This window comes from Oncorhynchus tshawytscha, unplaced genomic scaffold, assembly GCF_018296145.1.
Source record: "Oncorhynchus tshawytscha isolate Ot180627B unplaced genomic scaffold, Otsh_v2.0 Un_contig_79_pilon_pilon, whole genome shotgun sequence".
In the NCBI taxonomy this organism is placed as follows: Eukaryota; Metazoa; Chordata; class Actinopteri; order Salmoniformes; family Salmonidae; genus Oncorhynchus; species Oncorhynchus tshawytscha.
The window spans coordinates 55,001-195,000 of NW_024609662.1; the positions used below are offsets into that span (position 1 = coordinate 55,001).

Consider the following 140,000-nt stretch of genomic DNA (forward strand, 5'->3'; position numbering starts at 1 on the left):
GAGAGACTAGAGAGAGAGAGAGAGACTAGAGAAAGACTAGAGAGAGAGACTAGAGAGAGAGAGAGAGGAGAGAGAGACAAGAGAGAGAGAGACTAGAGAGAGAGACTAGAGAGACTAGAGAGAGACTAGAGAGAGAGAGAGAGACTAGAGAGAGACTAGAGAGAGACTAGAGAGAGAGTGACTAGAGAGAGAGACTAGAGAGAGTGACTAGAGAGGGAGAGACTAGAGAGGAGAGACTAGAGAGAGAGACTAGAGAGAGAGAGACTAGAGAGAGAGAGGAGAGACTAGAGAAAGAGACGAGAGAGAGAGAGAGAGACTAGAGAGAGAGAGACTAGAGAGAGAGACTAGAGAGGGACTAGAGAGAGAGAGAGAGAGAGAGAGAGAGAGAGAGACTAGAGAGAGAGAGAGAGAGACTAGAGAGAGAGAGAGAGAGAGAGAGAGAGAGACTAGAGAGAGAGACTAGAGAGAGAGAGAGAGAGAGAGACTAGAGAGAGACTAGAGAGAGAGACTAGAGAGAGAGAGAGAGAGAGACTAGAGAGAGAGAGGGAGAGACTAGAGAAAGAGACGAGAGAGAGACTAGAGAGAGAGAGACTAGAGAGAGAGAGAGACTAGAGAGAGAGAGACTAGAGAGAGAGACTAGAGAGAGAGACTAGAGAGAGAGAGAGAGAGAGAGAGAGACTAGAGAGAGAGAGACTAGAGAGAGAGAGAGAGACTAGAGAGAGAGAGAGAGACTAGAGAGAGAGACTAGAGAGAGAGAGACTAGAGAGAGAGAGACTAGAGAGAGAGAGAGAGAGAGAGAGAGAGAGAGAGAGGGAGCGAGAGAGGGAGAGAGACTAGATAGAGAGACTAAAGAGAGAGAGACTACAGAGAGAGAGACTAGAGAGACTAGAGAGAGAGAGAGAGAGAGGGAGAGAGACTAGAGAGAAAGACTAGAGAGAGAGACTAGAGAGAGAGAGACTAGAGAGACTAGAGAGAGAGAGAGACTAGAGAGAAAGACTAGAGAGAGAGAGAGAGGTGAGAGAGAGACAAGAGAGAGAGAGACTAGAGAGAAAGACTAGAGAGAGAGAGAGAGAGACTAGAGAGAGAGAGACTAGAGAGAGAGAGACAAGAGAGAGATAGACTAGAGAGAGAGACAGGAGACTAGAGAGAGAGACTAGAGAGAGAGACTAGAGAGAAAGACTAGAGAGAGAGAGACTAGAGAGAGAGACTAGAGAGAGAGACTAGAGAGAGAGAGAGAGAGAGAGACTAGAGAGACTAGAGAGAGAGAGAGACTAGAGAGAGAGACTAGAGAGAGAGACTAGAGAGAAAGACTAGAGAGAGAAAGACGAGAGACTGGAGAGAGAGAGACTAGAGAGAGAGACTAGAGAGAGAGAGAGAGAGACTAGAGAGAGAGAGAGAGAGAGACTAGAGAGAGAGAGAGAGACTAGAGAGAGAGAGAGAGAGACTAGAGAGAGAGACTAGAGAGAGAGAGACTAGAGAGAGACTAGAGAGAGAGAGACTAGAGGGAGAGAGACTAGAGAGAGAGACTAGAGAGAGACTAGAGAGAGAGAGAGACTAGAGAGAGAGAGACTAGAGAGAGAGACTAGAGAGAGAGAGACTAGAGAGAGAGACTAGAGAGAGAGAGAGAGAGAGAGGGAGAGAGAGGGAGAGAGACTAGAAAGAGAGACTAGAGAGGGAGAGACTAGAGAGAAAGACGAGAGAGGGAGAGACTAGAGAGAGACTAGAGAGGGAGAGACTAGAGAGAAAGACTAGAGAGGGAGAGACTAGAGAGACTAGAGAGAGAGACTAGAGAGAGAGACTAGAGAGAGAGAGGAGAGAGAGAGACTAGAGAGACTAAAGATAGAGAGAGAGACTAGAGAGAGACTAGAGAGAGAGAGACTAGAGAGAGAGAGACTAGAGAGAGAGAGACTAGAGAGAGAGAGAGACTAGAGAGAGACTAGAGAGAGACTAGAGAGAGAGAGAGAGACTAGAGAGAAAGACTAGAGAGAGAGACTAGAGAGAGAGAGAGAGGGAGAGAGAGACAAGAGAGAGAGAGACTAGAGAGAGAGACTAGAGAGAGAGACTAGAGAGAGACTAGAGAGAGAGAGAGACTAGAGAGAGAGAGACTAGAGAGACTAGAGAGAGACTAGAGAGAGAGAGAGAGACTAGAGAGAGACTAGAGAGACTAGAGAGAGAGTGACTAGAGAGAGAGACTAGAGAGAGTGACTAGAGAGAGAGACTAGAGAGAGAGACTAGAGAGAGAGAGACTAGAGAGAGAGACGAGAGAGAGAGAGAGAGACTAGAGAGAGAGACAGAGACTAGAGAGAGAGAGACTAGAGGAAGGGACTAGAGAGAGACTAGAGAGAGACTAGAGAGAGAAGAGAGACTAGAGAGAGACTAGAGAGAGACTAGAGAGAGACTAGAGAGAGAGTGACTAGAGAGAGAGACTAGAGAGAGTGACTAGAGAGAGAGACTAGAGAGAGAGACTAGAGAGAGACTAGAGAGAGAGACGAGAGAGACTAGAGAGAGAGAGAGACTAGAGAGAGAGAGACTATAGAGAGAGAGACTAGAGAGAGAGACTAGAGAGAGAGAGAGAGAGAGAGAGAGAGAGAGAGAGAGAGAGAGAGAGAGAGAGAGAGAGAGAGAGAGAGAGAGAGACTAGAGAGAGAGACTAGAGAGAGAGACTAGAGAGAGAGAGAGACTAGAGAGAGAGACTAGAGAGAGAGAGACTAGAGAGAGAGAGACTAGAGAGAGAGAGAGAGAGAGGGGAGAGAGAGAGGGAGCGAGAGAGGGAGAGAGACTAGAGAGAGAGACTAGAGAGAGAGAGACTAGAGAGAGAGAGACTAGAGAGACTCGAGAGAGAGAGACTAGAGAGAGAGAGAGAGAGAGGGAGAGAGACTAGAGAGAAAGACTAGAGAGAGAGACTAGAGAGAGAGACTAGAGAGACTAGAGAGAGAGAGAGACTAGAGAGAAAGACTAGAGAGAGAGAGAGAGAGAGGTGAGAGAGAGACAAGAGAGAGAGACTAGAGAGAAAGACTAGAGAGAGAGAGAGAGAGAGAGAGACTAGAGAGAGAGAGACTAGAGAGAGAGAGACTAGAGAGAGATAGACTAGAGAGAGAGAGACAGGGAGACTAGAGAGGGAGACTAGAGAGAGAGACTAGAGAGAGAGACTAGAGAGAAAGACTAGAGAGAGAGAGACTAGAGAGAGACTAGAGAGAGAGAGAGAGACTAGAGAGAGAGAGAGGGAGAGAGAGAGACTAGAGAGAGAGACTAGAGAGAGAGACTAGAGAGAAAGACTAGAGAGAGAGAAAGACTAGAGAGAGAGAAAGACGAGAGACTGGAGAGAGAGAGACTAGAGAGAGAGACTAGAGAGAGAGAGAGAGACTAGAGAGAGAGAGACTAGAGAGAGAGAGACTAGAGAGAGAGAGACTAGAGAGAGACTAGAGAGAGAGACTAGAGGGAGAGAGACTAGAGAGAGAGACTAGAGAGAGACTAGAGAGAGAGAGAGACTAGAGAGAGAGACTAGAGAGAGAGAGACTAGAGAGAGAGAGAGAGAGAGAGAGAGGGAGAGAGAGGGAGAGAGACTAGAAAGAGAGACTAGAGAGGGAGAGACTAGAGAGAAAGACGAGAGAGGGAGAGACTAGAGAGAGACTAGAGAGGGAGAGACTAGAGAGAAAGACTAGAGAGGGAGAGACTAGAGAGACTAGAGAGAGAGACTAGAGAGAGAGAGAGAGGGAGAGAGAGAGACTAGAGAGACTAAAGATAGAGAGAGAGAGACTAGAGAGAGAGACTAGAGAGAGAGAGACTAGAGAGAGAGAGACTAGAGAGAGAGAGACTAGAGAGAGAGACTAGAGAGAGACTAGAGAGAGAGACTAGAGAGAGAGAGAGAGAGAGACTAGAGAGAAAGACTAGAGAGAGAGACTAGAGAGAGAGAGAGGAGAGAGAGAGAGAGACAAGAGAGAGAGAGACTAGAGAGAGAGACTAGATAGAGAGCCTAGAGACAGAGAGACTAGAGAGAGAGACTAGAGAGAGAGAGAGACTAGAGAGAGAGAGACTAGAGAGACTAGAGAGAGACTAGAGAGAGAGAGAGAGACTAGAGAGAGACTAGAGAGAGACTAGAGAGAGAGTGACTAGAGAGAGAGACTAGAGAGAGAGACTAGAGAGAGAGAGACTAGAGAGAGAGACGAGAGAGAGAGAGAGAGAGACTAGAGAGAGAGACAGAGACTAGAGAGAGAGAGACTAGAGGAAGGGACTAGAGAGAGACTAGAGAGAGAATAGAGACAGAGAGAGTTACCATACCATTACAACAGGGAGATGAAAGGGACCTTTTACTTAACGAACAGTAAGATATTTCTGTCCTGCTAATGCTGTGTTTTATGGTCTCCACTCTGGCACCCTGCAGCTAGTCTCTGTGTTGAGGACATGGGTTCTACTAGAGAGAGCTTGAAGCTGACAATTGATTTGTGTTGGTGATAAAAACCTAAAAGCTAGCATTCTATAGACAAGATGTGGTGTGTGTGACTCGAGATAGAGAGAGTCTGGAAGAGTTCAGAACAATGCCTCATTGTCTCATCTTCCTGGCATCTGGGAAACTAGGTAAAATACCATCCTGTGTAGATAACCAAGGTGGCTTATGGGAAGGTTAGAAGTGACTGACTAAGCAATCTTAAGTATTAGCTATATAAAAACTGTGCATCGTCTGTAAAGGCTAGACTCTCAGACTAACATTCAGTCAAGACTGGTGGTCTGACGGTCTCATTATTGCAATAATGAATCGATATTAAATAAAGATTATTGTTTTAAAGAAATGACCAAGACCAAGTTTCTCTCTCAGTGCTGAATTTCCACGACAGGGGAGACCATCGTCATCCTCTACACTATGGGGATCCCTGTGAAGATCTAAACTGAAGGGTCATTTTGGGGTCATTTTCACTACTGTCACGCCTCCTGCTGCTCTCCCTCTCCAGGTCTCCACGTCACTGGTCTACTAACCACAGGTCCTGGAACCATCATCACACACACCTGGATCTCATCACCTCGATTCCCTTCCCTCTATCTGGCCCTCTGTAGTCATCAGTCATCACACACACCTGGATCTCATCACCTCGATTCCCTTCCCTCTATCTGGCCCTCTGTAGTCATCAGTCATCAGACACACCTGGATCTCATCACCTCGATTCCCTTCCCTCTATCTAGCCCTCTGTAGTCATCAGTCAGTATTGGGTTTTGGGTTACGTTCATTACTCTGCTGCTGTTTAACTATTATCTAGTCCTCTGTAACCTCAGTCATCAGACAGTATTGGGTTACGTTTATTAAAGCAAGGAAAACTGATTCTGTAATAGGACTGGCAATCTGAGCTCATTCAGATGAGGAATCAGGCCTGGGCCAAAGCAAGGAAAACTGACTCTGTAATAGGACTGGCAATCTGAGCTCATTCAGATGAGGAATCAGGCCTGGGCCAAAGCAAGGAAAACTGACTCTGTAATAGGACTGGCAATCTTTCTGACAATTGAGAAACAGATGTACTATCTTGATTAGGAAAATCCAAATCAAGATATTTTTAATTTTTTAAGCTCCATCTCTGATCCTTCTAAATGTTGGAAAAACAGTAAATGCACTGAAACGTATAAATTCCTCTTCTTCCCTTCTTGAGCAAGTTCTGTCTGACTCTGGCACCATAACTGAGAAGAATGCAATAAGTGATGTTTTTAATGATAATTGTATCGTGGCAGGCGTTTTGTTTGAGAGAAGCGGTGGTGTAATTGATCCTGGTCCGTCCATCTACAGGTCTTCCCACTGTCAGCCTCTCAGCTGACTCAACGGTTAACCCATCAACTTCTGGTGATTCTTTCTTTTCATTGTCTGTGATGTGCTACATGCCTTGATTAAGATTTATGTTTAAAACAAATCCACTGGGGAGGATATGCTTGATCCGTTTTGCCTCAGCCCCGATTTCTGAATCATTAACCCATATTTTTTTACCTGATGATATCTGGTACTATCTGGTACTATCCAGATACCTGGTACTATCTGGTACTATCCAGATATCTGGTACTATCTGGTACTATCCAGATATCTGGTACTATCTGGTACTATCCAGATATCTGGTACTATCTGGTACTATCCAGATATCTGGTACTATCTGGTACTATCCAGATATCTGGTACTATCTGGTACTATCCAGATATCTGGTACTATCTGGTACTATCCAGATACCTGGTACTATCTGGTACTATCCAGATATCTGGTACTAAGGTTTGGAAGGCGGCCCAAGGTGGTGAACCTTGTGACCTAAATATTTCATCTCCCTATTTCTTTCTTGCCTCGCTAAAATATAAAAAAATCTTCATAGATTCTCAGCTAAGACCTTTCTTATCTTTGAAATGTATTGTAATGTAAATCAGTCAGGTTTTAGACCAGGTCATAGCACTATCTCTGCTGCATCCCTAGTTATAAATGATGTGGTTAACTGTATGGATAAAAGGCAACATTGTGCTGCCCATCTTCATTGACCTGTCAAAGGCGTTCAACACTGTTGATCCCTCACTGCTAATTCAGAGACTTTTCTTCATTTGGCCTAGACCAGGCTGCATGTAACTGGTTTAGAAATGACTTGACAGATAGAACTCAATGTGTATCTACTGATAGTGTTAAATCAGGTTTCCTGGACATTACTAAAGGTGTCCCACAGGGGTCAGTTCTGGGTCCTGTACATTTGAGTGTTTACATTAACAATATCGACTTGTCTTTTTAAAAACAATGTAACCTGCACTTGTATGCCGATGATACTATTGTGCCCACGGTTGACCTCTATCTGAACTGTCTGCCTTCGTTGTATTACAGAAACGCTTTATTGACCTAAAATTAGTTTTTGAATGCAGGTAAAACTAAGTATATGTTGTTCTCTAGAGTGCATAAAAATAACTCTGATTTCAGCATATGTACTTCGGCTGGTGTCCATAATGATCGTGTCCCTGTTAACAAATGTCTGGGGATCTGGAACGATGAGAGGCTTAGTGAAGACGCTGAGAATAAAAATGGGCTTCTTTTAACAGAAATTAGGTCCAGCCTCTCGCTAAATAGTAGAACGCAGGTTATTCGGTCGACGTTCCTATCGGTCCTAGACTATGGCCAATCAAAATGAGTTTGATCCGGACAAAAAGGGCTTTATTTCAGACATAAATACTCGTCAGTTTCATCAGTTATCCGGGTGGCTGGTGTCAGACGATCCCGCAGGTGAAGAAGCTGGATGTGGAGGTCCTGAGCTCATAGTGCACTGTGCTTTATTACGGGTGACAGATTTAGTACTGCGTTCCCTGCGTTCTCTACCAGAACGTTGGTTAGACCTCTTTGATATCACGTAGGTTGATACATTGCTATGTTTTAATGTATAAAGCTCTTTTTACAAAAAGTCCCACTGTGTACCTAACATCATTACTACACTTTAGACATACGAGTCATCACACTCTGGAAAGGCCTCTAGTTCGGTAAATCAGATTTGAATTTTTTTGCACCTTATTTGTAGAAGTATCTTTAAAAGGTTCTGAAATGTTATGTTCTGGTGCCTCTTGGTGAATTCAGAAAGATGATCGAGGTCCTTATTACTGATGAATGTGATGTTCTGGCGCCTCTTGGTGAATTCAGAAAGATGATCGAGGTCCTTATTACTGATGAATGTGATGTTCTGGTGCCTCTTGGTGAATTCAGAAAGATGATCGAGGTCCTTATTACTGATGAATGTGATGTTCTGGCGCCTCTTGGTGAATTCAGAAAGATGATCAAGGTCCTTATTACTGATGAATGTGATGTTCTGGTGCCTCTTGGTGAATTCAGAAAGATGATCGAGGTCCTTACTACTGATGAATGTGATGTTCTGGCGCCTCTTGGTGAATTCAGAAAGATGATCGAGGTCCTTATTACTGATGAATGTGATGTTCTGATGCCTCTTGGTGAATTCAGAAAGATGATTGAGGTCCTTATTACTGATGAATGTGATGTTCTGGTGCCTCTTGGTGAATTCAGAAAGATGATTGAGGTCCTTATTACTGATGAATGTGATGTTCTGGTGCCTCTTGGTGAATTCAGAAAGATGATTGAGGTCCTTATTACTGATGAATGTGATGTTCTGGCGCCTCTTGGTGAATTCAGAAAGATGATCGAGGTCCTTACTACTGATGAATGTGATGTTCTGGTGCCTCTTGGTGAATTCAGAAAGATGATCGAGGTCCTTATTACTGATGAATGTGATGTTCTGGTGCCTCTTGGTGAATTCAGAAAGATGATCGAGGTCCTTACTACTGATGAATGTGATGTTCTGGCGCCTCTTGGTGAATTCAGAAAGATGATCGAGGTCCTTACTACTGATGAATGTGATGTTCTGGCGCCTCTTGGTGAATTCAGGAAGATGATCGAGGTCCTTATTACTGATGAATGTGATGTTCTGGCGCTTCTTGGTGAATTCAGAAAGATGATCGAGGTCCTTATTACTGATGAATGTGATGTTCTGGTGCTTCTTGGTGAATTCAGAAAGATGATCGAGGTCCTTATTACTGATGAATGTGATGTTAAGGTGCCTCTTGGTGAATTCAGAAAGATGATCGAGGTCCTTACTACTGATGAATGTGATGTTCTGGCGCCTCTTGGTGAATTCAGAAAGATGATCGAGGTCCTTACTACTGATGAATGTGATGTTCTGGCGCCTCTTGGTGAATTCAGAAAGATGATCGAGGTCCTTATTACTGATGAATGTGATGTTCTGGCGCCTCTTGTTGAATTCAGAAAGATGATCGAGGTCCTTATTACTGATGAATGTGATGTTAAGGTGCCTCTTGGTGAATTCAGAAAGATGATCGAGGTCCTTACTACTCATGAATGTGATGTTCTGGCGCCTCTTGGTGAATTCAGGAAGATGATCGAGGTCCTTATTACTGATGAATGTGATGTTCTGGCGCCTCTTGGTGAATTCAGGAAGATGATCGAGGTCCTTATTACTGATGAATGTGATGTTCTGGCGCCTCTTGGTGAATTCAGAAAGATGATCGAGGTCCTTATTACTGATGAATGTGATGTTAAGGTGCCTCTTGGTGAATTCAGAAAGATGATCGAGGTCCTTATTACTGATGAATGTGATGTTCTGGCGCCTCTTGGTGAATTCAGAAAGATGATCGAGGTCCTTATTACTGATGAATGTGATGTTCTGGCGCCTCTTGGTGAATTCAGAAAGATGATCGAGGTCCTTACTACTGATGAATGTGATGTTCTGGCGCCTCTTGGTGAATTCAGAAAGATGATCGAGGTCCTTATTACTGATGAATGTGATGTTCTGGCGCCTCTTGGTGAATTCAGAAAGATGATCGAGTTCCTTACTACTGATGAATGTGATGTTCTGGCGCCTCTTGGTGAATTCAGAAAGATGATCGAGGTCCTTATGTTCTTTATACTTGCATGTTGTATTTATATTGATGTGTGTATTCTCTGTCCCTCAGGGCTCATTTGTAAAAGAGACCTTGGTCTCGGTATGAAACCCTGATAAAATAAAGGCCCAATTACATATTTTTTGGGAATAAATTATATTTCTATGGCTGGGCCTATGTCATGATATTTCTATGGCTAGGCCTATGTCATGATATTTCTATGGCTAGGCCTATGTCATGAAATGTATCATGCTCATATTGCTAAATAGGCCGATAAAACATCTGTCAATGTAATCATTCGCAATGCATCTTAATAAACCAATATCCCACAAGTCAAAGAAGGGGTGGAACAGTTGTTTTTTCTCCAGAGCTCATCCTCACGATTTGGGATGATATAAAAACTCTGGAGGGAGTCTGAATATATTGACACCACGACATCATCATCGCCAGCTCTGAGGAAACAGACAGATGCATATTTATAGCACCGGCTGCAGACAGACAGGGTGATAGAGCTTCTCTGGAGGGGAGAGTGTTCTATTCTAAAGACCAATCATGTCTTGACTCTCTGAACATATTCTGCATGGAAAAATGGCTCAATGTAATGAGCATAAACCTGAATAGCTGAATCACAACTGGTAATGAGAGCACTTATCCAACAGTAGCCTAAAGGATGGACATGTATTTCTGGAAGCTGCACACACACAGTACTGACACAAAACGTCTATTATCTCCCAAATGTTACTTCCTGTCTAGGAAGGAAGGAAGCCTCTCTCTCTCTCTCTTTCTAAGAAACCTCTCTGATCTCCCAAATGTTACTTCCTATCTAGAAAGCTATTTGAGCGCATGACATCTTTATGAATTGATATATTTTAATCATGGGTCTGCACTGCAATTTAGGATTTAACAACAGTAGAAATTCCACCATTCCGTACAAGATTCTGTCCTAAAACCAATCTAAACAAACAATGAAAAATGCATACAAAGACGTGGTATATAGTGGAACAGATCTGCATTATAATATACACTGCTCAAAAAAATAAAGGGAACACTTAAACAACACAATGTAAAAGCAAACTGTCCACTTAGGAAGCAACACTGATTGACACTACATTTCACATGCTGTTGTGCAAATGGAATAGACAACAGGTGGAAATTATAGGTAATTAGCAAGACACCCCCAATAAAGGAGTGGTTCTGCAGGTGGTAACCACAGACCACTTCTCAGTTCCTATGCTTCCTGGCTGATGTTTTGGTCACTTTTGAATGCTGGCGGTGCTTTCACTCTAGTGGTAGCATGAGACGGAGTCTACAACCCACACAAGTGGCTCAGGTAGTGCAGCTCATCCAGGATGGCACATCAATGCTGTGGCAAGAAGGTTTTCTGTGTCTGTCAGCGTAGTGTCCAGAGCATGGAGGCACTACCAGGAGACAGGCCAGTACATCAGGAGACCTGGAGGCGGCCGTAGGAGGGCAACAACCCAGCAGCAGGACCGCTACCTCCGACTTTGTGCAAGGAGGAGCAGGAGGAACACTGCCAGAGCCCTGCAAAATGACCTCCAGCAGGCCACAAATGTGCATGTGTCTGCTCAAACGGTCAGAAACAGACTCCATGAGGGTGGTATGAGGGCCCGACGTCCACAGGTGGGGGTTGTGCTTACAGCCCAACTGTTGGAGGAAATTATAGTTGAAATGATTAATAATGTATACATTTCAATTAGAACCATTTATTCTAATACTATTATGTTATGGTATGAAATGTATGGGTTCTTGGTTAAGCTGTTACTGAAAATGTAAGTAAAACGAATTAATTGTCTGTACCTTGCGGGAAGTTTAAGGGAGAGGGATGATATATCTTTTCTGACAGATAAGAATGGTCCTTGATATTCCATTAGTGGAGGAGAAGATATCTTTTAGACAGATTGGAATGTTTGGTTTATGAGGGGAGTAGAAGACATCTCCAGACCTGAAAACACTGCGCTATTGTGTGGATCGGAGAGAGTGTGTGAAACTGATGATGTCATTTCATGTCCTCTCTTTAAAATGTAAGTTTCTTTGTATTTTGCTTCAGTACTCTCTTGTAATAAACGCTGTTACCTGACTTTTAAGACTGGTCTCGATCTATTTCATGCATAATTAATGAATTTACGACTCATTAATGAAATAGAGAGAGTGCGAATTTGATTTTGGAAACATATAGGAATTTAGAATTCCTCTAACACCAACACCGTGCAGGACGTTTGGCATTTGCCAGAGAAGTCCAAGATTGGCAAATTAGCCACTGGCCCCTGTGCTCTTCACAGATGAAAGCAGGTTCACACTGAGCACATGTGACAGTCTGGAGACGCTGTGGAGAACTTTCTGCTGCCTGCAACATCCTCCAGCATGACCGGTTTGGCAGTGGGTCAGTCATGGTGTGGGGTGGCATTTCTTTGGGGGGGGCGCACAGCCCTCCATGTGCTCGCCAGAGGTAGCCTGACTGCCATTAGGTACCGAGATGAGATCCTCAGACCCCTTGTGAGAGCATATGCTGGTGCGTTTGGCCCTGGGTTCCTCCTAATGCAAGACAATGCTAGACCTCATGTGTCGAGGAAGGCATTGATGCTATGGACTGGCCCGCCCGTTCCCTAGACCTGAATCCAATTGAGCACATCTGGGGCATCATGTCTCGCTCCATCCACCAACGCCACGTTGCACCACAGACTGTCCAGGAGTTGGTGGATGCTTTAGTCCAGGTCTGGGAGGAGATCTCTCAGGAGAACATCCGCCACCTCATCAGGAGCATGCCTAGGCGTTGTACGGAGGTCATACAGGCACGTGGAGGCCACACACACTACGGAGCCTCATTTTGACTTGTTTTAAGGACATTACATCAAAGTTGGATCAGCCTGTAGTGTGGTTTTCCACTTTAATTTTGAATGTGACTCCAAATCCAGACCTCCATGGGTTGGATAAATTTGATTTCCATTGATAATTCTTGTGTGATTTTGTTGTCAGCACATTCAACTATGTAAAGAAAAAAGTATTTAATAAGAATATTTCATTCATTCAGATCTAGGATGTGTTATTTTCGTGTTCTCTTTATTTTTTTGAGCAGTGTATATACAGGCCCAGCCACAACATGTTGTTGGGTTATTGGACAGAATAAATGAGTGCTCCACCTGGTGGTTGATCTAGGGAATTACACATTGGTGTCTAAACACATTATAAACACCTATTAACATCTAACAGCATCTCTCTCTGTCAGCAGTCACTAACAGACAGCATCTCTCTCTGTCAGCAGTCACTAACAGGCAGCATCCCTCTCTGTCAGCAGTCACTAACAGGCAGCATCTCTCTCTGTCAGTAGTCACTAACAGGCAGCATCTCTCTCTGTCAGCAGTCACTAACAGGCAGCATCTCTCTCTGTCAGCAGTCACTAACAGACAGCATCTCTCTGTCAGCAGTCACTAACAGACAGCATCTCTCTGTCAGCAGTCACTAACAGACAGCATCTCTCTGTCAGCAGTCACTAATAGACAGCATCTCTCTCTGTCAGCATCTCTCTGTCAGCAGTCACTAACAGACAGCATCTCTCTGTCAGCAGTCACTAACAGACAGCATCTCTCTGTCAGCAGTCACTAACAGACAGCATCTCTCTGTCAGCAGTCACTAACTGACAGCATCTCTCTGTCAGCAGTCACTAACAGGCAGCATCTCTCTCTGTCAGCAGTCACTAACAGACAGGAGACAATTCCTCACTATCTGGAATAACAACAAGGCTACAATCAGAGTGATTTGGTGGAGAGAAGACAGTCCTCCTGACCACATTAGTGTGGATAGAGGATGGATGTGTGTGTGTGTGTGTGTGTGTGTGTGTGTGTGTGCGGTGTGTGTGTGCTAGTGTTTAAGAGAGAGAGGGAGCGAGAGAGAGTAAATGCCATGGTATGTGAGGAGGCTGGGATGAGTAGAGGTGGAAGAGGAAATCGAGGAGGGGAGGGAGAGAAGGAGGAGGGGAGGGAGAGAAGGAGGGGGGGAGGGAGAGAAGGAGGAGGGGTGGGAGAGAAGGAGGGGGAGGGAGAGAAGGAGGAAGGGTGGGAGAGAGGGGGAGGGGGGAGGGAGAGAAGGAGGAGGGGAGGGAGAGAAGGAGGAGGGGGGGAGAGGAGGAGGAGGGGAGGGAGAGAAGGAGGAGGGGAGGGAGAGAAGGAGGAGGGGTGGGAGAGAAGGAGGAGGGGTGGGAGAGAAGGAGGAGGGGAGGGAGAGAAGGAGGAGGGGTGGGAGAGAAGGAGGAGGGGAGGGAGAGAAGGAGGAGGGGAGGGAGAGAAGGAGGAGGGGTGGGAGAGAAGGAGGAGGGGTGGGAGAGAAGGAGGAGGGGAGGGAGAGAAGGAGGAGGGGTGGGAGAGAGGAGGAGGGGGAGGGAGAGAAGGAGGAGGGGTGGGAGAGAAGGAGGGTAACACAGGGCCTCAGTCAGTCACACAGTGGATTTAGTGGAGAACCAGAATTACCTCAGGAGACACAGATGTTCTCCAAGTCAGGAGAGGAAAATGAGGAGGAGTAGGGAGGATGAGGGGAAGATGAGGGTGGCTGTTCAGCCCTAATGGCACCACCACTGCGCCCCTGGCTTAGAGCCAGGTGTGTGTGTGTGTGTATCAGGTGAGGTGAGCACACGGACACCCGGCTCACCACCGGCAATTAATATGAATGCTTTGTTTACTCTTATTGACTCCGGTGTGCAGAACACCGACCCACCGACCGACACACACTTCATTACCCAGAGACTGTGGCTGTGGGTCTCACTCTGTGACCTGTGGACCACGCCCATCTCTATGGAAGGAGGGGAGGGGTCCAATGACCTGTGGACCACGTTCATCTCTATGGAGGGAGGGGAGGGGTCCAATGACCTGTGGACCACGTCCATCTATATGGAGGGAGGGGAGGGGTCCAATGACCTGTGCACCACGCCCATCTCTATGGAAGGAGGGGAGGGGTCCAATGACCTGTGCACCACGCCCATCTCTATGGAAGGAGGGGAGGGGTCCAATGACCTGTGCACCACGCCCATCTCTATGGAGGGAGGGGAGGGGTCCAATGACCTGTGGACCACGTTCATCTCTATGGAGGGTGGGGAGGGGTCCAATGACCTGTGGACCATGTCCATCTCTATGGAGGGAGGGGTCCAATGACCTGTGCACCACACCCATCTATATGGAGGGAGGGGAGGGGTCCAATGACCTGTGCACCACGCCCATCTATATGGAGGGAGGGGTCCAATGACCTGTGGACCACGTCCATCTCTATGGAGGGAGGGGAGGGGTCCAATGACCTGTGGACCACGTTCATCTCTATGGAGGGAGGGAGGGGTCCAATGACCTGTGGACCATGTCCATCTATATGGAGGGAGGGGAGGGGTCCAATGACCTGTGCACCACGCCCATCTCTATGGAGGGAGGGGTCCAATGACCTGTGGACCACGTTCATCTCTATGGAGGGAGGGGAGGGGTCCAATGACCTGTGGACCATGTCCATCTCTATGGAGGGAGGAGGGGTCCAATGACCTGTGGACCACGCCCATCTCTATGGAGGGAGGGGAGGGGTCCAATGACCTGTGGACCACGTCCATCTCTATGGAGGGAGGGGAGGGGTCCAATGACCTGTGCACCACGCCCATCTCTATGGAAGGAGGGGAGGGGTCCAATGACCTGTGCACCACGCCCATCTCTATGGAGGGAGGGGAGGGGTCCAATGACCTGTGCACCACGCCCATCTCTATGGAAGGAGGGGAGGGGTCCAATGACCTGTGCACCACGCCCATCTCTATGGAGGGAGGGGAGGGGTCCAATGACCTGTGGACCACGTTCATCTCTATGGAGGGTGGGGAGGGGTCCAATGACCTGTGCACCACGCCCATCTCTATGAGGAGGGAGGGGTCCAATGACCTGTCCATCTCTATGGAGGGAGGGGTCCAATGACCTGTGCACCACACCCATCTCTATGGAGGGAGGGGAGGGGTCCAATGACCTGTGCACCACGTCCATCTCTATGGAGGGGAGGGAGGGGTCCAATGACCTGTGCACCACGTCCATCTCTATGGAGGGAGGGGAGGGGTCCAATGACCTGTGCACCACGTCCATCTCTATGGAGGGAGGGGAGGGGTCCAATGACCTGTGGACCACGTCCATCTATATGGAGGGAGGGGAGGGGTCCAATGACCTGTGCACCACGTCCATCTCTATGGAGGGAGGGGAGGGGTCCAATGACCTGTGGACCACGTCCATCTCTATGGAGGGAGGGGAGGGGTCCAATGACCTGTGCACCACGTCCATCTCTATGGAGGGAGGGGAGGGGTCCAATGACCTGTGGACCACGTCCATCTCTATGGAGGGAGGGGAGGGGTCCAATGACCTGTGCACCACGTCCATCTCTATGGAGGGAGGGGAGGGGTCCAATGACCTGTGCACCACGCCCATCTCTATGGAGGGAGGGGAGGGGTCCAATGACCTGTGCACCACGCCCATCTCTATGGAGGGAGGGGAGGGGTCCAATGACCTGTGGACCACGTCCATCTCTATGGAGGAGGGGAGGGGTCCAATGACCTGTGCACCACGCCCATCTCTATGGAGGGAGGGGAGGGGTCCAATGACCTGTGGACCACGTCCATCTCTATGGAGGGAGGGGAGGGGTCCAATGACCTGTGCACCACGCCCATCTCTATGGAGGGAGGGGAGGGGTCCAATGACCTGTGCACCACGTCCATCTCTATGGAGGGAGGGGAGGGGTCCAATGACCTGTGCACCACGTCCATCTCTATGGAAGGAGGGGAGGGGTCCAATGACCTGTGCACCACGCCCATCTCTATGGAGGGAGGGGAGGGGTCCAATGACCTGTGGACCACGTCCATCTATATGGAGGGAGGGGAGGGGTCCAATGACCTGTGCACCACGTCCATCTCTATGGAGGGAGGGAGGGGTCCAATGACCTGTGCACCACGTCCATCTATATGGAGGGAGGGAGGGGTCCAATGACCTGTGCACCACGTCCATCTCTATGGAGGGAGGGGAGGGGTCCAATGACCTGTGGACCACGTCCATCTCTATGGAGGGAGGGGAGGGGTCCAATGACCTGTGGACCACGTCCATCTCTATGGAGGGAGGGAGGGGTCCAATGACCTGTGCACCACGCCCATCTATATGGAGGGGGGAGGGGTCCAATGACCTGTGCACCACGTCCATCTATATGGAGGGAGGGAGGGGTCCAATGACCTGTGCACCACGTCCATCTCTATGAAGGAGGGGTCCAATGACCTGTGGACCACGTCCATCTCTATGGAGGAGGGGAGGGGTCCAATGACCTGTGCACCACGTCCATCTCTATGGAGGGAGGAGGGGTCCAATGACCTGTGGACCACGTCCATCTCTATGGAGGGAGGGAGGGGTCCAATGACCTGTGCACCACGTCCATCTCTATGGAGGGAGGGGAGGGGTCCAATGACCTGTGCACCACGTCCATCTCTATGGAGGGAGGGGAGGGGTCCAATGACCTGTGGACCACGTCCATCTCTATGGAGGGAGGGGAGGGGTCCAATGACCTGTGCACCACGTCCATCTCTATGGAGGGAGGGGAGGGGTCCAATGACCTGTGCACCACGTCCATCTCTATGGAGGGAGGGGAGGGGTCCAATGACCTGTGCACCACGTCCATCTCTATGGAGGGAGGGGAGGGGTCCAATGACCTGTGGACCACGTCCATCTCTATGGAGGGAGGGGAGGGGTCCAATGACCTGTGGCACCACGTCCATCTCTATGGAGGAGGGGAGGGGTCCAATGACCTGTGCACCACGTCCATCTCTATGGAGGGAGGGGAGGGGTCCAATGACCTGTGGACCACGTCCATCTATATGGAGGGAGGGGAGGGGTCCAATGACCTGTGCACCACGTCCATCTCTATGGAGGGAGGGGAGGGGTCCAATGACCTGTGGACCACGTCCATCTCTATGGGGGAGGGGTCCAATGACCTGTGCACCACGTCCATCTCTATGGAGGGAGGGGAGGGGTCCAATGACCTGTGGACCACGTCCATCTCTATGGAGGGAGGGGAGGGGTCCAATGACCTGTGCACCACGCCCATCTCTATGGAGGGAGGGGAGGGGTCCAATGACCTGTGCACCACGCCCATCTCTATGGAGGGAGGGGAGGGGTCCAATGACCTGTGCACCACGCCCATCTATATGGAGGGAGGGGAGGGGTCCAATGACCTGTGCACCACGCCCATCTCTATGGAGGGAGGGGAGGGGTCCAATGACCTGTGCACCACGTCCATCTCTATGGAGGGAGGGGAGGGGTCCAATGACCTGTGCACCACGCCCATCTCTATGGAGGGAGGGGAGGGGTCCAATGACCTGTGCACCACGTCCATCTCTATGGAGGGAGGGGAGGGGTCCAATGACCTGTGCACCACGTCCATCTATATGGAGGGAGGGAGGGGTCCAATGACCTGTGCACCACGCCCATCTATATGGAGGGAGGGAGGGGTCCAATGACCTGTGCACCACGTCCATCTCTATGGAGGGAGGGAGGGGTCCAATGACCTGTGCACCACGCCCATCTCTATGGAGGGAGGGGAGGGGTCCAATGACCTGTGGACCACGTCCATCTCTATGGAGGGAGGGGAGGGGTCCAATGACCTGTGCACCACGTCCATCTATATGGAGGGAGGGGAGGGGTCCAATGACCTGTGCACCACGTCCATCTCTATGGAGGGAGGGAGGGGTCCAATGACCTGTGCACCACGTCCATCTCTATGGAGGGAGGGAGGGGTCCAATGACCTGTGCACCACGTCCATCTCTATGGAGGGAGGGGAGGGGTCCAATGACCTGTGCACCACGTCCATCTCTATGGAGGGAGGGGAGGGGTCCAATGACCTGTGCACCACGTCCATCTCTATGGAGGGAGGGAGGGGTCCAATGACCTGTGCACCACGTCCATCTCTATGGAGGGAGGGGAGGGGTCCAATGACCTGTGCACCACGTCCATCTCTATGGAGGGAGGGGAGGGGTCCAATGACCTGTGGACCACGTCCATCTCTATGGAGGGAGGGGAGGGGTCCAATGACCTGTGGACCACGTCCATCTCTATGGAGGGAGGGGAGGGGTCCAATGACCTGTGCACCACGTCCATCTCTATGGAGGGAGGGGAGGGGTCCAATGACCTGTGGACCACGTCCATCTCTATGGAGGGAGGGGAGGGGTCCAATGACCTGTGGACCACGTCCATCTCTATGGAGGGAGGGGAGGGGTCCAATGACCTGTGGACCACGTCCATCTCTATGGAGGGGGGGAGGGGTCCAATGACCTGTGCACCACGTCCATCTCTATGGAGGGAGGGGAGGGGTCCAATGACCTGTGGACCACGTCCATCTCTATGGAGGGAGGGGAGGGGTCCAATGACCTGTGCACCACGTCCATCTATATGGAGGGAGGGGAGGGGTCCAATGACCTGTGCACCACGTCCATCTCTATGGAGGGAGGGGAGGGGTCCAATGACCTGTGCACCACGTCCATCTCTATGGAGGGAGGGAGGGGTCCAATGACCTGTGGACCACGTCCATCTCTATGGAGGGAGGGAGGGGTCCAATGACCTGTGCACCACGTCCATCTCTATGGAGGGAGGGGAGGGGTCCAATGACCTGTGGACCACGTCCATCTCTATGGAGGGAGGGGAGGGGTCCAATGACCTGTGGACCACGTCCATCTCTATGGAGGGAGGGGAGGGGCTGCCAGTCTACTCATCTCTATGGAGGGAGGGGAGGTCAATGACCTGTGGAAGCCACTTCTATGTATTTGCTCTGACTGCTGTGTTCTAAGGTTCTAGTTCTTTGCTCTGACTGCTGTGTTCTAAGGTTCTAGTTATTTGCTCTAGCTGCTGTGTTCTAAGGTTCTAGTTCTTTGCTCTAACTGCTGTGTTCTAAGGTTCTAGTTCTTTGCTCTAGCTGCTGTGTTCTAAGGTTCTAGTTTTTTGCTCTGACTGCTGTGTTCTCTAAGGTTCTAGTTTTTTGCTCTAGCTGCTGTGTTCTAAGGTTCTAGTTCTTTGCTCTGACTGCTGTTCTTTGCTCTAGCTGCTGTGTTCTAAGGTTCTAGTTCTTTGCTCTAGCTGCTGTGTTCTAAGGTTCTAGTTCTTTGCTCTGACTGCTGTTCTTTGCTCTAGCTGCTGTGTTCTAAGGTTCTAGTTATTTGCTCTAGCTGCTGTGTTCTAAGGTTCTAGTTCTTTGCTCTGACTGCTGTGTTCTAAGGTTCTAGTTCTTTGCTCTGACTGCTGTGTTCTCTAAGGTTCTAGTTCTTTGCTCTGAGTGCTGTGTTCTAAGGTTCTAGTTCTTTGCTGACTGCTGTTCTTTGCTCTAGCTGCTGTGTTCTAAGGTTCTAGTTCTTTGCTCTGACTGCAGTGTTCTCTAAGGTTCTAGTTCTTTGCTCTGACTGCTGTGTTCTAAGGTTCTAGTTCTTTGGTCTGACTGCTGTGTTCTAAGGTTCTAGTTATTTGCTCTGACTGCTGTGTTCTAAGGTTCTAGTTCTTTGCTCTGACTGCTGTGTTCTTTAAGGTTCAAAAGACAAATAAGGAAACCAGTCAGGTAGCATCATGGATGACTTTATTATATTTGCAGCTGGTGGCAGAATGCAGTTTGATCAATCAGGTTAATTTGGACACCTGTGCTATGTTCAGAAACATCAATGGATGGATAATATAATGTATTTCAGAGAGGGGAGAGAAGAGGGAAGAGAAGAGGATAGAGAGGGGAAGAGGAGGGTAGAGAGGGGAAGAGGAGGGTAGAGAGGGAAGAGGGGAAGAAGAGGGTAGAGAGGGGAAGAAGAGGGTAGAGAGGGGAAGAAGAGGGTAGAGAGGGGAAGAGGAGGGTAGAGAGGGGAAGAAGAGGGTAGAGAGGGGAAGAAGAGGGTAGAGAGGGGAAGAGGAGGGTAGAGAGGGGAAGAAGAGGGTAGAGAGGGGAAGAGGAGGGTAGAGAGGGGAAGAAGAGGGTAGAGAGAGGGAAGAGGGGGAGGGTAGAGAGGGGAAGAAGAGGGTAGAGAGGGGAAGAGAGGGTAGAGAGGGGAAGAAGAGGGTAGAGAGGGGAAGAAGAGGGTAGAGAGGGGAAGAAGAGGGTAGAGGGGAAGAAGAGGGTAGAGAGGGGAAGAAGAGGGTAGAGAGGGGAAGAAGAGGGTAGAGAGGGGAAGAAGAGGGTAGAGAGGGGAAGAAGAGGGTAGAGGGGGAAGAAGAGGGTAGAGGGGAAGAAGAGGGTAGAGAGAGGAAGAGGGTAGAGAGGGAAGAAGAGGGTAGAGGAAGAAGAGGGTAGAGGGAGAGAGGGAAGAGGGAGAGAGGGAAGAAGAGGGTAGAGAGGGGAAGAGGGTAGAGAGGAAGAGGGTAGAGAGAGGAAGAAGAGGGTAGAGAGGGAAGAGGGTAGAGAGAGGGAAGAGGGTAGAGAGAGGAAGAAGAGGGTAGAGAGAGGAAGAGGGTAGAGAGAGGAAGAAGAGGGTAGAGAGAGGAAGAAGAGGGTAGAGAGGGGAAGAAGAGGGTAGAGAGAGGAAGAAGAGGGTAGAGAGGGGAAGAAGAGGGTAGAGAGAGGAAGAAGAGGGTAGAGAGGGGAAGAAGAGGGAGAGAGGGGAAGAAGAGGGTAGAGGGGGAAGAAGAGGGTAGAGGGGGAAGAAGAGGGTAGAGAGAGGGAAGAGGGTAGAGAGAGGAAGAAGAGGGTAGAGAGAGAAGAGGGAGAGAGGGGAGAGAGGAAGAAGAGGGTAGAGAGAGGAAGAAGAGGGTAGAGAGAGGAAGAGGGTAGAGAGAGGAAGAAGAGGGTAGAGAGAGGAAGAAGAGGGTAGAGAGAGGAAGAAGAGTAGAGAGGAAGAAGAGGGTAGAGAGGAAGAAGAGGGTAGAGAGAGGAAGAAGAGGGTAGAGAGAGGAAGAAGAGGGTAGAGAGAGGAAGAAGAGGGTAGAGAGAGAGGGGAAGAAGAGGGAGAGGGGAAGGAAGAGTGCAGTAGTCCATAGCTCATTCCTATCACAGTAACAGTACTACAGGAATCTAGCATTCACCCCTCAGGACAGAAGAAAGGTCTCCACTGTCTTTAAGCTCCTGTAAAAACACAGAACACATGTCAATACAGGTCTGATCTTCATACCAGCTGATACATGAGAAAATAACAGCCTCCTGGACCTGTCATGTAACCTTCCAACAGCATCAGAAACACATACTCTATTGATGCACAATAACTATGTATAGATACACAGAGAACTCCAGTCTCATGAAACTAACTATGAATAGAGACAGAGAACTCCAGTCTCATGAAACTAACTATGAATAGAGACAGAGAACTCCAGTCTCATGAAACTATGTATAGATAGAGACACAGAGAACTCCAGTCTCATGAAACTAACTATGAATAGAGACAGAGAACTCCAGTCTCATGAAACTATGTATAGATCATGAAACAGAGGAACTCCTGTCTCATTAAACTATGAATAGATAGACAGAGAACTCCTGTCTCATTAAACTATGATAGATACACAGAGAAGAGTCTCATGAAACTAGAGACACAGAGAACTCCTGTCTCATGAACTAGAGATACACAGAGAAGATGAATAGATACACAGAGAAGTCTCATGAAACTATGTATAGATACACAGAGAACTCCTGATGAAACTAACTATGAATAGAGACAGAGAAACTCATGTATAGATACACAGAGAACTCCTGTCTCATGAAACTATGTATAGATACACAGAGAACTCCTGTCTCATGAAACTATGTATAGATACACAGAGAACTCCTGTCTCATGAAACTATGTATAGATACACAGAGAACTCCTGTCTCATTAAACTAACTATGAATAGAGACAGAGAACTCCAGTCTCATGAAACTATGTATAGATACACAGAGAACTCCTGTCTCATGAAACTATGTATAGAGATAGGAGAGAACTCCTGTCTCATTAAACTATGTATAGATAGAGACACAGAGAACTCCTGTCTCATTAAACTATGTATAGATACACAGAGAACTCCTGTCTCATTAAACTATGTATAGATAGAGACAGAGAACTCCAGTCTCATGAAACTATGTATAGATACACAGGAGAACTCAGTCTCATGAAACTATGTATAGATAGATACACAGAGAACTCCTGTCTCATTAAACTATGTATAGATAGAGACACAGAAACTCCTGTCTCATGAAACTATGTATAGATACACAGAGAACTCCTGTCTCATGAAACTAGTATAGATACACAGAGAACTCCTGTCTCATGAAACTATGTATAGATACACAGAGAACTCCTGTCTCATGAAACTAACTATGAATAGAGACAGAGAACTCCAGTCTCATGAAACTAACTATGTATAGAGACAGAGAACTCCAGTCTCATGAAACTAACTATGAATAGAGACAGAGAACTCCAGTCTCATGAAACTAACTATGAATAGAGACAGAGAACTCCAGTCTCATGAAACTAACTATGTATAGATACACAGAGAACTCCTGTCTCATTAAACTATGTATAGATACACAGAGAACTCCTGTCTCATTAAACTATGTATAGATACACAGAGAACTCCTGTCTAATGAAACCCAGTGACATGTTATCACAATGTAGTCCTTATAAAGAACAGTGATTGACAGGTGATCTATTAAAACTGAACTCCAGCTGACATCAATCACTAGGCACTGCTGGGCAATACGCTGCTTTAAACCCACCCGGACCTCAGGCCTAGTTTATGCAAAGCAAGGCCCTTGGTGAAATAAGTAGGCATATCTAACAGAGGATTACTGTTAGACGCACACTGGGGACTTTACTATCTCAATGTTGTGTAACCTACCCTTAGCATGGTTTAATGTAGTTCACTGAGAAACCTTGGTATTTACATTACACCAATCTTTTCCTCTGTGCTTTTTTACTACCGAGGATGACCACCCTCCCCCCTTCCATGCTGCCTGTCTGACTGTACATGGCGACATTAAGCAGGCTAAGAAAACAGAACGCGGTGCTTTGGTGACACCTGGTGGAGAGTCTGTGGTACTGCTGTTGCCTCTGTCTATGACACTGTGACATACCTGGCTGATTCTATAAGGGTTGGTTTCCCCCAGACACCAGATTCAGCCTAGTTTAGGACTAAAAAGCTATTTTAAATGGACGATCTCCATTGTAAATGGTTTATAGACATATTCAGACTAGTCCAGAACTAAGTGGCGTTAATAATAAGTGCAATTATGGTCTGAGGTGTAAAACAAAAGTCAATTCTCACCTTCACAATGTCCAGCCCGCCAATGAGCTCCCCATTGACGTATAGCTGAGGGTACGTTGGCCAGTTTGAGTATGTCTTTAGACCCTGTCTAACCTGGACATTGGAAGATAAATGAAGAAAACCATGTTAACGTGTAGAAAAACATCTTTAGGTTTCACCAGCATGGTTTTGCAAATGTCATAGACAGATACAGCCTCTTTTACCTCCTCATCTTCTAGGATATCAAAGGTGTTGTACTCCACCCTGTAAACAGGAAACACAGACAAGATATTAACCATCATACTATAAACACAGACAAGATATTAACCATTATTATAAACACAGACAAGATATTAACCATCATATTATAAACACAGACAAGATATTAACCATCATATTATAAACACAGACAAGATATTAACCATCATACTATAAACACAGACAAGATATTAACCATTATTATAAACACAGACAAGATATTAACCATTATTATAAACACAGACAAGATATTAACCATTATTATAAACACAGACAAGATATTAACCATCATACTATAAACACAGACAAGATATTAACCATTATTATAAACACAGACAAGATATTAACCATCATACTATAAACACAGACAAGATATTAACCATTATTATAAACACAGACAAGATATTAACCATCATACTATAAACACAGACAAGATATTAACCATTATTATAAACACAGACAAGATATAATGAACTGAGCTGTTCATGATCATGATATAGTGGCGTTACCTTACCCTGCGCTGTTCATGATCATGATATAGTGGTGTCACCTCACCCTGCGCTGTTCATGATCATGATATAGTGGTGTCACCTCACCCTGCGCTGTTCATGATCATGATATAGTGGTGTTACCTCACCCTGAGCTGTTCATTATCATGATATAGTGGTGTTACCTCACCTGCGCTGTTCATGATCATGATATAGTGGTGTTACCTCACCCTGCGCTGTTCATTATCATGATAGTGGTGTTACCTCAACGCTGTTCATTATCATGATATAGTGGTGTTACCTCACCTGTTCATTATCATGATATAGTGGTGTTACCTCACCCTGTTCATTATCATGATATAGTGGTGTTACCTCACCTGTTCATTATCATGATATAGCTGTTCATTATCAGCTGTTCATTATGGTGATATGGTGTGTTCTCACCCTGAACTGTTCATTATCTCCAGGATCGTGATATAGTGGTGTTACCTCACCCTGTTCATTATCTCCAGTATCGTGATATAGTGGTGTTCTCATCCTGAGCTGTTCATTATCTCCAGTATCATGATATAGTGGTGTTACCTCACTCTGCGCTGTTCATTATCTCCAGTATCGTGATATAGTGGTGTTACCTCACCCTGAGCTGTTCATTATCTCCAGGATCGTGATATAGTGGTGTTCTCACCCTGTTCATTATCTCCAGTATCGTGATATTCTCACCCTGAGCTGTTCATTATCTCCAGTATCGTGATATAATGGTGTTCTCTCACCCGGAGCTGTTCATTATCTCCAGTATCGTGATATAGTTGTGTTCTCTCACCCTGAGCTGTTCATTATCTCCAGTATCGTAACATAGTGGTGTTCTCACCCCGAGTTGTTCATTATCTCCAGTATTGTGTAATAGTGGTGTTACCTCACCCTGTTCATTATCTCCAGTATTGTGATATAGTGGTGTTACCTCACCCTGTTCATTATCTCCAGTATCGTGATATAGTGGTGTTACCTCACCCTGTTCATTATCTCCAGTATCGTGATATAGTGGTGTTACCTCACCCTGTTCATTATCTCCAGTATCGTGATATAGTGGTGTTACCTCACCCTGTTCATTATCTCCAGTATCGTGATATAGTGGTGTTACCTCACCCTGTTCATCATCTCCAGTATCGTGATATAGTGGTGTTACGTCACCCTATTCATTATCTCCAGTATCGTGATATAGTGGTGTTACCTCACCCTGTTCATTATCTCCAGTATCGTGATATAGTGGTGTTACCTCACCCTGTTCATTATCTCCAGTATCGTGATATAGTGGTGTTACCTCACCCTGTTCATTATCTCCAGTATCGTGATATAGTGGTGTTATCTTACCCCGAGCTGTTCATTATCTCCAGTATCGTGATATAGTGGTGTTACCTCACCCTGAGCTGTTCATTATCTCCAGTATCGTGATATAGTGGTGTTACGTCACCCTGAGCTGTTCATTATCTCCAGTATCGTGATATAGTGGTGTTACGTCACCCTGAGCTGTTCATTATCTCCAGTATCGTGATATAGTGGTGTTACGTCACCCTATTCATTATCTCCAGTATCGTGATATAGTGGTGTTACCTCACCCTGTTCATTATCTCCAGTATCGTGATATAGTGGTGTTCTCACCCTGTTCATTATCTCCAGTATCGTGATATAGTGGTGTTCTCACCCTGTTCATTATCTCCAGTATCGTGATATAGTGGTGTTCTCACCCTGTTCATCATCTCCAGTATCGTGATATAGTGGTGTTCTCACCCTGTTCATTATCTCCAGTATCGTGATATAGTGGTGTTCTCACCCTGTTCATTATCTCCAGTATCGTGATATAGTGGTGTTCTCACCCTGTTCATTATCTCCAGTATCGTGATATAGTGGTGTTCTCACCCTGTTCATTATCTCCAGTATCGTGATATAGTGGTGTTCTCACCCTGTTCATTATCTCCAATATCGTGATATAGTGGTGTTACCTCACCCTGTTCATTATCTCCAGTATCGTGATATAGTAGTGTTATCTCACCCCGAGCTGTTCATTATCTCCAGTATCGTGATATAGTAGTGTTACCTCACCCTGAGCTGTTCATTATCTCCAGTATCGTGATATAGTAGTGTTACCTCACCCTGAGCTGTTCATTATCTCCAGTATCGTGATATAGTGGTGTTCTCACCCTGTTCATTATCTCCAGTATCGTGATATAGTGGTGTTCTCACCCTGTTCATTATCTCCAATATCGTGATATAGTGGTGTTACCTCACCCTGTTCATTATCTCCAGTATCGTGATATAGTAGTGTTATCTCACCCCGAGCTGGTCATTATCTCCAGTATCGTGATATAGTAGTGTTACCTCACCCTGAGCTGTTCATTATCTCCAGTATCGTGATATAGTGGTGTTCTCACCCTGTTCATTATCTCCAGTATCGTGATATAGTGGTGTTCTCACCCTGTTCATTATCTCCAATATCGTGATATAGTGGTGTTACCTCACCCTGTTCATTATCTCCAGTATCGTGATATAGTAGTGTTATCTCACCCCGAGCTGGTCATTATCTCCAGTATCGTGATATAGTAGTGTTACCTCACCCTGAGCTGTTCATTATCTCCAGTATCGTGATATAGTGGTGTTCTCACCTGAGCTGTTCATTATCTCCAGTATCGTGATATAGTGGTGTTCTCACCCTGTTCATTATCTCCATATCGTGATATAGTGGTGTTACCTCACCCTGTTCATTATCTCCAGTATCGTGATATAGTAGTGTTATCTCACCCCGAGCTGGTCATTATCTCCAGTATCGTGATATAGTAGTGTTACCTCACCCTGAGCTGTTCATTATCTCCAGTATCGTGATATAGTAGTGTTACCTCACCCTGAGCTGTTCATTATCTCCAGTATCGTGATATAGTAGTGTTATCTCACCCTGAGTTATCTCACCCCGAGCTGTTCATTATCTCCAGTATGTGATATAGTAGTGTTACCTCACCCTGAGCTGTTCATTATCTCCAGTATCGTGATATAGTAGTGTTACCTCACCCTGAGCTGTTCATTATCTCCAGTATCGTGATATAGTAGTGTTATCTCACCCGAGCTGTTCATTATCTCCAGTATTGTGATATAGTAGTGTTACCTCACCCTGAGCTGTTCATTATCTCCAGTATCGTGATATAGTAGTGTTACCTCACCCTGAGCTGTTCATTATCTCCAGTATCGTGATATAGTAGTGTTATCTCACCCGAGCTGTTCATTATCTCCAGTATCGTGATATAGTAGTGTTACCTCACCCTGAGCTGTTCATTATCTCCAGTATCGTGATATAGTAGTGTTATCTCACCCGAGCTGTTCATTATCTCCAGTATCGTGATATAGTGGTGTTACCTCACCCTGAGCTGTTCATTATCTCCAGTATCGTGATATAGTGGTGTTCTCACCCTGAGCTGTTCATTATCTCCAGTATCGTGATATAGTGGTGTTACCTCACCCTGAGCTGTTCATTATCTCCAGTATCGTGATATAGTAGTGTTACCTCACCCTGAGCTGTTCATTATCTCCAGTATCGTGATATAGTGGTGTTCTCACCCCGAGCTGTTCATTATCTCCAGTATCGTGACATAGTGGTGTTCTCACCCGAGCTGTTCATTATCTCCAGTATCGTGATATAGTGGTGTTACCTCACCCTGAGCTGTTCATTATCTCCAGTATCGTGATATAGTGGTGTTATCTCACCCCGAGCTGTTCATTATCTCCAGTATCTGAAGACTGAATCCACACTTGGCTTGCTACAGATACAGGAAGAAAAACAGACTTTAGAAACCAAACAGAGAACTCAATCATACCCATATCTTAACAAAGAACATACCCTTTATAATCAACATATTAACTCAACTCAGATCCTTCAACGGGTGAGTCCACACAAAACCATTTTATTGCAGAACAAAATCACAGGAAGCAATGTTTCTGGTCTTCAAATTGTTTTTCTTTTTTAAGACAAAGATCTTTTCAAATAGCTAATATAAAAATGGTGCTTTCTGAGTGAGTAGGAGAAATGCTTTCAAGATAACACATGGTTTTAAGTGGCGGCCTAGTGGTTAGAGCGTTGGGCCAGTAACCCGAAAGGTTGCCGGATCGAATCCCCGAGCTAAAGATATGTCATTCTGAACAAGGCACTGTTCCTAGGCCGTCAGTGTAAATAAGAATTTGTTCTTAACCGACTTGCCTAGTTAAATAAATAATTCAAATTAATAAAAAGTACTACTCTGAAGCAGGAGGAGTTAGGACCTCTTCCCTCCAGAATGAAACCAAACTCAAGCTTTCATTGAGCAAGTTTCAACTGCTATTGGTTTCACAGGACCCCACTTAGAAACGGTCTTTTAAGAAACGGAGGGAAAACGAAATAAAGATCCGCATCTACAAATAGAACCCCAGCGAGTGAAAAGGGAGAGATGGGATTCACAGGGGACCTGGTTTAAACTACTCTGAAGATATCTCTTCATCTGTGAGCAGCAGCAATCAATATGAAGAGGTAGGAGGGGGGGGTACTCCTGAACCATTAGTGTGTGTGTGTGTGTGTGTGTGTGTGTGAGAGGGGGGGTACTCCTGAACCATTAGTGGGGGAGGGGGGGTACTCCTGAACCATTCGTGTCTGTGTGTGTGTGTGTGTGTGTGAGAGAGAGGGGGGGGTACTCCTGAACCATTAGTGTCTGTGTGTGTGTGTGAGAGGGGGGTACTCCTGAACCATTAGTGTCTGTGTGTGTGTGTGTGTGTGTGTGTGTGTGAGAGAGGGGGGGGGATCCCACTGCTCTGTGAGGTGCAGAATATTATTGATTTCAGATTAGCCTCAATTCTGTTGAAATGTATGCAATACCAATTGTCCTTATCTACTAGATTGGCAGAGTATATACAGTGGGGCAAAAAGTATTTAGTCACTATATATATATATATATATATTAGTACTATATAGGCCAACTGGTACCTCTTGAAGTAATGTACTGGAGTTATATTAGAATAGTATTATATAGTATTAAATAGGCCAACTGGTACCTCTTGAAGTAATGTACTGGAGTTATATTAGAATAGTATTATATAGGCCAACTGGTACCTCTTGAAGTAATGTACTGGAGTTATATTAGAATAGTATTATATAGTATTAAATAGGCCAACTGGTACCTCTTGAAGTAATGTACTGGAGTTATATTAGAATAGTATTAAATAGGCCAACTGGTACCTCTTGAAGTAATGTACTGGAGTTATATTAGAATAGTATTATATAGGCCAAACACAAGCCTCAGTTTATTGTCCATGTATGTTTCTGCATAGCATTTATTTATGATTAACTGCAATTATATTCAAGTCCTATTCTCCTTTTCTATTCCATTATATATATATATATATATATTTTTTTTTTTTTTTAATTTTTTTTTTAAATCTTTAGTCAGTTAAGAACAAATTCTTACTTACAATGACGGCCTAGGAACAGCTGCCTTGTTCAGGGGCAGAATGACAGATTTTTACCTTGTCAGCTCGGGGGTTCGATCTAGCAACCTTTTCGGTTACAAGTCCAACGCTCTACCCACTAGGCTACCTGCCACCCCCATTCTATTCCATTAAGTAAGTACACAGACCAAACAAACACACAGGTTTATTGCCCTGTTATGATATAGTGACACCTACGTACCTCTTTATTGTCCTGTTATATAGTGACACCTACGTACCTCTTTATTGTCCTGTGATATAGTGACACCTACGTACCTCTTTATTGTCCTGTTATATAGTGACACCTACGTACCTCTTTATTGTCCTGTTATAGTGACACCTACGTACCTCTTTATTGTCCTGTTATATAGTGACACCTACGTACCTCTTTATTGCCCTGTTATGATATAGTGACACCTACGTACCTCTTTATTGTCCTGTTATATAGTGACACCTACGTACCTCTTTATTGTCCTGTTATATAGTGACACCTACGTACCTCTTTATTGTCCTGTTATATAGTGACACCTACGTACCTCTTTATTGTCCTGTTATATAGTGACACCTACGTACCTCTTTATTGTCCTGTTATATAGTGACACCTACGTACCTCTTTATTGTCCTGTTATGATATAGTATATAGTGACACCTACGTACCTCTTTATTGTTTATTGTCCTGTTATATAGTGACACCTACGTACCTCTTTATTGTCCTGTTATATAGTGACACCTACGTACCTCTTTATTGTCCTGTTATATAGTGACACCTACGTACCTCTTTATTGTCCTGTTATATAGTGACACCTACGTACCTCTTTATTGTCCTGTTATATAGTGACACCTACATACCTCTTTATTGTCCTGTTATATAGTGACACCTACGTACCCCTTTATTGACACCTGTTATATGACAGTCTTTACACTGTTTATATAGTGACAACGTACCTCTTTATTGTCCTGTTATAGTATGACACCTGTACCTCTTTATTGTCCTGTTTATATAGTGACACCTATTGTCCGTGACACCTTTATTGTCCTTTAGTTGTCCTGTTATGATATAGTGACACCTACGTACCTCTTTATTGTCCTGTTTATATAGTGACACCTACTGTTATATAGTGACACCTCTTTATTGTCCTGTTATACCTCTTTATTGTCCTGTTATAGTGACACCTGTTATATAGTGACACCTACATACCTCTTTATTGTCCTGTTATGATAGTGACACCTACGTACTCTTTATTGTCCTTTATAGTGACACCTACATACCCCTTTATTGTCCTGTTATATAGTGACACTACCTTTATTGTCCTGTTATATAGTGACACCTACATTTATTGTCCTGTTATATAGTGACACCTTTATTGTCCTGTTATATAGTGACACCTACGTACCCCTTTATTGTCCTGTTATATAGTGACACCTACGTACCTCTTTATTGCCCTGTTATGATATAGTGACACCTACGTACCCCTTTATTGTCCTGTTATATAGTGACACCTACGTACCTCTTTATTGTCCTGTTATATAGTGACACCTACGTACCTCTTTTATTGTCCTGTTATATAGTGACACCTACGTACCTCTTTATTGCCCTTCATAAACAGCATGACTGGACTCCTGTTGATGGTCGACTTCAACCTGGAGGTTATAAGGACAGTCCATAAGTCACACAATACAACAATACTATCTGTGTGTGTGTGTATAAAGGTGTGTTTTACCTGTGCTCTAGTGTGACAGCCTTGGGACAGGTGTTCTCCAGCTCTCCAGATTCCGCTAGTTCCTACAACAGGTATCAACACTGAGATGGGTCACTGGGTCACTTTGTTCTACTGTACCTACACACTAACACACACACCTACAGTCTGAATCACACTAACACACACACACACACCTACAGTCTGAATCACACTAAAACACATGCACACACACACACCTACAGTCTGAATCACACTAAAACACACACCTACAGTCTGAATCACACTAAAACACACACCTACAGTCTGAATCACACTAACACACACACCTACAGTCTGAATCACACTAACACACACACCTACAGTCTGAATCACACTAACACACACACCTACAGTCTGAATCACACTAAAACACACACCTACAGTCTGAATCACACTAAAACACACACCTACAGTCTGAATCACACTAAAACACACGCACACCCACACCTACAGTCTGAATCACACTAAAACACACACCTACAGTCTGAATCACACTAAAACACACACCTACAGTCTGAATCACACACCTACAGTCTGAATCACACTAACACACACACCTACAGTCTGAATCACACTAACACACACACCTACAGTCTGAATCACACTAAAACACACACCTACAGTCTGAATCACACTAAAACACACACCTACAGTCTGAATCACACTAACACACACACCTACAGTCTGAATCACACTAACACACACACCTACAGTCTGAATCACACTAACACACACACCTACAGTCTGAATCACACTAAAACACACACCTACAGTCTGAATCACACTAAAACACACAAACACATACACTACCATTCAAAAGTTTGTGGTCACTTAGAAATGTCCTTGTTTTTTAAAGAAAAGCACATTTTTGTCCATTAAAATAACATCGAATTGATCGGAAATACAGTGTAGACATTGTTAATGTTGTAAATGACTATTGTAGCTGGAAATGGCAGATTTTTTATGGAACATCTACATAGAAATATCGGTCGGAACCAGTCCAGAACTGCTCAGTCCCCCCAATTTTTTAAATAGATTTTTTTATTTTTACAAATGGAATGATTCGCTTTGCCATTGTAGTAGTTGGGATTCGGTTTGATCGCGGTGAATCAAATCCTGGGAATTTAAATTATATTTTGTGAGTCGAACAGTAACAGGAAAACAATTTAGTAGCCTCCCTTTTCGGATTATGTTGCTGTAAAACTTGTTTGGTAGATACCTCAGGTCGATCTGGGCATGTATTTAAATGAGACTCTGCAACTTAATCGCTGCTAGTCAAAGCCTGCAGTGAACACATCTAAAAATGAAAGAAAAATATATGACTCGAGAAGTACATTTCCTGAAGACAATTATGATGTGATTTGTGCTCGCGTCAGCTGTCTAAATAGATTGTGTTAAAATGTAGAATTCAAACTGAATAGAAGCTGAAGCAGATCAACACAGTAAAGACGACTCTGATGACTTTAATAGAATGCGACACATAGAACATCCATTATGATGAACGATGCCCTCAAACTTGGCTGGGACATTTTTAACTGGTAGGAACAGTGGGTTAACTGGTCTAGGAACAGTGGGTTAACTGGTCTAGGAACAGTGGGTTAACTGGTCTAGGAACAGTGGGTTAACTGGTCTAGGAACAGTGGGTTAACTGGTCTAGGAACAGAGGGTTAACTGGTCTAGGAACAGTGGGTTAACTGGTCTAGGAACAGTGGGTTAACTGGTCTAGGAACAGTAGGTTAACTGGTCTAGGAACAGTGGTTAACTATCTGTTCAGGGGCAGGGGCAGAATGACAGATTTGTACCTTGTCAGCTCGGGGGTTTGAACTTGCAACCTTCCGGTTACTAGTCCAACGCTCTAACCACTAGGCTACCCTACCGCCCCATGCTGTCAATAGTGCTATCCAACTGCTGAAACCAATGTAGTTCATTAGAAGGGTATCCTGACCAGGACTCAAACCCTGGTCTCGGTCATTCTAAAACCACTACACCAAAAGGCTCACATCTCTTGGTGTTATACCAAGGTTATTTCTTTTTTTTTCTTTTTCAAGGGTTATCATTTTTGTTGTTGTTGTCCATGTTTGTTTTGTTTTCCCTCGCCTCGCCTCAGTTCTCTGGAAAATAAAAACGTGTGTTTAACATGACTCACCTTGACAATGTCCAGTCCCCCTACGAGTTCTCCGTTAACATAAACCTGAGGGTAGGTGGGCCAGTTGGAGAAGGTCTTCAGCCCCCCTCTCACTTCCTCGTCTGACAGGATGTCAAAACTGCTGAACTGGATGGCATGGTCCTTGAAAAGCGCCACTATCTGACGGCTGAAACCTGGGTGATGGGGAGAACACAGTGTGTTTGTAAACCTAGTATAAGACACGGCTGTTATACTGGATAGCATGGTCCTTGAAAAGCGCCACTATCTGACGGCTGAGGAGAAATCAACGGGTTGTTAGTTTAATGTTATTGTATGTTCATATGAACAGAGTCAGAATATTAAATCAGGTTGTTAGTTTAATGTTATTGTATGTTCATATGAACAGAGTCAGAATATTAAATCAGGTTGTTAGTTTAATGTTATTGTATGTTCATATGAACAGAGTCAGAATATTAAATCAGGTTGTTAGTTTAATGTTATTGTATGTTCATATGAACAGAGTCAGAATATTAAATCAGGTTGTTAGTTTAATGTTATTGTATGTTCATATGAACAGAGTCAGAATATTAAATCAGGTTGTTAGTTTAATGTTATTGTATGTTCATATGAACAGAGTCAGAATATTAAATCAGGTTGTTAGTTATAATGTTATTGTATGTTCATATGAACAGAGTCAGAATATTAAATCAGGTTGTTAGTTTAATGTTATTGTATGTTTATAGGAACAGAGTCAGAATATTAAATCAGGTTGTTAGTTTAATGTTATTGTATGTTCATATGAACAGAGTCAGAATATTAAATCAGGTTGTTAGTTTAATGTTATTGTATGTTCATATGAACAGAGTCAGAATATTAAATCAGGTTGTTAGTTTAATGTTATTGTATGTTCATATGAACAGAGTCAGAATATTAAATCAGGTTGTTAGTTTAATGTTATTGTATGTTCATATGAACAGAGTCAGAATATTAAATCAGGTTGTTAGTTTAATGTTATTGTATGTTCATATGAACAGAGTCAGAATATTAAATCAGGTTGTTAGTTTAATGTTATTGTATGTTCATATGAACAGAGTCAGAATATTAAATCAGGTTGTTAGTTTAATGTTATTGTATGTTCATATGAACAGAGTCAGAATATTAAATCAGGTTGTTAGTTTAATGTTATTGTATGTTCATATGAACAGAGTCAGAATATTAAATCAGGTTGTTAGTTTAATGTTATTGTATGTTCATATGAACAGAGTCAGAATATTAAATCAGGTTGTTAGTTTAATGTTATTGTATGTTCATATGAACAGAGTCAGAATATTAAATCAGGTTGTTAGTTTAATGTTATTGTATGTTTATAGGAACAACAGAGTCAGGATATTAAATCAGGTTGTTAGTTTAATGTTATTGTATGTTTATAGGAACAGAGTCAGAATATTAAATCAGGTTGTTAGTTTAATGTTATTGTATGTTCATATGAACAGAGTCAGAATATTAAATCAGGTTGTTAGTTTAATGTTATTGTATGTTTATAGGAACAGAGTCAGAATATTAAATCAGGTTGTTAGTTTAATGTTATTGTATGTTCATATGAACAGAGTCAGAATATTAAATCAGGTTGTTAGTTTAATGTTATTGTATGTTCATATGAACAGAGTCAGAATATTAAATCAGGTTGTTAGTTTAATGTTATTGTATGTTCATATGAACAGAGTCAGAATATTAAATCAGGTTGTTAGTTTAATGTTATTGTATGTTTATAGGAACAGAGTCAGGATATTAAATCAGGTTGTTAGTTTAATGTTATTGTATGTTCATATGAACAGAGTCAGGATATTAAATCAGGTTGTTAGTTTAATGTTATTGTATGTTTATAGGAACAACAGAGTCAGAATATTAAATCAGGTTGTTAGTTTAATGTTATTGTATGTTTATAGGAACAACAGAGTCAGAATATTAAATCAGAACATAATTGCAGATGAGTTTGGTCAGCAGCATGTTTGTTACCCTCATATAAAAAGGGCCATTTGGAAACACATGAACAAGACATGAAGTTAAAAGCTAAAATAAAGATGGTCCCAAACTCTCGCCTGGTATCATCACATTCATTTTAAGTAATACAAAGTGTGTATATACATAGTGTGGAGAACAAGTCTTTGATACACTGCTGATTGTGCAGGTTTTCCTACTTACAAAGCATGTAGAGGTCTGTAATTTTTATCATAGGTACACTTCAACTGTGAGAGACGGAATCTAAAACAAAAATCCAGAAAATCACATTGCATGATTTGTAAGTAATTTTCCCAAGAACACAGTGGCCTCCATCATTCTTAAATGGAAGTTAGGAACCACAAAGACTCTTCCTAGAGCTGGCCGCTCAGCCAAACTGAGCAATCAGGGGAGAAGGGCCTTGGTCAGGGAGGTGACCAAGAACCCAATGGTCACTCTGACAAGAGCTCCTCTGTGGAGATGGGAGAACCTTCCAGAAGGACAGCCATCTCTGCAGTATTCCACCAATCAGGCCTTTATGGTAGAGTGGCCAGAATGAAGCCAATCCTAAGTAAAATACACATGGCAGCCCGCTTAGTTTGCCAAAAGGCACCTAAAGACTCTCAGACTATGAGAAACAAGAATCTCTGGTCTGATGAAACCATGGCCTCAATGCCAAGCATCACGTCTGGAGGAAACCTGACACCATCCCTACGGTGAAGCATGGTGGTGGCAGCATCATGCTGTGGGGATGTTTTTCAGCGGCAGGAACTGGGAGACTAGTCAGGATCGAGGGAAAGATGAACGGAGCAAAGTACAGAGAGATCCTTCATAAAAACCTGCTCCAGAGTACAGACTGGGGTGAAGGTTCACCTTCCAACAGAACAATGACCCTAGGCACACGGACAAGACGACACAGAAATAGCTTCGGGACAAGTCTCTGAATGTCCTTGAGTGGCCCAGCCAGAGCCTGGACTTGAATCCGATTGAACATCTCTGGAGAGACCTGAAAATAGAGAATAGCTGTGCAGCTACGCTGCTCATCCAACCTGACAGAGCTTGAGAGGATCTGCAGAGAAGAAATGGGAGAAACTCCCCAAATACATCTGTGCCAAGTTTGTAGCGTCATACCCAAGAAGACTTGAGGTTGTAATTGCTGCCAAAAGTGCTTCAACAAAGTACTGAGTAAAGGGTCTGAATACTTATGTAAATATGATCCGTTTTTTTATGTTTAATAAATTAGCAAAAATTTCTAAACCTGTTTTTGCTTTGTCATTATGGGGTATTGTGTGTAGATTGATAGGAAATGAGACATTCTTTTTGTTGTCAATTTTAGAATAAGGCTGTAACGTACAAAATGTGATAAAGTCAAGGGGTCTGAATACTTTCCAAATGCAGTGTATCTTACTACTGACATGGGTCCACATTGGCATGGACAGGATCACTGTTTAAATATGAGGCAGATATGTGTTATGTCCTTGATACATGAGTGTGAGTCAGTGTTTGAGAAGAGACTGTGACAGAGGGAAATAGACATATGGAAACAAGGGTGGAGGGAGAGAACGAGAGAGAGAAAGAATGAGAGGAGAGCGAGTGAAAGACAGCAAGAGAGAGGAGAAAGAGGGAGAGAGGGGAAAGAGGGAGAGAGGGGAAAGATGGAGAGAGGAGAAAGAGAGAGAGAGGGGAAAGATGGAGAGAGGAGAGAGAGAGAGGAGAAAGAGGGAGAGGAGAAAGAGAGAGAAAGGAGAAAGATAGAGAGGAGAAAGAGAGGAGAAAGAGAGAGAAAGGAGAAAGATAGAGAGAGAGAGGAGAAAGATAGAGGAGAAAGAGAGAGAAAGGAGAAAGATAGAGAGAGGAGAAAGATAGAGGAGAAAGAGAGAGAGAGGAGAAAGAGAGAGAAAGGAGAAAGATAGAGAGGAGAAAGAGAGGAGAAAGAGAGAGAAAGGAGAAAGATAGAGAGAGAGAGGAGAAAGATAGAGGAGAAAGAGAGAGAAAGGAGAAAGATGGAGAGAGGAGAAAGATAGAGAGAGGAGAAAGATAGAGGGAGAGAGGAGCAAGAGAGAGAGGAGAAAGATAGAGAGGAGAAAGATAGAGGAGAAAGAGGGAGAGGAGCAAGATAGAGAGGAGAAAGAGAGAGAGAGGAGAAAGAGAGAGAGAGGAGAAAGAGGGAGAGGAGAAAGAAAGGAGAAAGATGGAGAAAGGAGAAAGATAGAGAGAGGAGAAAGATAGAGGAGGAAAAGAGAGAGAGGAGAAAGAGAGAGAGGAGAAAGAGAGAGAGGAGAAAGAGAGAGAGGAGAAAGAGAGAGAGGAGAAAGAGAGAGAGGAGAAAGAGAGAGAGGAGAAAGAGAGAGAGGAGAAAGAGAGAGGAGAAAGAGGGAGAGGAGAAAGAGAGAGAGGAGAAAGAGAGAGAGAGGAGAAAGAGAGAGGAGAAAGAGGAGAAAGAGGGAGAGAGGAGAAAGAGGGAGAGGAGAAAGAGAGAGAAAGGAGAAAGATAGAGAGGAGAAAGAGAGAGGAGAAAGATAGAGGAGAAAGAGGGAGAGGAGCAAGATAGAGAGGAGAAAGAGAGAGAGAGGAGAAAGAGAGAGAGGAGAAAGATAGAGGAGAAAGAGGGAGAGGAGCAAGATAGAGAGGAGAAAGAAGAGAGGAGAAAGAGGGAGAGGAGAAAGAAAGGAGAAAGATAGAGAAAGGAGAAAGAGGGAGAGAGAGAGAGAGAGAAAGATAGAGAGAGAGAAAGAGGGAGAAAGAGGGAGAGAGAGAGAGAGAGAGGAGAAAGAGGAGAAAGAGGAGAGAAGAGAGAGAGGAGAAAGATAGAGAGAGGAGAAAGAGGGAGAAAAGAGAAAGAGGGAGAGAGGAGAAAGAGAGAGAGAAAAAGAGAGAGAGGAAGAGAGAGGAGAAAAAGAGAGAGGAGAAAAAGAGAGAGAGGAAGAGAGGAGCAAAGAGAGAGAGAGAAGAGAGAGAGAGGAGAAAGAGAGAGAGGAGAAAGAGAGAGAGGAGAAAGAGGGAGAAAAGAGAAAGAGGGAGAGAGGAGAAAGAGAGAGAGGAGAAAGAGAGAGGAGAAAAAGAGAGAGGAGAAAAAGAGAGAGAGGAAGAGAGGAGCAAGAGAGAGAGAGGAGAAAGAGAGAGAGGAGAAAGAGAGAGAGAGGAGAAAGAGAGGGAGAGGAGAAAGAGAGGGAGAGGAGAAAGAGAGGGAGAGGAGAGCGAGCGAGCGGCGATCAAGAAAGAAAGCGAGAGGCAGAGAAAAAGAGAAGGGAACAGAAAGAGGGAACAGGAGTAGAGGAGGGGTGATATGTTGCCTGCATGTAGAGCCTGCAGTGAAACTCTCATTCTGCTACTTCATTCATTCATGGGGGAATTCATTATAAAACAGCTAGAGGCCCCTAACTAATGGTTATTCAGCTACATGCCACTATATTAACTTGTTTCTACTACACCAGACCCAGCTGCTTTCTCTGGCTAGAGGCTCTCTATCCTAGACCCAGACACGCACGATTGATTGGCGAGGGGTTCTGGCCCCTCTCTCCTTCTCCTAAAGGGTCAGGGGGGGGTCGCGCACCGCAGACAGACCATACAGCTCCAGGAAAAAGGAACATAAAAAAGCTGATTTCTTATTTCAAGGAAAGTTAGGTTATTATGCACACACACACACACACTCAGACACACACACACACACACACAGAGACACACACACACACACACTCACAGAGACACAGACGCGCACGCACGCACACACAGACACACACACTCACAGACACACACACAGACACACACAGACACACACACACACACACACACGCACACACAGAGACACACACACACACACACAGACGCACACACACACACACACACACACGCACACACAGACACAGACACACACACACACGCACACACACACACACACACACACACACAGACGCACACACAGACACACACACACAGACGCACACACAGACACACACACACACGCACACGCACACACAGAGACACAGACGCGCACACACACAAAGAGCGTGTAATGTGTTAGGAGAATGTGTTCTACATGGTGTATGAGTGTGTAACCTTTACATTCAGGTTTAGAGGGCTTCTTTAAAGAACTAGCGAGGTCGTAGTCACAGCCTCACGTGGCTTGGTGGGGATTAGATTAAACTAGAGGTCACAAACACTACAACCTGGCTTCTTTATAAAGATGAAAAATATTTAGAGATACATTTCAGGATGAGATGAAAAATAACACTTATGGGTTTAGATGTTAAACTCAAACTGCCTTGAACCTAATACTGATACTAATACTGATACTAATACTGATACTGATACTAATACTAATACTGATACTGATACTGATACTAATACTGATACTAATACTGATACTAATACTAATACTGATACTGATACTAATACTGATACTAATACTAATACTGATACTGATACTAATACTGATACTAATACTGATACTAATACTGATACTAATACTGATACTAATACTGATACTGATACTAATACTGATACTGATACTGATACTAATACTGATACTAATACTGATACTGATACTAATACTGATACTGATACTGATACTAATACTGATACTAATACTGATACTGATACTGATACTAATACTGATACTGATACTGATACTAATACTGATACTGATACTAATACTGATACTAATACTGATACTGATACTAATACTGATACTGATACTAATACTAATACTAATACTGATACTGATACTGATACTAATACTGATACTGATAATCAGCGGCGTGGTTGGGAACCTCAACCCCTTACAGTGTAATGTCCTCCTCCACCACCAGGCCTGCCTCTCCTCCTCCACCACCAGGCCTGCCTCTCCTCCTCCACCACCAGGCCTGCCTCTCCTCCACCACCAGGCCTGCCTCTCCACCACCACCAGGCCTGCCTGTCCTCCTCCACCACCACCAGGTCTGCCTCTCCTCCTCCACCACCACCAGGTCTGCCTCTCCTCCTCCACCACCACCAGGTCTGCCTCTCCTCCTCCACCACCACCAGGTCTGCCTCCCCTCCTCCTCCTCCACCACCAGGCCTGCCTCTCCTCCTCCTCCTCTACCACCAGGCCTGCCTCCCCTCCTCTCTCTACCACCAGGTCTGCCTCGCCTCCTCCTTCTCTACCACCAGGCCTGCCTCCCCTCCTCCTCCTCCACCACCACCACCAGGCCTGCCTCTCTCCTCCTCCTCCTCTACCACCAGGCCTGCCTCCCCTCCTCCTCCACCACCAGGCCTGCCTCTCCTCCTCCTTCTCTACCACCAGGCCTGCCTCCCCTCCTCCTCCACCACCAGGCCTGCCTCTCCTCCTCCTTCTCTACCACCAGGCCTGCCTCCCCTCCTCCTCCACCACCAGGCCTGCCTCTCCTCCTCCTTCTCTACCACCAGGCCTGCCTCTCCTCCTCCTCCTCCACCACCAGGCCTGCCTCTCCTCCACCTCCACCACCACCAATCCCCCTGTTTCTCTCTAATTACCAGGCCTGGCCCCTGTGTGTTTTCCACAGCGGGAGCCTGTTCATGAAAACACCCCCACATTCTCTCTCTCTTTACCACAGCGGGGTTCCTGGGGGGAGCCCTTCATGAAGACCACACCCCCACATTCTCTCTCTCTTTACCACAGCGGGGTTCCTGGGGGGAGCCCTTCATGAAGAGCATGCAGGGTGCTGCGTTGATCAGTCTCTTCAGACGCTCATTAAGGTCCTCTTTAGGGGGCTCCGCCCCTGGCCCGCCCAGCCCCCCCGAGCTGACTGACAGCCTCTGGACCTTATTGGTCAGCTCTGGGGCATGAGCTCCGTCCAGCCTGTCAATCTTCTGGCCACCCTGAGACCCACCAGAGGAGAAAGAAAGATAACATTAATATTTTAACGTAATGGTTTTTCTTTTTGTTTGCATGTTTGTATTATTCTAGAGGAGGAGGGTTGAGAGAGAGAGATCCAAGAGAGAGAGAGAGAGAAAGAGATTCAAGGACAGGAGTCCTCTCCCAGTTTAATGTTTGGCATGTTAAATCATCAGTGAAGGCCTGACAGAAGGCCTGATGGTACTAACTGTGGAGAACCTGTAAACTAGGTTATGGTACTAACTGTGGAGAACCTGTAAACTAGGTTATGGTACTAACTGTGGAGAACCTGTAAACTAGGTTATGGTACTAACTGTGGAGAACCTGTAAACTAGGTTATTATGGTACTAACTGTGGAGAACCTGTAAACTAGGTTATGGTACTAACTGTGGAGAACCTGTAAACTAGGTTATTATGGTACTAACTGTGGAGAACCTGTAAACTAGGTTATTATGGTACTAACTGTGGAGAACCTGTAAACTAGGTTATGGTACTAACTGTGGAGAACCTGTAAACTAGGTTATTATGGTACTAACTGTGGAGAACCTGTAAACTAGGTTATTATGGTACTAACTGTGGAGAACCTGTAAACTAGGTTATTATGGTACTAACTGTGGAGAACCTGTAAACTAGGTTTTTATGGTACTAACTGTGGAGAACCTGTAAACTAGGTTATTATGGTACTAACTGTGGAGAACCTGTAAACTAGGTTATGGTACTAACTGTGGAGAACCTGTAAACTAGGTTATGGTACTAACTGTGGAGAACCTGTAAACTAGGTTATGGTACTAACTGTGGAGAAGCTGTAAACTAGGTTATTATGGTACTAACTGTGGAGAACTAGGTTATTGTAAACTGGAGGTAAACTATTATGGTACTAACTGTGGAGAACCTGTAAACTAGGTTATGGTACTAACTGTGGAGAACCTGTAAACTAGGTTATGGTACTAACTGTGGAGAACCTGTAAACTAGGTTATGGTACTAACTGTGGAGAACCTGTAAACTAGGTTATGGTACTAACTGTGGAGAACCTGTAAACTAGGTAAACTAGGTTATGGTACTAACTGTGGAGAACCTGTAAACTAGGTTATTATGGTACTAACTGTGGAGAAGCTGTAAACTAGGTTATTATGGTACTAACTGTGGAGAACTGTAAACTAGGTTATTATGGTAAACTGGAGAAGTAAACTAGGTTATTATGGTACTAACTGTGGAGAAGCTGTAAACTATTATGGTACTAACTGTGGAGAACCTGTAAACTAGGTTATTATGGTACTAACTGTGGAGAACCTGTAAACTAGGTTATTATGGTACTAACTGTGGAGAAGCTATAAACTAGGTTATTATGGTACTAACTGTGGAGAAGCTATAAACTAGGTTATTATGGTACTAACTGTGGAGAAGCTATAAACTAGGTTATTATGGTACTTACTGTGGAGAACCTATAAACTAGGTTATTATGGTACTAACTGTGGAGAAGCTGTAAACTAGGTTATTATGGTACTAACTGTGGAGAAGCTATAAACTAGGTTATTATGGTACTAACTGTGGAGAAGCTGTAAACTAGGTTATTATGGTACTAACTGTGGAGAACCTATAAACTAGGTTATTATTATTATGGTACTAGGTTATTAACTGTGGAGAAGCTGTAAACTAGGTTATTATGGTACTAACTGTGGAGAAGCTGTAAACTAGGTTATTATGGTACTAACTGTGGAGAACCTGTAAACTAGGTTATTATGGTACTAACTGTGGAGAACCTGTAAACTAGGTTATTATGGTACTAACTGTGGAGAAGCTGTAAACTAGGTTATTATGGTACTAAACTAGGTTATTATGGTACTAACTGTGGAGAAGCTATAAACTAGGTTATTATGGTACTAACTGTGGAGAACCTGTAAACTAGGTTATTATGGTACTAACTGTGGAGAAGCTGTAAACTAGGTTATTATGGTACTAACTGTGGAGAAGCTGTAAACTAGGTTATTATGGTACTTACTGTGGAGAACCTATAAACTAGGTTATTATGGTACTAACTGTGGAGAACCTGTAAACTAGGTTATTATGGTACTAACTGTGGAGAACCTGTAAACTAGGTTATTATGGTACTAACTGTGGAGAAGCTGTAAACTAGGTTATTATGGTACTAACTGTGGAGAACCTAGGTTAAACTAGGTTATTATGGTACTAACTGTGGAGAACCTGTAAACTAGGTTATTATGGTACTAACTGTGGAGAAGCTGTAAACTAGGTTATTATGGTACTAACTGTGGAGAAGCTATAAACTAGGTTATTATGGTACTAACTGTGGAGAAGCTATAAACTAGGTTATTATGGTACTAACTGTGGAGAACCTGTAAACTAGGTTATTATGGTACTAACTGTGGAGAAGCTATAAACTAGGTTATTATGGTACTAACTGTGGAGAAGCTATAAACTAGGTTATTATGGTACTAACTGTGGAGAACCTGTAAACTAGGTTATTATGGTACTAACTGTGGAGAAGCTATAAACTAGGTTATTATGGTACTAACTGTGGAGAAGCTATAAACTAGGTTATTATGGTACTAACTGTGGAGAAGCTATAAACTAGGTTATTATGGTAAACTAGGTTATTATGGTACTAACTGTGGAGAACCTGTAAACTAGGTTATTATGGTACTAACTGTGGAGAAGCTGTAAACTAGGTTATTATGGTACTAACTGTGGAGAACCTATAAACTAGGTTATTATGGTACTAACTGTGGAGAAGCTGTAAACTAGGTTATTATGGTACTAACTGTGGAGAACCTGTAAACTAGGTTATTATGGTACTAACTGTGGAAACTAGGTTATTATGGTACTAACTGTGGAGAAGCTGTAAACTAGGTTATTATGGTACTAACTGTGGAGAAGCTGTAAACTAGGTTATTATGGTACTAACTGTGGAGAACCTGTAAACTAGGTTATTATGGTACTAACTGTGGAGAACCTGTAAACTAGGTTATTATGGTACTAACTAACTGTTATTATGGAGAACTGTAAACTAGGTTATTATGGTACTAACTGTGGAGAACCTATAAACTAGGTTATTATGGTACTAACTGTGGAGAACCTGTAAACTAGGTTATTATGGTACTAACTGTGGAGAACCTGTAAACTAGGTTATTATGGTACTAACTGTGGAGAACTAACTGTAAACTAGGTTATGGTACTAACTGTGGAGAACCTGTAAACTAGGTTATGGTTATGGAACCTGTAAACTAGGTTATTATGGTACTAACTGTGGAGAACCTATAAACTAGGTTATTATGGTACTAACTGTGGAGAACCTGTAAACTAGGTTATTATGGTACTAACTGTGGAGAACCTGTAAACTAGGTTATTATGGTACTAACTGTGGAGAACCTGTAAACTAGGTTATTATGGTACTAACTGTGGAGAACCTATAAACTAGGTTATTATGGTACTAACTGTGGAGAAGCTATAAACTAGGTTATTATGGTACTAACTGTGGAGAAGCTATAAACTAGGTTATTATGGTACTTACTGTGGAGAACCTATAAACTAGGTTATTATGGTACTAACTGTGGAGAACCTGTAAACTAGGTTATGGTACTAACTGTGGAGAACCTGTAAACTAGGTTATTATGGTACTAACTGTGGAGAACCTGTAAACTAGGTTATTATGGTACTTACTGTGGAGAACCTATAAACTAGGTTATTATGGTACTAACTGTGGAGAACCTGTAAACTAGGTTATTATGGTACTAACTGTGGAGAACCTGTAAACTAGGTTATTATGGTACTAACTGTGGAGAAGCTATAAACTAGGTTATTATGGTACTAACTGTGGAGAACCTATAAACTAGGTTATTATGGTACTTACTGTGGAGAACCTATAAACTAGGTTATTATGGTACTAACTGTGGAGAAGCTGTAAACTAGGTTATTATGGTACTAACTGTGGAGAAGCTATAAACTAGGTTATTATGGTACTAACTGTGGAGAAGCTGTAAACTAGGTTATTATGGTACTAACTGTGGAGAACCTATAAACTAGGTTATTATGGTACTAACTGTGGAGAAGCTGTAAACTAGGTTATTATGGTACTAACTGTGGAGAAGCTGTAAACTAGGTTATTATGGTACTAACTGTGGAGAACCTGTAAACTAGGTTATTATGGTACTAACTGTGGAGAACCTGTAAACTAGGTTATTATGGTACTAACTGTGGAGAAGCTGTAAACTAGGTTATTATGGTACTAACTGTGGAGAAGCTATAAACTAGGTTATTATGGTACTAACTGTGGAGAACCTGTAAACTAGGTTATGGTACTAACTGTGGAGAACCTGTAAACTAGGTTATTATGGTACTAACTGTGGAGAAGCTGTAAACTAGGTTATTATGGTACTTACTGTGGAGAACCTATAAACTAGGTTATTATGGTACTATCTGTGGAGAACCTGTAAACTGTGGAGAAGCTGTAAACTAGGTTATTATGGTACTAACTGTGGAGAACCTGTAAACTAGGTTTTTATGGTACTAACTGTGGAGAAGCTGTAAACTAGGTTATTATGGTACTAACTGTGGAGAAGCTGTAAACTAGGTTATTATGGTACTAACTGTGGAGAAGCTATAAACTAGGTTATTATGGTACTAACTGTGGAGAACCTGTAAACTAGGTTATTATGGTACTAACTGTGGAGAACCTGTAAACTAGGTTATTATGGTACTAACTGTGGAGAACCTGTAAACTAGGTTATTATGGTACTAACTGTGGAGAACCTGTAAACTAGGTTATTATGGTACTAACTGTGGAGAACCTGTAAACTAGGTTATTATGGTAAACTGGAGGTAAACTAGGTTATTATGGTACTAACTGTGGAGAACCTGTAAACTAGGTTATTATGGTACTAACTGTGGAGAACCTAGGTAAACTAACTGTGGAGAACCTGTAAACTAGGTTATTATGGTACTAACTGTGGAGAACCTGTAAACTAGGTTATTATGGTACTAACTGTGGAGAACCTGTAAACTAGGTTATTATGGTACTAACTGTGGAGAACCTGTAAACTAGGTTATTATGGTACTAACTGTGGAGAACCTGTAAACTAGGTTATGGTACTAACTGTGGAGAACCTGTAAACTAGAGTACTAACCTGTAAACTAGGTTATGGTACTAACTGTGGAGAACCTGTAAACTAGGTTATTATGGTACTAACTGTGGAGAACCTGTAAACTAGGTTATGGTACTAACTGTGGAGAACCTGTAAACTAGGTTATTATGGTACTAACTGTGGAGAAGCTGTAAACTAGGTTATTATGGTACTATCTGTGGAGAAGCTGTAAACTAGGTTATTATGGTACTAACTGTGGAGAACCTGTAAACTAGGTTATTATGGTACTAACTGTGGAGAAGCTAACTGTGGAGAATAAACTAGGTTATTATGGTACTAACTGTGGAGAACCTATAAACTAGGTTATTATGGTACTAACTGTGGAGAACCTGTAAACTAGGTTATGGTACTAACTGTGGAGAACCTGTAAACTAGGTTATTATGGTACTAACTGTGGAGAACCTATAAACTAGGTTATTATGGTACTAACTGTGGAGAACCTGTAAACTAGGTTATTATGGTACTAACTGTGGAGAAGCTATAAACTAGGTTATTATGGTACTAACTGTGGAGAAGCTATAAACTAGGTTATTATGGTACTAACTGTGGAGAAGCTATAAACTAGGTTATTATGGTACTAACTGTGGAGAACCTGTAAACTAGGTTATTATGGTACTAACTGTGGAGAACCTGTAAACTAGGTTTTTATGGTACTAACTGTGGAGAAGCTATAAACTAGGTTTTATTCTCCTACTGATCCTGATACCCAGTGTGTGTTACCTCTCCTAACAGACAAGCACTTCCCAGCAGCCTCGAAGGCTGATAGAGGCATCCCAAGGGCAGCATGTTACTCACCAGCAGCCTCGGAGGCTGATAGAGGCATCCCAAGGGCAGCATGTTACTCACCAGCAGCCTCGAAGGCTGATAGAGGCATCCCAAGGGCAGCATGTTACTCACCAGCAGCCTCGGAGGCTGACAGAGGCATCCCAAGGGCAGCCTGTTACTCACCAGCAGCCTCGGAGGCTGACAGAGGCATCCCAAGGGCAGCATGTTACTCACCAGCAGCCTCGGAGGCTGACAGAGGCATCCCAAGGGCAGCATGTTACTCACCAGCAGCCTCGGAGGCTGACAGAGGCATCCCAAGGGCAGCATGTTACTCACCAGCAGCCTCGGAGGCTGACAGAGGCATCCCAAGGGCAGCATGTTACTCACCAGCAGCCTCGGAGGCTGACAGAGGCATCCCAAGGGCAGCATGTTACTCACCAGCAGCCTCGGAGGCTGACAGAGGCATCCCAAGGGCAGCATGTTACTCACCAGCAGCCTCGGAGGCTGACAGAGGCATCCCAAGGGCAGCATGTTACTCACCAGCAGCCTCGGAGGCTGATAGAGGCATCCCAAGGGCAGCATGTTACTCACCATACTGTACAAATGATAAAAGAACTAATGAACTTGACACGGTAAATGTTTATTTCAAACACTTGTTTTGTTTCTTCCAGTTTTCCGTTATAAAACGACAAGAAAAATTCATAAAATACACCACAACAAATGCAGCTGTGCTGCTGGCAGGCTGGTTTGGGTCTCAAGTGACCCGGGCAGCATCAGACCCGGGTCTCACATAGTCCCTTTCAGTGAGTCCCTTTCAGACCCGGGTCTCAATGAGTAAATGTTTATTTCAAACGGTGAGTCCCTTTCAGACCCGGGTCTTGAGTTTTGACCCGGGTCTCACCAGTCCCTTTCAGACCCGGGTCTCACGGTGACAAGAAGTCCCGAGTCCCTTTTCACGGTCCCTTTGAGTCCCTTTCAGACCCGGGTCTCACGGTGATGTCCCTTTCAGACCCGGGTCTCACTGGCAGAACTCCCTTTCAGACGGTTTGGGTCTCACGGTGAGTCCCTTTCAGACCCGGGTCTCACGGTGAGTCCCTTTCAGACCCGGGTCTCACGGTGAGTCCCTTTCAGACCCGGGTCTCACGGTGAGTCCCTTTCAGACCCGGGTCTCACGGTGAGTCCCTTTCAGACCCGGGTCTCACGGTGAGTCCCTTTCAGACCCGGGTCTCACGGTGAGTCCCTTTCAGACCCGGGTCTCACGGCGAGTCCCTTTCAGACCCGGGTCTCACGGTGAGTCCCTTTCAGACCCGGGTCTCACGGTGAGTCCCTTTCAGACCCGGGTCTCACGGTGAGTCCCTTTCAGACCCGGGTCTCACGGTGAGTCCCTTTCAGACCTGGGCCTCACGGTGCGTCCCGTTCAGACGGTGAAGCATTCTACCTGCTCTACTATTACTGAACCTCAATTCCACCTCAAAGTCTGCATTTCCTTCTCATTTCCTAGTGGTTAGAGCGTTGGACTAGTAACCGGAAGGTTGCAAGTTCAAATCCCCGAGCTGACAAAGGTACAAATCTGTCGTTCTGCCCCTGAACGGGCAGTTCACCCACTGTTCCTAGACCAGTTAACCCACTGTTCCTAGACCAGTTAACCCACTGTTCCTAGGCCGTCATTGAAAATAAGAATTTGTTCTTAACTGACTTGCCTGGTTAAATAAAGGTAAAAATAAAAAATAAAAATTAACTTCTCAAAGTATTGTCATACAGAACTGCTGGTCTTTCTCTGCCATTTGTCCAACTGTTAACGACGATGAAGGGTCGACCCCAAAATAAGTTGATTCCTTGACTCCTTGCATGACGACTCCTATTTCGGCGGGTGTCAAGATTCAATTCCGCCAGGAATCGACTCCTATTTCAGGGGGTGTCAAGATTCAATTCCGCCAGGAATCGAATCCTATTTCAGGGGTGTCAAGATTCAATTCCGCCAGGAATCGACTCCTAAGATCCAGCATGTTTGGAATGGAGGAGATGTGATTAGTTGTCGTACTTCCGAGAACACAAAACACTGGCATCTTTCATAGCGAGCTAGTGAGGGACGGAGCGAGAGGGCAGACAGGCCTAGTGCACGGTTCTGACTCTATCAGCAATCAAAAGTTGTAGCTCGCAACGGAATAATGTTGCTCACAATTTCTTGGCTTGCAATGTCTCGCAACTTCAGTAAAGCAAGTGATCAGGATATGTGGGAACTCCTTCAAGACTGTTGGAAAAGCATTCCACGTGAAGCTGGTTGAGAGAATGCCAAGAGTGCGCAAAGCTGTCATCAAGGCAAAGGGTGGCTACTTTGAATCATCTCAAATATTTTTAGATTTGTTTACCATTTTTTGGGGTTACTACATGATTCCATGTGTTATTTCATCGTTTTGATGTTTTCACTATTATTCTACAATGTAGAAAGTAGTGAAAATAAAGAAAAACCCTGGAATGAAAAGGTGTGTCCAAACTTTTGACTGGTACTGTATGTAGGTAGGAAGATAGATATAAACTCAGCAACAAAAACAAATTTAAGTCCTCTGTCAACTGTGTTTATTTTCAGCAAACTTAACGTGTAAATATTTGTATGAACATAACAAGATTCAGCAACAGACAAACTGAACAAGTTCCACAGACATGTGACTAACAGAAATTGAATAATGTGTCCCTGAACATAGGGGGTCAAAATCAAAAGTAACAGTCAGTATCTGGTGGCCACCAGCTGCATTAAGTACTGCAGTGCATCTCCTCCTCATGGACTGAACCAGATTTGCCAGTTCTTGCTGTGAGATGTTACCCCACTCTTCCACCAAGGCACCTGCAAGTTCCCGGACATTTCTGGGGGGAATGGCCCTAGCCCTCACCCTCCAATCCAACAGGTCCCAGACGTGCTCAATGGGATTGAGATCTGGGCTCTTCACTGGCGATGGCAGAACACTGACATTCCTGTCTTGCAGGAAATCACACACAGAACAAGCAGTATGGCTGGTGGTATTGTCGTGCTGGAGGGTCATGTCAGGATGAGCCTGCAGGAAGGGTAGCACGTGAGGGAGGAGGATGTCTTCCCTGTAACACACAGTGTTGAGATTGCCTGCAATGACAACAAGCTCAGTCTGATGATGCTGTGACACACCGCCCCAGACCATGACGGACCCTCCACCTCCAAATCGATCTCGCTCCAGAGTACAGGCCTCGGTGTAACGCTCATTCCTTCGACGATAAACGCGAATCCGACCATCACCCCTGGTGAGAAAACCGCAACTCGTCAGTGAAGAGCACTTTTTGCCAGTCATGTCTGGTCCAACGAGGGTGGGTTTGTGCCCATAGGCGACGTTGTTGCCGGTGACATCTGGTGAGGACCTGCCTTACAACAGGCCTACAAGCCCTCAGTCCAGCCTCTCTCAGCCTATTGTGGACAGTCTGAGCACTGATGGAGGGATTGTGCGTTCCTGGTGTAACTCGGGCAGTTGTTGTTGCCATTCTGTACCAGTCCCGCAGGTGTGATGTTCGGATGTACCGATTCTGTGCAGGTGTTGTTACACGTGGTCTGCCACTGCGAGGACGATCAGCTGTCCGTCCTGTCTCTCTGTAGCGCTGTCTTAAGCTTCTCACAGTACGGACATTGCAATTTATTGCCCTGGCCACATCCACAGTCCTCATGCCTCCTTGCAGCATGCCTAAAGCACATTCACGCAGATGAGCAGGGACCTTGGGTATCTTTCAGAGTCAGTAGAAAGGCCTCTTTAGTGTCCTAAGTTTTCATAACTGTGACCTTAATTGCCTACCGTCTGTAAGCTGTTAGTGTCTTAACGACCGTTCCATGGGTGCATGTTCATGAATTGTTTATGGTTCATTGAACAAGCATGGGAAACAGTGTTCAAACCCTTTACAATGAAGATCTTATCTTTGAAAGACAGGGTCCTGAAAAAGGGACGTTTCTTTTTTTGCTATGTTTACACACACACACACACAAAATACATGACCAAAGGTATGTTCATGGCCATAATATGGAGTTGGTCCCCCCCTTTGCTGCTATAACAGCCCCCACTCTTCTGGGAAGGCTTTCCACTAGATGTTGGAACATTACTGCGGGGACTTGCTTCCATACAGCCACAAGAGTATTAGTGAGGTCGGGTACTGATGTTGGGTGATTAGGCCTGGCTCGCAGTCGGTGTTCCAATTCATCCCAAAGGTGTTTGATGGGGTTGAGGTCAGGGCTCTGTGCAGGCCAGTCAAATTCTTCCACACCGATCTCGACAAACCATTTCTGTATGGACCTCGCTTTGTGCACGGGGGCATTGTTATCATGCTGAACCAGGAAAGGGGCCTTCCCCAAACTGTTGCCATAAAGTTGAAGCACAGAATCATCTAGAATGTTATTGTATGCTGTATGGTTAAGATTTCCCTTCACTTGGACTGGCCCAAACTATGAAAAACAGACCATTATTCCTCCTCCACCAGACTTTACAGGTGGCACTATGCATTGGGGCAGGTAGCGTTCTCCGGGCATCCGCCAAACCCAGATTTGTCTGTCGGACTGCCAGATGGTGAAGTGTGATTCATCCCTCCAGAGAACACGTTTCCACTGCTCCAGAGTCCAATGGTGGCGAGCTTTACACCACTCCAGCCGACGCTTGGCGTTGCGCATGGTGATCTTAGGCTTGTGTGCGGCTGCTCAACCACGGAAACCCATTTCATGAAGCTCCCGATGAACAGATATTGTGCTGACATTGCCTCCAGAGGCAGTTTTAAACTCTGTAGTGAGTGTTTCAACTGAGGACAGACCATTTTTACGCGTTACAGCACTCGACGGTCCCGTTCTGTGAGCTTGTGTGGCCTACCACTTCACGGCTGAGCCGTTGTTGCTCCTAGACGTTTCCATATCTCAATAACAGCACTTACAGTTGACCGGCGCGGCTCTAGCAGGGCAGAAATGTGACCAACTGACTTGTTGGAAAGGTGACATCCTATGACGGTGCCACATTGAAAGTCACTGAGCTCTTCAGTATGGCCATTCTACTGCCCATGTTTGTCTATGGAGATTGCATGGCTGTGTGCTTGATTTTATACACCTGTCAGCAACGGGTGTGGCTGAAATAGCCGAATCATAGAATACTTTTGGCCTAGTAGTGGAACTTAGTTTTTTACACTACTTGACTCACCTTAAAGAACAGGAAGGTCGGGACTGAGGTAATAAGACTCACCTTAAAGAAGAGTGAAGGTCGGGCTGAGGTAATAAGACTCACCTTAAAGAAGAGGAAGGTCGGGACTGAGGTAATAAGACTCACCTTAAAAACAGGAAGGTCGGGACTGAGGTAATAAGACTCACCTTAAAAACAGGAAGGTCGGGACTGAGGTAATAAGACTCACCTTAAAAACAGGAAGGTCGGGACTGAGGTAATAAGACTCACCTTAAAGAAGAGGAAGGTCGGGACTGAGGTAATAAGACTCACCTTAAAGAAGAGGAAGGTCGGGACTGAGGTAATAAGACTCACCTTAAAAACAGGAAGGTCGGGACTGAGGTAATAAGACTCACCTTAAAAAACAGGAAGGTCGGGACTGAGGTAATCTCATATTTCTCTGATACCTCTGGCACTGCTTCTGCCTCCAGCTGTAAGACAGAGAGGAGGGTAGGAGGGAGGAAGGGGTGGAGGGAGAGAGAGAGGAGGAAGGGGTGGAGGGAAGGAGAGAGGAGGGAAGGGGTGGAGGGAAGGGAGGAGAGGAAGGGATGGAGGGAAGGAGGGAGGAAGGGGTGGAGGGAAGGAGGAGGGAGGGAAGGAAGGGATGGAGGGAGAGGAAGGGATGGAGGGGAGAGAGGAGGGAAGGAGAGAGGAAGGGATGAGGGAGGAGAGGAGGGAAGGGAGAGGAAGGGATGGAGGGAGAGAGAGGAGGGAAGGAGGGAGGAAGGGAGGAGGGAGGGAGGAGGGAGGAGGGGAGGGGAGGGAGGAGAGGAAGGGAGAGAGAGGAGGGAGAGAGAGGAGGGAAGGAGAGAGGAAGGGATGGAGGGAGAGAGAGGAGGGAAGGAGAGAGGAAGGGATGGAGGGAGAGAGAGGAGGGAAGGAGAGAGGAAGGGATGGAGGGAGAGAGAGGAGGGAAGGAGAGAGGAAGGGATGAGGGAGAGAGAGGAGGGAAGGAGAGAGGAAGGGATGGAGGGAGAGAGAGGAGGGAAGGAGAGAGGAAGGGATGGAGGGAGAGAGAGGAGGGAAGGAGGGAGGAAGGGAGAGAGAGGAGGGAAGGAGAGAGGAAGGGATGGAGGGAGAGAGAGGAGGGAAGGAGAGAGGAAGGGATGGAGGGGGAGAGAGGAGGGGAGGGAAGGAGAGGGAGGGAAGGGAGGGGAGGGAGAGAGAGGAGGGAAGGAGAGAGGAAGGGATGAGGGAGAGAGAGGAGGGAATGAGGGAGGAAGGGATGGAGGGAGAGAGAGGAGGGAAGGAGAGAGGAAGGCATGGAGGGAGAGAGGACAAAGCAAGGGAAGAGGAAGGGAGAAAGAGATGGAGTGAATGAGGGATCATCCACATAAATGTTGATACCCCTCTTTGTTCCCTTTCCAAGCCATCAAACAATGTCTGCATCCACACATGAAGAACCCCACTGCACCCTACTGAGTTTCCCCTCAACACTAGGTTCATGTAGCCAGCAGGCATCACCCTTCAGGGAGAAAATAAAACACACATTCACCACTTTGATATGTCTAACAAGCAAGACAAATGAGAGAGCAGAACAGCACCATCTCCTGCTCTGCTCGAGGTGCTGTGATCTATGATTGGTGATGGATAGTTGCTTTGTTCTTGACAGTGGTAATCCACCAGGATCAAATTAAAAGGAACTAGTGTGGACCACACACACCTCAAACTAACAGAGGAATAAAAACTAACAGAGGAATAAAAATAGTTCCAAGTTTTCATTTACTTTAAAATCATTAAATATATATAAATATTTCTCACATGTTCAAGTCAATTCAATGTGTAAAAAAAACCCAAATAGGCTACATGTGAGGAAACACACTAATGCAGTAATAACCAACAAATGATGATGCTGGTTGGTTGTGATTGGATAAGAGCAGCTTCTTCAGAGGCCAATAGAAAAGATGTGACTGTATGGTTCTGTCTCTGTATAACATTGTCTCTACAGCTTACTGATCATATAGAATGTGAATGATGATAATCACTCTCTCAACCAGAGATTCCAACCAACCTGTTTTGACTTCAAATCAAATCAAATCAAATTTTATTTGTCACATACACATGGTTAGCAGATGTTAATGCGAGTGTAGCGAAATGCTTGTGCTTCTAGTTCCGACAATGCAGTAATAACGAGCAAGTAATCTAACTAACAATTCCCAAAAAAACTACTGTCATACACAGTGTAAGGGGATAAAGAATATGTACATAAGGATATATGAATGAGTGATGGTACAGAGCAGCATAGGCAAGATACAGTAGATGATATCGAGTACAGTATATACATATGAGATGAGTATGTAAACCAAGTGGCATAGTTAAAGTGGCTAGTGATACATGTATTACATAAGGATGCAGTCGATGATATAGAGTACAGTATCAACGTATGCATATGAGATGAACAATGTAGGGTAAGTAACATTATATAAGTTAGCATTGTTTAAAGTGGCTAGTGATATATTTACATCATTTCCCATCAATTCCCATGATTAAAGTGGCTGGAGTAGAGTCAGTGTCATTGACAGTGTGTTGGCACCGTCCTACACTGGAGCATCACCCAAACAGGGCTTTTGAAGCTACACCGGAGCATCACACAAACAGGGCTTTTGAAGCTACACCGGAGCACCACACAAACAGGGCTTTTGAAGCTACACCGGAGCACCACACAAACAGGGCTTTTGAAGCTACACCGGAGCACCACACAAACAGGGCTTTTGAAGCTACACCGGAGCACCACACAAACAGGGCTTTTGAAGCTACACCGGAGCATCACACAAACAGGGCTTTTGAAGCTACACTGGAGCACCACACAAACAGGGCTTTTGAAGCTACACCGGAGCATCACACAAACAGGGCTTTTGAAGCTACACCGGAGCATCACCCAAACAGGGCTTTTGAAGCTACACTGGAGCATCACACAAACAGGGCTTTTGAAGCTACACCGGAGCATCACACAAACAGGGCTTTTGAAGCTACACTGGAGCACCACACAAACAGGGCTTTTGTAGCTACACTGGAGCACCACACAAACAGGGCTTTTGAAGCTACACTGGAGCACCACACAAACAGGGCTTTTGAAGCTACACTGGAGCACCACACAAACAGGGCTTTTGGAGCTACACTGGAGCACCACACAAACAGGGCTTTTGAAGCTACACCGGAGCATCACACAAACAGGGCTTTTGAAGTTTGTGAATTTCCCCCCCCCGTCCCCCAGGCAGAGGAAAGAAAACAAACATTGATGCACAAATTGACCCAGAGAGATTGTTCAATCATAATTAGCGAGCACATATTGTAATCCATAAATCACTGACCCAGGTTGTCGCAGCCAGCCATTACAGACAGGCGATTACAGACGTCCCTTATTTCCTGCCTGGAGCAGCAGAACTCTGCTGTTGGTGTTCCTGATCCCATGAGGCATTATGGCTGACAGACACTTATAGGCCATATGAACACAACCTACATCAACGCAGTGAAATACTGCTATGAGAATGGAAACACATAGGCACTAAATATTTATAGTAAAATGCTTTGTTTCCATGTGACACGGGTAAGAACAGTGCTATTGATTGGTTAGAGACAAGCTAGACTGGTACAGGAACTGCAGACTCCTATTGGAATATGTAGGAATATTGTTCATAATTTGGAAGAGAAAAAATAACTTGAAACACAAATTAAGAAAATAGCTGTTTTACAATGTACAATATGTAGGATCAAATATCAATCTACTGCTCGTCCTAATATTTATATATTCTTAATTCCATTCCTTTACTTCTGTGTATTGTTGTGAAATTGTTGAGATATTACTTGTTAGATATTACTGCACTGTTGGGAGCTAGAAACACAAGCATTTCGCTACACCCGCAATAACATCTGCTAAACATGTGTATGTGACAAATAAACATTTGACAAATAAGCATGTGATTTAAAATGACACCATATTCCCTTATATAGTTAGTGTACAACATTGCACTTGTGGGCTCTGGTCAAAAGCAGTGGACTATGAACGTAATTCTACATCTCTTCAGAATACTCTAAAATCTCAGGATATAAAATAACTCTGCACATGCTTTGGTTGTACCCAACTTGCCAACTACCATCAGGTCCTAATGGCCTGGTACTCAGGGCTCTACTGTCCCTCCATCAGGTCCTAATGACCTGGAACTCAGGGCTCTACTGTCCCTCCATCAGGTCCTAATGGCCTGGTACTCAGGGCTCTACTGTCCCTCCATCAGGTCCTAATGGCCTGGTACTCAGGGCTCTACTGTCCCTCCATCAGGTCCTAATGGCCTGGTACTCAGGGCTCTACTGTCCCTCCATCAGGTCCTAATGGCCTGGTACTCAGGGCTCTACTGTCCCTCCATCAGGTCCTAATGACCTGGTACTCAGGGCTCTACTGTCCCTCCATCAGGTCCTAATGGCCTGGTACTCAGGGCTCTATTGTCCCTCCATCAGGTCCTAATGGCCTGGTACTCAGGGCTCTACTGTCCCTCCATCAGGTCCTAATGGCCTGGTACTCAGGGCTCTATTGTCCCTCCATCAGGTCCTAATGGCCTGGTACTCAGGGCTCTATTGTCCCTCCATCAGGTCCTAATGGCCTGGAACTCAGGGCTCTACTGTCCCTCTAATCACTCAGATATCAATGCAAATGCAATCTAAAATCACATCCAACACTTATCATTAAAACAGAAGGCCTATCTTACTTTTAAAACTCACCTCACTTTGATGATCAATTTGAGCAGTTTGAAACAGTGTAAAACAAACAAGCCTAACAACAAAGAAATGGACAGTGCTTTCTAAGGTGATAAATCATTCAAAAACACTCACATGTATATTAAATGTTATGCCTATAGGCTTATGAGCCCAAGTCCCCCCCCCCCCAAAAAAAAAAAAATTAAAATGATTGTGCAATTATACAATACCTCGCCTACTGCATATTACCATGACAGAAAAACAGTATTATTTTTTACCTGATTTAAGATGTCTTAGGTACATAATTGGTCTAGTCTGAAACTCCAACAGAATTGAAGTAATGTCCTTTGAGTGTAGGTTGTATTATGATGCATACTGGTGGTCCGGTTACCTGATGCTACACTCCAAAATGTTCTATCCATGAGTCTGGGAGAGAACGTAGACCCTAACCCTCACCCTCACCCATATAATAACCCTAACCCTCACCCTAACCCTCACCCTAACCCTCACCCTTACCCTAACCCATACACTAACCCTCACCCTAACCCTCACCCTAACCCTAACCCTAACCCTCACCCTCACCCATACCTAACCCTAACCCTCACCCTCACCCCTCACCCTAACCCTACACCCTAACCCTAACCCCACCCTAACCCATATAATAACCCTAACCCTTACCCCTAACCCATACACTAACCCTCACCCTCACCCCACTAACCCTAACCCTAACCCCTAACCCTCACCCAAACCCATATAATAACCCTAACCCTCACCCTAACCCCTAACCCTAACCCTCATAACCCTAACCCTCACCCTCACCCATAACTAACCCTAACCCTAACCCTCACCCTAACCCATACACTAACCCTAACCCTTACCCTAACCCTCACCCTTACCCTAACCCATACCTAACCCTCACCCTTACCCTAACCCATACACACCCTAACCCTCACCCTAACCCTCACCCTTACCCTTACCCTAACCCATACACTAACCCTCACCCTTACCCTAACCCATACACTAACCCTCACCCTTACCCTCACCCATATAATAACCCTAACCCTCACCCTAACCCTTACCCTTACCCTAACCCTCACCCTAACCCTCACCCTTACCCTAACCCATACACTAACCCTCACCCTAACCCTTACCCTAACCCTCACCCTCACCCTCACCCTAACCCTCACCCTAACCCTAACCCTAACCCTTACCCTAACCCTCACCCATACACTAACCCTCACCCTAACCCTTACCCTAACCCATACACTAACCCTCACCCTAACCCTTACCCTCACCCTAACCCTCACCCATACACTAACCCTCACCCTTACCCTTACCCATACACTAACCCTCACCCATATACTAACCCTAACCCTTTCCCTAACCCTCACCCTCGCCCTCACCCTAACCCTCACCTTAACCCTCACCCTAGCCCTTGCCCTAACCCATACACTAACCCTAACCCTCACCCTAACCCTTTCCCTAACCCTCACCCTCACCCAAGCCCTCACCCTCACCTTAACCCTCACCCTAACCCATACACTAACCCTAACCCTTGCCCTAACCCTCAGCGATGCTGTTGGTTCATTGATTGTGCAGGGCGGCTTACAGTTAGCCTACAATCAGTGAATTTGTATTTGAATAGTGTAGTAATAGGGAACGTTTTATTTATTTTTCCATAATTAATCGGGTGACATATTACCTTTAGCTAAACAGAATATCAATATCTCACCGCCGTGCGTTTCCATGTCCTCCTCTCGAACAGATTTTTACTTTGTTTCCCGAATTTAATCACTGGGTAGCTGCAGGAACAAGGTTGGAGAGCCCGTGGCTTATAGAGTTTGTGTAGAATATCACTGGGTAGCTGCAGGAACAAGGTTGGAGAGCCCGTGGCTTATAGAGTTTGGTAGAATATCACTGGGTAGCTGCAGGAACAAGGTTGGAGAGCCCGTGGCTTATAGAGTTTGGTAGAATATCACTGGGTAGCTGCAGGAACAAGGTTGGAGAGCCCGTGGCTTATAGAGTTTGGTAGAATATCACTGGGTAGCTGCAGGAACAAGGTTGGAGAGCCCTTGGCTTATAGAGTTTGGTAGAATATCACTGGGTAGCTGCAGGAACAAGGTTGGAGAGCCCGTGGCTTATAGAGTTTGGGTGGAATATCACTGGGTAGCTGCAGGAACAAGGTTGGAGAGCCCGTGGCTTATAGAGTTTGTGTAGAATATCACTGGGTAGCTGCAGGAACAAGGTTGGAGAGCCCGTGGCTTATAGAGTTTGTGTAGAATATCACTGGGTAGCTGCAGGAACAAGGTTGGAGAGCCCATGGCTTATAGAGTTTGGTAGAATATCACTGGGTAGCTGCAGGAACAAGGTTGGAGAGCCCGTGGCTTATAGAGTTTGGTAGAATATCACTGGGTAGCTGCAGGAACAAGGTTGGAGAGCCCGTGGCTTATAGAGTTTGGTAGAATATCACTGGGTAGCTGCAGGAACAAGGTTGGAGAGCCCGTGGCTTATAGAGTTTGGTAGAATATCACTGGGTAGCTGCAGGAACAAGGTTGGAGAGCCCGTGGCTTATAGAGTTTGGTAGAATATCACTGGGTAGCTGCAGGAACAAGGTTGGAGAGCCCGTGGCTTATAGAGTTTGGTAGAATATCACTGGGTAGCTGCAGGAACAAGGTTGGAGAGCCCGTGGCTTATAGAGTTTGGTAGAATATCACTGGGTAGCTGCAGGAACAAGGTTGGAGAGCCCGTGGCTTATAGAGTTTGGTAGAATATCACTGGGTAGCTGCAGGAACAAGGTTGGAGAGCCCGTGGCTTATAGAGTTTGGGTGGAATATCACTGGGTAGCTGCAGGAACGAGGTTGGAGAGCCCGTGGCTTATAGAGTTTGTGTAGAATATCACTGGGTAGCTGCAGGAACAAGGTTGGAGAGCCCATGGCTTACAGAGTTTGGGTAGAATATCACTTGTCAGGCAGCGACAGCATGCAAACAGTGGAGTGAAATAAGTGCTGTTATATGTATTTCTCAGCTGCTCATATTATGCTCTGCTTTAAAACCCAAGTATCCGACAAAACGGACTGGTGGGAAAGCTGGCGGTTTCCGTTCACTATTAGAGTACATACAGATAACATGCATTTCCCCTGTTCCTGTTCCCTGTTCCCTGTTCCTGCCCCCTGTTCCTGCCCCCTGTTCCTGTTCCTGTTCCTGTTCCCTGTTCCCTGTTCCCTGTTCCTGTTCCCTGTTCCCTGTTCCTTGTTCCTGTTCCCTGTTCCCTGTTCCCTGTTCCCTGTTCCTGTTCCCTGTTCCTGTTCCTGTTCCTGTTCCTGTTCCTGCCCCCTGTTCCTCCCCCGTTCCCTGTTCCTGTTCCCTGTTCCTGCCCCGTTCCTGTTCCCTGTTCCTGCCCCCTGTTCCCTGTTCCTGCCCCCTGTTCCCTGTTCCTGCCCCCTGTTCCCTGTTCCTGTTCCTGCCCCCTGTTCCTGCCCCCTGTTCCTGCCCCCTGTTCCCATCCCCTGTTCCTGTTCCCTGTTACTGTTCCCTATTCCTGCCCCCTGTTCCTGCCCCCTGTTCCCGCCCCCTGTTCCTGCCCCCTGTTCCTGCCCCCTGTTCCTGCCCCCTGTTCTTCCCCCTGTTCCTGCCCCCTGTTCCTGCCCCCTGTTCCTGCCCCCTGTTCCTGCCCCCTGTTCCTGCCCCCCCTGCCCCTGCCCCCTGTCCCCTGCCCCCTGTCCCTTGCCCCCTGTTCCTGCCCCTTGATAATGGGCCATTCTAAATCGAAACTCGTTTTACATATTAGTAAAGACCAGATTAAATGGAGAACAGTCTGGTGGGTGGAAATATGACCACTTGATGAGAGAACAGCTGTGCAGCCTGAGGCGAGGAACAAGAGCACAAGCTTTTCCCCTCAACTTTCTCAACTCATCAATAGTCTTTAGGAACATCATGCAGCCTATGTATGTTTTGATTTCTATGACAATCTAAAGTTTGTATCATCCACAACTACAGCTGCTGTATAACTCTAAATCTAGTGTTTAGGACCTGTTTCAAATGGTCACTTTTACACTCAACAAAGCCACTTCCTATTTATTTTAATTTTTTTAAATAGCCACTTCCAAAGTTTAAAAAAACAATGTTGTTTCTATTGAACATGCCATACTAATAAAGGCATTTTAATGAATCATATGAAGAGTGCCTTGGTACTCCTTTCTTTTTGATGAGCAATTTACCCCTTTTACCAAAGAGCACCTTCTGTCTACCATAATGTACTATTGTGTACCTTAGTAGTGCTTCCCTTCCTCCTCTTTCTACTAGTTATAGCCACTTCCTCCTCTTTCTACTAGTTATAGCCACTTCCTCCTCTTTCTACTAGTTATAGCCACTTCCTCCTCTTTCTACTAGTTATAGCCACTTCCTCCTCTTTCTACTAGTTATAGCCACTTCCTCCTCTTTCTACTAGTTATAGCCACTTCCTCCTCTTTCTACTAGTTATAGCCACTTCCTCCTCTTTCTACTAGTTATAGCCACTTCCTCCTCTTTCTACTAGTTATTGCCACTTCCTCCTCTATCTACTAGTTATAGCCACTTCCTCCTCTATCTACTAGTTATAGCCACTTCCTCCTCTATCTACTAGTTATAGCCACTTCCTCCTCTATCTACTAGTTATAGCCACTTCCTCCTCTATCTACTAGTTATAGCCACTTCCTCCTCTTTCTACTAGTTATAGCCACTTCCTATGTTCACTCGCTCCATAACGGGAAACACATCCATCTTAATGTATTTAGATAACTTCAATGATATTCTTCTTACTATTAAATCATATAATATAAAATAATAGCACAGGACTTATAAATATATATTGCCTGCTAAATGAACTAGCTGACTTTGGCACGGAGCAGAATCAGATCACAGCCACATTAGACCAACTCATATTCTGTTCTTCTGAAATACATTTTCCTTCATATCATCATGTTCTTTTAGACCTGAATCAAAATAAATCCTGGATTTATTGTGACGGTGCGTGGGAGAAATTAGGTACATATATGGATAAATATACTGTCTTATATAAAAGAGGGATGCATTTGCCATGGTAGGGTACATTGTCTATTGTATAGGACAGGAAGCCAGAGTGGAACCATGGGAGTATGGAACAGCTGGGAACACTAAAGTAATGCAGACACATAGACGCCTAGAAATGGCTGGACATACACAGGTCAGAGGGATATACGAAGGAGGGGGTCAGCCAAATGACCAACTGATGGATTATAGGAATGACTCACATATCCTTAGGACATGAAGACGCTGAAGGAATGACAGGGGAGACCCACAGTCTGCTGATCCAAGATAAAGACACACATTGAGCTAAGTGCAGGGACAAAGCAAGCCTATAGCATAGAGGAATGTATAGTATTTTTAGTATAGCTGAGCACGCTAAAAACAGAAGAGACACATAGTCTGCTGACCCTAGATAACACACAAACAGGAGAACGCAGTAAGCTGAGTGAAGGGTCAAAGCAAGGGTCTTGCCACCATTAGGATCTAATGGAAAGCAGATGGGGGCGTTATTGGGCTGAACAAGCAGGAAGCACGGATTGGGATGTAACTTAATTTGCATATGGGAGGGACTTATATGGTAGGTGTATAACTCAGAGCGGGGGCTCTGAAAAAGTGTGTGTGTTTCGCGGACCGCTCCGGCTTATGATACTGTTGTATTAAAAGTCTACATTGATTTTCACAAAGTTATTGGATGTGTCATTTTTGAACCGATTTGCCACTACAGGTGTAATATCACATTTATTTATTAGACTTTTTTTTAAATGTGATGTTTCAATGGCGCATCAGTGGCTTGTATGATGGAGGCCTGGAGATGCTCAACGTGTTGAATAACCAGCTGACAGAATGTCATGACTGCCACAGCCAGAACCAAGACTTAAAAAATAACAGATGTTGGAGGGAATTTTGGAACATAACTCACAAAATAACTTGTATGCTTAAATTCAGTACAAACTAAAAAATGTACAGAATTCATTATACAAGTGACAAAAATGCATAAATTCTACAGCACAACGGCAGAGTCATGTCTTTAAGTGTAACACTAATTAATGACTCAATAATCCTTCTGGGAATGTTATGATGTCATAAAGTGATGGGCGGAGACAGGAAGTTGGCTGTCAGAGGTATTACAATGTAAATGTACTTTTAATTCGTCTGTCTGTATATTTCAAGACATGTCAGATTAGGGGGCAGTGAGATGCCCGATGGGTTGTACGATACTCTTCTCATTAACTATTTTGGAAAAATGTATATTTCAAACCTGGAAATCAAGCAATACTCCATTGTTAAGACAATGGAAAAATCATGTGCTTCATTATTTACACATTGAAAGAGCGTGGGTGATGGAGAGGAACAAAATGGCAGAGAGTAGAGAACAGGTGGTTCTGGGCAGGAGTGATGTTGTTCATGTTTGTCTATGGCATTATTTAGGATGCTTAAGACAGAAGCTTATACTATACTGAATAAAACTATTTAACAGTGCAGCAAGTGTGGTTTCACATTTTAAAAATTTTTTTTTTAAAGTGTGCTTTCTAACGGGATTCGACCTCACGACATTCAATTACCTGACTGTCCCCATAGTTCCCTACTCTACCTGCTACACTACCGGTCAGCTGAAACTATATTTGTAAGTACGGTGTCCAATAGAGGCAGCTATTGAATAGAAGAAAACACCGGAACCACGGTGAAATCAGTGGGATCTCACACTCTGCAACACACGGTGTGAAAAAGCAGTGGGCACAGGGTGTGGTTAGAGCGTTGGAAAGCGGAAGGTTGCAAGTTCAAAAGCTGACAAGGTACAAATCTGTCATTCTGCCCCTGAACAGGCAGTTAACCCTCTGTTCCTAGGCCGTATTGATGATTTGCACTTGCCTGGTTAAATAAAGGTAAAATAAAATTTAAAAAGTGATCAAACGATGCTTCGGATATTGATGATGCACTTCTGAAAAAAAGTGATACACATCTCGACACACTGTGCTTCAAAGTTAGCTGCTTAGCGATTTCGACTCATGCCTCGAAGCTCCGGTATCCTGTAACCTCCATCACAAGGTATAGTATGTATAGCAGGCATCATGTAACCTCCATCACAAGGTATAGTATGTAATAGCAGGCATCATGTAACCTCCATCACAAGGTATAGTATGTATATCAGGCATCATGTAACCTCCATCACAAGGTATAGTATGTGTAGCAGGCATCATGTAACCTCCATCACAAGGTATAGTATGTATAGCAGGCATCATGTAACCTCCATCACAAGGTATAGTATGTAATATCAGGCATCATGTAACCTCCATCACAAGGTATAGTATGTGTAGCAGGCATCATGTAACCTCCATCACAAGGTATAGTATGTGTAGCAGGCATCATGTAACCTCCATCACAAGGTATAGTATGTACCTTGATAAACATGGTGTGTTTGTTCTCCTTTGCCAGCTCTCCCATCACATCGTTCATCTGACTGCACTGAGGGGCCCATGCTGCCTGGAAGTGGACCACCGTCAAGAACCTGGTGGAACAGAGAAGTCCCATTAGATTGGAACGGTGATGTTGAGTTGGTCAGTGATCTCGTGCATGATCATCGTTGTATGGCAAGTAAGAATGAACGGATGTCAGTTAGCTCGGCCTATTGATGGTAGACAGTAGATGGCAAGTGTGCATGCATGTCCTACATCTTTAGTGCACCGGTGAGGCTCAAGGAAGAGACAGGTGTCAGATCTCAGCATAGCAATAGGTCTAAAATAGCACAACTTTATAGTGACCCACAGATTCATATGCTAAAGATGTAGGGCATTCATGCACACTTGCCAGCTACTGTCTACCATCAATAGGCTGAGCTAAATGACATCCATTAATTCTTACTTGCCATACACTGATGATCATGCACGAGATCACTGACCAACTGAACATCACATGACTAGGACACTGGATCACAACAGGTCGTCTGGAATTAAACATTATTTTTATAGCCTACTTGGAAATTATGGATTTCAAAAGGACAATAACTGAATGGACCTAGTTAGCAATCTAATTCTGAAATGGGCAGGCACCTGATGTTATGTAGGATAACAGTAGTCATGTCTGATAAAGGGGGGTTAATCTCTCCCTTTCATATAAGGGCTAGGCCTAACGTTACATGATCAGGCATAGAATATAATGTCTGCCTAATAGAAAAGGTCGCCTAGCACTGCCATATCGTGACAGAGAAATCCACATGAGTTCAAGACACAAGAGCCTGACTGTTTATATCAGGTGACACACATCAGCATGTATTACAATGATCAATTGCATTCACACCATGTACAATACACATGTATGTTATTAGCTAGCATGCAAAAGCAAATATCCGCTAAAACAGCCAGCTAGTTAGTTGCACTTTCATTTGGAGCAGCTAGACAACATTAGCTAGTTATCATTCCCTCTAACACGGGGATGCTACATCACGCTAGCTAACGCTAGATTTCGATATAACAGAAAAGTAGCTATCACAGTAAGCTATATATGAAAATATCTATTTGAATGAAAATCATTCAATGGCTAACGGCTTCAATGTCATGTTATGAAATGATACACATACTTGCCAGCCTTTGATAGCAAGTCCTCAAACTGCTGCGAGGATGTTGCCTCCACTAAAGTCGCCATGTTTTCAGACGTGTGTAATCGCTCACCGAGTGATTGTGTTCTATGTGGATTTCCAGCTGATACAAACCTTACTGTTCTTTCAGACGTGTGTAATCGCTCACCGAGTGATTGTGTTCTATGTGGATTTCCAAGAAGACACAAACCTTACTGTTCTTTCAGACGTGTGTAATCGCTCACCGAGTGATTGTGTTCTATGGGGATTTCCAGCTGATACAAACCTTACTGTTCTCTCAGACGTGTGTAATCGCTCACCGAGTGATTGTGTTCTATGGGGATTTCCAGCTGATACAAACCTTACTGTTCTTTCAGACGTGTGTAATCGCTCACCGAGTGATTGTGTTCTATGTGGATTTCCAAGGAGACACAAACCTTACTGTTCTCTCAGACGTGTGTAATCGCTCACCGAGTGATTGTGTTCTATGGGGATTTCCAGCTGATACAAACCTTACTGTTCTCTCAGACGTGTGTAATCGCTCACCGAGTGATTGTGTTCTATGTGGATTTCCAGCTGATACAAACCTTACTGTTCTTTCAGACGTGTGTAATCGCTCACCGAGTGATTGTGTTCTATGTGGATTTCCAAGGAGACACAAACCTTACTGTTCTCTCAGACGTGTGTAATCGCTCACCGAGTGATTGTGTTCTATGTGGATTTCCAAGAAGACACAAACCTTACTGTTCTCTCAGACGTGTGTAATCGCTCACCGAGTGATTGTGTTCTATGTGGATTTCCAAGAAGACACAAACCTTACTGTTCTTTCAGACGTGTGTAATCGCTCACCGAGTGATTGTGTTCTATGGGGATTTCCAGCTGATACAAACCTTACTGTTCTTTCAGACGTGTGTAATCGCTCGCCGAGTGATTGTGTTCTATGGGGATTTCCAGCTGATACAAACCTTACTGTTTATGCTTGTTAACGCTGAGCTGAACCGGGGGATCGGAACGCAATATCACGGTTAATATGAAAAACACAGTGAAACCCTGCGCTAGATATGAGTCTGAAAACGTACCTCCATGCAGGGGATGGGATATGTCCCTGTACTCCAACATGAGGACTACAGTGGCATATCACATCCCATGCATGGAGGTACATTTTCCCGAACCATATCTCACCTGGCTCCAAAGTGAATGTAACGATGACTTTATTCCGACCCCAGTGCAGCTCAGTGTAAACAAGCTCATGGTAGTCAGTATATTCTAGCAACTATATGGATGGAACAAGACAAAACTACCTACACAGAGTCGGTCTATGACTGATCTATGAACTAAAATGAATAACCAACATGTAAAATACAAAAATGTTATTGTTTAATTGCACAATATTTGTTATAATTATAAAGGAGAAAATGTGTTACATGCATTTGGTAACGGGGGGGGTAATTTGTAATCATATTCCACAAATAAATCAAATCAATCGTATTTAATAAAGCGCTTTTTTTTTACATCAGCCACTGTCACAAAGTGCTGTCCAGAAAGGCCCCCCGCTACTTGGAAACGGGGACGACTCTTTGAAGAGTCAGAAGCAGAGGAATCAAGAGGACGGTTGTCGTGTCCTTGGCGGTAGAAAGGCGAACTGAAAGTGAAATAGTGAACCAGCCTAACAAGGAAGCCAGACATTGAACCGTTTTGTAGCCACTTCTCTAGTTGCAATTTCATTGATTTGTGATATCGCAGCCGGACGTTTCTGCAAACACCTCGTTAGTATGTAACTAGTTAGCGGACACTGGACGTGTTGTATATGTTTGCTTGCCAGATATCTAACGTTACTGTTACCTTTTGACATTGTGTTATTAAAGTCAGTCGATAGATACTAAAACTAGGTGTAATAATCTTCCACAACCATGGAATATATGACAGCCGTCCAGAAGAAGAGACGCCACGAAGGAGACCTTCAAACCCGGAAAGATTGCCAAGCGGTAGGACGGTAACCGTGCTTATTAAAAACGAGTTTATAGCCTTGAAACCCGACGTTGAATTGCATTGAACGATGAAATACAATTGTATTCAACAACATTGTGGATTGAAGAGAGGCCGTGAGAGGAAACTTCCCTGATTCAAGAGCTCATTTCTGTCCGGAGAAGAATTCAATGCAATTCAATGTCGGGTTTCCAAATGTTAAACAGTAACATTTTGCTTTAGTGGAAACATTATTGCAATTGGTGTATTTCTATAGTTTAGCTAACACCAGTCTGGCTATTGAAATAGCTGTCCAGTTGGCTTGTTGCTATTTTTAGGCTAAATCAGTTAATAGTGATTTATTGGTTATCGCGTGTGCATGTATGTGTGACTGCTACTCCTTTAGCTAACCTTGCATGGATATTTGGTTGTATGGGAGCTAACTAAGCTAAGCTAATTCATAGGGAACTTAACGTGTTTACAAAAATGTAGAAGCACGTGTCACTATGAATACGTGCTACACAGTCTCTCGTGAAGAAACGCTCTCTTAGTACATGAGCTAAGTGCACGCATGCCTACAACCACTTAGCTAACTGGATCGATCACTAGCTGTCATGTTACACAACTATGCTGCATTGTCTGAATCCTCAGAAACGACTGTGCAACGGAGTGGGAGTCTGCGTCCGGGTTGAACATGGCGGGATGGTGACTGACGGTGCCATGGATGCCAGCATGCAACAGCAGGGTGTCCCAAACAGCGGTGTCGGCATCAACCACCCAGCTTCTAACATGGTAGATATGCGTATTCAATTATTTTGGAATATATATATTTTGGGGGGCATATTCAACTATTTTGGATACTTTTGTTGCTCCAGTCTAGGCCTATATTTGAAAGGAGTTGGCCTCCCACATGCATTTGCAGGAGTGTTTTTACGGTCCATGTTTTCCTCCTTGAATCATGATGACGCTGGAGTCGTAATAAAGGTTCATAGGTCAAGCAGTAAGGGACACTAGGCGTATCCATGACAACATGCTTCCTCAATATCTGTATCTCTATAAGGTGTACCCTTGGCTATCTTTACGACAGTTTTTTTTCCTCAATGCTGGTGATGTCAAGGAAGCAATAACTGTTTGGGAAATTGCATCTCATCCTTACCCAAGGAATGTGGCTAGTGCCACACTGTTGACATTTTATATTTGAATATCTTTTCACTCCACTGTGGATTTGTCCTTCTGTCATAATTCGTTTTACTTTGAATAGTCTTGTCTTCTATGCAGTGTTTATCCTCAAAAATGTTTTATTGCAGAACTACAATATGACAATCCATTAAGTAATCGAGTGTACTTATTGCCGTAGTAACCCTCCAGGCTCGTGTTGTCTCTTGTACAGGTCTATGCAGTCCAAGGCAGCCAATGTTGTAATCGGTGCCTGGCAGGGGAGCCCGTAAGTAGTGTCCTGATGTTTTGCCTGAACATGTCCCAGTAGTGACTGATGTCAGTGTCTAGGCCTAAACCCAGCATTTTGTACACCAAAACTAATGTCTCATCAGTGGCAATCGGGATTTAACAGCTATAGCACATATAGTCAAACATTCCTAATAACTAATATGGGATATTATGTCTCTTACTTTGGGGACAATTGTTGCACCTATAAAATCAACATAATAAAAGATGCCTATTTTAGAAGGGCTGTCCCTCGGGCTAAAGAACCTACCATATTGACCATGGAGCCCTTTGCTGTTCATGCTCACCTTGGGCCGAGTCGACGTTCTGGACTTTTTCATGTTAAACGGGTTAATCAGTCCCTCCAGGTTTCTGCAATTATTTGTATTTATTTATTGCTAAATCAATAATTCCCTGCGTATTATGCGGGGACTTGTACATTTGACCAATCACTGCACTCTTTCCACGTGCGACAGTCAAATCATCGCAATGTTGTCACATAAACCAGGCCCATCGCCCGCAGTACAAAAATAGGGCTTGCAATTTCAACCAATCAGAGTACATTTACTACATAATGTGTTTAAATGAAGCCACGCATCAACAAATCTTCCCCCCCGTCAGCTCAGTTTCACGACAAATTGGACTAAATCATAGCCATGCAAAATGTCAGGATTGCCGCAGCAAAGTCAAGCCGTTTGCTCTGCAAAAATCCCATCAGAATGCTGGAGGGACTGATTAATGAACATGACATGGGTTCAGTCCCAAATGGCACCCTATTCCCTATATAGTGCACTACCCTGTTCCCCACGTAGTGCACTACCCTGTTCCCCACGTGGTGCACTACCCTGTTCCCCACGTAGTGCACTACCCTGTTCCCCACGTAGTGCACTACCCTGTTCCCCACGTGGTGCACTACCCCGTTCCCCACGTAGTGCACTACCCCGTTCCCCACGTGGTGCACTACCCTGTTACCCACGTAGTGCACTACCCTGTTACCCACGTGGTGCACTACCCTGTTCCCCACGTGGTGCACTACCCTGTTCCCCCACGTGGTGCACTACCCTGTTCCCCTATATAGTGCACTACCCTGTTCCCTATATAGTGCACTACCCTGTTCCCCATATAGTGCACTACCCTGTTCCCCTATATAGTGCACTACCCTGTTCCCCATCATAGTGCACTACCCTGTTCCCCTATATTGCACTACCCTGTTCCCCTATATAGTGCACTACCCTGTTCCCCTATATAGTGCACTACCCTGTTCCCTATATAGTGCACTACCCTGTTCCCACGTAGTGCACTACCCTGTTCCCCACGTAGTGCACTACCCTGTTCCCCTATATAGGGCACTACCCTGCATATAGTGCACTACCCTGTTCCCCATATAGTGCACTACCCTGTTCCCCTATAGTGCACTACCCTGTTCCCCACATAGTGCACTACCCTGTTCCCCACGTAGGGCACTACCCTGTTCCCCTATATAGTGCACTACCCTGTTCCCCATATAGTGCACTACCCTGTTCCCCACATAGTGCACTACCCTGTTCCCCTATATAGTGCACTACATAGTGGAGAGGGTGCCATTTGGAATGCTACCATCATGTAAACGGTTAATTCCATAAAGATTACCTGTGTCACATAATGAGTCTCTTCTCAGGGCCACATTAACCACATCATGGGGTATTGATCGGTTATCGTCATGATCAGAGATCGTTTGAAGAACTGAAGGATCCTTGAGGATGAAGAGAATGATCGATTGATTGAGTGCTTGATCAAGTCATTGTGTATGTGGCTGTGAACCGTTTTATCAGTGTGCCTTGCCTTTTCTAGCTGTTATTAACCACAAGCACTGTACTGCTTCATGTATAGCCTCGCATGTTTACACTACCTAACACTGGGTATGGGGGAAATGGCTACTAACCAGACAGTAGACATGGTGATTTCATACCGTCTTACTAACATTCTGTTTGAATGGAAAGATAACCACTACAGTGTAGTCTACACACAACCATAAGGAAGGAGCCATCAAGCCACAAGTAATACTGAAACTTTACACTGTAATGTGGATACTCCTTTAATGTCAATGGATGTATTAAATGAAATAAAATACGTATTGTCCCAGTATCAAGACTGCTTTCTAAAGCTGCCAGAAAATATAAATGTAAATAGTAATATTGATAAGTTAAAAACTTTTTAAAGTTATATAATTGTTAACCTTTTTTTGAAATGGATAATCCTGTCTGCAAATATATTTTTCTGAAATAAATATTTGATATATTTTTCTAAAATGTAATTGGCTGAATATAAAATAAGAAGTTTGTAACCAATATTTGTGCTAATCGTTTCATTTTGGATAGTGTCCTGAATTGTGTTTAATCTCATGAACGTTTTCAGCCAGTTTTCAATAGTTTGATCTACACTTGAAATGTAGAGCCGTTTTGACAAGGATTTGTCTGTTTCCCACTAGATGTGGTTTTGTGTCGTCTTAGAATGATTTGAAGCCAGTTTCCACCTTGCCAAGCAGTGAGTTTTATAGTTGATGCTGTTCAATTTCAGGTTATGACTCAATGTAATAGTTTTATTTTTAGTACAAGGAAAAACAACTTTCAATAAAGTATGATTTGATGAACAATGTGTGGACATTTAGATGTGTTTTGTTATTCAAAAAAGTGTTTTTATATGAAGCTTATTTCCAGATGTCATCTGTTCACGGGCTCCTGCTGCCAGCTGTACATTGTGCATCTTTACCCTGAGGCAGTCTGGTATGTTTACTAGTGAATTATATGTCAACAGCATTTATTCTGTTTTAATTTTAGTCTCTCTTGTTTGAGTATGTTTTATTCCATATTACTGCTAGCTGTGTTTGGTTCACATGTCTCATGTCAGGAGGTAGCTAACATCCACCATTCTTATCCATGGAGTTTAACTAGATCACACATTTTCAGGCCACTTCTCTATTCCAGTATTTGTCAACTTCCCTGCCTCCTAGAATGTTAGCATAGTCCGTACCCTATCCTTTGGATTGTTAGCATGCTCTCTCTGTATCCTATCCTTCTAGAACGTTAGCATGCTCTCTCTGTATCCTATCCTGCTAGAACGTTAGCATGCTCTCTGTATCCGATCCTGCTAGAACGTTAGCATGCTCTCTCTGTATCCTATCCTGCTAGAATGTTAGCATGCTCTCTCTGTATCCTATCCTTCTAGAATGTTAGCATGCTCCGTATCCTATCCTGCTAGAACGTTAGCATGCTCTCTATCCTATCCTTCTAGAACGTTAGCATGCTCTCTGTATCCTATCCTTCTAGAACGTTAGCATGCTCCGTATTCTATCCTTCTAGAACGTTAGCATGCTCTTCTGTATCCTATCCTTCTAGAATGTTAGCATGCTCTCTCTGTATCCTATCCTTCTAGAACGTTAGCATGCTCTCTGTATCCTATCCTTCTAGAATGTTAGCATGCTCTCTCTGTATCCTATCCTGCTAGAACGTTAGCATGCTCTCTGTATCCTATCCTTCTAGAACGTTAGCATGCTCTCTGTATCCTATCCTTCTAGAACGTTAGCATGCTCTCTGTATCCTATCCTTCTAGAACGTTAGCATGCTCTCTGTATCCTATCCTTCTAGAACGTTAGCATGCTCTCTGTATCCTATCCTGCTAGAACGTTAGCATGCTCTGCTCTCTGTATCCTATCCTGCTAGAACGTTAGCATGCTCTCTCTGTATCCTATCCTGCTAGAATGTTAGCATGCTCTCTGTATCCTATCCTTTGGAACGTTAGCATGCTCTCTGTATCCTATCCTTCTAGAATGTTAGCATGCTCTCTCTGTATCCTATCTCCACGCATCGCGCCGACAGAAACAAACATCTTTCTGGTAAGAAGAGGGGCGGGGGCGTATGCCTTATGGCCAACGTGACATGGTGTGATGAAAGAAACATACAGGAACTCAAATCCTTCTGTTCACCTGATTTAGAATTCCTCACAATCAAATGTAGACCGCATTATCTACCAAGAAAATTCTCTTCGATTATAATCACAGCCGTATATATCCCCACCCAAGCAGACACATCGATGGCTCTGAACAAACTTTATTTAACTCTCTGCAAACTGGAAACGATTTATCCGGAGGCTGCATTCATTGTAGCTGGGGATTTTAACAAGGCTAATCTGAAAACAAGACTCCCTAAATTTTATCAGCATATCGATTGCGCAACCAGGGGTGGAAAGACCCTGGATCATTGTTACTCTAACTTCCGCGACGCATATAAGGCCCTGCCCGCCCCCTTTTGGAAAAGCTGACCACGACTCCATTTTGTTGATCCCTGCCTACAGACAGAAACTAAAACAAGAAGCTCCCACGCTGAGGTCTGTCCAACGCTGGTCCGACCAAGCTGACTCCACACTCCAAGACTGCTTCCATCACGTGGACTGGGAGATGTTTCGTATTGCGTCAGACAACAACATTGACGAATACGCTGATACGGTGTGCGAGTTCATTAGAACGTGCGTTGAAGATGTCGTTCCCATAGCAACGATTAAAACATTCCCTAACCAGAAACCGTGGATTGATGGCAGCATTCGTGTGAAACTAAAGGCGCGAACCACTGCTTTTAATCAGGGCAAGGTGTCTGGTGACATGAATGAATACAAACAGTGCAGCTATTCCCTCTGCAAGGCAATCAAACAAGCTAAGCGTCAGTATAGAGACAAAGTAGAATCTCAATTCAACGGCTCAGACACAAGAGGTATGTGGCAGGGTCTACAGTCAATCACGGACTACAGGAAGAAACCCAGCCCAGTCACGGACCAGGATGTCTTGCTCCCAGGCAGACTAAATAACTTTTTGCCCGCTTTGAGGACAATACAGTGCCACTGACACGGCCTGCAACAGAAACATGTGGTCTCTCCTTCACTGCAGCCGAAGTGAGTAAGACATTTAAACGTGTTAACCCTCGCAAGGCTGCAGGCCCAGACGGCATCCCCAGCCGCGCCCTCAGAGCATGCGCAGACCAGCTGGCCGGTGTGTTTACGGACATATTCAATCAATCCCTATACCAGTCTGCTGTTCCCACATGCTTCAAGAGGGCCACCATTGTTCCTGTTCCCAAGAAAGCTAAGGTAACTGAGCTAAACGACTACCGCCCCGTAGCACTCACATCCGTCATCATGAAGTGCTTTGAGAGACTAGTCAAGGACCATATCACCTCCACCCTACCTGACACCCTTGACCCACTCCAATTTGCTTACCGCCCAAATAGGTCCACAGATGATGCAATCTCAACCACACTGCACACTGCCCTAACCCATCTGGACAAGAGGAATACCTATGTGAGAATGCTGTTCATCGACTACAGCTCGGCATTCAACACCATAGTACCCTCCAAGCTCGTCATCAAGCTCGAGACCCTGGGTCTCGACCCCCGCCCTGTGCAACTGGGTACTGGACTTCCTGACGGGCCGCCCCCAGGTGGTGAGGGTAGGCAACAACATCTCCTCCCCGCTGATCCTAAACACTGGGGCCCCACAAGGGTGCGTTCTGAGCCCTCTCCTGTACTCCCTGTTCACCCACGACTGCGTGGCCATGCACGCCTCCAACTCAATCATCAAGTTTGCGGACGACACAACAGTGGTAGGCTTGATTACCAACAACGACGAGACGGCCTACAGGGAGGAGGTGAGGGCCCTCGGAGTGTGGTGTCAGGAAAATAACCTCACACTCAACGTCAACAAAACTAAGGAGATGATTGTGGACTTCAGGAAACAGCAGAGGGAACACCCCCATCCACATCGATGGAACAGTAGTGGAGAGGGTAGCAAGTTTTAAGTTCCTCGGCATACACATCACAGACAAACTGAATTGGTCCACTCACACAGACAGCATCGTGAGGAAGGCGCAGCAGCGCCTCTTCAACCTCAGGAGGCTGAAGAAATTCGGCTTGTCACCAAAAGCACTCACAAACTTCTACAGATGCACAATCGAGAGCATCCTGGCGGGCTGTATCACCGCCTGGTATGGCAACTGCACCGCCCTCAACCGTAAGGCTCTCCAGAGGGTAGTGAGGTCTGCACAACGCATCACCGGGGGCAAACTACCTGCCCTCCAGGACACCTACACCACCCGATGCTACAGGAAGGCCATAAAGATCATCAAGGACATCAACCACCCGAGCCACTGCCTGTTCACCCCGCTGTCATCCAGAAGGCGAGGTCAGTACAGGTGCATCAAAGCTGGGACCGAGAGACTGAAAAACAGCTTCTATCTCAAGGCCATCAGACTGTTAAACAGCCACCACTAACATTGAGTGGCTACTGCCAACACACTGTCAATGACACTGACTCTACTCCAGCCACTTTAATCATGGGAATTGATGGGAAATGATGTAAATATATCACTAGCCACTTTAAACAATGCTACCTTATATAATGTTACTTACCCTACATTGTTCATCTCATATGCATACGTTGATACTGTACTCTATATCATCGACTGCATCCTTATGTAATACATGTATCACTAGCCACTTTAACTATGCCACTTGGTTTACATACTTATCTCATATGTATATACTGTACTCGATATCATCTACTGTATCTTGCCTATGCTGCTCTGTACCATCACTCATTCATATATCCTTATGTACATATTCTTTATCCCCTTACACTGTGTATAAGACAGTAGTTTTTTTGTGGAATTGTTAGTTAGATTACTTGCTCGTTATTACTGCATTGTCGGAACTAGAAGCACAAGCATTTCGCTACACTCGCATTAACATCTGCTAACCATGTGTATGTGACAAATAAAATTTGATTTGATTTGATTTGATTATTTTCTAGAACGTTAGCATGCTCTGTGTATCCTATCCTGCTAGAACGTTAGCATGCTCTCTGTATCCTATCCTGCTAGAACGTTAGCATGCTCTCTCTGTATCCTATCCTTTAGAACGTTAGCATGCTCTCTGTATCCTATCCTTCTAGAATGTTAGCATGCTCTCTCTGTATCCTATCCTTCTAGAATGTTAGCATGCTCTCTCTGTATCCTATCCTTCTAGAACGTTAGCATGCTCTCTGTATCCTATCCTTCTAGAACGTTAGCATGCTCTCTCTGTATCCTATCCTTCTAGAACGTTAGCATGCTCTCTCTGTATCCTATCCTTTAGAACGTTAGCATGCTCTCTCTGTATCCTATCCTTCTAGAATGTTAGCATGCTCTCTCTGTATCCTATCCTGCTAGAATGTTAGCATGCTCTCTCTGTATCCTATCCTGCTAGAACGTTAGCATGCTCTCTCTGTATCCTATCCTGCTAGAACGTTAGCATGCTCTCTATCCTATCCTGCTAGAACGTTAGCATGCTCTCTGTATCCTATCCTGCTAGAATAGCATGCTCTCTCTGTATCCTATCCTGCTAGAACGTTAGCATGCACTCTGTATCCTATCCTTCTAGAACGTTAGCATGTATCTGTATCCTATCCTTCTAGAACGTTAGCATGCTCTCTCTGTATCCTATCCTTTGGAACGTTAGCATCCTATCCTGCTAGAATGTTATCATGCTCTCTCTCTATCCTATCCTGCTAGAACGTTAGCATGCTCTCTGTATCCTATCCTGCTAGAACGTTAGCATGCTCTCTCTGTATCCTATCCTGCTAGAACGTTAGCATGCTCTCTGTATCCTATCCTTCTAGAACGTTAGCATGCTCTCTCTGTATCCTATCCTTCTAGAACGTTAGCATGCTCTCTCCGTATCCTATCCTTCTAGAATGTTAGCATGCTCTCTCTGTATCCTATCCTTCTAGAACGTTAGCATGCTCTCTCTGTATCCTATCCTTCTAGAATGTTAGCATGCTCTCTGTATCCTATCCTGCTAGAATGTTAGCATGCTCTCTCCGTATCCTATCCTTCTAGAACTTTCTGATAGTTTCCAGTCCACCTCATATGATACGAAGTCATTGTCAGTCATAATGCCATGATGAATAATATATTCATAGATGTCAGGGTATCAACATCATGGCTCAACAGATGCAATAGGGGAGTGCTAAAGTTTTGAGGAAAGTCAACCAGGATCGATTCATGAGTATTACCCTTACAATATCCCCTGTCCTCCCCCAGTACAGCCCAGTGTACTAGCAAGAGAAATCCATGTGTTCTCACACAAAGCTAGACCTGGGGGAAATGGCTCTGAGGGCCTAGATTTTCAATAATGTAAGACAATAAAGCATAAGCTTGAAACCTGCTGCAATATGCTACAAGTGTAAAGAGCTTAGCTGCTAATAAAATGGAAAAGAGAAATACCCTCCAACTCATATTGGGAGATCAAGTATGCCCCAGAAGAGCCCTTCATGAAGACGTAATGAGCAGGGTGATGATATAGACTGCGTCAAAAATGGTACCCTACATAGTGCACTACTTTGGACCAGGGCCCATAGGGCTATGGTCCAAAGTAGTGTACTATGTAGGATATAGGGTGCCATTTGGGATGGATGCAGGCTTCACGCAGACCAACCATGACAAGTATCATTTTATGGATGTGGAATTATTTTGATTTCCTTAGGGATGTTTTGGACAATTGCACTTTTCATGTTCCCTTTCGGTCCCTTCTACTTTCTCCTGATCATCTGACTGCTACTGACACCCTGGTCTGACTGCTACTGACACCCTGGTCTGACTGCTACTGACACCCTCGTCTGACTGCTACTGACACCCTGGTCTGACTGCTACTGACACCCTGGTCTGACTGCTACTGACACCCTGGTCTGACTGCTACTGACACCCTGGTCTGACTGCCACTGACACCCTGGTCTGACTGCCACTGACACCCTGGTCTGACTGCCACTGACACCCTCGTCTGACTGCCACTGCCACACCCTCGTCTGACTGCCACTGACACCCTCGTCTGACTGCCACTGACACCCTCGTCTGACTGCCACTGACACCCTCGTCTGACTGCCACTGACACCCTCGTCTGGCTGATTGCCATGCTTCTCCTCAGGGAACCAGACAGATGTAATGGTTTCTCTGCTGAACAGCACTAGGTCAGACTCCTGGAATCTGACCTGCTTCTCCACAGGGAACCAGACAGATGTAATGGTTTCTCTGCTGAACAGCACTAGGTCAGACTCCTGGAATCTGACCTGCTTCTCCACAGGGAACCAGACAGATGTAATGGTTTCTCTGCTGAACAGCACTAGGTCAGACTCCTGGAATCTGACCTGCTTCTCCACAGGGAACCAGACAGATGTAATGGTTTCTCTGCTGAACAGCACTAGGTCAGACTCCTGGAATCTGACCTGCTTCTCCACAGGGAACCAGACAGATGTAATGGTTTCTCTGCTGAACAGCACTAGGTCAGACTCCTGGAATCTGACCTGCTTCTCCTCAGGGAACCAGACAGATGTAATGGTTTCTCTGCTGAACAGCACTAGGTCAGACTCCTGGAATCTGACCTGCTTCTCCACAGGGAACCAGACAGATGTAATGGTTTCTCTGCTGAACAGCACTAGGTCAGACTCCTGGAATCTGACCTGCTTCTCCCAGGGAACCAGGGAACCAGACAGATGTAATGGTTTCTCTGCTGAACAGCACTAGGTCAGACTCCTGGAATCTGACCTGCTTCTCCTCAGGGAACCAGACAGATGTAATGGTTTCTCTGCTGAACAGCACTAGGTCAGACTCCTGGAATCTGACCTGCTTCTCCACAGGGAACCAGACAGATGTAATGGTTTCTCTGCTGAACAGCACTAGGTCAGACTCCTGGAATCGGACCTGCTTCTCCTCAGGGAACCAGACAGATGTAATGGTTTCTCTGCTGAACAGCACTAGGTCAGACTCCTGGAATCTGACCTGCTTCTCCTCAGGGAACCAGACAGATGTAATGGTTTCTCTGCTGACTCCTGGAATCTCGTCAGCTGATGTACAAACCATCATGGACTAACTTTGCAGTACATTGACATGTTATTGCTTATCTTATTGCCTTGTGCTGTACATACTGTAGCATTTGAGTTTTAGTTTTCAATATTTTGTATGTGTTTTAGATTCAGTGAATCATTAAAGAATAAGAGAAGCTAAGAAAGGTGACAGTTTCTCTTCCTGCTCTTTTTTAAACTCTGACCTTTTCCCCTTTATGAATGTGTCCTTCACTAGATCCCAACTTACAGCATGTCCACCTACTTTGGTTCAGGCTTTGATCCACAATATTGCATGTAAAGTTCCAGCCATGTCGTGCCAGGTGACCCCGCTCTTCCTTCCCTATGGGAACTCTATACTCGTGGAGCCCTTTCTTGTCCCTCCTCAAAAATGTAGTCCCCTTCAGTAACCAGAGTTCTACAGAGATGCAGAACAAAAGGTTATGCACAGAGACAGACGTTTCTACAGCCTTGGTGTGATTGGTGCTCTGTTGGACTGTTACAAAACGCTGTTTCAGTGTTTTGAAGCAAGGCCAAGAGAACCAATGACTCTTTAACGGCTCTATTCATTATTCATAGTGCTGAGCGATTAGTGCTTTTTATTTTTTTAGGCCTGTTTAAATTTGATAATTAAAATATAATCTGGTTTCGGTTTCGGAAAAATGTAAGTTTATTTTTTACGTTAAATGCACAATGCATTATGTGGGTTGAATGCTGTAACATAATATAGCAATTAATAATTGGCATCATTCCATGATGGTAGGGGACTGCTCGTTACTGCTTATCACCCATTAATCATTATTTATTCACATTACTTTAATAAAATATTTCAGTTTTTGTGTATAATAAATGTTTTATTTAATAACTTTATTTCATTCATAAAATTTCATTCATTCAAGTCATCTCATCTCTGTAGCGCTGCTGCCCATGCTTTCTGACAAAATCACGATTTAAGTAGTTCTTCAAAGTAATTAAGGCATACTTTTATGACTGCTGAATATCAACTATCAATCATGTATATCACGTATTTTCAGGTAGAGATTCCTCCCGAAGAAACTGCATTCTCTCATGTGACAGGCGGACAAGTAGGCACGCAATGGATTATGGTCATTGTAGTTAACTACCACGATTTCTGCGTTAAACTACGTAGAGTATTGGCCTGTTGGAAACTACAACTCCCTACCACATCACACAGTTTGGGCTGGATCTGATTTATCTTAACAGAAACTGTAATGTGCATATTGAGCTCACAGAAGACGAAAAACAGAAGGAAATGGAATTCTAATAATTGAACCGACGTTGGTCGATTATAGTAAAAAATATCTATTTTAAACACTAAACGAAGGTTAATCGCTCAGCACTAATTAATAATATATAATAATATAATAATTAAAAACCCTACAATAGCTAACAGTGCATTGTGAATTATATGGTTCCGTCCGACAACAAATTGAACAAAGTAAATATTCCCAATGCGAAGTGCAAAATGGCTTCAATTATACTGAGCCAATTTGTTCTAATTCACTATTGTATACAAACACTTAACCCTGTCATGGTCATTCCTATATAGTGAGTGTTTTCCAAGTACACCTTGAGTTCCCCTCTTATTTGACGTGAACCCATAACCAAGGGGGAAACAGTTTATAGCGAATTCAAAGGTCATAAACTGTTAAACGGCCAGCTGAAAGACAACAGAATATTGAAGCTAAATTCTTAGTTGCTACATCCATTTTTGAACATAAATTTATGATATATACTCATTGATGCTTAAAGAATAGCACTTATAAATGAGTGTAGTTCAACTGTCGTACTCCATCAAAGGCCAAAATATATGCTTTTTTTACTCCAATGTCTGTAAACAACATAAATGTAAAGATATATATACAGTTGAAGTCGGAAGTTTACATACACTTAGGTTGGAGTCATTAAAACTCGTTTTTCAACCACTCCACAAATTTCTTGTTTAACAAACTATAGTTTTGGCAAGTCGGTTAGTACATCTACTTTGTGCATGACACAAGTCATTTTTCCAACAATTGTTTACAGACAGATTATTTCACTTGTAATTCACTGTATCACAATTCCAGTGGGTCAGAAGTTTACACACACTAAGTTGACTGTGCCTTTAAACAGCTTGGAAAATTCCAGAAAATGATGTCATGGCTTTAGAAGCTTCTGATAGGCTAATTAAAATAATTTGAATCAATTGGAGGTGTACTTGTGGATGTATGTCAAGGCCTACCTTCAAATTCAGTGCCTCTTTGCTTGACATCATGGGAAAATCAAAAGAAATCAGCCAAGACCTCAGAAAAAAGATTGCAGACCTCCACAAGACTGGTCCATCCTAGGGAGCAATTTCCAAACGCCTGAAGGTACCACGTTCATCTGTACAAACAATAGTACGCAAGTATAAACACCATGGGACCACGCAGCCGTCATACCGTTCAGGAAGGAGACGTGTTCTGTCTCCTAGAGATTAACGTACTTTGGTGTGAAAAGTGTAAATCAATCCCAGAACAACACCAAAAGACCTTGTGAAGATGCTGGAGGAAACAGGTACAAAAGTATCTATATCCACAGTAAAACGAGTCCTATATTGACATAACCTGAAAGGCTCAGCAAGGAAGAAGCCACTGCTCATAAACCGGCAAAAAAAGGCAGACTACGGTTTGCAACCATACATGGGGACAAAGATCATACTTTTTGGAGAAATGTCCTCTGGTCTGATGAAAAAAAAATAGAACTGTTTCGCCATAATGACCATCGTTATGTTTAGGGGAAAAAGGGGGAGGCTTGCAAGCCAAAGAACACCATCCCAAACGTGAAGCATGGGGGTGGCAGCATCATGTTGTGGGGGTGCTTTGCTGCAGGAGGGACTGGTGCACTTCACAAAATAGATGGCTTCATGAGGTAGGAAAATTATGTGGATATATTGGAGCAACATCTCAAGACATCAGTCAGGAAGTTAAAGCTTGGTCGCAAATGGGTCTTCCAAATGGACAATGACCCCAAGCATACTTCCAAAGTTGTGGCGTAATGGCTTAAGGACAACAAAGTCAGGGTATTGGAGTGGCCATCACAAAGCCATGACCTCAAACCTATAGAACATTTGTGGGCAGAACTGTAAAAGCATGTGCAAGCAAGGAGGCCTACAAACCTGACTCAGTTACACCAGCTCTGTCAGGAGGAATGGGCCAAAATTCACCCAACTTATTGTGGGAAGCTTCTGGAAGGCTACCCGAAACGTCTGACCCAAGTTAAAAAAATTCAAGGCAATGCTACCAAATACTAATTGAGTGTATGTACACTTCTGACCCACTGGGAATGTGATGAAAGAAATCTAATCTGAAATCAATCATTCTCTCTACTATTATTCTGACATTTCACATTCTTAAAATAAAGTGGTGATCCTAACTGACCTAAGAGAGGGAATTTTTACTAGAATTAAATGTCAGGAATTGCGAAAAACTGAGTTTAAATGTATTTGGCTCAAGTGTACGTAAACTTCTGTCTTCAACTGTATATATACATATATGTGGTCTCGAGCCTTGTTAAAACTATAATTCTGATATCATTACATTTCTCTAGGCCTATCCCTCAGCTCTTTACCAAAACAATGGTGGCTTTGTCTGCTTTGTTATTGATTTCAACTGCAGATTCTAGCTTTAAAGCAATATTTTTTTATTGTGTTTTATGAATTAAAGGGTGACACTTTTCATTTGTATACTACAGCAACCTCCCTGTTTCTTTTTTTATTGTTCCTCAGAACATCCCCCATCCCTCCAGGAAATAAAACCAGACAAACATTGATACTGTTTTATGTTAAAGGTTATGGACTTTAACTGAAATCCCCTTTGTCTCTTGCTGTGCTCTTGACAGTAGCTCCCATTACGCCCAACGGAATCTCTCAAGACTTCCTGCAACGCACACGGTACCACAAAACTAGTTAAGTGGCGTGCCTGTGTCACCTGTCAGTCACCACCGGTCACATACGACTAACGGAGCCACTGGAAGGGTTACCAAACAGGAGAGGAGAGGAGAGACAGAGACTAGGTTACCAAACAGGAGAGGAGAGGAGAGAGAGACTAGGTCACCAAACAGGAGAGGAGAGGAGAGACAGAGACTAGGTTACCAAACACATGAAAGAACAGGACTCCTCTCAGAGAGATATCTTACTGTCAGGCTGAGTGTCGGGACAGGAAGGGTTACCAAACACATGAGGGAACCTCCTCTCAGAGAGATATCTTACTGTCAGGCTGAGTATCAGGACAGGAAGGGTTACCAAACACATGAGGGAACCTCCTCTCAGAGAGATATCTTACTGTCAGGCTGAGTATCAGGACAGGAAGGGTTACCAAACACATGAGGGAACCTCCTCTCAGAGAGATATCTTACTGTCAGGCTGAGTGTCAGGACAGGAATAGGTGCTGTAGTTTGGAACAAAAGCTTCAGAGAGGTAAGGCCAAACAGTGGAGGAGAGGAGAGGAGAGACAGAGACTGTTAATGCCTAATGTTTTATCTGATCCCAAGGCCTCCATAACGAATAATAAATATATTATATGAAATATATTATGAATTAACGTCTTGTGGTGTTCACCTCTGCTCTGCGTTCGGTTGCTTGTTTGCCTCTGAGCCTCTGCTTGTACATGAGTTTGGAGGTGTTTGCAGAGGCTTGCCGGCGGTGCACCTTGCTGTTGTTTAAATGTTAAATCACATCTGTGTCAACGAGGGGAGAAGCTGCGTGCACGGAGGGCTCCCTGGGGAGAGGGTGAGAGGTTAAAGGGCGTTAAGATACTCTGAGGGAGAGATGTTTTATCACCTGTCATTCCACAACGTGTCTAACTAACCTCATTCACCATCTCATCAACGTGTCTAACTAACCTCATTCACCATCTCATCAACGTGTCTAACTAACCTCATTCACCATCTCATCAACGTGTCTAACTAACCTCATTCACCATCTCATCAACGTGTCTAACTAACCTCATTCACCATCTCATCAACGTGTCTAACTAACCTCATTCACCATCTCATCAACGTGTCTAACTAACCTCATTCACCATCTCATCAACGTGTCCAACTAACCTCATTCACCATCTCATCAACGTGTCTAACTAACCTCATTCACCATCTCATCAACGTGTCTAACTGACCTCATTCACCATCTCATCAACGTGTCTAACTAACCTCATTCACCATCTCATCAACGTGTCTAACTAACCTCATTCACCATCTCATCAACGTGTCTAACTAACCTCATTCACCATCTCATCAACGTGTCTAACTAACCTCATTCACCATCTCATCAACGTGTCTAACTAACCTCATTCACCATCTCATCAACGTGTCTAACTAACCTCATTCACCATCTCATCTGCTGTTGCTTCATTTACTTCCTTTATTTACCTGCTTCAGTGGCGGTCTTTTAGCATGTGGCGATCTTTTAGCATGTGGCGGTCTTTTAGCATGTGGCGGTCTTTTAGCATGTGGCGGTCTTTTAGCATGTGGCGGTCTTTTAGCATGTGGCGATCTTTTAGCATGTGGCGGTCTTTTAGCATGTGGCGATCTTTTAGCATGTGGCGGTCTTTTAGCATGTGGCGGTCTTTTAGCATGTGGCGGTCTTTTAGAATGTGGCGATCTTTTAGCATGTGGCGGTCTTTTAGCATGTGGCGGTCTTTTAGCATGTGGCGGTCTTTTAGCATGTGGCGATCTTTTAGCATGTGGCGATCTTTTAGCATGTGGCGGTCTTTTAGCATGTGGCGATCTTTTAGCATGTGGCGGTCTTTTAGCATGTGCCGGTCTTTTAGCATGTGGCGATCTTTTAGCATGTGGCGGTCTTTTAGCATGTGGCGGTCTTTTAGCAAGTGGTGGAAAATATGCAGCCCGAAGTCAAACGAGAGCAGAATACGAATGTAAGTCCAAAAAAGTAAATGTTTGTTGCTTTAACTAATTATGAAAAATGTTAGAGAACAATGTAATACAAAACAATTTTTCAAATTTTTTAAAAATACGTTACATAACACGTTATGTTGGCTTACAATTTGTTAGCTTCGCTACTAGCCATAAGAATAGCATAGCATATCATTACAGCTGTTGCTTGTATGCAGTGGTGATTTTAGCATGTAAATCCTGGTGGGTCAAACTCCCCCGACATTTTTTTTTTAGATGTACGCCAGTAAAGACACAACACAACAGTCAACAATACATTCAATGCACTATAATGGTGACAAATGGTGCCCACCAACTGTTAGGGCTTACATGATCACTACAGACCCTGGTTCGATTCTAGGCTGTATCAAAACCGGCCCTTTGTGATAAAGTGCGTCTCGGTGAGAGGTGTAGGAGTCAGGCGCAGGAGAGCAGGGATTTTCTTTGAGAAACGTGTTTAATGTAGAGATCTGTACACATAGTCCACCAATACAAATTTGGCCCAGATGAATGTCCAAACAACGCGCTCGAAGGAAAACTAACTCGTGTCAGTACACGGAGGAACAACCACAGTTCCGACACTACATACACATATGTCAATGCGAAAACAATAAACCGCATGGCATACTGAACGCTAATACTCACAAGCTTAATCCTGCACGAATTACGGCAGGTAACAGGTGCCCCATATACCCACAGAAATCAAAGCAATTGAAACCAGGTGTGAAAAGGAACACAGACAAAACAACCAGAAAAAGGGATCGGTAGTGGCTAGTAGACCGGCTAGTAGACCGGCAACTCCGAGCGCCGCCCGAACAGGGAGAGGAGTTACCTTCGGTAGAAGTCGTGACACCCTTATTGGGAGTCCCATAGGGCTGCGCACAACTGGCCCAGCGTCGTCCGGGTTTGGCCGAGGTAGGCCGCCATTGTAAATAAGAATTTGTTCTTAACTGACTTGCCTAATTAAATAAAGGTTAAATAAAAATTAAAAATACATTTCATATTTGCCTAGTTAATAAATCTTCTTCGGGATCAGTGTCCCTTCCACGGGAAGGTTGAACTAATGTAGGCTAATGAGATTAGCATAAGGTTGAACTAATGTAGGCTAATGAGATTAGCATAAGGTTGAACTAATGTAGGCTAATGAGATTAGCATAAGGTTGAACTAATGTAGGCTAATGAGATTAGCATAAGGTTGTACGTAACAAGAAAATTTCCCAGGACATAGACATATCTGTGTTAACAAACCTCCAAATGAGCTTCAACGCCATACAACACTCCTTTCGTGGCCTCCGACTGCTCCTAAATGCTAGTAAAATTAAATGCATGCTCTTCAAACGATCGCTGCCCACACACCTGCCCGCCCGACTAACATCACTACTCTGGACGGTTCTGACTTAGAATACGTGGACAACTACAAATACTTAGGTGTTTGGTTAGACTGTAAACTCTCCTTCCAGACTCACATTAAGCATCTCCAATCCAAATCTAGAATCGGCTTCCTATTTTGCAACAAAGCCTCTTTCACTCATGCTGCCAAACATACCCTCATAAAACTCACTATCCTACCGATTGACTTCGGCGATGTAATTTACAAAATATCCTCCAACACTCTACTCAGCATATTGGATGCAGTCTATCACAGTGCCATCTGTTTTGTCACCAAAGCCCCATATGCTACCCACCACTGTGACCTGTATGCTCTCGTTGGCTGGTCCTCGCTACATATTCATCGCCAAACCCACCTGCTCCAGGTCATCTATAAGTCTTTGCTAGGTAAAGCTCTGCCTTATCTCAGTTCACTGGTATAGCAACACCCATCCATAGCTCGCACTCCAGCAGGTATAATTCACTGGTCATCCCCAAAGCTAACTCTTCCTTTGGCCGCCTTTCCTTCCAGTTCTCTGCTGCCAGTGACTGGAACGGATTTCAAAAATCACTGAAGATGGAGACTTATATCTCCCTCACTAACTTTAAGCGTCAGCTGTCAGAGCAGCTTACCGATCGCTGCAGCTGTACATAGCCCATCTGAAAATAGCCCATCCAACCAACTAACTACCTCATCCCCATATTTGTTTTTGTTTTTCTGCTCTCTTGCAAACCAGTATTTCTACTTGCACATCCTCATCTGCACATATACCGTATCTCTCATTTCTCCTGCATTTCAAAGATGGTACAAAAAATACAAACGAACAGTTGTTTTTTTCTTTGTATTATCTTTTACCAGATCTAATGTGTTATATTCTTCTACATTCCCTTCACATTTCCATAAACTTCAAAGTGTTTCCTTTCAAATGGTACCAAGAATATGCATATCCTTGCTTCAGGTCCTGAGTTACAGCCAGTTAGATTTGGGTGTGTCATTGCAGGTGAAAAATGAAAAAAGGGGGATATTTGTTTTAAATTTTCACCTAAAATGACCATAACTGTTCTTTACACAGAAAAAAACAACCATTCTTTTGTATTTTTTTTGTACCATCTTTGAAATGCAAGAGAAAGGCCATAATGTATTATTCCAGCCCAGGTGTAATTTAGATGTTGTCCATTAGATGGCAGCACTGCATGTGCAAAGTTTTAGACTGATCCAATGAACCATTGAAATTCTGTTAAAAAAATGTTGTATCGAGACTGCCCAAATGTGCCTAGTGTGTTTATTAATAACCTTTCATGTTCAAAATTATGCACTCTCCTCAAACAATAGCATGGCATTATTTTACTGTTGTCACGGCTCCTCCTCTGCAGTGCAGGGGGTGTCATTAGTGATTGGAGTCACCTGGGCTCAGGGTATTTAAACTGTTTCTCTAATCACTCTTGTCTCTCTCTCTTTTTCTCTCTCTCTCTCTGCTCCTCCACATATGATCCTGTTTTGTTTGTTCCTTTGTAGTTTTGCATAGTTCACACACACAGATTCACGCATCCCTGCACTTTACATACACCTTACATTATGATACTTCCACACCTCATTCCTTTTTCTTAGTTTAAAGTTAATAGTTTGGTTTATAATAAAGAACCTTTTTGATTGGCCGATACCTGTTGTTCGCGTCCCCTCATTTTTGCCTCAGGCTTTGAGCCGGCCTGTGACACTGTAAATTGGACAGTGCAGTTAGATGAACAAGAATTTAAGCTTTCTGCCAATATCAGATATGTCTGTGTCCTGGAAAATGTTCTTGTTACTTACAACCTCATGCTAATCGCATTAGCCTACATTAGCTCAATCATCCCGTAGTAGGGACAACCAACCCAAAGAAGCTTTAAACAAATGTCGTTTCTACTGACAATTGAGATGTACTGTATAAACTATGGCATAAGAGGACGATGAGCGCAAAAAAAAAAGGCAATCTGTAATTTCGATTGAGGCAATAATGAGCGAGCTAGGACGGACATAGTCAACTATTTGTTCAGCAATTTTTAAGTGTACAGTGACATAATTCAGAATTCTCCCTGTACACCAAGTCAGAACCATAGGGTATATAAGGGTATATGAAATATCTTACAATATTCAATGATTACATTTCTCTAAAACAGGCTATGGGCTACATGTGCACCTCCATGTCAAAACAGTAGGGTAAATTATGAGGGTGAAAGTGACCTAATTTTTAGGGTAAGACACATGGGCTACTAACAGCTTACTACACAACATACACTTAGTATTACATTCTTAGCTACAGTATACATATATCCCTTGAATATAACACATTTTGTGCAACAGCATACAAGACATTTTTGGACTCACTTTGTTGTGCTTTGCTCACTTGAACAGGAAGGTGGCGCTGCGGTCCTTTGTGGGAAAATTTTGTCATCAAACATAGTCATCAAAGTCTGGCATTTTCTGGATTTATGGTGCTTTCAAGACAGCTCGGAACTCGGGAATAACAGACAAGGTTGAATCATGACATCAGTGATCTTCAGGTCGGAGCTTTAGAAAGAGGCCCGAGTTCCCCACTTGGAATCATGACGTCAGTGATCTTCAGGTCGGAGCTCTAGAAAGAGGCCCGAGTTCCCCACTTGGAATCATGACATCAGTGATCTTCAGGTCGGAGCTCTAGAAAGAGGCCCGAGTTCCCCACTTGGAATCATGACATCAGTGATCTTCAGGTCGGAGCTCTAGAAAGAGGCCCGAGTTCCCCACTTGGAATCATGACGTCAGTGATCTTCAGGTCGGAGCTCTAGAAAGAGGCCCGAGTTCCTGACTTGGAATCATGATGACTGTTTCAGTGATCTTCAGGTCGGAGCTCTATTGAAAGAGTTGAAGTTCCTGACTTGGAATCATGACATCAGTGATCTTAAAACGGAGCTCTAGAAAGAGGCCCGAGTTCCCCACTTGGAATCATGACGTCAGTGATCTTCAGGTCGGAGCTCTAGAAAGAGGCCCGAGTTCCCAACTTGGAATCATGACATCAGTGATCTTGTCGGAGCTCTAGAAAGAAGCCCGAGTTCCCCACTTGGAATCATGTTTTGATCTTCAGGTCAGAGCTCTAGAAAGAGGCCCGAGTTCACTTGGAATCATGACATCAGTGATCTTCAGGTCGGAGCTCTAGAAAGAGGCCCGAGTTCCCCACTTGAATCATGACATCAGTGATCTTCAGGTCGGAGCTCTAGACCTGCATTCGCAGTTCTAAAGGCCCGAGTTCCCCACTTGGAATCATGACATCAGTGATCTTCAGGTCGGAGCTCTAGAAAGAGGCCCGAGTTCCCCACTTGGAATCATGACATCAGTGATCTTCAGGTCGGAGCTCTAGAAAGAGGCCCGAGTTCCCCACTTGGAATCATGACATCAGTGATCTTCAGGTCGGAGCTCTAGAAAGAGGCCGAGTTCCCCACTTGGAATCATGACGTCAGTGATCTTCAGGTCGGAGCTCTAGAAAGAGGCCCGAGTTCTGACTTGGAATCATGAATCAGTGATCTTCAGGTCGGAGCTCTAGAAAGAATGAGTTCCTGACTTGGAATCATGACATCAGTGATCTTCAGGTCGGAGCTCAGAAAGATGAGTTCCCCACTTGGAATCATGACGTCAGTGATCTTCAGGTCGGAGCTCTGAAAGAAGCCTGAGTTCCTGACTTGGAATCATGACGTCAGTGATCTTCAGGTCGGAGCTCTAGAAAGAGGCCCGAGTTCCTGACTTGGAATCATGACATCAGTGATCTTCAGGTCGGGGCTGAGTTCCCCACTTGGAATCATGACGTCAGTGATCTTCAGGCCGGAGCTCTAGAAAGATGAATCCCCACTTGGAATCATGACGTCAGTGATCTTCAGGCTGGAGCTCTAGAAAAGGCCCGAGTTCCCCACTTGGAATCAAGCGTCAGTGATCTTCAGGTCGGAGCTCTAGAAAGAGGCCCAGTTCCCCACTTGGAATCATGACGTCAGTGATCTTCAGGTCGGAGCTCTAGAAAGAGGCCGAGTTCCCCATGGAAATGCACGAGTGATCTTCAGGCTGTCAGCTCTAGAAAGAGGCCCGAGTTCCCCACTTGGAATCATGAGCTAGGTGATCTTCAGGTCGGAGCTCTAGAAAGAGGCCCGAGTTCCCCACTTGGAATCATGACGTCAGTGATCTTCAGGTCGGAGCTCTAGAAAGAGGCCTGAGTTCCCCACTTGGAATCATGACGCAGTGATCTTCAGGTCGGAGCTCTAGAAAGAGGCCCGAAGTTCCCCACTTGGAATCATGAGCTCAGTGATCTTCAGGTCGGAGCTCTAGAAAGAGGCCCACTTGGAATCATGACACAGTGATCTTGAGGTCGGAGCTCTAGAAAGAGGCCCGAGTTCCCCACAGGAATCATGAGCGTCAGTGATCCACAGGTCTGAGCTGATCTAGAACAGGCCCGAGTTCCTGACTTGCTGAATTCCCAGTTGGATGACTGTTTAAAACATATTTTCCCAGTCGGATCGTTTTTTTTCCAGTTCCAGTTTCCAGTTGTTTTGACTGCAGCAGAAGTCATGCTGGATTGACAGCATGGCCAATGTTGAATGTTTGTTATTTTAAGCTTGGAACAGAGACCTATAAATAAAACTGACTTGGACCACACAGCCACTCCACTGAATAGCAGGCTAGTGATAGCTTTGCAAGGCTTGCAGTTAGCCACTGATTCCTTCCAAACCTCTCATTGTTGAGCGATTTCCAACTTGTTGTTTAATGTTTATGTCCAATGGCCCATAAGCACAGATCAATTATATCTATAATTTCTCTTCATATTCTCTTCATACGGGAATGATTGATATTTTCCAGGAGGTTGTCATCTTCATGATAATGATTGATAGCTAAGATTTTGAAAGTATGATGTTGACATGATCAGCTCCAATCAAAGCTACCGTAGATATAACATGATTTGATGTCTTTTTATCATGGCCAACCACAGATAAAAGCCACTTGCATTCGCAGTTCTAATGTAACTCTATGGTAGCACCCAAGGAGCTTGAATTGTTGAGCTCTCACCACCACAGAAAGCACTGAGCTAGTGTCCCCTGAATGAGAGAACACTGAGCCAATCACGGCGCACAGAAATTACCACCCCAGAAAGTAGTTTGAGCTGGCTGAATCACCACCACAGAAAGCACTGAGCTAGGCTGAATCACCACCACAGAAAGCACTGAGCTAGGCTGAATCACCACCACAGAAACCACCACAGAAAGCACTGAGCTAGGCTGCCTCACCACCACAGAAAGCACTGAGCTAGGCTGAATCACCACCACAGAAAGCACTGAGCTAGGCTGAATCACCACCACAGAAAGCACTGAGCTAGGCTGCCTCACCACCACAGAAAGCACTGAGCTAGGCTGAATCACCACCACAGAAAGCACTGAGCTAGGCTGCCTCACCACCACAGAAAGCACTGAGCTAGGCTGAATCACCACCACAGAAAGCACTGAGCTAGGCTGAATCACCACCACAGAAAGCACTGAGCTAGGCTGAATCACCACCACAGAAAGCACTGAGCTAGGCTGAATCACCACCACAGAAAGCACTGAGCTAGGCTGAATCACCAATCAATCAATCAATCAATCAAATTTTATTTGTCACATACACATGGTTAGCAGATGTTAATGCGAGTGTAGCGAAATGCTTGTGCTTCTAGTTCCGACAATGCAGTAATAACGAACAAGTAATCTAACTAACAATTCCAAAAAAAAACTACTGTCTTATACACAGTGTAAGGGGATAAAGAATATGTACATAAGGATATATGAATGAGTGATGGTACAGAGCAGCATAGGCAAGATACAGTAGATGATATCGAGTACAGTATATACATATGAGATGAGTATGTAAACCAAGTGGCATAGTTAAAGTGGCTAGTGATACATGTATTACATAAGGATGCAGTCGATGATATAGAGTACAGTATCTACGTATGCATATGAGATGAATAATGTAGGGTAAGTAACATTATATAAGGTAGCATTGTTTAAAGTGGCTAGTGATATATTTACATCATTTCCCATCAATTCCCATGATTAAAGTGGCTGGAGTTGAGTCAGTGTCATTGACAGTGTGTTGGCAGTAGCCACTCAATGTTAGTGGTGGCTGTTTAACAGTCTGGGAAAACACACAGTTCATTAAGCTACATACTGTGTGGTCCTCTCACTATGACTCTGGGAAAACACACAGTTCATTAAGCTACATACTGTGTGGTCCTCTCACTATGACTCTGGGAAAACACACAGTTCATTAAGCTACATCTACTGTGTGGTCCTCTCACTATGACTCTGGGAAAACACACAGTTCATTAAGCTACATACTGTGTGGTCCTCTTACTATGACTCTGGGAAAACACACAGTTCATTAAGCTACATACTGTGTGGTCCTCTCACTATGACTCTGGGAAAACACACAGTTCATTAAGCTACATACTGTGTGGTCCTCTCACTATGACTCTGGGAAAACACACAGTTCGTTAAGCTACATACTGTGTGATCCTCTCACTATGACTCTGGGAAAACACACAGTTCGTTAAGGTACATACTGTGTGGTCCTCTTACTATGACTCTGGGAAAACACACAGTTCATTAAGCTACATACTGTGTGGTCCTCTCACTATGACTCTGGGAAAACACACAGTTCATTAAGCTACATACTGTGTGGTCCTCTCACTATGACTCTGGGAAAACACACAGTTCGTTAAGCTACATACTGTGTGGTCCTCTCACTATGACTCTGGGAAAACACACAGTTCATTAAGCTACATACTGTGTGGTCCTCTCACTATGACTCTGGGAAAACACACAGTTCGTTAAGCTACATATTAAATACGTTCTGATTAACTTCACAGGGTGGTGAAAGTCTAAGGTGATGAGCTTGATGCTCTGTGTTCCAGTAAATGTTGAGGGTCTTATTCGGATCGATGCTTGTCTGCCATTTGACTAACAAATCATCTCACTCTTTTGTTCTCACTCTATATATTCATATCAGTGATCTTCAGGTCGGAGCTCTAGAAAGAGGCCCGAGTTCCTGACTTGGAATCATGACATCAGTGATCTTCAGGTCGGAGCTCTAGAAAGAGGCCCGAGTTCCCCACTTGGAATCATGACGTCAGTGATCTTCAGGTCGGAGCTCTAGAAAGAGGCCCGAGTTCCCAACTTGGAATCATGACATCAGTGATCTTCGGGTCGGAGCTCTAGAAAGAAGCCCGAGTTCCCCACTTGGAATCATGACATCAGTGATCTTCAGGTCGGAGCTCTAGAAAGAGGCCCGAGTTCCCCACTTGGAATCATGACATCAGTGATCTTCAGGTCGGAGCTCTAGAAAGAGGCCCGAGTTCCCCACTTGGAATCATGACATCAGTGATCTTCAGGTCGGAGCTCTAGAAAGAGGCCCGAGTTCCCCACTTGGAATCATGACATCAGTGATCTTCAGGTCGGAGCTCTAGAAAGAGGCCCGAGTTCCCCACTTGGAATCATGACATCAGTGATCTTCAGGTCGGAGCTCTAGAAAGAGGCCCGAGTTCCCCACTTGGAATCATGACATCAGTGATCTTCAGGTCGGAGCTCTAGAAAGAGGCCCGAGTTCCCCACTTGGAATCATGACGTCAGTGATCTTCAGGTCGGAGCTCTAGAAAGAGGCCCGAGTTCCTGACTTGGAATCATGACATCAGTGATCTTCAGGTCGGAGCTCTAGAAAGAGGCCCGAGTTCCTGACTTGACATCAGTGATCTTCAGGTCGGAGCTTTAGAAAGAGGCCCGAGTTCCCCACTTGGAATCATGACGTCAGTGATCTTCAGGTCGGAGCTCTAGAAAGAGGCCCGAGTTCCCCACTTGAATCATGACGTCAGTGATCTTCAGGTCGGAGCTCTAGAAAGAGGCCCGAGTTCCCCACTTGGAATCATGACATCAGTGATCTTCAGGTCGGAGCTCTAGAAAGAGGCCCGAGTTCCCCACTTGGAATCATGACGTCAGTGATCTTCAGGTCGGAGCTCTAGAAAGAGGCCCGAGTTCCTGACTTGGAATTCCCAGTTGGATGACTGTTTAAAACATATTTTCCCAGTCGGAGCTCGTTTTTTTCCAGTTCCGAGTTTCCAGTTGTTTTGACCGCGGCAGAAGTCATGCTGGATTGACAGCATGGCCAATGTTGAATGTTTGTTATTTTAAGCTTGGAACAGAGACCTATAAATAAAACTGACTTGGACCACACAGCCACTCCACTGAATAGCAGGCTAGTGATAGCTTTGCAAGGCTTGCAGTTAGCCACTGATTCCTTCCAAACCTCTCATTGTTGAGTTTGCGATTTCCAACTTGTTGTTTAATGTTTATGTCCAATGGCCCATAAGCACAGTTCAATTATATCTATAATTTCTCTTCATAATTTCTCTTCATACGGGAATGATTGATATTTTCCAGGAGGTTGTCATCTTCATGATAATGATTGATAGCTAAGATTTTGAAAGTATGATGTTGACATGATCAGTCCAATCAAAGCTACCGTAGATATAACATGATTTGATGTCTTTTTATCTGTGGCCAATGACCACAGATAAAAGCCTTCTTGCATTCGCAGTTCTAATGTAACTCTATGGTAGCACCCAATGAGCTTGAATTGTTGAGCTCTACCCATAGATTTAGTGGTGACATAGTGTCCCCATGAGTGAGAGAACACTGAGCCAATCACGGCGCAACTAGAGAACATTACCAACCCCTACGCTCCGTAGTTTCCGCTGGCTGCCTCACCACCACAGAAAGCACTGAGCTAGGCTGAATCACCACCACAGAAACCACCACAGAAAGCACTGAGCTAGGCTGAATCACCACCACAGAAAGCACTGAGCTAGGCTGAATCACCACCACAGAAACCACCACAGAAAGCACTGAGCTAGGCTGAATCACCACCACAGAAAGCACTGAGCTAGGCTGAATCACCACCACAGAAAGCACTGAAAGCTGAGCTAGGCTGAATCACCACCACAGAAAGCACTGAGCTAGGCTGAATCACCACCACAGAAAGCACTGAGCTAGGCTGAATCACCACCACAGAAAGCACTGAGCTAGGCTGCCTCACCACCACAGAAAGCACTGAGCTAGGCTGAATCACCACCACAGAAAGCACTGAGCTAGGCTGAATCACCACCACAGAAAGCACTGAGCTAGGCTGAATCACCACCACAGAAAGCACTGAGCTAGGCTGAATCACCACCACAGAAAGCACTGAGCTAGGCTGAATCAACACAACAGAAAGCACTGAGCTAGGCTGAATCACCACCACAGAAAGCACTGAGCTATGAATACACATGGTTAGCAGATGTTAATCATGCTTGTGCTTCACCGACAATGCAGTAATAAAACCACCACAGAAAAAGCTAGGCTTATATCACCACCACAGAAACCACTATGCATAGGCTGAATCATGGTACACCACAGAAATACTGAGCTAGGCTGAATCACATATGAGACAGAAAGCACTGAGCTAAAGTGGCTGAATCATGTACCACAGAAGGATGCACTGAGCTAGGCTGTATCACCACCACAGAATGCACTGAGCTAGGCTAATCAACACCACAGAAGGTAGCATTGTTTAAAGTGGCTAGGCTGAATCACCACCACAGATTAAAGCACTGAGTTGAGGCTGAATCATTGACACCACAGAAAGCACTGAGCTAGGCTGAAACACCACCACAGAAAGCACTGAGCTGGGCTGAATCACCACCACAGAAAGCACTGAGCTAGGCTGAATCACCACCACAGAAAGCACTGAGCTAGGCTGAATCACCACCACAGAAAGCACTGAGCTAGGCTGAATCACCACCACAGAAAGCACTGAGCTAGGCTGAATCACCACCACAGAAAGCACTGAGCTAGTGCTAGGCTGAATCACCACCACAGAAAGCACTGAGCTAAGGCTGTAATCACCACCACAGAAAGCACTGTCATACACAGCTAAGGCTGAATCACATAAGGATATATGACCAGTGATGGAAAGCACTGAGCAAGGCTGATGATCACCACCACAGAAAGCACTGTAAACCAAGTGGCTGCCTTAAAGCACTGGCTAGGCTGAATCACCACATGTATTACAGAAGGAGCACTGAGCTAGGCTGAATCACGTATGCACAGAGATGAACTGAGCTAGGCTGAATCACCCACATTAAAGCTACTGTTTAAAGTGGCTAGTGATGAATTTCACCACCACAGAAATTCCCATGATTAAAGTGGCTGGAATCACCACCACAGTGTCATTGACTGAGCTGGCTGAATCAGTACCACTCATGCACTGAGCTGGCTGAATCAACACCACAAAAGCACTGAGCTAGGCTGAATCAGTCTCACCACTTTGATGCACTGAGCTGGGCTGAATCACCACCACTGGCACTGAGCTAGGCTGAATCACCACCACAGAAACCACTGAGCTATGCTGTGCTGAATCACCACCACAGAAAGCACTGAGCTAGGCTGAATCACCACCACAGAAAGCACTGAGCAGGCTGAATCACCACCACAGAAAGCACTGAGCTAGGCTGAATCACACCACTCTGAAAGCACTGAGTTGAGGCTGCCTCACCACCACCAGAAAGCACTACAGCTAGCCAGGAATCACTCACCACAGAAACCATCCACAGAAGTTTGCACTGAGCTGCTTTTGGTGACTGAATCACTTCAGCCCACAGAAGGCACTGAAAGGCGCTAGGCTGAATCTTCCACCACAGAAAGCACTGAGCTGGCCAATTCAGTTTGTCTGTGATGAATGCACTGAGCTAAAAGGCTGAATCACTCAAAACAGAAAGTTCCATCTGAGCTGGAGGCTGTTCCCTCTCACCACCACAGAAAGCACTGAGCTAGGCCGAAACACTTTGAAACATTTTGGAGCTGCATTACTCAAGAAAGAACAAAAGAGACCATGTTTGTATGCAGCTTTATTAACTCAAATATGTATTTATTTATTTTTATATTGTTTGCAAACTGATATGTGACACGTATTATAATGACTCTGGGAAAACACACAGTTCATTAAGCTACATACTGTGTGGTCCTCTCACTATGACTCTGGGAAAACACACAGTTCATTAAGCTACATACTGTGTGGTCCTCTCACTATGACTCTGGGAAAACACACAGTTCATTAAGCTACATACTGTGTGGTCCTCTCACTATGACTCTGGGAAAACACACAGTTCATTAAGCTACATACTGTGTGGTCCTCTCACTATGACTCTGGGAAAACACACAGTTCATTAAGCTACATACTGTGTGGTCCTCTCACTATGACTCTGGGAAAACACACAGTTCATTAAGCTACATACTGTGTGGTCCTCTCACTATGACTCTGGGAAAACACACAGTTCTGAAGTTAAGCTACATACTGTGTGGTCCTCTCACTATGACTCTGGGAAAACACACAGTTCTTTAAGCTACATACTGTGTGGTCCTCTTCACTATGACTCTGGGAAAACACACAGTTCATTAAGCTACAACTGTGTGGTCCTCTTACTATGACTCTGGGAAAACACACAGTTCATTAAGCTACATACTGTGTGGTCCTCTCACTATGACTCTGGGAAAACACACAGTTCATTAAGCTACATACTGTGTGGTCCTCTCACTATGACTCTGGGAAAACACACAGTTCATTAAGCTACATACTGTGTGGTCCTCTCACTATGACTCTGGGAAAACACACAGTTCATTAAGCTACATACTGTGTGGTCCTCTCACTATGACTCTGGGAAAACACACAGTTCATTAAGCTACATACTGTGTGGTCCTCTCACTATGACTCTGGGAAAACACACAGTTCATTAAGCTACATACTGTGTGGTCCTCTCACTATGACTCTGGGAAAACACACAGTTCATTAAGCTACATACTGTGTGGTCCTCTCACTATGACTCTGGGAAAACACACAGTTCATTAAGCTACATACTGTGTGGTCCTCTCACTATGACTCTGGGAAAACACACAGTTCATTAAGCTACATACTGTGTGGTCCTCTTACTATGACTCTGGGAAAACACACAGTTCATTAAGCTACATACTGTGTGGTCCTCTCACTATGACTCTGGGAAAACACACAGTTCATTAAGCTACATACTGTGTGGTCCTCTCACTATGACTCTGGGAAAACACACAGTTCATTAAGCTACATACTGTGTGGTCCTCTCACTATGACTCTGGGAAAACACACAGTTCATTAAGCTACATACTGTGTGGTCCTCTCACTATGACTCTGGGAAAACACACAGTTCATTAAGCTACATACTGTGTGGTCCTCTCACTATGATGACTCTGGGAAAACACACAGTTCATTAAGCTACATACTGTGTGGTCCTCTCACTATGACTCTGGGAAAACACACAGTTCATTAAGCTACATACTGTGTGGTCCTCTCACTATGACTCTGGGAAAACACACAGTTCATTAAGCTACATACTGTGTGGTCCTCTCACTATGACTCTGGGAAAACACACAGTTCATTAAGCTACATACTGTGTGGTCCTCTCACTATGACTCTGGGAAAACACACAGTTCATTAAGCTACATACTGTGTGGTCCTCTCACTATGACTCTGGGAAAACACACAGTTCATTAAGCTACATACTGTGTGGTCCTCTCACTATGACTCTGGGAAAACACACAGTTCATTAAGCTACATACTGTGTGGTCCTCTCACTATGACTCTGGGAAAACACACAGTTCATTAAGCTACATACTGTGTGGTCCTCTCACTATGACTCTGGGAAAACACACAGTTCATTAAGCTACATACTGTGTGGTCCTCTCACTATGACTCTGGGAAAACACACAGTTCATTAAGCTACATACTGTGTGGTCCTCTCACTATGACTCTGGGAAAACACACAGTTCATTAAGCTACATACTGTGTGGTCCTCTCACTATGACTCTGGGAAAACACACAGTTCATTAAGCTACATACTGTGTGGTCCTCTCACTATGACTCTGGGAAAACACACAGTTCATTAAGCTACATACTGTGTGGTCCTCTCACTATGACTCTGGGAAAACACACAGTTCATTAAGCTACATACTGTGTGGTCCTCTCACTATGACTCTGGGAAAACACACAGTTCATTAAGCTACATACTGTGTGGTCCTCTCACTATGACTCTGGGAAAACACACAGTTCATTAAGCTACATACTGTGTGGTCCTCTCACTATGACTCTGGGAAAACACACAGTTCATTAAGCTACATACTGTGTGGTCCTCTCACTATGACTCTGGGAAAACACACAGTTCATTAAGCTACATACTGTGTGGTCCTCTCACTATGACTCTGGGAAAACACACAGTTCATTAAGCTACATACTGTGTGGTCCTCTCACTATGACTCTGGGAAAACACACAGTTCATTAAGCTACATACTGTGTGGTCCTCTCACTATGACTCTGGGAAAACACACAGTTCATTAAGCTACATACTGTGTGGTCCTCTCACTATGACTCTGGGAAAACACACAGTTCATTAAGCTACATACTGTGTGGTCCTCTCACTATGACTCTGGGAAAACACACAGTTCATTAAGCTACATACTGTGTGGTCCTCTCACTATGACTCTGGGAAAACACACAGTTCATTAAGCTACATACTGTGTGGTCCTCTCACTATGACTCTGGGAAAACACACAGTTCATTAAGCTACATACTGTGTGGTCCTCTCACTATGACTCTGGGAAAACACACAGTTCATTAAGCTACATACTGTGTGGTCCTCTTACTATGACTCTGGGAAAACACACAGTTCATTAAGGTACATACTGTGTGGTCCCTCTCACTATGACTCTGGGAAAACACACAGTTCATTAAGCTACATACTGTGTGGTCCTCTTACTATGACTCTGGGAAAACACACAGTTCGTTAAGCTACATAGTGTGGTCCTCTCACTATGACTCTGGGAAAACACACAGTTCATTAAGCTACATACTGTGTGGTCCTCTCACTATGACTCTGGGAAAACACACAGTTCATTAAGCTACATACTGTGTGGTCCTCTCACTATGACTCTGGGAAAACACACAGTTCATTAAGCTACATACTGTGTGGTCCTCTCACTATGACTCTGGGAAAACACACAGTTCATTAAGCTACATATTAAATATGTTCTGATTAACTTCACAGGGTGGTGAAAGTCTAAGGTGATGAGCTTGATGCTCTGTGTTCCAGTAAATGTTGAGGGTCTTATTCGGATCGATGCTTGTCTGCCATTTGACTAACAAATCATCTCACTATTTTGTTCATATTTAATCCTGTAGGTAAACACTGTATCTGGCTAGAGTGCAGGGACCAATACCAGGGGCCACTTTCGCTATATAATGGCCATTTTTTTGTGTGACAAAAGCATCAGTAAAGGTTGAAAATGGGATGGTAACCCATTTATCTTGTATTCTTTATTTGGTACGTAAGAATTTAACTGCAACAGTTTTGATGTGCCCCTCGTCATCACACACATCCTGGTGTCCGCAAACTAGTAAATATCTCTCACTCTCCTTTCTCCATCTTTCTCCATCTTGATATCTTGATCGTTCCCTCTCCCTCCATGTCTCTCTCTCCCTCCATGTCTCCCTCTCTCTCTCCCTCCATGTCTCTCTCCCTCTCCCTCCATGTCTCTCTCTCTCTCCATGTCTCCCTCTCCCTCCATGTCTCCCTCTCTCTCCATGTCTCTCTCTCCCTCCATGTCTGTGTTCTCTCTCTCCATGTCTCTCTCTCTCCCTCCATGTCTCTTTGACTCTCCCTCCATGTCACTATTTTGTTCATATCTCCCTCCATGTGGTCTCTCTGTATCTCCATGTCTCAGGGAAAATACCATGTCACTTCTCTCCCTCCATGTCTCCTCTCCCTCCATTCTCTCTCTCTCTCCATCAGTCTCTTCTCTCTCCATGTGGTCCTCTATCTCCATGTATTCTCTGGGAAAATTTAACTCCAGTTTGATCTGCCCCTCCACATCCTCTCCCTCCCTAAATCTCTCTCACTCTCCATTTCTCCATCTTTCTCCATCTCTCTCTCCCTCCATGTCTCTCTCTCCCTCCATGTCTCTCTCTCCCTCCATGTCTCTCTCTCTCCCTCCATGTCTCTCTCTCCCTCCATGTCTCTCCTCTCTCCATGTCTCTCCCTCCATGTCTCTCTCCCTCTCCCTCCATGTCTCTCTCTCCATGTCTCCCTCTCTCCCTCCATGTCTCTCTCTCCCTCCATGTCTCTCTCTCCCTCCATGTCTCTCTCTCCCTCCATGTCTCTCTCTCCCTCCATGTCTCTCTCTCTCCATGTCTTTCTCTCTCTCCATGTCTCTCTCTCCCTCCATGTCTTCTCTCCTCCATGTCTCTCTCTCCCTCCATGTCTCTCTCTCCCTCCATGTCTCTCTCTCCCTCCATGTCTCTCTCTCTCCCTCCATGTCTCTCTCTCCCTCCATGTCTCTCTCTCTCCCTCCATGTCTCTCTCTCCCTCCATGTCTCTCTCTCTCCCTCCATGTCTCTCTCTCTCCTCCATGTCTCTCTCTCTCCCTCCATGTCTCTCTCTCCCTCCATGTCTCCTCTCTCCCTCCATGTCTCTCTCTCCCTCCATGTCTCTCTCTCTCCCTCCATGTCTCTCCTCTCTCCCTCCATGTCTCTCTCTCTCTCTCCCTCCATGTCTCTCTCCTCTCCCTCCATGTCTCTCTCTCTCCATGTCTCTCTCTCCCTCCATGTCTCTCTCTCTCTCCTCCATGTCTCTCTCCCTCTCCCTCCATGTCTCTCTCTCTCTCCATGTCTCCTCTCTCTCTCCATGTCTCTCTCTCCCTCCATGTCTCTCTCTCCCTCCATGTCTCTCTCTCCCTCCATGTCTCTCTCTCCCTCCATGTCTCTCTCTCCCTCCATGTCTCTCTCCCTCCATGTCTCCCTCCCTCTCCCTCCATGTCTCTCTCTCTCCTCTCTCCATGTCTCTCTCTCCCTCCATGTCTCTCTCCCTCTCTCCCTCCATGTCTCCCTATCTCTCTCCCTCCATGTCTCTCTCTCTCTCTCTCCATCCATGTCTCTCTCTCCCTCCATGCCTCTCTCCATCTCCCTCCATGTCTCTCTCCCTCTCCCTCCATGTCTCTCCCTCTCTCCCTCCATGTCTCTCTCTCTCTCCATTTCTCCCTCTCCCTCCATGTCTCTCTCTCTCCATTTCTCCCTCTCCCTCCATGTCTCTCCCTCTCTCCATGTCTCTCTCCCTCCATGTCTCTCTCCCTCCATGTCTCTCTCTCCCTCCATGTCTCTCTCTCCCTCCATGTCTCTCTCTCTCCATGTCTCTCTCTCTCTCCATGTCTCTCTCTCCCTCCCTGTCTTTCTCTCTCTCCATGTCTCTCCCTCTCCCTCCATGTCTCTCTCTCCCTCCATGTCTCTCTCCCTCCATGTCTCTCTCTCCCTCCATGTCTCTCTCTCCCTCCATGTCTCTCTCTCCCTCCATGTCTCTCTCTCTCTCCATGTCTCTCTCCCTCCATGTCTCTCTCTCCCTCCATGTCTCTCTCTCCCTCCATGTCTCTCTCTCCCTCCATGTCTCTCTCTCTCCATGTCTTTCTCTCTCTCCATGTCTCTCTCTCCCTCCATGTCTCTCTCTCTCTCCATGTCTCTCTCTCCCTCCATGTCTCTCTCTCCCTCCATGTCTCTCTCTCCCTCCATGTCTCTCTCCCTCCATGTCTCTCTCTCCCTCCATGTCTCTCTCTCCCTCCATGTCTCTCTCCCTCCATGTCTCTCTCTCCTCCTCTCTCTCTCCCTCCATGTCTCTCTCTCCTCCATGTCTCTCTCTCCCTCCATGTCTCTCTCTCCCTCCATGTCTCTCTCCCTCCATGTCTCTCTCTCCCTCCATGTCTCTCTCTCCCTCCATGTCTCTCTCCCTCCATGTCTCTCTCTCCCTCCATGTCTCTCTCTCCCTCCATGTCTCTCTCTCCATGTCTCTCTCCATCTCTCTCTCCATGTCTCCCTCCATGTCTCTCTCCTCCATGTCTCTCTCCTCTCCATGTCTCCCTCCCTCCTCTCTCCCTCCATGTCTCTCTCTCCTCCATGTCTCTCTCTCCCTCCATGTCTCTCTCTCCCTCCATGTCTCTCTCTCTCCATGTCTCTCCCTCTCCCTCCATGTCTCTCTCTCCCTCCATGTCTCTCTCCCTCCATGTCTCTCTCTCTCCATGTCTCTCTCTCTCCCTCCATGTCTCTCTCTCTCTCCATGTCTCTCTCTCCCTCCATGTCTCTCTCCCTCCATGTCTCTCTCTCTCCTCCATGTCTCTCTCTCCCTCCATGTCTCTCTCTCCCTCCATGTCTCTCTCTCCCTCCATGTCTCTCTCTCCCTCCATGTCTCTCTCTCTCTCCATGTCTCTCTCTCTCTCCATGTCTCTCTCTCCCTCCATGTCTCTCTCTCTCCATGTCTCTCCTCTCTCTCTCTCCATGTCTCTCTCCTCTCTCCTCCATGTCTCTCTCTCCCTCCATGTCTCTCTCTCCCTCCATGTCTCTCTCTCCCTCTCCATCTCCCTCCATGTCTCTCTCTCTCTCCTCCATGTCTCTCTCTCTCTCCCTCTCTCTCTCCCTCCATGTCTCTCTCCCTCCATGTCTCTCTCATGTCTCCATGTCTCTCTCTCTCCATGTCTCTCTCTCTCCATGTCTCTCTCTCCCTCCATGTCTCTCTCCTCCATGTCTCTCTCTCCATGTCTCTCTCCTCCATGTCTCTCTCTCCATGTCTCTCTCTCCCTCCATGTCTCTCCTCTCTCCTCCATGTCTCTCTCTCCCTCCATGTCTCCTCTCTCTCTCTCCATGTCTCTCTCTCCCTCCATGTCTCTCTCCCTCCATGTCTCTCTCCCTCCATGTCTCTCTCTCCCTCCATGTCTCTCTCTCTCCATGTCTCTCTCCCTCCATGTCTCTCTCCTCCATGTCTCTCTCTCTCCATGTCTCTCTCTCCATGTCTCTCTCCCTCCATGTCTCTCTCCCTCCATCTCTCTCTCTCCCTCCATGTCTCTCTCTCCCTCCATGTCTCTCTCTCTCCATGTCTCTCTCTCTCCATGTCTCTCTCCCCTCCATGTCTCTCTCCCTCCATGTCTCTCTCTCCATGTCTCTCTCTCCCTCCATGTCTCTCTCTCTCTCCATGTCTCTCTCCTCCATGTCTCTCTCTCCCTCCATGTCTCTCTCTCCATGTCTCTCTCCCTCCATGTCTCTCTCTCCCTCCATGTCTCTCTCTCTCTCCTCCATGTCTCTCTCTCTCCATGTCTCCATGTCTCCATGTCTCTCTCCCTCCATGTCTCTCTCCCTCCATGTCTCTCTCCTCTCCCTCCATGTCTCTCTCCTCCATGTCTCTCTCCCTCCATGTCTCTCTCTCCATGTCTCTCTCCTCTCCTCTCTCCCTCCATGTCTCTCTCTCTCCATGTCTCTCTCCTCTCTCCTCCATGTCTCTCTCCCTCCATGTCTCTCTCTCCCTCCATGTCTCTCTCTCCCTCCATGTCTCTCTCCTCTCTCCATGTCTCTCTCTCCATGTCTCTCTCCCTCCATGTCTCTCTCCCTCCATGTCTCTCTCTCCTCCATGTCTCTCTCTCCATGTCTCTCTCCTCCATGTCTCTCTCTCTCTCCATGTCTCTCTCTCTCCCTCCATGTCTCTCTCTCTCTCCCTCCATGTCTCTCTCTCCCTCCATGTCTCTCTCTCTCCATGTCTCTCTCTCCCTCCATGTCTCTCTCTCCCTCCATGTCTCTCTCTCTCCTCTCTCCCTCCATGTCTCTCTCTCCATGTCTCTCTCCTCCATCTCTCTCTCTCCTCTCTCTCCTCCATGTCTCTCTCTCCATGTCTCTCCTCTCCATGTCTCTCTCTCCCTCCATGTCTCTCTCTCTCCATGTCTCTCTCCTCCATGTCTCTCTCCTCATGTCTCTCTCTCCCTCCATGTCTCTCTCCCTCCATGTCTCTCTCTCCCTCCATGTCTCTCTCTCCCTCCATGTCTCTCTCTCTCTCTCCATGTCTCTCTCTCCCTCCATGTCTCTCTCTCTCTCCCTCCATGTCTCTCTCTCCCTCCATGTCTCTCTCTCCTCCATGTCTCTCTCTCCCTCCATGTCTCTCTCCTCCATGTCTCTCTCTCTCCCTCCATGTCTCTCTCCCTCCATGTCTCTCTCTCCCTCCATGTCTCTCTCTCCTCCATGTCTCTCTCTCCTCCTCTCCCTCCATGTCTCTCTCTCCATGTCTCTCTCCTCCATGTCTCTCTCCCTCTCCCTCCATGTCTCTCTCTCCTCCATGTCTCTCTCTCCCTCCATGTCTCTCCCTCTCCCTCCATGTCTCTCTCTCCCTCCATGTCTCTCTCTCCCTCCATGTCTCCTCTCCCTCCATGTCTCTCTCTCCCTCCATGTCTCTCTCTCCTCTCTCTCCCTCCATGTCTCTCTCTCCCTCCATGTCTCTCTCTCCTCTCTCTCTCCCCATGTCTCTCTCTCCCTCCATGTCTCTCTCTCCCTCCATGTCTCTCTCCCTCCATGTCTCTCTCTCCCTCCATGTCTCTCCCTCCATGTCTCTCTCTCTCCCTCCATGTCTCTCTCTCCTCTCCCTCCATGTCTCTCTCTCCCTCCATGTCTCTCTCTCCCTCCATGTCTCTCTCTCCCTCCATGTCTCTCTCCCTCCATGTCTCTCTCTCCCTCCATGTCTCTCTCCCTCCATGTCTCTCTCCCTCCATGTCTCTCTCTCCCTCCATGTCTCTCTCCTCCTCTCTCTCTCCTCCATGTCTCTCTCTCCCTCCATGTCTCTCTCTCCCTCCATGTCTCTCTCTCCCTCCATGTCTCTCTCTCCTCCATGTCTCTCTCTCCCTCCATGTCTCTCTCTCCCTCCATGTCTCTCTCTCCATGTCTCTCTCTCTCCCTCCATGTCTCTCTCTCCCTCCATGTCTCTCTCTCCTCCATGTCTCTCTCTCCTCCATGTCTCTCTCTCCCTCCATGTCTCTCTCCCTCTCCCTCCATGTCTCTCTCTCCCTCCATGTCTCTCTCTCTCCTCCATGTCTCTCTCTCTCCCTCCATGTCTCTCTCTCTCCCTCCATGTCTCTCTCCCTCCATGTCTCTCTCTCCCTCCATGTCTCTCTCTCTCCCTCCATGTCTCTCTCTCTCCCTCCATGTCTCTCTCTCCCTCCATGTCTCTCTCTCTCCCTCCATGTCTCTCTCTCCCTCCATGTCTCTCTCTCCCTCCATGTCTCTCTCTCCCTCCATGTCTCTCTCCCTCCATGTCTCTCTCTCTCCTCCATGTCTCTCTCTCCATGTCTCTCTCTCTCCCTCCATGTCTCTCTCCCTCCATGTCTCTCTCCTCCATGTCTCTCTCTCCCTCCATGTCTCTCTCTCTCCCTCCATGTCTCTCTCCCTCCATGTCTCTCTCTCCCTCCATGTCTCTCTCTCCCTCCATGTCTCTCTCTCCCTCCATGTCTCTCTCTCCCTCCATGTCTTCTCTCTCCCTCCATGTCTCTCTCTCCCTCCATGTCTCTCTCTCTCTCCCTCCATGTCTCTCTCTCTCTCTCCATGTCTCTCTCTCTCCCTCCATGTCTCTCTCTCCTCCATGTCTCTCTCTCCCTCCATGTCTCTCTCTCCCTCCATGTCTCTCTCTCCCTCCATGTCTCTCTCTCCCTCCATGTCTCTCTCTCCCTCCATGTCTCTCTCTCCCTCCATGTCTCTCTCCCTCCATGTCTCTCTCCCTCCATGTCTCTCTCCCTCCATGTCTCTCTCCCTCCATGTCTCTCTCTCCCTCCATGTCTCTCTCTCCCTCCATGTCTCTCTCTCTCTCCATGTCTTTCTCTCTCTCCATGTCTCTCTCTCCCTCCATGTCTTTCTCCCTCTCTCCCTCCATGTCTCCCTCCATGTCTCTCTCTCCATGTCTCTCTCCCTCTCCCTCCATGTCTCTCTCTCCCTCCATGTCTCTCTCTCTCTCCATGTCTCTCTCTCTCCATGTCTCTCTCCCTCCATGTCTCTCTCTCTCCCTCCATGTCTCTCTCCCTCCATGTCTCTCTCTCCCTCCATGTCTCTCTCTCCCTCCATGTCTCTCTCTCTCCCTCCATGTCTCTCTCTCTCCTCCATGTCTCTCTCCCTCCATGTCTCTCTCTCCTCCATGTCTCTCTCCCTCCATGTCTCTCTCTCCCTCCATGTCTCTCTCCCTCCATGTCTCTCTCTCCTCCATGTCTCTCTCTCCCTCCATGTCTCTCTCTCCCTCCATGTCTCTCTCTCTCCCTCCATGTCTCTCTCTCCTCCATGTCTCTCTCTCCTCCATGTCTCTCTCTCTCTCTCCTCCATGTCTCTCTCTCTCCATGTCTCTCTCTCTCCCTCCATGTCTCTCTCTCCTCCATGTCTCTCTCCCTCCATGTCTCTCTCCCTCCATGTCTCTCTCTCTCCATGTCTCTCTCTCCCTCCATGTCTCTCTCCCTCTCCCTCCATGTCTCTCTCTCCCTCCATGTCCTCTCTCCCTCCATGTCTCTCCTCCTCTCTCTCTCCATGTCTCTCTCTCCCTCCATGTCTCTCTCCCTCCTCTCCTCCATGTCTCCTCCATGTCTCTCCTCCATGTCTCTCTCTCCCTCCATGTCTCTCTCTCTCCCTCCATGTCATCTCTCTCTCTCCCTCCATGTCTCTCTCTCTCTCCCTCCATGTCTCTCTCTCCCTCCATGTCTCTCTCTCTCTCCCTCCATGTCTCTCTCTCCCTCCATGTCTCTCTCTCCCTCCATGTCTCTCTCTCCCTCCATGTCTCTCTCTCTCCCTCCATGTCTCTCCTCTCTCTCTCCATGTCTCTCTCTCCCTCCATGTCTCTCTCTCCCTCCATGTCTCTCTCTCTCCCTCCATGTCTCTCTCTGTCTCTCTCTCCCTCCATCTCTCTCTCCCTCCATGTCTCTCTCTCCCTCCATGTCTCTCTCTCTCCCTCCATGTCTCTCTCTCTCCCTCCATGTCTCTCTCTCCTCCATGTCTCTCTCTCTCTCCATGTCTCTCTCTCTCCCTCCATGTCTCTCTCTCTCTCTCCCTCCATGTCTCTCTCTCCCTCCATGTCTCTCTCTCTCTCCCTCCATGTCTCTCTCTCTCTCTCCATGTCTCTCTCTCTCTCCCTCCATGTCTCTCTCCCTCTCCCTCCATCCCTCCATGTCTCTCTCTCCCTCCATGTCTCTCTCTCCCTCCATGTCTCTCTCTCTCTCCATGTCTCTCTCTCCTCCATGTCTCTCTCTCCCTCCATGTCTCTCTCTCTCCATGTCTCTCTCTCTCCCTCCATGTCTCTCTCTCCCTCCATGTCTCTCTCTCTCCCTCCATGTCTCTCTCTCTCCATGTCTCTCTCTCCCTCCATGTCTCTCTCTCTCTCCATGTCTCTCTCCCTCCATGTCTCTCTCTCTCTCTCCTCCATGTCTCTCTCTCTCCCTCCATGTCTCTCTCTCCCTCCATGTCTCTCTCCCTCCATGTCTCTCTCTCCCTCCATGTCTCTCTCCCTCCATGTCTCTCTCCCTCCATGTCTCTCTCTCCCTCCATGTCTCTCTCTCCCTCCATGTCTCTCTCTCTCCCTCCATGTCTCTCTCTCCCTCCATGTCTCTCTCTCCCTCCATGTCTCTCTCTCCCTCCATGTCTCTCTCTCTCTCCCTCCATGTCTCTCTCTCTCCTCCATGTCTCTCTCTCTCCCTCCATGTCTCTCTCTCCCTCCATGTCTCTCTCTCTCCCTCCATGTCTCTCTCTCTCTCCCTCCATGTCTCTCTCTCCCTCCATGTCTCTCTCTCCCTCCATGTCTCTCTCTCTCTCCCTCCATGTCTCTCTCTCTCTCCCTCCATGTCTCTCTCTCTCTCCCTCCATGTCTCTCTCTCTCCCTCCATGTCTCTCTCTCCTCCATGTCTCTCTCTCCCTCCATGTCTCTCTCTCCCTCCATGTCTCTCTCTCTCCCTCCATGTCTCTCTCTCTCCCTCCATGTCTCTCTCTCCCTCCATGTCTCTCTCTCCCTCCATGTCTCTCTCTCCCTCCATGTCTCTCTCTCCCTCCATGTCTCTCTCTCTCCCTCTCCCTCCATGTCTCTCTCTCCCTCTGTCTCCTCTCTCTCCATGTCTCTCCCTCTCCCTCCATGTCTCTCTCTCTCCCTCCATGTCTCTCTCTCCCTCCATGTCTCTCTCTCCCTCCATGTCTCTCTCTCCCTCCATGTCTCTTCTCTCTCTCCATGTCTCTCTCTCCCTCCATGTCTCTCTCTCTCCTCCATCTCTCTCTCTCTCTCCCTCCATGTCTCTCTCTCTCCTCTCTCTCCCTCCATGTCTCTCTCTCTCCCTCCATGTCTCTCTCTCCCTCCATGTCTCTCTCTCCCTCCATGTCTCTCTCTCTCCTCCCTCTCTCTCCCTCCATGTCTCTCTCTCCTCTCTCCCCTCCATGTCTCTCTCTCCCTCCATGTCTCTCTCCCTCCATGTCCTCTCTCTCCCTCCATGTCTCTCTCTCCCTCCATGTCTCTCTCTCTCCCTCCATGTCTCTCTCTCCATGTCTCTCTCTCCCTCCATGTCTCTCTCTCTCCCTCCATGTCTCTCTCTCTCCCTCCATGTCTCTCTCTCCCTCCATGTCTCTCTCTCCCTCCATGTCTCTCTCTCCCTCCATGTCTCTCTCTCCATGTCTCTCTCTCTCCATGTCTCTCTCTCTCCCTCCATGTCTCTCTCTCTCCCTCCATGTCTCTCTCCCTCCATGTCTCTCTCTCCCTCCATGTCTCTCTCTCCATGTCTCTCTCTCCATGTCTCTCTCTCCCTCCATGTCTCTCTCTCCCTCCATGTCTCTCTCCTCTCTCCCTCCATGTCTCTCTCTCCCTCCATGTCTCTCTCTCCCTCCATGTCTCTCTCTCCCTCCATGTCTCTCTCTCCTCCATGTCTCTCTCTCTCCCTCCATGTCTCTCTCTCCCTCCATGTCTCTCTCTCCCTCCATGTCTCTCTCCCTCCATGTCTCTCTCTCCCTCCATGTCTCTCTCTCTCTCCCTCCATGTCTCTCTCTCCTCCATGTCTCTCTCTCTCCCTCCATGTCTCTCTCTCCCTCCATCTCTCTCTCTCCATGTCTCTCTCCCTCCATGTCTCTCTCTCTCCCTCCATGTCTCTCTCCTCCCTCCATGTCTCTCTCTCCCTCCATGTCTCTCTCCCTCCATGTCTCTCTCTCCCTCCATGTCTCTCTCCCTCCATGTCATGTCTCTCCCTCCATGTCTCTCTCTCCTCTCTCCCTCCATGTCTCTCTCTCCTCCATGTCTCTCTCTCCTCCATGTCTCTCTCCCTCCATGTCTCTCTCTCTCTCTCCTCCATGTCTCTCTCCCTCCATGTCTCTCCCTCCTCCATGTCTCTCTCTCCCTCCATGTCTCTCTCTCCCTCCATGTCTCTCTCTCTCTCCATGTCTCTCTCTCCCTCCATGTCTTTCTCTCTCCCTCCATGTCTCCCTCCATGTCTCTCTCCCTCCATGTCTCTCCCTCTCCCTCCATGTCTCTCTCTCCCTCCATGTCTCTCTCTCCCTCCATGTCTCTCCTCCATGTCTCTCTCTCCCTCCATGTCTCTCTCTCTCCCTCCATGTCTCTCTCTCTCTCCATGTCTCTCTCTCCCTCCATGTCTCTCTCTCTCCCTCCATGTCTCTCTCTCCCTCCATGTCTCTCTCTCCATGTCTCTCTCCCTCCATGTCTCTCTCTCCTCCATGTCTCTCTCTCCCTCCATGTCTCTCTCCCCATGTCTCTCTCTCCCTCCATGTCTCTCCTCTCTCTCCCCATGTCTCTCTCTCCCTCCATGTCTCTCTCTCTCCCTCCATGTCTCTCTCCCTCATGTCTCTCTCCCTCCATGTCTCTCTCTCCCTCCATGTCTCTCTCCCTCTCCCTCCATGTCTCTCTCTCCCTCCATGTCTCTCCCTCCATGTCTCTCTCTCTCCCTCCATGTCTCTCTCCTCCTCTCCCTCCATGTCTCTCTCCTCCATGTCTCTCTCCTCCATGTCTCTCTCTCCCTCCATGTCTCTCTCCCTCCATGTCTTCTCTCTCCCTCCATGTCTCTCTCTCCCTCCATGTCTCTCTCTCTCCTCCATGTCTCCTCTCTCCCTCCATGTCTCTCTCTCCCTCCATGTCTCTCTCTCCCTCCATGTCTCTCCCTCTCTCCCTCCATGTCTCTGCCTCTCCTCCATGTCTCTCTCTCCCTCCATGTCTCTCTCTCTCCCTCCATGTCTCTCTCTCCCTCCATGTCTCTCTCCCTCCATGTCTCTCCCTCCATGTCTCTCTCTCTCCCTCCATGTCTCTCTCCCTCCATGTCTCTCTCTCTCCCTCCATGTCTCTCTCTCCCTCCATGTCTCTCTCTCTCTCCCTCCATGTCTCCCTCCATGTCTCTCTCTCCATGTCTCTCCCTCTCCCTCCATGTCTCTCTCTCCCTCCATGTCTCTCTCCTCTCTCCCTCCATGTCTCTCTCCCTCTCCCTCCATGTCTCTCTCTCTCCCTCCATGTCTCTCTCCCTCCATGTCTCTCTCTCTCCCTCCATGTCTCTCTCCCTCCATGTCTCTCTCTCTCCATGTCTCTCTCCATGTCTCTCTCTCTCTCCCTCCATGTCTCTCTCTCCCTCTCCCTCCATGTCTCTCTCTCCCTCCATGTCTCTCTCTCTCTCCCTCCATCTCTCTCTCTCTCTCCATGTCCTCTCTCTCTCTCTCTCCATGTCTTCTCTCTCCCTCCATGTCTCTCTCCCTCCATGTCTCTCTCTCCCTCCATGTCTCTCTCTCTCCCTCCATGTCTCTCTCTCTCCATGTCTCTCTCTCCTCCATGTCTCTCTCTCTCCCTCCATGTCTCTCTCTCTCCCTCCATGTCTCTCTCTCTCTCCCTCCATGTCTCTCTCTCCCTCCATGTCTCTCTCTCCTCCATGTCTCTCTCTCTCCCTCCATGTCTCTTTCTCTCTCTCCATGTCTCTCTCTCTCCTCTCTCCCTCCATGTCTCTCTCTCTCCCTCCATGTCTCTCTCTCTCTCCATGTCTCTCTCTCCCTCCATGTCTCTCTCTCTCTCCCTCCATGTCTCTCTCTCTCTCCATGTCTCTCTCTCTCCATCTCTCTCTCCTCCATGTCTCTCTCTCCTCCATGTCTCTCTCTTTCTCTCTCCATGTCTCTCTCTCCCTCCATGTCTCTCTCTCCCTCCATGTCTCTCTCCTCCATGTCTCTCTCTCCCTCCATGTCTCTCTCCCTCTCTCCCTCCATGTCTCTCATCTCTCTCTCCATGTCTGTCTCTCTCCCTCCATGTCTCTCTCTCCCTCCATGTCTCTCTCCCTCTCCCTCCATGTCTCTCTCTCCCTCCATGTCTCTCTCTCCCTCTCCCTCCATGTCTCTCTCTCCCTCCATGTCTCTCTCTCTCTCTCCCTCCATGTCTCTCTCCCTCTCCCTCCATGTCTCTCTCTCCCTCCATGTCTCTCTCCCTCCATGTCTCTCTCTCCCTCCATGTCTCTCTCTCTCCATGTCTCTCTCTCTCTCCATGTCTCTCTCTCCCTCCATGTCTCTCTCTCCCTCCATGTCTCTCTCTCCTCCATGTCTCTCTCTCTCATGTCTCTCTCTCCTCCATGTCTCTCTCTCCCTCCATGTCTCTCTCTCTCTCCCTCCATGTCCTCCATGTCTCTCTCTCCCTCCATGTCTCTCTCTCCATGTCTCTCTCTCCATGTCTCTCTCTCCCTCTCCCTCCATGTCTCTCTCTCTCTCCATGTCTCTCTCTCCCTCCATGTCTCTCTCTCTCCATGTCTCTCTCTCTCCTCTCCAATGTCATTTCTCTCTCTCCATGTCTCTCTCTCTCTCCCTCCATGTCTCTCTCTCCATGTCCCTCTCCCTCCATGTCTCTCTCTCTCTCTCTCCCTCCATGTCTCTCTCTCTCCCTCTCCCTCCATGTCTCTCTCTCCCTCCATGTCTCTCTCTCCTCCATGTCTCTCTCTCTCCCTCCATGTCTCTCTCTCCTCCATGTCTCTCTCTCCCTCCATGTCTCTCTCTCCCTCCATGTCTCTCTCTCTCCCTCCATGTCTCTCTCTCCCTCCATGTCTCTCTCTCTCCCTCCATGTCTCTCTCTCCTCCATGTCTCTCTCTCTCCCTCCATGTCTCTCTCTCTCCCTCCATGTCTCTCTCTCTCCCTCCATGTCTCTCTCTCCCTCCATGTCTCTCTCTCTCCCTCCATGTCTCTCTCTCCCTCCATGTCTCTCTCTCTCCCTCCATGTCTCTCTCTCCCTCCATGTCTCTCTCTCTCTCCCTCCATCTCTCTCTCTCCCTCCATGTCTCTCTCTCCTCCATGTCTCTCTCCCTCCATGTCTCTCTCTCTCCCTCCATGTCTCTCTCTCCCTCCATGTCTCTCTCTCCCTCCATGTCTCTCTCTCTCCATGTCTCTCTCTCCCTCCATGTCTCTCTCTCCCTCCATGTCTCTCTCTCCCTCCATGTCTCTCTCTCTCCCTCCATGTCTCTCTCTCCCTCCATGTCTCTCTCTCCCTCCTCCATGTCTCTCTCTCCCTCCATGTCTCTCTCTCCCTCCATGTCTCTCTCATGTCTCCCTCCATGTCTCTCTCTCCCTCCATGTCTCTCTCTCCTCCATGTCTCTCCCTCCATGTCTCTCTCTCCCTCCATGTCTCTCTCTCCCTCCATGTCTCTCTCCCTCCATGTCTCTCTCTCCCTCCATGTCTCTCTCTCCCTCCATGTCTCTCTCTCCTCCATGTCTCTCTCTCCCTCCATGTCTCTCTCTCCCTCCATGTCTCTCTCTCTCCCTCCATGTCTCTCTCTCTCCCTCCATGTCTCTCTCTCTCCCTCCATGTCTCTCTCTCTCCCTCCATGTCTCTCTCTCTCCCTCCATGTCTCTCTCTCTCCCTCCATGTCTCTCTCTCCCTCCATGTCTCTCTCTCCCTCCATGTCTCTCTCTCCCTCCATGTCTCTCTCTCTCCCTCCATGTCTCTCTCTCTCCCTCCATGTCTCTCTCTCTCCCTCCATGTCTCTCTCTCCCTCCATGTCTCTCTCTCCCTCCATGTCTCTCTCTCCCTCCATGTCTCTCTCTCCCTCCATGTCTCTCTCTCTCCCTCCATGTCTCTCTCTCTCCCTCCATGTCTCTCTCTCTCCCTCCATGTCTCTCTCTCTCCCTCCATGTCTCTCTCTCTCCCTCCATGTCTCTCTCTCCCTCCATGTCTCTCTCTCTCCCTCCATGTCTCTCTCTCCCTCCATGTCTCTCTCTCTCCCTCCATGTCTCTCTCTCTCCCTCCATGTCTCTCTCTCCCTCCATGTCTCTCTCTCTCCCTCCCTGTCTCTCTCTCTCCCTCCATGTCTCTCTCTCTCCCTCCCTGTCTCTCTCTCTCCCTCCATGTCTCTCTCTCTCCCTCCATGTCTCTCTCTCTCCCTCCATGTCTCTCTCTCTCCCTCCATGTCTCTCTCTCCCTCCATGTCTCTCTCCCTCTCCCTCCATGTCTCTCTCTCCCTCCATGTCTCTCTCTCCCTCCATGTCTCTCTCTCTCCCTCCATGTCTCTCTCTCTCCCTCCATGTCTCTCTCTCCCTCTCTCTCTCCCTCCATGTCTCTCTCTCTCCCTCCATTCTCTCTCTCCCTCCATGTCTCTCTCTCTCTCCCTCCATGTCTCTCTCTCCCTCCATGTCTCTCTCTCCTCTCCTGTCTCTCTCCCTCCATGTCTCTCTCTCTCCCTCCATGTCTCTCTCTCCTCCATGTCTCTCTCTCTCCCTCCATGTCTCTCTCTCTCCCTCCATGTCTCTCTCTCCCTCCATGTCTCTCTCTCCCTCCATGTCTCTCTCTCTCCTCCATGTCTCTCTCTCCCTCCATGTCTCTCTCTCTCCTCCATGTCTCTCTCTCCCTCCATGTCTCTCTCCCTCCATGTCTCTCTCTCCCTCCATGTCTCTCTCTCCCTCCATGTCTCTCTCTCCCTCCATGTCTCTCTCTCTCCCTCCATGTCTCTCTCCATGTCTCTCCTCCATGTCTCTCTCTCCCTCCATGTCTCTCTCTCTCTCCCTCCATGTCTCTCTCCCTCCATGTCTCTCTCCCTCCATGTCTCTCTCTCCTCCATGTCTCTCTCTCTCCTCCTCCATGTCTGTCTCTCTCCCTCCATGTCTCTCCCTCCATGTCTCTCTCTCCCTCCATGTCTCTCTCTCCCTCCATGTGTCTCTCCTCCATGTCTCTCTCCTCATGTCTCTCCCTCCATGTCTCCTCTCTCTCCCTCCATGTCTCTCTCTCTCCTCTCCTCCATCTCTCTCTCTCCCTCCATCTCTCTCTCTCCTCTCCCTCCATGTCTCTCTCCCTCCATGTCTCTCTCTCCCTCCATGTCTCTCTCTCTCCCTCCATGTCTCTCTCCCTCTCCCTCCATGTCTCTCTGTCTCTCTCCCTCCATCTCTCTCCCTCCATGTCTCTCTCTCTCCCTCCATGTCTCTCTCTCTCCCTCCATGTCTCTCTCCCTCTCCCTCCTGTCTCTCTCTCCCTCCATGTCTCTCTCTCTCCCTCCATGTCTCTCTCTCCCTCCATGTCTCTCCCTCTCTCCCTCCATGTCTCCCTCCATGTCTCCCTCCATGTCTCTCTCTCTCCCTCCATGTCTCTCTCTCTTTCTCTCTCCATGTCTCTCTCTCCCTCCATGTCTCCATGTCTCTCTCTCCATGTCTCTCCCTCCATGTCTCTCTCTCTCTCTCCCATGTCTCTCTCTCCATGTCTCTCCCTCCATGTCTCTCTCTCCATGTCTCTCTCTCCATGTCTCTCTCTCCATGTCTCTCTCTCCATGTCTCTCTCCATGTCTCTCCTGTCTGTCTGTCTGTCTGTCTGTCTGTCTGTCTGTCTGTCTGTCTGTCTGTCTGTCTGTCTGTCTGTCTGTCTGTCTGTCTGTCTGTCTGTCTGTCTGTCTGTCTGTCTGTCTGTCTGTCTGTCTCTTCTCTCCCTCCCTGTCTGTCTCTCTCCCTCCCTCCCTCCCTCCTTGTCTTTCTGTCTGTCTCTCTCTCTCTCCCTATCTTCCCTCCCTCCCAGACACAGACAAAGGGAAATGAAATATGTGGCAAGTGAGGATTGAGGCTGTTGAACTCTGATGATGAATCAGGAAGTGTTTCCTCTGCTCTATCACTTAGCCACCTCTAAAGGTCCCTCCCCCTTCCTCTTTGTCATTAAGGGAAAGGGAAAGAGGGATACCTAGTCAGTTGTACAACAGAATGCATTCAACTGAAATGTGTCTTTTGCATTTAACCCAACCTCCTCTGAATCAGAGAGGTGTAGGGGAGCTGCCTTAATCAACATCCACGTCATCGACGCCCAGGGAACAGTGGGTTAACTGCCTTGCTCAGGGGAACAGTGGGTTTAACTGCCTTGCTCAGGGAACAGTGGGTTAACTGCCTTGCTCAGGGGAACAGTGGGTTTAACTGCCTTGCTCAGGAGAACAGTGGGTTAACTGCCTTGCTCAGGAGAACAGTGGGTTTAACTGCCTTGCTCAGGGAACAGTGGGTTTAACTGCCTTGTTCAGGGGAACAGTGGGTTTAACTGCCTTGTTCAGGGGAACAGTGGGTTTAACTGCCTTGTTCAGGGGAACAGTGGGTTTAACTGCCTTGCTCAGGGGAACAGTGGGTTTAACTGCCTTGCTCAGGGGGCAGAACGACAGATTTTTTTACCTTGTCAGCTCGGGGATTCGATCCAGTAACCTTTCGGGTTACTGGCCCAGCGCTCCTACCCGCCAGTTATTGGGGTATTGTTTGTAGATTGTTGAGGAAACATTTATTTTAATCCATTTTAGGATATGGTTGTAACGTAACAAAATGTGGAAAAAGGGGAAGGAGATCAGTATACTTCCTGTATGTGGTAAATTTTCTACTTTTAGTACAAAACTCCAAACTGGTAACATTCATGGTGCAGTTTTCCATTAAAAACCTTTTCTTGTGTTTTGTTTGGAGACATATTTCACCACACAACCAATCCAAACATATGTTTACTGTGAAATACCATGAGAAATGTTGATTTAAATCAACAAAATCATAACACAATGACATATTTAAATGTAGTTATTTTAACAACTAGTTTAACCATGACCCATCAAAATGTACTTCAAATCTAATTTCCTTAATTTCCATCCCATGTGTGATCATTGAAGACATCTTTCACAATCATTGATGCAAGAAAATGAATGTATTGTTCATCTATAATGACACTGTAGGTGAAATCAAATGAAACACATTAAATGAATGGAAGAAACATAACATGTAGCAGGCGCTAGTTAGCCTGTCATTTGACCATAGGGCTCATCCACATCATAGTAAATGTCCTCGTTGTTCATACACCCGGGGAAAAACCTTTAGTGTGGTGAATCCAAGCCTGACACACAGTACGAGTCAAAGGTTTGGACACACCTGCTCATTCAACCAAGCTGGTTGAGAAAAAGAGTGTGCAAAGCTGTCATCGAGGCAAAGGGTGGCTACTTTGAAGAATCTCAAATCTCAAATATATTTAGATCTGTTTAACACTTTTTTGGTTGCTACATGATTCCATATGTGTTATTTCATAGTTCTGATGTCTTCACTATTATTCTACAAAGTAGACAAAAGTAAAATAAATCAATCATGAAAAACCCTTGAATGAGTAGGTGTGTCCAAACTTTTGACTGGTAGTGTAGGTCTGTGTTGATGTCATTGCATGTCTCATCCTGAAGGAAGGTGGTACACTCATGGGCATGGCCACATGTACTGTAATCATGTATAGTACTTCTGTATTGTAGTGGTCCTTTGTGGCTCAGTTAGTGAGCACATGGCACGAGCAACATTTGAGTTGTGGGTTGGATTCCTGCTGGGCTCACTTACGAAAATGTGTAGACTCATTGTTGTCACTTTGGATAAAAACGGCAGCTACGTAAATGGCATATATGACAGTATTACAGTACTCTATTGGCATATATTACAGTACTCTATTTGCATATATTACAGTATTACAGTACTCTATTGGCATATATTACAGTAGTACAGTACTATATTGGCATATATTACAGTATTACAGTACTCTATTGGCATATATTACGGTATTACAGTACTCTATTGGCATATATTATGGTATTACAGTACTCTATTGGCATATATTACGGTATTACAGTACTCTATTGGCATATATTACAGTATTACAGTACTCTATTGGCATATATTACAGTATTACAGTACTCTATTGGCATATATTACAGTATTACAGTACTCTATTGGCATATATTACAGTATTACAGTACTCTATTGGCATATATTACAGTATTACAGTACTCTATTGGCATATATTACAGTATTACAGTACTCTATTGGCATATATTACAGTATTACAGTACTCTATTGGCATATATTACAGTATTACAGTACTCTATTGGCATATATTACAGTATTACAGTACTCTATTGGCATATATTACAGTATTACAGTACTCTATTGGCATATATTACAGTATTACAGTACTATATTGGCATATATTACAGTATTACAGTACTCTATTGGCATATATTACGGTATTACAGTACTCTATTGGCATATATTACAGTATTACAGTACTCTATTGGCATATATTACAGTATTACAGTACTCTATTGGCATATATTACAGTATTACAGTACTCTATTGGCATATATTACAGTATTACAGTACTCTATTGGCATATATTACAGTATTACAGTACTCTATTGGCATATATTACAGTATTACAGTACTCTATTGGCATATATTACAGTATTACAGTACTCTATTGGCATATATTACAGTATTACAGTACTCTATTGGCATATATTACAGTATTACAGTACTCTATTGGCATATATTACAGTATTACAGTACTCTATTGGCATATATTACAGTATTACAGTACTCTATTGGCATATATTACAGTATTACAGTACTCTATTGGCATATATTACAGTATTACAGTACTCTATTGGCATATATTACAGTATTACAGTACTCTATTGGCATATATTACAGTATTACAGTACTCTATTGGCATATATTACAGTATTACAGTACTCTATTGGCATATATTACAGTATTACAGTACTCTATTGGCATATATTACAGTATTACAGTACTCTATTGGCATATATTACAGTATTACAGTACTCTATTGGCATATATTACAGTATTACAGTACTCTATTGGCATATATTACAGTATTACAGTACTCTATTGGCATATATTACAGTATTACAGTACTCTATTGGCATATATTACAGTATTACAGTACTCTATTGGCATATATTACAGTATTACAGTACTCTATTGGCATATATTACAGTATTACAGTACTCTATTGGCATATATTACAGTATTACAGTACTCTATTGGCATATATTACAGTATTACAGTACTCTATTGGCATATATTACAGTATTACAGTACTCTATTGGCATATATTACAGTATTACAGTACTCTATTGGCATATATTACAGTATTACAGTACTCTATTGGCATATATTACAGTATTACAGTACTCTATTGGCATATATTACAGTATTACAGTACTCTATTGGCATATATTACAGTATTACAGTACTCTATTGGCATATATTACAGTATTACAGTACTCTATTGGCATATATTACAGTATTACAGTACTCTATTGGCATATATTACAGTATTACAGTACTCTATTGGCATTTATTACGGTATTACAGTACTATATTGGCATATATTACAGAATCACAGTACTCTATTGGCATATATTACAGAATCACAGTACTCTATTGGCATATATTACAGTATTACAGTTTTATTTTGTATTTTATTTAACCTTTATTTAACTATGTAATATAATTTCTGTAATTTAACTAAGCAAGTCAGTTAAGAAAAAATCTTATTTGTTATTTGCAACACATGACAATGTGGTAGTAACACAACATGGTAGCAGCACAAATCATGGTCCAAACATTATTGGCCAACATGATCTTGCCAATATCACATTTTTTCAAAGTTACTGTGAATAAAATCACAAGTCATTTTCGTGATAGTACTTATACTTTCTACTTTACACTATCAAACATTATGTTTCTACTTTACACTATCAAACATTACGTTTCTACTTTACAAACATACATTTTTATGATGTAATTATCAAACTCTGTAGTAGACAAAACAGTTTGAAAACTAAGAACAGTTGGATTAAAGTCATAGTTAAAATGTATTTGAACAAATTAAAAGACAATCATATCAAGCATTGCATTGTGAAAAGCAATTTAATTTCATATGAAAATGTATTTTAATGTGAAACATGTATTTCTCAATGAAACTGTTAATAATTATTAATTATGTTTGGTGAAAAAGTGACTGCATGATTTTGTGTGTTGTACTTCGTCAATTGAAAATGTGCTTAGAGTTTTGAAACAACCGTCTTTTGAATGATGTGTTTTGTGTTAAATTGACCCCCGCGGCTGTGAAAACTGCTCCAATAATCACACAATAATGATTATGTCACCCTTTTGACAAAGGCTGTATTGACCGTGTGCATAATTATTAGGTTACTCGCATGAGACCTATTAAAAGTGTAGACCGAGTTGAATGATTTTAGCTATTTGTGCCTGTAGGTGGGGCACTGTCACCGCGGAATGGCGTTTCTTCACACGGGTAACTGCCGGCTACAGCTGTCAAACTAAGGTCGCTATCGCCCATGGCCTGGGCTGTGCTTCTACGTTTGAGTTCTCAAATGCTACATGATTTGAACAACCCCCCCCAAACCAATTATTGCCAATTTGAGCAATTTACGAGAGAAACAATGAATCAAATGGTATGGATTAATCTGATAGAGAAAGACAGGACAGTATCCTAAATAGATGGTTGAATAATGTGAGGCCATTTTATGACGCACAAGTAGTCTACATTATATCTGACCTATATGTGATTATATCAGAGATGATAACGTGTGAAGGTGGCAGGTGCACATCTGCAAATCTTTAATTATGGAAGTCAACTGTTTTATTCAATAGGATCCAAACGAATCTATTTCTTATTCTGAAATTGGGGAGCGGTTGACCCAACCACTCTCGGTTCACTCTCGATTTCCACTGGATATTTTACATGTTAATTGCCTAGAATAGGTCTCGGTTTCTTTATTCATTTTTTCCCCCTCCTTCTTTATATGACTATCGCCCCGGGCTGTGCCGCGGGCAAGCCGCACAGCTTCTCTCTCTTCATTTTAGCACCAGAGTGAAAATGCTAATGATACAGCTACTCGGGTAGGCCGCTTGACATAACTCAACCATCTCACATGTTCTTCTGCACTGTTCATCAAGACAGTGTTTTAAATCATTTAAATCAGTAGTATTGTATTACAGCCTAATATACTGCCATTAGTAGACTAGTACTGACCTGTTATAGTGGTATACCCTTGTTTAATATTCTGTAATACTGATAGCATAATTTAGGCGTTATCATTATCATCAGAATCATTATTTGACACTAATCACGGTCACATCGCGATGATTAGGGGGACGTTGGAATAAAGAATTAGACACTGTCAACAGTAAGATCACAGTGTTCTACTGTTCATCTTTAGTCTTAATAAACTGTGCAACTGGATTTTAGGCTTTAATCATCAGTCAAGCAGATAAGGAGTGAGGTAGGCTAGGAGCAGTGGTTTGATTGGTAGGCTAGAAGCAGTGGTTTGATTGGTAGACTAGAAGCAGTGGTTTGATTGGTAGGCTAGAAGCAGTGGTTTGATTGGTAGACTAGGAGCAGTGGTTTGATTGGTAGGCTAGAAGCAGTGGTTTGATTGGTAGGCTAGAAGCAGTGGTTTGATTGGTAGGCTAGAAGCAGTGGTTTGATTGGTAGACTAGAAGCAGTGGTTTGATTGGTAGGCTAGGAGCAGTGGTTTGATTGGTAGGCTAGGAGCAGTGGTTTGATTGGTAGACTAGAAGCAGTGGTTTGATTGGTAGGCTAGGAGCAGTGGTTTGATTGGTAGGCTAGGAGCAGTGGTTTGATTGGTAGGCTAGGAGCAGTGGTTTGATTGGTAGGCTAGAAGCAGTGGTTTGATTGGTAGGCTAGAAGCAGTGGTTTGATTGGTAGGCTAGAAGCAGGTTTGATTGGTAGGCTAGGAGCAGTGGTTTGATTGGTAGGCTAGAAGCAGTGGTTTGATTGGTAGGCTAGAAGCAGTGGTTTGATTGGTAGGCTAGGAGCAGTGGTTTGATTGGTAGGCTAGGAGCAGTGGTTTGATTGGTAGGCTAGAAGCAGTGGTTTGATTGGTAGGCTAGGAGCAGTGGTTTGATTGGTAGGATAGGAGCAGTGCTTTGATTGGTAGGCTAGGAGCAGCTGTTTGATTGGTAGGCTAGGAGCAGCTGTTTGATTGGTAGGCTAGGAGCAGCGGTTTGATTGGTAGGCTAGGAGCAGCGGTTTGATTGGTAGGATAGGAGCAGCGGTTTGATTGGTAGGATAGGAGCAGTGGTTTGGTTGGTAGGCTAGGAGCAGCGGTTTGATTGGTAGGCTAGGAGCAGCGGTTTGATTGGTAGGATAGGAGCAGCGGTTTGATTGGTAGGCTAGGAGCAGCAGTTTGAATGATAGGCCAGGAGCAGTGGTTTGGTTGGTAGGCTAGGAGCAGTGGTTTGGTCGGTAGGCTAGGAGCAGTGGTTTGGTTGGTAGGCCAGGAGCAGTGGTTTGTAACAGTTGGTAGGCTAGGAGCAGTGGTTTGTAAAGGTTGGTAGGCTAGGAGCAGTGGTTTGTAAAGGTTGGTAGGCTAGTAGCAGTGATTTGTAATGGATGGTAGGCTAGGAGCAGTGATTTGTAACGGTTGGTAGGCTAGGAACAGTGATTTGTAATGGATGGTAGGCTAGTAGCAGTGATTTGTAATGGATGGTAGGCTAGGAGCAGTGATTTGTAATGGATGGTAGGCTAGTAGCAGTGATTTGTAATGGTTGGTAGGCTAGGAACAGTGATTTGTAATGGATGGTAGGCTAGGAGCAGTGATTTGTAATGGATGGTAGGCTAGGAGCAGTGATTTGTAATGGATGGTAGGCTAGGAGCAGTGATTTGTAATGGATGGTAGGCTAGGAGCAGTGATTTGTAATGGATGGTAGGCTAGGAGCAGTGATTTGTAATGGATGGTAGGCTAGGAGCAGTGATTTGTAATGGATGGTAGGCTAGGAGCAGTGATTTGTAATGGATGGTAGGCTAGGAGCAGGGGTTTATAATCTCAACAATCACTCTCCAATATGCCCTATTACCAAATTCTTCGCCTTTCGCATTTTCAACATTTATAAAGGCTATGCTCGTTTATAAGATTAAAATTGTTGAAAGTAAAATACACATTTAAAGCTTTTAAATAAAACCGTTCAACTTTGAATTGAAGGCTGATCTGTATTAGGACACCTGGGCAGTATGAAAGCCGACACCGACTCATCTTCCCAGCGGTTGCACATATTTCAGAGTTAATTATCCCGATACGTGTTTCATTGAAGCCAATTACAATATCTGGAGTTACCTGATCGAACCCTTATCCCATAATGAAGGTGCCCCCTTGACATTAGAACCTTTGAAACAAATATATTTAGAATGTTCAGAATGCATTTTAAAATTAGCCGATAGTTTATCCGGGTCTATCGCTGTGTTTTCTTCGCATTTAAATTGCGATGACTACAGTCCGCTGTTAAAATTGATGCCTTGTTTATTGTAAGGAAACAACCGCATTTCTAACTGGCAAACAAACCCGATTGTAAAAGCACTTGAATTAGGTTCTGTTTTGTAATAATGTTTATTTTAAATTAATTTCTAATTTCCGTCAACTAATCAAAACTGTAAATCTTTCCTTGACTGATTTTATGACCGTGACTATTAGATAGCGTTTGGTATTTATTATATGAATTCTTTTCCTTCAAGCGACACCACAACGCAAGCCTGAATAAGACATGAATGTTCTGAAAATCACATGTACATTAACAACATAGGTTGTTAGATGTTTACTCTATACACTAATTAGATCACGCGTTTCTTTCTAAAGGGCCAACAATCTATTGACAATCGTAACGGTTCTGTGATGCGCTGAAGTTTGCCAGGAAATCTCAATAGTGGTGGTGGTCTTTAAAATGACCAAAAGGAGGCGCTGTTCGTCAAATTTAGAGCCAAACGAGCAACGCTTTGCATTAAGGTTACAGATGCTGGATTGCCTTTGACAATTAAATCTTTTTTTTTTACTGTATATTCAGCAAACCCGGACTATTGTTTTGACTTGTGAACTTCTGTATTGAGATATAAGCCTACACATGAGAAACAATATGTCGACATTATGTAATATTATTTGGCATGTGTATTTCTATGTACAGAGCCTTCAGAAAGTATTCACGCCCATGGGCTTTTTACACGTGTTGTTGTGTTACAGTCTGAATTTAAAATGGATTACATTTAGATTGTGTGTCACTGACCTACACACAATACCCCATAATGTCAAAGTGGACTTGTATTTATTTATTTTTTTAATTGTTCCAAATGTATTAAAAATAAAACAAATCTGAAATGTCTTGAGTCAATAAGTATTCAACACCTTTGTCATGGCAAGTCTAAATAAATTTATGAATAAAGATTTGCTTAACAAGTCACATGATCATTTGCATGGACAAACTCTGTGTACAATAATAGTGTTTAATTAACATGATTTTTGAATGACTACCTCATCTCTGTACCCCACGCATACAATTATCTGTAAGGTCCCTCAGTTGAGCAGTGAATTTCAAACACAAATTTGACCAGAAAGACCAGGGAGGTTTTCCAATGCCTTGCAAAGAAGGGCACCCATTGGTAGATGGGTAAAAATAAAAAATAAAAAACAGATATTGAATAGCCTCTTTGAGCATGGTGAAGTTATTAATTACACTTTGGGTGGTGTATCAACACACCCAGTCACTATGATGATGCAGGCCTCCTTAACCCTAACTCAGTTGCCGGAGAGGAAAGAAACTGCTCTGGGATTTCACCATGAGGCCAATGGTGACTTTAATACAGTTACAGAGTTTAATGGCTGTGGTAGGAGAAAACTAAAAACATTGTGGTTATTCCAAAATACTAAACTAAATGACAGAGTGAAGGAAGCCTGCATAGAATAAAAATGTTCCAAAACCTTCATCCTGTTTGCAATCAGGAACTAAAGTTAAACTGCAAATAATTTGTCAAAGAAATGAACTTCATGTCCTGAATACACCACAAAGCGTTATGTTTGGGGCAAATCCAACACATCACTGAGGACCACTCTTCATATTTCAAGGATGGTTGGTGGCTGCATCATGTTATGGGTATGCTTGTCATCGGCAAGGACTATTAAGGTTTTTTTTAGGGATAAAAATAAATGGAAATAGAGCTAAGAACAGGCAAAATCCTAGAGGAAAACCTGGTTCAGTCTGCTTTCTACTAGACACTGAGAGATTAATTCACCTTTCAGCAGGACAATAACCTAAAACTCAAGGCCAAATCTACACTGGAGTTACTTACCAAGACGACGTTGAATGTTCCTGAGTAGCCTACAGTGGTTACAGTTTTGACTTAATAAATCGGCTTGAAAATCTATGGCAAGACTTGAAAATCATTGTCTAGCAATGATCAACAACCAACTTGATAGAGCTTAAATAATTTTTTAAAGAATAATGTGCAAATATTGTACAATTCAGGTGTGCAAAGCTCTGAGAGACTTACCCATAAAGACTCACAGCTGTAATTGCTGCCAATGGTGATTCTAACATACGTTGATTCAGGAGGTTGAATACATACCTGTATGTACATTTGATATTTCTGTATTTCATTCTCAATAAATTTGCAAAAAATTCGAAAAACAATTTTTCACTTTGTCATTATTAACGTGTGTCGATTGGGTGAGAAAAAAATATATTTAATCCATTTTGAATTCAGGCTGTAAACACAACAAAATGTTGAATAAGTCAAGAGGTATGAATACTCTCAGAGGGCACATTAAGTGCTCGTGATTTTGCCAATACTCATGTTTGATTTCCTGTAATAATTAACAACATTGAATTTGAAACAAGCCACCGGGAAAGAGACGCAGCGCTTATAAAGCAGAGACGATCCTTTGTTTAAGAGTTGATTTATGAGCGGCATATTTACGGTTATTGAAACAAATTAGAAGCATGTTGTTTTGCCATAAATATTAAGAACATTTTATGAGTAAGAAATGTGATTTTTTTTCGTTCTAAAATAAGATTCCATCTGACATGCACGTTGTTAGTGACTTGCCTATATATTTTAACTTCGTGTGCTATCTAACAGTTAATTGTGTAATTTATTATGTGATGATTAGGGCGTGGAATAATAATCTATGCAACTGAAAAACTGTCATAGATGCAGTTGAGTGTTTTTGATGCGCAGTCACTCAGCTCTGACATTTGGTTGATGATGGTGCAGTCGGCCTACTACGAACACACACACAAACACACACACTAGAGAGCGCGAGAGAGAGGCAGCTGTAAAAGTGAAATATTGGAAAGTGCTGAATGTCGATATTTGTCTGAAGTGAAAGAGGACTTCTTTCAACTATATCTGAAAATATTTTATATGTGGATGATTCAACTGCATCTAAAAGAAGTTTCCTTTATGTTAAAACCACGTTTCTAAAAGCCACACAAAGCGTTCAAGTTCAATTTGTGCTCTAACCGTGAAAGCAGGACCCCTATATTGCCCAACGTGCCATCAACCACAAGCTGAGGCTGCAGAGAAATGGACATTTATGGGATAAAAGATTACCCTAACTAATGTCTCAGTTTGAAAGAGTCCTGTGTTCAATATTTTTTGCATTGTCAATTAGTCTCTTATTTTATTTCGTGTCCATGTCATGCCAATAAAACTCTCTGTCCGCTACTTATTGTGAGCTTTCGCATCCCAGGCTGGCATTAAGAAATATGTGGACTATCTAGCAAAGTAATGAAACCATGTCCTGTTTAAAACAATAATATAATCGCGTCTTGTTGGATATTTTTTCTTCTATCTATGTTCCTTCACTCAGTGAAGTCTTGTTCATTTTTTCTGCTGCCACAGCATCGGGCGATGTCGCCCACTGTACAGTCAGTAACACGACACGCTGCTTTAGCGATCGGAGATGAAAACAGGAAAACCTTGGTATATTTAGTCTTTCTCTCTCTGTGCTTTGGTATGATGTTGCGACTGGAGGAGAGGAGAGGACAGCTGGGCTATGGCCATCTCACCGACTTTGCCTTGACATCTGGGAGACCCATTGGTGTGTGGCACGCGAATCGGTTGATGTCGCTATTTAAATGCAAATTTGTGGGGGATCATTGAAGCCTCACCCCGTAAATTCACACAAAAGGAACACTTCACACACAATGAGGAGGAGGGTCGTTTTCTTCCGGAGGTCTTGGCAACACCAAGCAAATCTTATTCAAACCAACACTCCTCCTGCATGACTAACATTGTGGTTTTATTTTGTTGTCTAGCGTTCACTATTAGCACACTCCTCCTGCATGACTAACATTGTGGTTTTATTTTGTTGTCTAGCGTTCACTATTAGCACACTTCTCCAAATGAGATATAACATTAGCGATCTTTTACAACTAAATCCGCACACATGGTCGTTATGATTAGAGCAGTATGGGCTACACGCACAGTTAATGTTGAATGCAAAATATACACAAGCTTTTTAGTGACTTGATATTAGAATATAATAGACGTATTGTTATTAATATTATTAATATCGTTGTTGTTATTATTATTATTATCATTACTATTGGTATCATTATTATTATTATTATTTATCTTGACTTATTATGCTATTGCTTTGTTATGACTTTTTATTGCTAAAGAATAATCTATCCGTGCATCAACATCATGACTTGTTGAGATGTCGCTGCGTGTGTTGCTGATGTTTAAACACCACCACAGAATAAGCACGTGCGAGAAGCACTCATATGTCAAATTGAGACATGATCATAAATTAAAATATGCACTTATATGTCCATCAACGTCCCGTTTTTTTCTTTCCGTCCTAAGCACCTTGATTAATTTCCGTCTGTCTGACGGAAGCAGTTAGAGAGGAAGGCAAAGTTAAAACTTGGTTGAAATGAAAGAGAGCATTTAGCACGCTACCAGATGATCCTAGAAAATGAGCTGAAATAGATTCAGGCTCAGCGCCTGTTGTGGCAGCAGCTGATTCCCTATTCCTGTCCAGATGGCTCCCAACACAGATTTGCATTCATTTTCGCCTAATATCGTCCAAAATAGAGGAGCAGCTGCATTTGTTGTCAAATAAGGTTTAAAACTCCTTTTTTTATGACGGGGTCGTTACCTACGTGATGGGGTTGTCGAACTGTCCGAGAACCTCTTTCTCTCCCGTCAACAGTATCAGTTTGAACAGGATCTGTCCTAAAAACCCTACTTTGATTTCAGGCCCTTTGGTGTATAATCGGCATTAAACATATCATTAGGCTACTTGGTGCAATATGCAGTTTCCAAGACAGAATTATACTGAGATAAAAATAAAAAAATGTTGGCAAGTAACTTAATTTATGACCAATTGAAATAACATATTTAAGAGGGGAAAAAAACTAAAAAAGTCAAGTGCGCTCAATTTCAACGTTATAACATTTAACTTGCAACGCCGCAAACACGGCATTGGTAACGTCACATCAATTTATCGAGCAAATAATAATTTATAAGCAATTTGCATATGAACCCATTCATATGAACACTTAGTACAATATTTTCCGGGTTGACACAATAAATTGTAAATTAATAAATTGTGAATTGTCTAGAAATAGAATAGCTTAACGATATTATCCTAAAATAGTAATAAAATGCTGTTTTATTATACTTACGTATTTAATTAGGACGTGCAGGGCCGGGAAAGGAATGGATTTAGAGACGAGGCAAGAACAACAGCCGCTTTGATAATTCACTTATCTTTGGCAATAGTCATTAACCCCCAACCCCAGCAAAATGCTGTCTAAAACACATCTCTCTTCCTTTCCACGTACACCCATCCCACCCCTTTAGTGCACGGGGCTGTGGGGTCCCCTGATAACCCAAATCGGACTTCACTTTTTTTTTTTGACGATTAATTAAAATGTAAAAATATATACCTTTAAAAAAAAAGGTCTGCAAATTGGCAACAAGAAAGCATTGCCCTGGAGGAGAAATACCTTCCCGTCATATTATTGTGCTATTTAAAAGTGTTTCTTTATTATAATAAAATACAGGTCTGTTCTTCAGAAGAGAGAGGTTGGACACCGCGCATCCCCCGAGTCCGTTCACTGAATAGAATGATGTACACCCACATTAAACTAAATCAACTATCGTATTGAACATTCATGTATAGCACAAATACAACCTGCACATTGCATTAGGCTAACACATTGCAACGATGCCCGGCTGTTTAATACACTTCATGACAGACATGAGGTATTGCACATTGAATCGATACGAGTTCTTACCATGCAAATGGTAGTAGCCTGGGATACAGACATCTGACGCATTTCCCTTTATAAAGATAGTAATACCGAGGCTACTGTTTGCAGCAGAGTTACTTTAGTTCGCCATGAGAGACGTGTTATATTCCAACACTTGAATTATGGCTGCATTAAAATAGCATTGATTAACTTTGACTATATATATATATATATATGCGCTGGCGACCTCCTTTATAAAACGTGCTAATTTAGATTTGGAAAAGCCTTAACAAATAGCAATAGTGAAATATATCCCATTGACATTGTATCTAGTTTTGACCAAATGGATTGGAAAGCAATTCCTTTATGCTCCTATAGACATGTTATGCTTTTCCCTCAGACTTTTAGTCGATATTTCCTCATTCAACGCTGAGAACATCACATAGCAGCCTACCTGGGTAAAGTATTTAGTCCCAATACCGCTTCCTTCCCTATAATGTGTTGTATCGGCTACACTCTTGTCCTTTAGGATTTCATGCTTAGTGAATATTAACGTCACAAGATGTGAAATTGAGGGGGGGGAAATCTCTACATTTGATGGAGGAAAAAGTGGAGCTTGCCTTGCTGGAGCTCTCGGGTTTCAGCCAGGCAGCTATTGAAATGTAGGACTCTCCAGAATGAAGCTCGTTCAGGGACAGGACGTGTCACTGTTCCATATATGGTCGAAGCTCCGCCCACCAGCGCGTCATATTCTGACAGCGCGCATCCCGTGGGTTTAGAGTTTTGGCTCCCGGGAAAGGTTCCACTCCTCCGGGATAGAGGGTTGAGTTTTGTATGCTTCCATCCCATTCTGCAAGACGCTAAAGGCCTCTCATCAACCTCTCCTGTGTCCAGGAACACCTCCGTAGTAATCATTTCGTTTATTTTGTCTTTTGGAGCTGGAGCGCATTGCCAGAAGTGGTCGATTCAACTGAAGCTTTTTTGTTGTTGTTGTAAATGCTTGTTGTATGATGACTCCAGCTTGAGGAGCCATCACCAAAAACAAAAAAGTTTTCTTCAAACGCATTTCGAATAAAAACTAGAATAAAACAGAAGCAACTACAACCATATCCTGCTATTTGAACGACTTCTTCAACGACTAGGAGGATCACGTTCCAACCAGCTACGGAGATAGACTACAGTAACTCACTCTGTGAGTTGTTAATGTCGTGCCAACACAGGACGGGCTCAAGGAGACAGGACTTGTGAACTCAACTGGGACTTTTATTTCGTTCTACACGTTTTAACTACAACAAACTTATTTTACTGTTATTTGTCAACCACCAAGAAGGAAAGATTGCTCTTCAACAACTACCTTCCTATTATTCTCATTTGGCTGGAGCGGGTTTGTACGAAACTGTTTTAATGTTTGGAATTCAGGAAAATATTGGCTTACCTAGAGGAGGGACGACTATGAAAGAGGAACCGCTGGGCAGCGGGATGAACTCGGTCCGCTCGTGGATGCACACATCTGGGGTAGTGGATGCGAACACAGCCGCCCAAAGGTACGTTTGCCAAACATCCAATTTTTAATGCATTTCTCAGATTGCCCCTAAATCCCCACATTGCCATGTATCAATTACAATCTCCCTATGCGACTCTTCTCTTCAGCGCGTTCTCCAACGCTCATTACATCATATTACTGTTAAAGTGACAAATCAAGAAATCTCTTGTCTCTAAAAACGTGCCTTTCACACCATCTCCCAATGTTTTCATCTGATGCTAGCTCCATCTGCAGTGTATCTCTCTCCCATCTAACCGAGGTGCTCCTCTCTCTTCTCCCCGCAGCGGTGTGGGTTTGGCTCGGGCACACTACGAGAAGCAACCACCGTCCAACCTCAGAAAATCCAACTTTTTCCACTTCGTTCTTGCGTTGTATGACAGACAAGGACAGCCGGTGGAGATCGAACGGACAGCTTATGTGGACTTTGTGGAGAAGGACAAAGTAAGCGCCATTTCTTTGGAATATCGTCCCATTTTATTCATTTTTTTTTTTTTTTATATTTTATTTTCACCTACACAGTTCATCATTTGGTGGTAAAGGCAGGAACACGTCATAGGCGGTGGAGGAGACACGTGCAGTTATGTGGATTTTCTAAATGACTTCGAATGTCACAAAATTATTTTATACATGTAGTTTATAAAATTTTTTACTCTACATAGATAGATACACCCCCCCCTCCCACTTGACCCCTTCATAATAGCCTATTTTGTGAGCTCATAATTACCACATCAAGACAAAAATCAACAAAACACAGTAAATGTATGTGAACACTGATTCGATGCTCATTATTTTCAGGAACCAAACAGTGAAAAAACTAACAATGGGATACACTACAAACTACAGTTACTGTACAGCAACGGTAAGTGGTATAGCTACTGTTCAGGAAATAAACTGTGATTATTATGAAGTGAATACGTACAAATCAGGGATGCGTGCTTGGACATTGATTCCGTCGGATAACGTTGTATGGTGGTTGTTAGTCCGATATTGGGTTACATTTTTAAAGTGGTAAATTGCCTACAGTGTCGGTCGGTGTCAGCTAGCATCGTCTAATGGTTAATCCACGCTCAGTTAGCGATGCGTGGTGAATCAGATATGAATCCACGTTTTAACCTGACGCGAACCAGATGATGATCATGAACATGTATTGAGATTACACATGTTTATTAAAAACAAACAAACCGTGTTTTAATTATATTTATTTTATCTCAGTAAAAATTGTAAGACATGTATTTTCTAAAATATAATGTGTAAGCAAAATCACAGTGTAAATAACAAGACACTTGTCAGTGTAAATGACAAGATATAAAATATATATACTCTATTCACAGGTGTCAGAACAGAACAGGATCTTTTCGTACGATTAATCGATTCCATGACAAAACAGGTAAGATTTTTTTATAAATATAATTATCTGCAATGCCAAATTGTATGCGTATGGTGCTTGAAATATAACGTGTGTTGTGGAAACGTGCGTATGTTTTCAAATTGACCCTATTACAGAAGATATATGCTTCAATTATGAGCCTGTAAGTTATTAGGCCATGTGTGGTTGTGTTTTTTTAATCGTTTATATTTCACTATAAATCAGCTCGCCTCTCGGGTTGGAGCGATTGTAATTGTTGTTAATATTTTTTATGTTATACAACTTTTGTGACTCGGCTATAGAGATGGACAGTTGTAGATATCCGATATATAGTTAATTACAATAATAACCTTTAGTGGCCTCTCTTTAATTCGGGTTGTAAGCTCCAGGGGTCTCCCGTATACCCGTGCACGATTCCCCTTAATGTTTATTTAATTCGCAGCAAAACTGTTTAATGGGGTCTATTTAATTTATCTTTTTAAAATCGTGATTATACTTTGACATGAGATATTATATATACTTTTTTGGGGGAGAGAATGCTATAAAATATTTAGCTGATATTACGGTTCCTGAAATGAATTGGTTTTGTAGGTCGACTACCGTGCTTTGTGTATTGGCTCGTGAGCGCATTTTTAGTCAATTAACCACTAATTTGTCTTATGTGCTAATAGATGGGATGTCGTAGCCATCAACAAACATAGGTCTTATCTGCTATGTAGTATAATTGTGCGTTGACAGTCCATCAGTTCAGAAATGTTCAAATAATTATTTATTGTGACAAACAGACGAGACTATTATTGTTAAAAAAGAAAGTCTCGGCTCAATAACAAGAGCCCCTTTTTAGTATGAGAGGCCACTTGAGTGGACAATGTGGCTCGTTTCCTCAACCTGAATGTTTTCGGAAATCACTCTCGGCTAGTATGGGCTTATTGTTAAGTGCCCTCCGCCAAGTTCACTGAATAGCCTATAGCGTCAGTGTCTAGGGTTAAACAGCATTATTATGACCAGTTTGTTTATTCATATTTTGTCACCTCTTAAATTATATAGGAAATATAGGCTACACGTTAGATTCGCCCCACTCCTCGTTGACTGTAGCCTATAGGTCTGTCTATGATCAGAGAGTCAATGACGCTGAACCGTCAGTTTATGGATTTCTGTTTCTTCAGCCGAGACACGCGAAATAAATCACATGATGATAACTGCAATACTCCCCAAATCCCTCATATATAGATGTTGTAGCTAGGCTATGTGGTACCCCTCTCACCTCCAATGGAACAGAGCTGTTTCGATGTGTTTTCAACTACTACCAGAAGCACCAAAAACAATATTAAAATCCCTATCTCATTTTGCTGTGAAATGTTTTATGTAGTGATGTGTTTTTTATTCACCCGCTTTATGTCCCCTCTTGCTATAGCAGCGTTGTTGTTCATTGTTAAATCAATTGTGATAAGACCCTATAGTGTGTCATGCGTTTTACTTAATTGCTAATTATAAAGAGTTTATCTTTGATTAAAAGCCCCGCTTCTTTGGTTTTACATTCATCCAAGATGTAACGGCGTTGCGCGCGGGATAGGCAGGCTGCTGTTGTCGGGCTGTAGCCGTGCATCACAGACCCGGGGCAGAACGAGGGGAGGGAGAGAGACAGACAGAGAGCAAAAAGAACTGAGGCCGAGCGCACCTACAGCTCCACGCCATCTGTTAAAGCCAATGCTCAAAAATTACTCAACCGAACCCCCCCGACACCGCTTTTTTTTTGTATCCGAGAAAAATCATTGTTAGCGGCTCAAAATAAACAACAGATTGCCCATTAGCTCTTTCCCCACGAAATATCTGTAGATTAGAATGGCGCTGATGTATACGGAAATGGGTATTATTTACATCGCCCATCTGCAGCAGAACCAACGTGGTGTTGGTATTATCCTGGGATAATAAAAAAAATATATATAAACAACATATACACATATTAACCTGTTTGACATTTTTTGTTGTGGTCTAGCAAATCATTTAGGCTATTTATTTACATTACAAATATATATAAATATATATTTTGTAAATAAATGAATTGTTTGGAAATTATCTACGAGAAATTAATTTATATTTAGAATTTACAATTTAACCTATAAAACATAAACTATACAATTGCTGTATGTAGACCTATATGTCAATATTAATAGGCCTATATACTTTATGAATTAATAATCAATTATATAATGAATGGATCCATTTATGAATTGAATGTTATTGTGGTGTAGGTTAAGGTTTATATCCTATAGCCCACAGAGATCGGCAAATGTGCAACGTGTTATATCCATTTCGATATTTTAAACGTCTGCTTCTGATGTATTTCTCGCTTTGGTTCCAAGGCTATTATCTATGAAGGTCAAGACAAAAACCCAGAGATGTGCCGAGTGCTTCTCACACACGAAATCATGTGCAGGTAAGAGCTTGTCACGGTGATTAGCTACATTTCAACGTCCTTTTAATAAATGCTTGTTTTTTAAAAATATATATTTTTAATATATTTCTTTGCTTTGTTATTAAAATGCTGAGTTGTGGGGTTTTGAGGAAACTCCTTAGTAGATGTGTTAACGCATCAACCTCAATCTCTTGTTGCAATGAAAACACCTCGGTCCATATCGGCAGAATCATAGCCAATTTTACATAGGCTGCCTATTCTCAGACATAATATCATGCGGAATAGAATATTATAACTAGGGAAGTTGCATTCAATGACCGTCAGGAATTACAGGCCAGAATCCCCGTATCGATTTAGCCTTCTATAGTTGGGTTTGATTGGTCAACTGACAACAGACACAACACAGAGAACAGATGACGGCACATTCCTGTGTTCTGTCAACGGGCGTTCCTTTTGACTCGCGGAATAAAAAAACAGAAATGGAGCTTTGATAATCTTGCCACCCCCCCCGCCCTGCATTAGATAAAGTCACTGCTCTTATGAAGTTGGGTTGAATCCCTGTTTGTCACGAGCTGACCCACACAGTAGCCCACACAGCAGGCGTCATCCTGCTCCAAGAGGGTCGAACTACACCTCATCACCACGCCATAACGTACAAAAAAAAGAAGCGATGTTTTCCCTTTAGATGACGGTTTGCGTATCAATGAATGTATCAGAGGTGTGTGTGTGTGTGTGTGTGTGTGTACACACACTGCTTGTATATTAAAGGCCGTTTCCGTTGAAAACACAGATGTGGTTTGGAGCTCTAGAAGTGGAGGACTGTTAGACGTTGTTTATTCACTTTAACTTTTCGTAGCAGCTTTAAAGAGCTTCAGACTCTCCTCACACCATCTGGTGTACACCGAGCTCGTCTGGACATGTAACCATCACACAACTAGGCTTTCAAAAATAAAATAAAAACATTTTGGTATAATTTCAACATGAATAAAACTGTACCACACAGTATTGGATCCGGTCCTATCCCCATCGGTAGCTGTGGCTAGACCCCAGCACTATAACCAGCACCACCGGCTAAACCGAGACAATGCTACTTCAGTGAAAGATTGATGCAGGGGCTGCACGGCTTCTGAGCGTTCTAATGAATCTCTGGCCTATCACAGAAAGGCTGGTTTTGAAGATGGCCGTCTGCATCCTCTCCAGAATTAACAGCTTGACAATTAGAGGGAAACAAAAAAAGCTGAAGCTGTGGAAAGACGATTCCCCAGCCTCCTGGCGTCTTCTGTTCTCAGTTCAGTGCTAGAGACACAACACCACAAACATGTTGTCTCCCTGAGACTAGCAAACGTGCAACAGCAGTGCTCGGCAATGCTAATGCAAATCGCACCCTATTCCCTACGTAGTGCACTACATTTGACCAGAGGTCTATGGGAATAGGGTGCCATTTGGGACACATGGAGGAGATGTTTACCCGTTTGCCCTGCGTGGCGAGACTGACTAGCTTCCATACCAATCAACAGACAGACAGACAGCTAGCGCCAGGCATACAGGCACAGCTCAGCAACAATCATTATCTAAACACTGTCACGCTTAGATAAATATAGAATTAAAGAATTAAAAGAAAATGTTACGAAGTAACAATTAAACATGCGAAGATCCACACTGTGTGAATCTCTTTGAGCTGCAGTTTACACACGCAATCCAAATCTGATATATTTTTTTGAACCAATCTGGATCTTTTGCCTATAAAAAAGGGTCAAAAGATTAGAATTGGTCTGCCTGTGTGAACCTGACTTGATCACATCTTCATTTCCTCCTCTCTAGTCGGTGTTGTGATAAGAAGAGTTGTGGCAACAGGAACGAGACTCCTTCAGACCCCGTTATCATCGACAGGTAAGAAACAGACCGATGTTCGGTTACAGATCTTTTCTCTATTCTGGTTTAGTCGTGTGGCGTGTGCTGTGTGTATGTGCTGTGTGTATGTGCTGTGTGTATGTGCGGAGTGTATGTGCTGCGTGTATGTGCTGTGTGTATGTGCAGAGTGTATGTGCTGTGTGTATGTGCTGTGTGTATGTGCGGAGTGTATGTGCTGTGTGTATGTGCTGTGTGTATGTGCTGTGTGTATGTGCGGAGTGTATGTGTGTGTATGTGCTGTGTGTATGTGTATGTGCTGCTGTGTGTATGTGCTGTGTGTATGTGTATGTGCTGTGTGTATGTGCTGTGTGTATGTGCGGAGTGTATGTGCTGCGTGTATGTGCTGTGTGTATGTGCAGAGTGTATGTGCTGTGTGTATGTGCTGTGTGTATGTGCGGAGTGTGATGGTCATGGTTGTTGTAGTCATTCTGGGACTATTGTTGTAGTCATTCTTGGGGATTCTGTGGTGCCCAACTTCTGTCTCTCTGTCTCTCAACATTGTACTGTCTCTGTGTTTGTTGTTCTCCTGCGTTGTTGCACAGGTGGGTTGACTTGGAAACCCGGAGGTCTCTGTAGGGGATTGGGTAATTGCTAGCGAGTTGTCAGGGGAAACAGTTTCCTCGGCCTTTCCTCTCTCTGTGCTCTGCCCTGCTGTGAGGGAGTCCGTTGTTAACGCTTGGAGTGCGCTTGGCTTTACATTCAGACTTGTATCAATGAGTGGCCGCCTCCTAATTTACGAACAAGTGTTTTTTATTCAGTACTCTGTCATTTATTCCACTATACTGTATTTCTATGTGAATCTGAGTGCTTGGCTGCCTTCCTACATGCGGCCCACTGTTCAGGAGAGCTTGATATGACGTTAGATGTATTGTTACTGCTACTGGCTGAGCACAGTTTTCTCAGTCGTAGTTCATTGGATGTGAACAAGTATGTTGGGAGAGGGAAAGACGATGAGTTAAAACCAGGGTGAAATATGGAGAAACCAGGAGAGGGAAAGACGATGAGTTAAAACCAGGGTGAAATATGGAGAAACCAGGAGAGGGAAAGACGACGAGTTAAAACCAGGGTGAAATATGGAGAAACCAGGAGAGGGAAAGACGACGAGTTAAAACCAGGGTGAAATATGGAGAAACCAGGAGAGGGAAAGACGATGAGTTAAAACCAGGGTGAAATATGGAGAAACCAGGAGAGGGAAAGACGATGAGTTAAAACCCCGGGTGAAATATGGGCCACCAGTGGATAGCAATGCCAATGTTTGAGTTGTTAGAATATCTGTTTGCTTAGCGGAGAGTATTTGGTATCTGACACAGGGAACATCTCTCTTTATTAGTAATCAAATATGTACGGCCAGTTGCTGCCTTTCACTCAGTCAGTCAGCGACAGAGTCTATGTGTCAACCAGTGGAACACAGAGCTCACAGACGACTCACATTCTGGACTGGAGCAGCTCTGGCAGAATGTATGCATGTTTACATGTATTCACAATCACGTATATGATTGCATTCTGGGTATTTATGCGTTCATTTACCGCCATTACACACTATTGTATTATGACTGTATATGTATTTATGACCGTGTGTATTATGACTCTATTTTGTATTTAGGTTATTTTGTTGTTACTTAGAGACATATAACATTTTTATTAATGGAATGTTGTTTTGTGGTAATAGGTAGAGGTAAAATGATGCTTTTCAGACCTACTTCAGTTGTACACATCTATACACGTGTTTCCCTGTGTTTCTCTATCACCTCCTATTGGTTGAGAAATGGACTTCATTATTTGACAGTGGAATGACAGCGTGTGTGATGTGATATGTCCATGAGGGTGTGTGTGTGTGTGTGTGTGTGTGTGTGTGTGTGTAATGTCATCTGTCCAGTATTGGTAATAACCTGTTAACAAGGTAGATTTGACTAGTTCTGTGCATAGCACGGTTATCACTCTGCAATGTTGTTGCTTAATTTTATTAGTATTTTATTAGTATTGTATTAGTATTTTCTAGTATTGTATTATTATTTTATTAGTATATTATTATTGTATTATTATTTTAGTACTATTGTATTAGTATTTTATTAGTATTTTATTCTTATTTTATTTGTATTTTATTATTGTTTTATTAGTATTTATTAGTATTTTATTAGTATTTTATTATTATTTTATGATTATTTTATTAGTATTGTATTAGTATATTATTATTATTTTATTAATATTTTATTAGTATTGTATTAGTATTTTATGAGTATTGTATTAGTATTTTATTATTGTTTTATTAGTATTTTATTAGTATTTTATTACTATTTTATTAGTATTTTATTATAGTTTTATTAGTATTTTATTAGTATTTTATTAGTATTGTTTAACTATGGTGAACTTGTGGCGCTGACTGAGAGGGAAGGGAAGACGGTGCAGACTGACAGTCCAAATAGTCCATAGAACTGCCACACAACAGATGAGATCTGAGACGTAATTCAATCATAGGTTAAAAAAAAGATAGAAGAAAACGCTGTGTCTCACATAACCTCGAGCCAGTGCTCTGTAAGTCTCACAGCGAGCCGGTTTGTTATGGTGTGAAGCAGAGGAAAGGTGTAGCCTAGCCGTTCCCCTCCCTGTACCCTCTCAGAGGAAATGTGTAGCCTAGCCGTTCCCCGCCCTGTACCCTCTCAGAGGAAACGTGTAGCCTAGCCGTTCCCCTCCCTGTACCCTCTCAGAGGAAACGTGTAGCCTAGCCGTTCCCCGCCCTGTACCCTCTCAGAGGAAACGTGTAGCCTAGCCGTTCCCCTCCCTGTACCCTCTCAGAGGAAACGTGTAGCCTAGCCGTTCCCCTCCCTGTACCCTCTCCCTAGTACCCTCTCAGAGGAAACGTGTTCCCCCGT

The 140,000-nt window shown here is 44.6% G+C and overlaps 3 protein-coding genes across 3 annotated transcripts; 2 read left to right on the forward strand and 1 right to left on the reverse strand.

The window, feature by feature from the left end:
* Positions 1–21,337: 21,337 nt before the first annotated feature.
* Positions 21,338–66,158, reverse strand: glrx3 (glutaredoxin 3). The gene is made up of 11 exons (XM_042316689.1): positions 66,008–66,158; positions 64,831–64,939; positions 53,058–53,132; positions 41,352–41,556; positions 33,745–33,917; positions 31,581–31,642; positions 31,443–31,500; positions 28,114–28,166; positions 23,845–23,884; positions 23,642–23,734; positions 21,338–21,472 (listed from the first exon to the last, which is right to left on the reverse strand). Exons 1-11 carry the CDS (start codon positions 66,070–66,072, stop codon positions 21,422–21,424), a joined length of 984 nt encoding a protein of 327 aa, XP_042172623.1. The 5' UTR covers positions 66,073–66,158; the 3' UTR covers positions 21,338–21,421.
* Positions 66,159–67,525: 1,367 nt separating this feature from the next.
* Positions 67,526–72,041, forward strand: si:ch211-221j21.3. The gene is made up of 4 exons (XM_042316690.1): positions 67,526–67,989; positions 68,621–68,761; positions 69,360–69,413; positions 71,070–72,041. Exons 1-4 carry the CDS (start codon positions 67,915–67,917, stop codon positions 71,097–71,099), a joined length of 300 nt encoding a protein of 99 aa, XP_042172624.1. The 5' UTR covers positions 67,526–67,914; the 3' UTR covers positions 71,100–72,041.
* A 58,621-nt stretch (positions 72,042–130,662) lies between these two features.
* Positions 130,663–137,245, forward strand: LOC112241494 (transcription factor COE3-like). Its single transcript, XM_042316691.1, has 6 exons — positions 130,663–131,438; positions 131,722–131,878; positions 132,233–132,296; positions 132,769–132,824; positions 135,167–135,240; positions 137,041–137,245. Exons 1-6 carry the CDS (start codon positions 131,299–131,301, stop codon positions 137,111–137,113), a joined length of 564 nt encoding a protein of 187 aa, XP_042172625.1. The 5' UTR covers positions 130,663–131,298; the 3' UTR covers positions 137,114–137,245.
* The last annotated feature ends 2,755 nt before the right edge of the window (positions 137,246–140,000 follow it).

Coding starts and splice junctions, on each gene's coding strand:
- glrx3 (XM_042316689.1), bottom strand. CDS start 66,072: ATGGCGACTTTAGTGGAGGCAACATCCTCGCAGCAGTTTGAGGACTTG. Junction 64,940..66,007: donor TTGCTATCAAAGGCTGGCAA/GTATGTGTATCA, acceptor CTGTTCCACCAG/GTTCTTGACGGTGGTCCACT. Junction 31,501..31,580: donor GCTGTCACACTAGAGCACAG/GTAAAACACACC, acceptor TATAACCTCCAG/GTTGAAGTCGACCATCAACA.
- LOC112241494 (XM_042316691.1), top strand. CDS start 131,299: ATGTTTGGAATTCAGGAAAATATTGGCTTACCTAGAGGAGGGACGACT. Junction 132,825..135,166: donor TCGATTCCATGACAAAACAG/GTAAGATTTTTT, acceptor TTTGGTTCCAAG/GCTATTATCTATGAAGGTCA. Junction 135,241..137,040: donor ACACACGAAATCATGTGCAG/GTAAGAGCTTGT, acceptor CCTCCTCTCTAG/TCGGTGTTGTGATAAGAAGA.
- si:ch211-221j21.3 (XM_042316690.1), top strand. CDS start 67,915: ATGGAATATATGACAGCCGTCCAGAAGAAGAGACGCCACGAAGGAGAC. Junction 68,762..69,359: donor ACCACCCAGCTTCTAACATG/GTAGATATGCGT, acceptor TCTCTTGTACAG/GTCTATGCAGTCCAAGGCAG. Junction 69,414..71,069: donor GGTGCCTGGCAGGGGAGCCC/GTAAGTAGTGTC, acceptor GTCTCTTCTCAG/GGCCACATTAACCACATCAT.